At 36.4% G+C, this 144,179-nt stretch overlaps 1 protein-coding gene across 1 annotated transcript; it reads right to left on the bottom strand.

Moving 5' to 3' along the window:
• Positions 1-64,096: 64,096 nt before the first annotated feature.
• Positions 64,097-126,190, bottom strand: LOC145679176 (uncharacterized). The gene is made up of 6 exons (XM_081749767.1): positions 126,166-126,190; positions 122,879-123,130; positions 110,864-111,046; positions 101,263-101,514; positions 73,625-73,807; positions 64,097-64,149 (listed from the first exon to the last, which is right to left on the bottom strand). Exons 1-6 carry the CDS (start codon positions 126,188-126,190, stop codon positions 64,097-64,099), a joined length of 948 nt encoding a protein of 315 aa, XP_081605893.1.
• Between the last annotated feature and the right edge of the window lie 17,989 nt (positions 126,191-144,179).

Genomic DNA, 144,179 nt, shown 5'->3' with positions numbered 1-144,179 from the left:
CATCGTCGTCAACGAGCGGGAATTCATATTCGGAGTAAAACTCTATCCATGGATTCCGATGAGTGTGTGTCTGTATATCAAGTATTGCGCGAGCGTCAGCGCTCTAGATCTCAACTTATTGAAACTATCACTGATGAACATGAAGAATCCGTCACTAAGTTTTCTGATATACAAACTATCATCCTTCGACACTACCAACTATTATTCAATATGCAGGATGTCGTCACAGCACCCCCCGTTGACTACTTTGGCCATCTGCCGCATAGATTAACAGTGGAACAACGACACGCGCTCACTCAACCATTTTCTCAGGAGGAAGTGAAGCAAGCCGTCCTTACAGCCCAGAATTCTAAAACGCCTGGCATAGATGGACTAGGTATAGAGTTATACAAGGCATTTTTTCATTTAATGGGACCCATGCTTACTGAATGGGTGAATTATGTACTGCAAGTAGGCATTTTGGGAGAATCCTCTCGGACTGCTGTCATTGTGTTAATTCCGAAGAAGACTCATCCTCGTACAGTGGCGGACTATAGACCTATATCTTTACTCACCTGCGATTATAAAATAATTAGTCGATGTATTAGTGCCCGATTACAAACTGTTCTTGCCCAACTTGTTGGGCCTCTTCAACATGGTGGTCTCCCACATAAACGTGCTCAAGATATTCTTGCTGCTACGTGACGTCATCACCTGCCATCAAGATATTGACCAATGTGCTGCGGCCTTAGTTGCCTTGGACTATTCCAATGCTTTTGATCGAGTGAACCATACATACTTATTTTCTTGTCTTCAAGCCTATGGATTTGGCGATGATTTCTGTAATTGGATTAAGCTGTTATATTGTAATTGGACAATCAAACTCAAAATTAATGGATATCTCAGTTCTGCCTTCCGCATTAGTAACGGCATCCAACAGGGCGGTCCCTTGAGCAGTCAACTTTTTATTCTTAGTTTAGGGCCATTTCTATATAATGTCCAACATGCTCTTCATGGTGTCACTATATGTAATACTTCTGTGCGAGTTTACTCATTTATGGACGATGTAACATGTTTCACGACTGGTCACTCTGACTTCGCCGTTTTACTACAGCACATACGGCTCTACGAATCAGTATCCGGAGCCAAGCTTAATCCTAATAAAACGTACGTTATGCCTCTGGGCAAGTCAACCACTATTACTACTACTTCCATTGGTCAGTTACAACAGTCAGTTAAAATCTTGGGAGCGACTTTCAGTTCCAGTGTGGTGGACATTATTACTAATAATGTTGGCCTTACAGTGAATCGGCTAACTTATGTTCTTGACCAACATCGCTTTCGGAACCTTAGCCTTTTATCTCGCTTAGAATTTGTGCGTTTATATGGATTATCTCAATTATATTACATTGCCCAAGTCCTGCCTTTTTCTAACTGTCATTTTGCAAAAATTAAGAAAATTGTGGGTAATTTTTTGTGGAAACCTATGATTTTTCGTGTTTCCTACCAAATCTTGTACAATGATTTCCAACAAGGTGGCTTAAATTTGAAAGATGTTGAACTGCAGACCCAAGCCCTATTTCTCCAACGATGTTTACGTTTACTCCACGAGCATCCTGATCATCCTACCACTAAGCTTCTCATGAACTTATTACACCGTGTTCCATTAGAAGCACCTTTCTATCTTGGACACCTCCCGCCTCAATATACATATCTGAAACCGGTTTTGTATGAAATTTGTTATCGATTGTTAAATCATGATTTAACACTGTTAAAAGACTGTATTCGGTACTTCGACAACCTTGTACTCTTGTTCCTACCATTGTTACTCAGCATCCCCATCATAATTGGCAACGTATCTGGCGTGTTCTACATGCTCCTTATTTAACTTATCGTGCAAGATCCGTATGGTTTATTGTGGTGCATCAAATTGTTGATACTGTATCCCGACGACATTCACTTGGATTTAGTGACTCTGACCTTTGTGCTTCTTGCAATGTCAAAGACACTATTGCACATCGTCTTACCGAATGTGGTGAAGCAACAGCGGTGTGGCCTAGTTCTGTCGCTATATGGCCCACATGTGCCGCACTACCCCCACGGCTATTTCAACAGACTTTATACTTTTTCCCGACTTTAATTTTTTTCCGAGAACAAAATATCAAGCTGTTAATTGGTTGATTGGCAACACTGTTTTATACTTGTTCGTCGAATCTCAGAAACTTGTTCATACTACCTATATTATGTTTTTATATGCTCAACTAAACCAAATTCCTTTTGCTATGCGCAATAGGTTGTTTGCAATTTTTTTTAGTGTTCTATCTGCATAATGTACCTTTTCTTGTATCTGCCCATTTGTATTACCTTCCTTAGTTTGTTTATTGACTTGTACTGACATTAAGTTGCAATAAAAAAAAGTGGTAGAGTGATCACCTCCGGTGTTTCTGGTTCCTGGTTCGATCCCAGTTCGCGCCGTGTGGAATTTGTGGTGGACAAATACGGTGTCTATGGGTTTTCTTGGTGTTTCCCCGTTTACTCCCACCTTCTTCATTCCACCATTTCATTCATTTTCACAATCACTGTCTCCTTAGCTTTGCTGTCATTACCGTGGGACGTAAATTAGAAGATTTCATTTCATTTTTTCCGGTGGTCGTAGGTTCACCAGTCGTTAACATATGGCGTTGAGGCCGGCTCAGGACTCACGGTCTGTTATGTCAGTGGTTTTAGTTTTTAGTTTTTGTAAGTTAAATTATCATTTTTAGAACTACAGTACTTTATATGTGGTTTACGTTTATAGCAGATGAATTAGTCACAGCACAGCGCGTATCCGTACTCTAGATTATTCCTGTACAGTACAGTATATGTATACCGGATTTGCAGTTTAGGATAATTAGGGTTTCAGTTATCCTGGATTATACTATAACTTAATCATAGAGGATATAAAGAAAATATAGCATAATAGACTAACATAATAATATACAAATGTTACACAGTAAAATAAAATCTTTTGATAATTGCAAAGAGCAACCAGACATTTATGTTCACAGTCATCCCTAATTATTTAATTTTAATTAATGATTACTTCATTATTTAATTCTGGGAAACTGTTAGAATTAGTTATACGCTGTTTAAAAACGCTTTCAAAATGCATTAAAATTATAAATGACAAATAAAAGATGCCTTACTTAGCGTACTTTGTAGGAGCCCCCATCAGGTCCGACCCCCCGCACCGCGGGGTCTTTTGGTCCCTTATTGCCTAATATTTAATTAAACAGGTGTCAGGCAATGTTAAAACAACTAAATGAAAGGAGAGCTGTGTTTTCCAAGTGATCAGACGATGACCTATTTATAGCACGAGCCACTATACGTAGAAGGCCGCATAGTTGAAATAACTATACCCTCTCAATAGCCTAAATTGCTCTAAAATTTCCAAAGCAGGTTCATTCAATTGAGTACCGCATCTTGCCCACTTTGTCCAAGAGCGGGATGGTTTGTTTCTAACTTTTCTACCGAAAAGCATTTGTCTGGAATGGAGTCTCAGAGACAATAAAATAAAGAAAATATACTATACAAGGAGCGAGCGATAGAGAGGGAGAGAGCAGGAAGGAGGGAGGGAGTGTACCAATTATTCCTTACTCTAAACTTTTCTTCGGCTTCTACAAGAGAATGACATCGGACAAAGTTATTTTTTTTTAATTTCATTTTGTGCCTAGTCTTTCATAAAGCGAGGTAGGACTGGAGGATGTGAGAAAAAAAAACTAGTAGGATTTCGGAACAAGTTTATATCTCTTGTTATATCTAGGGTTGCCATATTTGAAAATTAGAAAAGCGGGATGTGAACTGTGAGTTACAAATAATGACTTGGAATCCTTCGGACCATTATTTTTTAGTGATGTATTTGTTAAGTTACACTTCGAAATTACTTCTAACGAAACTAAAGTAACGTAAATTTAGTTTTTGTCTTTAATGTTTTATTAAATTTAACAAATATGAATTGAGTGAAAGTCAGATGGTGCGAGGGTGTCCCCAGGAGTACCAGGCGAATGCCGGGAGGGTACGTGCAAACAATGCCCTGGCAAACAACCGCCGACGCCTTTGCAGGATTAACTTGGGGCTTAAGCCAAGGGTAGCCCAGACCCACAATGACGTGGACGCGTGATGTATCTTGTGTGCATACGTACTATATGAAATATCTCCCAAATCCGGGAGCATGTGTTATGGGCTTGTTTGTCGTTGTTTCGAGCAGCACACTCATTTATCGTTGCCAGTGATTGTGTGGTGGTACTCTTGTAGATCCAGTAGCTAACACGTACATGACCTTGCTCAAGACATAGTGTATGCGGCCTCGAACAAGCGATTATTCCTATGTCCGACAGAGGGCAGAAGGAGCGATGCTGTAGCCAAAACAGGTAACGCAAGCGAGTAGAGTCCGAGAGTGATTAACGTCTGTAGTGTGTTAAAGTGGTCCGTGTACTGGACAAGGTGTCGTGCATTGAGTTCTACTACCCATGTGCATTACAAGCTCGTGACGGGACGAATACGAAACGTCCAAAAGAAGTGAAAGGTCTTTGATTGTGTTGATGTTTGAGTGATTGTAGTAGGTAGTGTCGGTAGTAAATAACATGCGGTATACGAATTTGGAGGCATTCCAAATGCTCATGATTTTAGGGGAATGACTGGAAAATTAAGGTGCCACAGCTCGATTATACGCTGAACACTATCCACAGCGACAAGCTATTTTCCACAATCTTCTGCGGAGATTAGCAGCACGATTGCGGCAGACAGGCAACATGCGTGGACGCTATGGTGTCCGGAGAAGAGTCGTACAAAATGAAGGCGTTGCCATTGATTTTGCCACTATTGCAGTAAATCCTCATGTATCTTCGCGGCGGATCGCACGAGATTGTGGTATCAGTCAAGGTAGTGTCCTTCGTATTCTGTGGAAATCACATTTTCACCCGTACCACCTCTCTCTGCATCAAGAACTAAGTGATGCAAACTGTAATTTACGGCTTCTGTTCTGCAACTGGGTGGTCAATGGCGTGAGAGAACATCCGAATTTCATTTCAACTCATTTTATGGACTGATGAAGCGACATTCTGCAGTGATGGCAACGTAAATCTCTACAACGCACATTACTGGGCAGCGAAGAACCCTCACTGGATGAGAGAAGTCAATCGGCAACACCGATGGCGCATTAATGTGTGGGGTGGCATTGTAGGGACTCAGGTCATTCGGCCATGGTTTTCTCCTGGTCATTTAACAGATACAATGTTTCGGGGTCTGTTGCAAAACCATCTACAGCCGCTATTGAAAAACGCAGTGCTCCATATACGTCAGACGTCGTGGTTTCAATTAGATGGCTGTCCAGCACATAATGCTGCCATATGTAGGGAAGAGCTAAATGTTCTATTTCCGCAGTGCTGGATCGGAAGAGGTTCCAATCCACAGCTTCCTCCGCGGTCGCCCGGCCTTACTTCTATGGATTATTTTTTCTGGGGTAGAATTAAAGGATTTTGTGTATGTCAACCGACCAACTACAGTTCGCAACATGCATTACAACACGCATGCACGCAACAAAAATGCATTACAATCGCATTCCGGACCATCAACATGGCCAAGTTGGAAGGTGCTGCTCACAATTACGTACAGCGAATAAATCGCTGTATTGCTGTTCGGGGACATCACTTTGAACATTTGTGAAAGCCAGGGGCATCGACTTCACTCCCCAGAAGGTAAGCCCATTCTTTAGCTCTTTATTCATCTTTCTCCAATGGCTTGATTGCAACGCCTCAGTTTTCTGCGCCATGTTTTGTTCCATGCTTTGGCAACAGCACATTCTGTTCGTCTTTCTTCGATGCAACCAATAGATTCTTCTTCCGTTTTGTTATAGCATCGTACATTGTCCCTCATCATAGTTCTCCCCATCCACTGCGCTTCTGTCGCAGCCATACGGAAACCACTCTCTTCAAATATTGCGTATGTCATTGGTTCCCTATTTCGAGCTTCATTCAAAAGCAGCAAATGTACTTCTGCTTACTGTTACAGTATGTACCCTCCCCCCGTCGTGGTCTCTTGCTGACGCCATTGTTGTCGCCACTTACACGGTATGATTCCGCGTATGTACAATTGTACGGTCCCGTTCGTTTCAGAGCAGTATTTACTCATCCCTTTGGTTCCGCATGCAGAACCCTCGCAACATCTGACCTTGACCTCATAATGTGACCGTGTTGCTGCCACAGAGGAAGAAATATGACAACGTCTTTCCTCTCGACGTCTTTCCAATTTTGCGCTTGTTTCAATAGAGGCACAACCAACCCCTCTATCCATGTCAAATTTTGCAGATGACCCCGTTGAAGATATTCACGATACGCCATTGGTGTCACTACTATTTTTATTGCATTTTACACATATGATTTGGTAGTTCAATTGTTTGTTTGACGACTCTATGTGCATTATTAGCTTAGATAAAGGCCTGCTACGCGTAGTCAGATACAAGTATGCAACTACGCCTTTACCGGCTAAATGGGGAAGGATATGACAAAGTTTGTCCTCTAAAAGTTGCATGACATTTAATGTCCTTTTCGAACGATTCCAACAATTATACCACTTTTCATTTCAAATTTTGAAGTTGCCTCGCGTTGCATGTATTCAAGAGACGCCACTGGTCTCGCTACTATTTTTATTGCATTCTACACATACGATTTGGTAAAGCAATTTTTTCTTTGAAGGATCTACTTGCAATATTAGCTGGTATATAGGCCTGGTACGTTCTTATTGAATCATCCTGTAGGTGTACGTACATAGATAAAAAAAATATCACAACTAGATACCACGTATGCACAAAAAAATCTAGTAATACAAGTATTTGATGGAGAAATGATCCCAAAAAATTCCTTCAGATTAGAAGCCTTTCGTATGTCAACAGAATAAAAAAAAATCAGTGGTAGTGATCAGTTTTTGAAAAAGATGAAATTCGTTGGGTTAAGTTCTGACCTGTTAAGCCCCTATTCTACAACTGCTTCAAATTCAAAAATGTTATTATTCCCCTTGTTTACCTTCACTTTTAATATTCCCGCTCTAATAGCAGCTTGCATTTGTGTCTTCATTTCTCTCATTTTTCATACTTTCATTCTCACCGTCGTGATTAATATTATAAGAAAAGCGTGATTAACTAACCAGACTCATCATCATCAAAACGCCGAACACATATTTCAGACTTTGACGGTTTCTGATTTTGAAAACGCTCCTACGTACAATATAAGTCAATACTCGGCACCTTGTATATCAAATCGTGATTAATAAATCATATATAATAACTTTCTGTAAGTAATAAGTAAAAACTTGTTGTGAGTTTCACTGAAACGTTTGGATTGGGAGCGTAGCGAGCAAGAAAATTTTTAACAAATCTATTTCTTTGCAAACCGACAACATTATTGATTTAATAGGAATGCCAATACTTTTACGAGGCACCACATCGTTTACTCATTTTCAACCCTTCCTTTTCTTATTACTTGTTTGGCGCCCTCTTGCTACCAGCTTCTTCCCCTCCGGTAGCTACGGCTCTGGGTGTGATATCTTCTCCGTCACGATGTAGGTTTTGTACATTTACTAATCGTACGCATAAATATCATTCTCTGACAGAACAGTTGCACGAAGTTGCAATCTCGCTATCTTCGATCCTGAACAGTGAACAGTATGGCGAGGAAACATCTACCATTTCTCACTTTAATTTCACTTTATTTCATCGCCACACAGCCAACGACTGTGATTACAGAGAAAATAGAGGAGTACACACGTGACGAATTGGCAGACATTGATCTGGCATACGGGAAAGCGGACGATAATAGCATTGTGGCACAACGGTTGTACAGCGAGGGACACTTCTGGATGGTACACTCCGCATCAAAAAAATTGCGACACCTAACGCCGTGCAGCTAGGCCACCCAATATACACGTTCTTATCCCATAATCGTGTCTGGTAAACAGACCCCTCTCTCTCCTCCTTTCTTCTCTCCATAACTAAAATTAGCTAACACATGAAAGCAATTCTAATTTCAAACTACACATTTATTAGTATCGATAAAATGAAATTACAAAACCGAGACGAAACAAGATTCATAAGTTAATTAAGGGAGAAACTGAAACACACACAATGAAAAATTGAAACCAATGGATGTCTATTACACAGAGAGAGAGAGAGAGAGAGAGAAAGAGAGAGAGAGAAGAAAAAGAAAAGGGAAAACAGAGAAAAATATAGAATTCTAAACTTAGTAAGAAAAGAACCTAACATTATAAAGTTCCGTTACCAGAAATCCAACAGTAATATACAAATAATGTTTGTTTTATAAATTTTTCAGGACTATTCGAATATATAGAGGATGCTTGAAACATTCATTAAGTCACTTTCAAAAAGGATAACGTACTCAATTTCCAGTAGAACTGTAGATCTCACAGACACATCTAATATCATGTCAAAAGTTTAACACACGTTTTGTTCTCGCGTGGTCCGATTGTAAATTCGGTAGTGTTCATTGGACGTGCTGATGCAAACTACATTCTAATAAACCCAGTAGGTAGCGTAGGTCATATCTTCCATTCCAGACTACCAATGCAAAATGAACAAAAAAAGAAGAAAGAAACGAAAAAAAAGAAAGAAAGGAAGAAATGAATGAGTGCTGTTTTACCACCAATATCCTATATTAAAAGTCCAAACCGTATCATAATGGAAAATTACAAATGTTTAAATGGAAAATTGGATGTTCCTTATAGATGTAGCAGACATTGCATGTTTCAAATTTCAACGTGAAGAAATCACTGAATTTTAAGAAGGAAACAAATTTGTGTCGAACTAGTATAAATAAAATTTTATTTTCAAATAACCAAAGAGGTTGCCATTTTCTAGTCTTTTCCGAAGATTTATCTGTACCGAACATCTAGCATCACTTTCATCTCTTGCGAATAAAACGTTGTAATTTGCACAGAGAGAATAAAAACGCTAGAGCTCAAACGGATCATAGTGTCAGTCGGATGATGTTAGTTAGCTTATGGGCCACCAATGGGTCGAAGATTCAAACCCGTAGTGACCCGGTAATTTGACTGAGACTCGATAACCCAGATGATAAAAAAGATATTTTGCTTATTCCCTTGCGTTTAAACAGTATTTCTTTCAGAGATGACCAGGACTGGAGATGTTATCCCCAGAGCACGAAAAACTCGACGCTGAAGTTGCCTGTTAATTACATTCTCCAAACCAGGTCTATCGGTCCCTTGCTCCGTTTTAACTTTGGAACACGCTCACGCATATGAAGTGCGTGTGTACGTGAGAGAGGAGGGGAGAAGTGAAAGATGCAACGATAGGATAGGGAAACGTCAAGAAACAGAGAGAGAGAGAGAGAGAGAGAGAGAGAGAGAGAGACGAATATGAATATGAAATATACTTATCATTACAGTGTATGATGAAGAACTCACACACTGTTTATTCGAATTCTCGCCAGTGATGCTTTGTAAGTTCTCCAACAGAAGATAAATCTCTGTTTGCAGAAATTATTTTATGCGACAAAGTTATATTACCTGGTAGGTAATCGACCCCTGGTTTTCCGCTTGGAAGTATGTTACTTTACCACTACACCACCGATTGTTTTACCCAAATTTTCTTCAACAAATGCTGTAATATTTCTTTCCGAGAACGATTACACGAAAGTGTTTACTGCAAATCAATGGAGTGTTTCGAATATCCTGGTAAATCCTTTGCCCTTTCCCAACCAATATTCGTAAATTGTCTGTAACGTGATAAAGGTGTTTGCCTCCACATTCATAGGCATTGCAAGTATAATATGAAAAATCGATTCTTTATCATTTTGTAAAAAATGCTAGCTTGGCGTGAGCAGGATTCGAACCTATGCTGGACAGCTGTATTAATCGTAACTCCATTACGTTATCAGTACACTACCATGCAACCTGAAGCTAGACGCCAAATATTACTTACTTTAGCCTTGATTATTAAAACGATGAAGCTTCTTCTTGTAAGGTTGTTTGCACCTAAGTGCACAACGAAATTCATTTATTCGACGACCTAGAGAGAAATTAGTGCCCACTAATAAAGGAAACAACATAGAATCCAGGAAAAATTACAGAAATAAAAACATATTATGCAGTAATTTCGCTCTGCAAGTTCAAAAGTAATAATAATAATAATAATAATAGTAATAATAATAATAATATTACTAGCATCAATTTGCCGCTTTGCTGGGCTAAATTGAGGAAAAATAATAATATGCTCCGTTATTCAGTCACTTTTTACTATTACTAAAGGATTCTTTGATATCGGTCATTTTCGATGAGTTTTATATGTCCCCTTCGCATGTTGCGGAGCACGGCATCTTTAGTGCCATTGTTCATCTCAGCCACGTGGAAAACTATGAATTCCATAATGATCTTGGTTACTTGATCATTTTTATATGTCTCCCCCTCTCCATGTTAGGGCTGAATTTGGTTTTAAACGGCATCAGATGTGTCACTGTTCATCTCAGCGACTCCAAAAATGATAGATTCGATACTAATATCGGTCATTTTTCGTTCTCTTTTAAATGTTGCTATCCTTCCCCTTCAATTAATTACACCATCAAAATGATATGAGGAAAGCCATCTCGGGTTCGTACTTCATCTAGGCTAAAATTTTTATCGAGAATGGTAGGGTGGTTCAAGACTTATTACATTTTATATATATATATATATATATATATATATATATATATATATATATATATATATATATATCCCTTTCGCATTCCCCTTCTCTAATTTCTAGCGTCAAAATGAAATAATAAAAACCATATCAGGCCCGAACCTCATCTATGTTAAAATGTTGATCGAGATAGGTCGCGTGGTTCAAGACTTATTAAGTTTTATTTATTTTTATATATCTTTCCGCTTCTCTCCACTCACCTAAGTTTTACTGTCAAAGAGATATGATGAGAACCACTCCAGGCTCGAACTACATCCATGTTTATAATTTGATGCAGATCTGTCTGGTGGCTCAAGACTTATTAACTCATTAACATAGTCACTTTTATTTTAATTTACATCGATTTTTGTATATATCCCCGTCCTCCCCTGCCCTACATTCCACCATCAAAGTGAAATGATTAAAAACATTCCACTGCACAAACGTATTCTATGTTGAAACTTTCATCCAGTTCGGTCGTTTGATTCAAGACTTATTAAGTCTTCTTTATTTTTATTACATTTTTCCATCCTCCCCCTGCCTTAAGTAACACCATGAAAACAAATAAATAAAAATACTCCCAGGTACATTATGAATGTTGAATATTTGATCGAGATCGATCGGGTGGTTCAATAGACTATAAGTCGCAGTCCCTTTCAATTTTACAATATAGGTTATTATTATTATTATTATTATTATTATTATTATTATTATTATTATTATTATTATTATTATTATTATTATTGGCATACTTTTGAATTTGCACGGCGAAATTACTGCATAATATGTTTTCATTTCTGTATTTTTTCTGGATTGAATGCGGTTTTCTTTATTAGTGGGCACTAATTTCTCTCTAGGTCGTCGAATTAATTAATTTCGTTGTGCATTTAGGTGCAAATAACCTTACAAGAAGAAGCATCATCGTTTTAATAATCAAGGCTAAAGTAAGTAATATTTGGCGTATAGCTTCAGGTCACATGATAGTGTAGCGGTAACGTAATGAAGTTACGATTAATACAGCTGTCTAGCATAGGATCGAATCCTGTTCACGCCAAGCTTGCATTCTTACAAAGTGACAATAAAAAATCGATTTCTCATATTATACTTGCAGTGCTTATGAATGTGGAAGCAAGCACCTTTATCATGATACAGACAATTTACGAATATTGGTTGGGAAGGGCAAAGGATTTACCAGGATATTCGAAACACCTCATTGATCTGCAGTGAACACTTTTCATGTAATCGTTCTCGGAAAGAAATATTACAGCATTTGTTGAAGAAAATTTGGGTAAAACAATCGGTGGTGTAGTGGTAAAGTAACAGACTTCCAAGCGGAAAACCAGGGGTCGATTACCTACCAGGTAATATAACTTTGTCGCATAAAATAATGGCTGCAAACAGAGATTTATCTTCTGTTGGAGAACTTACAAAGCATCACTGGCGAGAATTCGAATAAACAGTGTGTGCGTTCTTCATCGTACACTGTAATGATAAGTATGTTTCATATTCATATTCGTCTCTCTGTCTCTCTCTCTCTCTCTCTCTCTCTGTTTCTTGACGTTTCCCTATCCTATCGTTGCATCTTTCACTTCTCCCCCTCTCTCTCTCTCACGTTCCAAAGTTAAAACGGAGCAAGAGACCGATAAACCTAGTCTGGACAATGTAATTAACAGGCAACTTCAGCGTCGAGTTTTTCGTGCTCTGGGGATAACATCTCCAGTCCTGGTCATCTCTGAAAGAAATACTGTTTAAACGCAAGGGAATAAGATAAGTATCTTTTTTATCATCTGGGTTATCGAGTCTCAGTCGAATTACCGGGTCACTACGGGTTTGAGTCTTCGACCCAGTGGTGGCCAATAAGCTAACCATCATCCGACTGACACTATGATCCGTTTGAGCTCTAGCGTTTTCATTCTCTCTGTGCAAATTACAACGTTATATTTGCTAGAGATGAAAGTGATGCTGGATGTTCAGTACAGATAAATCTTCGGAAAAGACTAGAAAATGGCAACCTCTTTGGCTATTTGAAAATAATTTTTTTTTAATACTAGTTTGACACAAATTTGTTTTCCATCTTCTAATTCAATCTGATTTATTCACGTTGAAATTTCAAACATGCAAGGTCTGCTACATCTATAAGGAACATCCAATTTTCCATTTGAACATTTGTAACTTTTCATTACGATACGGTTTAGGCTTTCAATATAGCATATATCTGATAAAAATTTACCAGTAAAATAACACTTATTCAATTTTATCTTTCTTTCTTTCTTCCTTTTTCTTTTCTTTTCTTTTTTTCACTTTGCATTAGTAGTCTGGAATGGAACATATGACCTACGCTACCTACTGGGTTTATTAGAATGTAGTTTTCATCAGTACCTCCAATGAACACTACCGAATTTACAACCGAACCACGCGAGAACAAAGCATGTGTTAAACTTTTGACATGATCTTAGATGTGTCTGTGAGATCTACAGTTCCACTGGAAATTGAGTATGTTATCCTTTTTGAAAGTGACTTAATGAATGTTTCAAGCATCCTCTATATATTCAAATAGTCCTGAAAAAAATTTATAAAAACTATCGTTATTTCTATATTACTGTTGGATTTCTGGTAACGGAACTTTATAATGTTAGGTTCTTTTCTTACTAAGATTAGAATTCCACATTTTTATCTGTTCTCGCTTCCCGTTTTCTTCTTCTCTCGCCGTCTCTCTCTGTCTCTCTCTCTCTCTCTCTCTCTCTTTCTCTGCCTCATTTCTGAACCTCTGTGTAATAGACATCCATTGGTTTCAATTTTTCATTATGTGTGTTTCAATTTCTCTCTAAATCAACTTATGAATCTTGTTTCGTCTCGGTTTTGTTCTTTCACTTTATCGATACTAATACATGTGTAGTTTGAAATTAGAATTGAGATCATGTTGTTAACTAATTTTACTATGAGAGAGAAGAAAGGAGGAGAAGGAGGGAGTCTCTCTACCAGGCACGATTATGGGATAAGAAGGCGTATATTGGGTGGCCTATTTGCACGGCGTTAGCTGTCGCAATTTTTTTGATGCGGAGCGTACAGCCATATGGAGGTTTAGTCCTCCACCAGTTGAGTCCTAAGCATTTGCCGGGAAGTATTGCAACCAAATTAACTTTAAAACAAAGCGGGTGGCATAAACGCCAGACACTGAAAATTGCCTTATACTTGGGCGAAATTCCCACTATCGTCTACAGCATCATTTCTCCAAATGAAATGAATCTACTTCTTATAGCAAACATATTACTTGATATTTGTTCTATTTGTGGAGATAAATTGAAACAAAAAATTGAAGTCCAATCCTGTTGCTGTTGGAATGAACACTCTTTCTGTCGTTTGCTCTGAAAAGACTTTGCAGAGTCTGAATAAATATTCTGTCAATTCAGGAGGGTAGGAAGAGCGGACACTCCCCTCCTTCATTGAAAACACATACATTTAATCAAATGCTTAGTGAGAGTGAGCCCATTGGTATAGCACTCTTATGATTTCAAGTTTTGCTCCCAAGTCATCTTATGTCATAGCTGATGACAATGGAGAACGAGAGATGCAAACATGATGAAAGAGAGATATAGTCACATGCGCAAATTTAGAATTTGAGACAAAATGATCAGCTAGCTATCTATATTTTGTCGAAAATTTTGATTTTGTATCTAGACATGTAAAAGCTGACCCGAACCTGAGAGCATCCCACTACCAATTGTTAAATTCAAGTTGAAAACTCAGTTGAGAGTATCAGATGATTACAGAGGGGGAGAAACATCATCAGATATGGGAAACAAACAATGAAAAATTGAATTGCCCTGAACAGGACTTGAACCATCAAACTCACTATTACGAAGCAACGACTCTACTCACTCATCCACGGAGCCACACAGAAAGGTAGGCAGTCACAAGTCAGACACAGAACGTTTGCTACGTACGAAACGTTTATTTCTAAGGGGGAAAGCTAAGCAAATTCCCCGTGTCTAGATTTTCTTTCCCAGACACTAACTTAATTACTGTTGTTCCAGCCTGGGAAGAATATTTTCCATCCCTCCATAAACTTTCCTAACAATTTTCATACATTTATATATAGCAGCACAAAATATTATCCATGTCTGTTCTGCACAATTATACTTACACAAAACAATTACTTCTAATTCTATTAATTCCAGTATCAAGTAAACAGAAATACTGGATATGAAATTCTATATCTCGCCAATAGTCTTGTAGAAAATATCCAAATCCAATTTTTCTATTTGGAACAGGGGGACCATACCCGCAAGTTGCACCCATGAGATTTGTTTTGCAGAGGAGGGGACAGAAATTTACATTGAAAATGGCAAAATCGCCCGTTTAATTATAACATAATTGTATTTTTAACAGCACCAGAGGCGAAGGAGAACGAATGTATTCTCTTTGGCTTGAAAGAATAAAATTACGGCTGAAGGTGGAAGTGAACGGAGACTGATGATGTTTACGAAGAATGCATGCTACCAACCAGTGGCGTAGTTAGGAGGTCTGGAACCTCCAATATTTGCACAAGTTCTTAAAATAAGACCCAAGGGTAGAAACATACCGAAGAGACCTCGCGATCGAGGTCGAGGTTTAAGTCGCGGTCTCACCCTCGATACTGGCACAAAACATGGATTCTAATGGATATGCTCATGCGGAATATGTACGATACGTCGCGACATAAAGGTCAACCGCGAGGACGAATCAGTGGTCGCGATGATAAACAACGGAGTAGGTTTTTACATCGATGTTCAGCGGAAGCATCGCTGTGCGTCATGTTCTCTTTGGTTCTCCCTGAAACGCTGCAAGGAATAAAGTCTTAATTTATATAAATTTTGTCTGGAGAGGATTCTTTATGTCTATACTCGAGAGGTTTTGCTGCAGTGTTAAATTTGATTATGAAAGTCATATTAATAGAACTAGTGATGAATATTCCAGCAATATGGGATAAGAAACACAAAAACATACCAGACACCTTATAAATACTGAATGGAAAAAATAGCAACTGAAATGTGAATGTCAGGTAAGTTATAGATATTTATTTGAGAATTATACTGTAGGTTATCATTATATAAAGCAGTGGCGGTTACAGGAAAGGGGCTTTTGGGCTGAAGTCTGTAAATTATGGAATTTCTAAAGAAAAAAAGAAGCTACTGCTAATTATATCTATGTTAAAAAACTCCACTCCTCTCCCGCAATTCCAAGATTAATAGAAAAGGTTTAATCTAAATTCACTAATGATATAAAGTAAAGAAATAACTGTAAAGACATGTACATATCCATAGGGAGAAAATGTGTGAAGTGGAATTGCAGTAACGAAACATCATTTGCTACATTTCATACCGCCTCCAAACCGAAAACTGAAGACATAACTGTTTTCTTCAAGCACCTGGAGGGATGGCCACCCCTGGCCCAGGAGGAAAGCCGCAATTTTTAATGTGTCAAGAGCTAGGCAAGAGTATAGGTTTTGCCCTCCAGGAAATCAGTAAAGAAAACATTGGTTACTACTGTGTTAGTTAAGTTTTATTTGGAAGAACCGTCTGCTAACAACTATTACTAAATAATCAGAGTTATAGCTTAGCTAATATTCAGAAATGTTCGAGACATGTGATAGTTGTGAAAGATAAGAGAGAGAGAAGGAGAAAGGGAGAGAATTAGACCTGCAAATAATAGTGTCCCTCGGTTATAATTTTAAACAAAGGAACACTTTCCGTTAGGTTTCTTAAATGAGTGGCTAGCGTACTGGACTTCTAGATATAGGGTCACGGATTCTGGTCCACGCAAAGAGCATTGTTTTTTTAGCAACATTTATTCTGAGCATTCTACAAGTTCTGTTAAGACTTATATATAGCCTCAGGGAGTTTGAGCCGAATTTATTTTCAAATACGAGACTTCATATTATGTTTTTCTTTTACTTGCCACATTGCAAATTTGATTTCAAAACTTAAAACGTTAATTTTACTTATTGTCCTACGTCAGATTTTGATGAAATTTTGCACAGCGACGGCAGTCGGGTGGTACTATAATATTTCATTTTTTCTGTGATACGTTTAAATATAGTACGGAAACGTAACTAAAGAAAAATTGTTAGCTCGTACGATCTACCATAGACCCCTGGAGGAATTTCATACAAATTTAGCATAAGTATGTATTACCAAGGGAATATTTACTGAAGTCTTAAAGCACTAGAAGCATCTCTGGGAACAGGGAATAACCAGGGGAATGGTTCGCGGTGTGTGGACCTCAAACTTTGTAAAAACATGTATAAGAATTGATGTAGTGTTTTGTTGCACTTTCTGTCTTGAGAATAGTTCCGAGACAAATGTATTAAAATCCACAAATTACGAGGGAGCACGTTTATAACAAATACCTCATAGTGCCAAAATTATATTGAATTAATATTATAATCAAAAATAAGAATCGGTGAAGCAACAACACTTGAATAGCTTAGGCCTGCCTACGGAATTAGCATAAACAAAGGGGAAAAAGTGGGACATTGGTTTCCCACAGCGGGGGTCGAAGTTGCCCCCACTCTGGATTTGCAAAACAATTTTGGTTCTTTCTAAATACGTGTCATAACACATTAGATTTACTTAAATACTATAGCATTGAACCTATTCACTGTAGTTATGCAATGTGCTTAAATAATAGCTTTTTCACATTAAGTATTGCGGGCCGCTATGGCACAATGATAGAGTGATCATCTCTTGTAAGTGGGTTTTTTAGTTCGATCCCATCTCGCGCCAAGTGTTCTCTGTAGTAGACAAACACGGTGTGGTGGGTTTTCTTGGGTTCTTCCGTTTTCTCTCCCTCCTTTGATTCCATCATTTCATTATTTTCATCAACACTGTCTCCCTTAGCCTACACGGCATAATCGTGAGACATGAACCTGCAAGATTTCATTTTACATTTAGTATTATGTGATTCAAGGTCTGTGTATTCGCTACTTATGTTACGTCACGTTTCTCAAAAATGGACTTTCAGTGACCGTACTTCTAATTCATGCCTCCATTGAATTTCGTGACAGAGATATGTGCATCACAGTAAAACCAAGTGAAATTTCACCACTCAATTGCAAAAAGGATAAAATAATAGAAACTCGAACATGGGACTGCTGCATGGAAAGCAAGGAGTTTTCCAATACGCCATTACGACACTCAGCGACACATTTAATTTATATTTGTTATAATTTGCTAAAAATAGCGTACTACTTTCCCACAAACATAATCACATGACTTGTTGCCTCCAAATTGAAATTCACGTGGAAACGTATAATATTTTCCCCACAAACATGAACAATGTCAGAAACGATTAGAAAAAAACGGAAAGACCCACACCCAGAATAGAACCTAGCACCTTCGTAATTTAAAACAGCCCCTCTAACCACACAACTACGAAACAACTACTTCAGAGTGCCTTATTCAATTATTTCTAGCAATTATTTCCAACCACAAAATTATCTATTGCACGTAACAAACAGCGAGAGATCATTTTACAATCACCTTTTAGCTATTTTATCATACTCTACACGCGTTCTCTTAGAACACTCTGAATTCTGCTGCGAGAGAAAAATACGAAACAGTAGTAAGGAAGCAGAATTGTCATCAATCACACTATACAAAACACGGCGAAAAAGCTTCATAAGTTCATAATATAGCAACGAAGCTTCTCGCAACATAACGCAACATGTATGTAGTGTAGTGGGTAAACCACGTGACTCCTGTTCGGCGCACTCGGCTTCGAATCCACAGCAGTATAGCTTGAATTTTTTTCCTCAACAAAAATACGAGATTCTTGAAAATAGCTGCAACGTAATGTAGAAATCCGTCAGTTCCATGCAGAAAAATAACAATGCTGGATTCAGAAGTGTTCTATTCAACAACGATAGTGTGCAAGCCGAGTCCAATAACCAGGCATTTCAAACATCTTACCAACGTATCTGACAAGGAGAAGGCACACTTTGGTAAGTAAACTTCAGGGCCATTTTTTGCGAAAAGGTAATGCACATTTAAAGAGTTAATATTACAAACTGGGAGAGCGCAATGGGCAAAGGTAAGGGAGAAAAACCGTCTTCAAAAGTTTTCTCCTCGCCATATATACTGTTCGACGCGCAAGTATATCAATGGACGGCATGGCAGAGTGAGTAAAGTGCGCAAGTTGTATGCAAAGCGGCTCGGGTACGATTCCCGTTGGAGTCAATCCTTTGTTTTTTACTTCAACTAATAAAGTAACCGTTTGTAACTATAAATAAAATATTAAGTCACCATGTGTTTATAATGAATAAAACAATACAAATTTTAAAATCACTTGTAAAATCTTTCGATGTTCCATGTAAACTAGCAAGAAAATTGAATCTATTCCGTAAATATAACGTTATCACGATGGTATTATGGTTACGACAGTCAACGGGGCGGATTTCTCTGTAAATTTGAGGGGCATTTATAAAAAAAATACATACAATAATACATGTAACAATAAGAAATACACTTGAAAATACATATTCATAAAAATACATGGAGCCCACATTTGCTTGGTGGGTGCCCCATGAACGGCGCCCGTGACGACAGTCGTTGTGTAATAAATGTTCTTGACGCTTCGTGTCTACATCTGTTGACAGTGTGGGATTTACAAAGAAGTTGAGGGGGAAATTCCCTTTGCTAATACTGGATGTTGCTATAACCAACGCAGAACCCCCCTCATTCCCCTTGTAAATTCACACTGTCAACAGATGTAGACACGAAGCTTCTAGAACATTTTTTACACAACGACTGCAGTAACAATAGTATTCACGGAAGAGATTAAATTTTGTTCCTAGTTAAAACGGAACATCAAAAAAATTTACAAGTGATTGAAAATTTCTATTGTTTTATTCATTATAAACATATGGTGAATTAATTTTTTTAGTTATAGTTACAAATGCCTACTTTATTGGTTGAAGCAAAAAAGTTAGACCCGAACGAGAATCGAACCCGTAACCCTTTGCACCTGAGTCGCTGATTCTTCTCTGCCATGACGTCGTTTGATAAGTTTGCGCGTCGTACGACGACTCGCTCGGGAGAGTAATACTCCCGGAAGTACGTTTTTTCGCGCGCTACTCTAGCCAGCTGTTTTACGCGCTATACTAGCCAGTTGTTTTAAGTTGGTCACAAAATTTATATCATGGAGTACAAGGGAAACAAAACGAGCCCTATATCATGGAGTGCAAGGGAAACAAAACGAGCCCTGCGGGGCTTCTAACCCGTTCCTATTACTACTATTACGTATCTGCACAAAAGTAAGTAAATCACTTTTCTGACTATTATTTTCATATTATTTTAATTTAAAAAGTGTTATAAAATGTAAGAAAAATGTAGAAAAAACTTTACTCCGGCCAGGTTTGAACTCACGCCGAAAGATATTTTCATTACTAGCCTATAGCGCTAGCACACTTTTTTAATTTTAATTTCTTTATTCAAGAAAATTGCAATTACATACTTAAGCACAGACTGTAATATGCCATTACAGTCTAATGATATTATGTTCTTAATAGGAGGGTGCCCGAAATTTTTTGCACCGACTGTACTTGATGTTTAACAAAAAATTTCTGGCTGTTCATATAATTCGTAATATTGTTCATTATTCTATTTCAAATTAACATGGAAAAACTGTAAAAATTCATTGGGAATTATAGTTTTGGGAATCAATATCTTTATTTATATTTTAAATTAGTTATAAGTCTTGTATATGGATGTGTAAATGGATTATTACAATTCTTACGGTGTCAGTGCTATCCGAAAATATAGATCCACTATTGGACGGAACTTTTCAGATCAAATAACCAATCTAAAATTCGACAGAATTTTCAGGACCACCCTTCACCTCTCTTTTAGATACCTAGGTCCTTTTAAAATCTAGTTTGATCCAGATTTTACCAAATTTTATTCTTTTCAAAGCCCCACCGCCAAAATGCTTAGTTTTGATTGGATGATAAACCCACGCTATGATATTAGGGCGCAATTATTCCATTCCACGCCGGGAAATTTTACTGACAACAGCCAGATTCGGATCTTCTCGATCATGAAGTTGAAAAAGGAGTAGAAAAGCTGCAAACAAGGTAATATTTGGGAGTTTTTTAACAGCTGAAAATCTCTGGAAGTCTCGAGGAGCCATGAACTGTTAAATTTCGTAGTAAAAACTGAACTAAAAAGCTGAAATAGGAAGCATAACTCGGTGATGCCATGTTGCGCAGATATAGTTCGTGATGGACAGAATTCAGGATAGTGTGTGCATTTAATCTCCTTTCCCAAACCCAGTTTGCAGTTCAGTGAATCGAATAGTTAAATTTCCCTCTTGCCCCTCCTGAATCAGTGTAGGTTCGGTCAGACCTGTCCGTTCAGTAATCTGTCTGTGTAGTTAGTACGTGATTTTTTTTTCATATCTATATATGGCGGTATTTTTAGGTCTGTTTGTAGTGTTAGTAACCATCAGCATGTACGTGTAAATTAAGCAGAGGGCTCCTATCTGACTCCCAAATTGGGAGTACGGCTTCCAGCGGTATGAGTTGAACATGTAGTTTGTTCCGGGTTCCTGCCCCTTCAGGGCAGGGGTCCTATTATTAGCTAATACTTCGATATGTCCCCTCAGGGCATTGATTAAACAGGTTGAGTAAAGAATGTGATTTAGTAAATATAAGGGCCAGTTGGCCCTGTTCATTTCTTTCCTTTCGTTACCTTTCATAGAGCCGATTTAAAATGGTAAAATCTGAATGTTGTCTGTGTATATTTATTAGTATAACATGTATTAATGTAGTGTGTAGTATGAATGTGGCATGTATGTGTTTGTAATGTAGTAAACATTTTCTAGTAGTAGTAATTGTGGTAGTTAAGTGATGAAAGAGTGTGTGAGATAATTAAATATGGACAGTGTAGTATTTACTATGCGATAAATTTTTATTTTTCCGTCATTAAGTGAACGTAATATAGTATAATAATTCCGTGTACAAGGTCATATTCAGTTGTTCAAGGGTTGATTATATCGTCGCTAGCCCTAGTGTCAAAAGTCAGTACTAACCGCCATTCTTCTGTCGAGATGCTTAGTGATTTAGTTTTCATGAAATTGACCTTTCTTTCCGAAATAAAACCTAGAAGGTATAATTCACAGCCCATATGAATGTACAGTTAGGTCAAGTGCCCCAAAATTAATATATTCTGAAAATTTCAACATTCTGCCTAGTCTAGAAATCGAGATATTTAAGTAAATAAACAATGCGTAAATTTTTAACAGAAGTCGGGCGATATGATGCTAGTTCTTTGCTTTGAAATTATAATAAATGTCCAATTTTTCCTTCGTGGCTGCAGAAGTTCATTGTTGCTGCAGAATTTCATAAACATTAAACATTATCGCAGATAATTCTAATTTCAGTGAACATACGTAGGATTTTTTTTTCTTTCGTTCTTAATAAAGCTACCAGGTATTACATAGTATTGTGTGTGTGTGAAAGAGTCTTGAGTTCGAGTGAGGTTGTCGTGCGGTGATCGGAATGGGAAATGTTTGTAGTGACTATAGATTTTAAAGTGTTATGATGAAATGTGTAAATAGGCTGGGTGTAGATAGAGGAAACAGGGTGTTTGTAGAATATAGCGTCGTGGCAAATGAATATTAATGTGAATATGAATATAAAGTGTATGAATATTGTAGTAAATGAATATAGAAGATAGAACGCCCATATAGTTAAATATATATAGTAGCCCAGTGAATACTTCGCCGCGTGTTGATATATAGATATTGAATAGATACGTGTAACTACAAACATCTCAGGTTCTGACCCCTGCACCATGATATCACGCGGACCGGAGGGCGATATATAGTCGGACTATGGTAATACTTTGTAGTTTAATGTGTTATAATAATAATCAACCATACTAATACCTTCTGATAGAAGGGGTAGCATCATATAATCGTTGACTAGACATATTGAATAATAAATTATGAAAAGACAATAGTAGTTATACAACAGGGCTGTAGTGAATTATATTTTCTGGTCGGTTTTAAAATAGAATATCCTGCTCCGTGAGATTTTTTTCCTTCACGTTACCTACTCAGGCTAGCTTACAATGTTCATGGAGGCGACAGCTCTGATAGGGTTACAGAATCAAAACAATTAGTTATTGAAATTTATTGTCCCGTACCCGGGCATCGACCCCATTCCCCTTGAATATTTTCGTTTTCTTTCTTAGTTTTAAACTAGATAGTGATGGAAATTAATCGATGCCTCAGAATTTAGCGCATTCTGCGAAGGGGAGCTATCGGTGAGGTTTGGCAATAGAAATCACCGATCCAAAATTCAGTTTATTTAATTTTTTTTATTTCGGCAAATCATTAGTTAGGGATATCTTAGATAATACTTCTATTCTAGTTTCATTACTGTCCTCGAACCTTCTTAGTTTTTCTAAGGGGTCGAATATTTTTTTTTACTTAGAGATTTCAAAATTGGGGACGCAGTTACCTGGTCCCTTTCCCCCCTCTCCTTTTATCCTGCTGGTCTGGGCCGGATACGGGGATCGGATTTCAATCTTACAAGCAAACTCTTGTGGGATTGGGATCTGATGGACACAGAACTTGCATCCTTGGCAGCAGGGCGCCCCTTGAGTCTACGTATTTGAGTAGACCACCCTTTTTGGCATGTTAAGAATATTTTGGCTATGGATTTTGTTGAGAGCGAAATTCGACTTCTATCTTTGTAGCGTTAGTTATTTCTCACTTAAGTCTTTGGCGCCCCTATTCTTCGTCTTCCTTCTTCTCTATCCCTCTCTCTGTCTTCATTACTTCAAGATTTTTTTTTCAAATTTTCAACCTTCCCCCCCCCCCCGATTTTGAACTTGTCACTTACGATTTATTTAACGTACAACTCTGATCTGAAATTACCAGCTGAGACGTTGCAAGACACGATTCATGGATAAAGTAGATAGTGATTGGGTCCTCCATCACATTTTGACCTATCGCCGAAATGAACAAAGACTTCGTAGTTGACGACACTTCGATTACGTTCTCTCACCGTCGTCCCTCTTAAGTTTTTTTTAATCCGTTGGTCACTTTCCTTTCTGTTTTGGTTTTCAATTACCTTGTAGTTAACCTGGGCCCAGAAATTGTACTTTGGTTTATCTAGTTATATCTTTAGAAATGCTCTGTGTTACGTGCCTGCCGCACAAAGTTTTTTTTTCATGATTTAAGCACGAACTGATTATATAAAAGTGAAAATTTATAGATGCGCGGTATCAGGTAGAAAAGCGATTTTCTTTTTCATATGTAATGTCGGAAGTCATTTGTTTTGGGACAATGTTTGCAACCTTGTAAAAAATTTTATTATTGGGGTGATTAATTTAAATGTGTGCGCATTTATTGAATATAAATATATATATATATAGAGAGAGAAATGAATACGTCGAAATGTATATGTACTTAATATGTGAATATGATTTTAAAGTAAAAGTATGATATTAAATGTATTATGAATATATGTAAGAGCGCTCGTGTCTGTCCCCCCTAAACGTGTATTGGTTGCTATAGTTTGCCAGTGAGTTTTCCGACGAATTTGAGAATGTAGATTTTGTCATGAATACCGCCGTGCACTTAAGTAATTTTCCTTTTCTTTTGAATAAATGTAAATGATACCTTATGTAATTATGTAATGGCATGTATTGGAAAGTAACGGCAGGTCTAAACGTAACCCACATCATAACGAATATTATCCCTGAACTACCAACCAAAAACCATTGTGGAAAGTGTACCTTGAATCCTTCTCACCTGCATATGTATCCTGTGACTTGACCAGTTTTTTTTTTATCCTCAATTTGAACCTTTATACTCCGTACACCTGCGGGAGATCGTTTTAAAAATCCGAATTATATACACATATATACGAAAGTGATCCTAAGGAAAGGCCTCATGACATGTCCCAGTGTTGCATAAATAACTTAAAACTATTCAATTAATAAGTTTGGAAATGGACCGTCTAAGAGGAGAAACATCTTCTAGCGATAGTGATTTGTCGAAATCCCTGGATGGGTATAAAGCGTCGCAGTGTGCGATTGCAGATATAAACTGTTAAAAGTTATAAACCAAGTATAGACCACGAATGGTTTTGTAAACCAATATATATATATATATATATATATATATATATATATATATATATATATATATATATATATATATATATATATATATACATACATATAGAGATATATATAAACACGAACGAAGTTAAATGGAGCGAAATGTTCTGGACACTACGAGTAGTGCGTGATTTGTGATTTGAACGCTCAAAATCATTAATATCTTATTACCCAATGTGAGGTAGAGACTCATATAAGATCTAATACACCTAAAAGTTTTTTTTCTTTTCTTTCCTCTTTGTTCATATCTTTTTTTAAAGTGAAATAAGTGTCTTCTTTGCGTATGTCGCAAATCATAATTTTGCTTTAGCATGTCTAAGATACAATATATGTAATTATTTTTATTTGTCAAGATGATTGAATATATAAAAATTTACTAGAATATAACACTATGTACTCTATTAATATATAACCAAGAACTTGTGCTTTTAATATTTTCTTATAATTATTTGTTTGTTCTTTTTTTTCTTCTTTCCACTATGAATGTAATAAACTACTTGTACCTTTGTAGTTAGTTGGTTTCCTTTAAACATATATACACTGTCCTGAGTGAGTGAGCGAGTGAATGCATGATAGATTTAATATAAGCAATTTTAGTGATATCATCTGTTGTATTAACATCTATAATATATGTGTCATGTTTTAACATATGTGTTAAGGTAAATAACTTAGGTCATGAAGGACCGTCACTAACGGTTTAAATCGGCTCGAGGAGTGAAGCAAAAATAGCAGGATGAGCCTAAATACGACATCTTTCTTCCAGGAAGTTGAGACTCTTATTGATACGATACATAAATTTATATTGAGTTGATAAGTTTGATTTTTTTTTCTCTTGGCTAATTCATATGTGTGGTCGATCCTAGAGAACAGAGTTCGGATGCTGGATGGTTATCAATCACCGGTTGGAATAACAGTACAAAGAATGATTTCACTTTTTTCATCTCCAGGTCTAGGTCTGGGCGACCCCACGATCGTGGTGCCTGGAGCTAGGTCTGGGTGGTATGAGGGAACATGTGTCTATTTCGAAGCATTCCAAAATTGATTAGTCGTTAATAACATTTAGAATGATTCATCTTTCAACGACTTTCCCGACCTTTTACTATATTTCCGGAATTATCCAGTAATCTGTTTCTCATTAAAATACCCTATTTCTTTTCTTTCTTCTTTTCCTACCTCCTTCTTTTACCCTTCTACTTTCTTCTCTTTCTTTCCTATTTCTGAATGAAAGAAAACGGAGTCATGACAGAGTAGTCGCTATTTGCACGGTCAATAAGTTGTTTCGATGAGTTTTCTTCGGGAGTCCGATATGGAGTAATTAACGATAACAAGAAAGTTTATTGAAATTTACTGTATTGGAGAATAATCATGACTTCAATTAGTAGATGATGTTTCGTAAATCGTCCTCGTTAAAGAGAGTTAATTTTCAGCGACTCCTCTACATTGCGCTTTTCTTCGTTTACTACTATTAGTTTTTTTAACGTTTTCTTTCAATATTGGCTAACCGTGACAGGATCTGTTGCCCTGGAAACGGCGGTTTCTATGGCAACGGACAACGTTTTCTTTCAAGACTTAAGCTAAAAGGAAACAAAAAACAAATTTTGAACGTTAATAAATGGCGTTTACATAATTAGCAAAATATTTCCGTTGTTGTTGAGATGTAAAAAATGACAGACGAGAAATTAAAAGTTTTAGATACAGATCAGTATTTCCTTTGATATCGTCCTCAAGTATTAAGCTGCAGTAATTATCGTTAACCAGATAATAAAATTGTGCTTTGGTTGCGGAAAATGTTTATATTCAGGAAGCAGCAACATGTTCGTAACAGTGACATATTTTGGGTGCAAACGGAGAATGCGGCTTACTATACAACAATATTTGAACCAGATGACTTTGCTTTCATGACACCCTGAAAGACGATGTTCAATTGTATCCTCAGTAGGGCAACGAGCACAATACATAGTATTACTGAGTCCAATGTTATATCTACGTACATTTGTAACAATTAAATTGTGTACAAGAAGAAACCAAAGCGATTTAAGACTAAAAGGAAAAAATTTCGCCGTAATATTGGTCTAAATTTGCGACCATTGAACAGTCGGAAATTTTTGCTGTATTTTACGAACATATCGAATATTACTATGATAATACGTATAACAATATAATTGTTTAACAGTATACGTTTCAATATTCTCATGACTGATTAGAGCATAAGTTATATCAAGAATAGCATTAGTAAGGTGTGGGTACATATGAGACCAAGGTGGAACACCGACTGGCGAATCTAAAGATACATAAAAAAGATATTGTTTTAGTAACACAGCTGTGATTGAAGAATCATACACACAAAGTAAAACACATGTACGGTGTAATAATAAGCTGCGGCATTGTTGGCGAATATTTAAAATATGTAAACCTCCATGAGCAAGAGGCTCGTAGATAGTTGGACGAGCAACTCTGAAGATTTGTTTATTTGTATAATGCGTGGCTGGTGATTTTACTTTCATATTTGACCGGTAATGGGAAAATCTGAGCAAGAAACCAGAGTTCAGAAAATGCAAATACATTAAGAAAATAAGCACGACCATATAATGTAAGGTCTCGCAACTTATTAGCATATAAAGTAGAAATTTATTAGCCCTGTCTTGCAAATAATTATAATCTATGGTTTCTTTTATTGTGCGTCGCCAGTGAACTCCTAAAAGTTTAAAACCAACAAGAGTAAAAGGTGTGTGATAAAATTGCTCAGCCTTAGAGTGAAAACAAAAAAGTTTACTTTTGTGGTAATTAACAACAGCACCCGAAATACTAGCAAATTTATTAAGCTCCGTCTGAACCACCTGTAAACTGCAGGGGAATTAAGTATGACATGGACATCATCAATATATGCTTGAATGCAAATGGCCCTTCTTTCAATACGGACACCAGGCAAAAGATTATTAAGTTTGTATACTAAGGGTGCAATAGCTAAACTGTATAAAATGGAACTTAAGGGGGATCCCTGGGTGAGACCTCTGTTCACAACCAAATGCTTAGATAAAATACCATTACAATGTATTTGAAGTAAGCGATCGGAAGAAATCGTTTTTATCATAGAAATAAAATGAGATCCGATACCATAAGACGGCAGTAATTGATATAAATAATCGAGATGGAGATGATCAAGAGCTTATGTCATATCGACTGAGAGTAATGCAGTGGTAGAACCATGAACATTAGTAAAATAAGCAATAGTGTCCCTGATATTACTTAAGGCGACATACAAGGGGGCAAGAGCCATGACTAAACTGAAATGGAGGCAATAAACGGTGTAAGACGTGCCTCAGTCTATTTGCAAGGAAACGGGTAAGAATCCTGTAGTCAGAATTAAGTAATGTAATAGGATGGTAATCTTGAATGCGAGTAGAGTGGGCATGTTTAGGAACTAATACCAAAAAGCCTTTTTTCATGTGGCGAGTCAAGTGAGGCCGACTCCAAAATTCATTAAACATTTGAGTGAGGAATGGTAACATCAAATCAGTAAACATTAAGTACATTTCATTGGGTATCATATCAGGGCCTGCTGACTTTTGTCGTTTAGCCATAAGAATGACATTTTTAACTTCCTGTTCTGTAAATGGTGCATCCAGAGTTTCTCGATCGGCAGCCTCCAAGCTAGGAAGCATAGCAAAAAAGGGGGAAGAGGAAGTATTTATGGGAGATACATTTGTATATAAACTGGTATAATACTTATGAAAGCATGGCACCACCTGATTACCCTGATGCACAGTGTTAGTCTGATCTACTAATTTACTTATAAGTTTACGTTGACCGCTTTTGCGCTCTTTTCAAATTTGCTGAAGTGCCGCATCCTCCGTTGCATTACAACTTTCTGTTTTACTTCTGACAACAACAAAAAAAAACCTTTTGTGCGCTTCCGATACAATGATATCAGTAACGCTTTAATTTCTTTGACCTTGACAAACACAGAAGGAGGCATAGGTCCAGGATATGCAGAGTAATAGTCATGAAGTAAACGATTATAATAATTAAACTGGGTATGATAAGCATGGCAACGCTCCTTACTATAATGTCTACATACAGATCTTAAAGCTGGTTTAATATAAAGTTCCCAACGAGTAAGCAAGGATGAACGTCCACTATAATTGGAAAATTGGCGCCATTTAGTGAGAAGGCGTTGTTGCAACTCAGGATCCGTTAATAGAGATGTATTCATATGCCATACTGGAGAACACTGATAAAATTTTTGAACAGGTAACTTCAATGTTAACAATACAGCACAGTGATCGGTGAACGAAGCAGGATAAAGTTGTATATCTAGCACACAAAGAATTAATGATTTAGATATGTAAAATCTGTCTAACCGATTAGAACTGTGGCTAGTAAAGAATATATGGCCTAGTTCCGTAGGCTTATAATAATTCCAAACATCCATAAGGTTAAACGAAGTAACTACCTGTTATAGGGTAGACGAAAAGTTGCGTCCTGGATGATGATCTTGCGCAAGAAGAGAACAATTGAAGTCCCCTGCGCACATAATAGGAGTGGTACTATCATATAAAGCGACTGCAAGATCCGTAGCAAAAAAATGCTCTCTGTCAGCTTTTTGATTACTTCCAGAATGGGCATAAACGTCAGCAAGGTGACAGTGTTCTAATTTTGCTGTTAACAGTCTACCTTCCGGCTGTAAAAATAAATTATCAATTGCCAAATCTGCCCTATAAATGAGACCAGTTCCGGTACCAGAAGGAGTATCATTAGCAACATAGGTATATTGATGCGGTAAATGAAGAGTAGAAAAGTTTACTTCTTGTAAAAACACTACGTCAAGAGAATGGACCAAAATAAAATCCACTAAAGCAGCTTTTCTAACCGCGGAAGACAAAAAATTAAAATTAATTGTAGCAAACTTCACTGAAAACATGGAGAAATAATCATACGGATACGGTAACAAACACAATGAAAACCCTATAAAAAGGGACCATAAAAGTAAAAAACGGATCGGGAGGAGATTCATTATAAAAACAAGACAATATCCAATATACACTAGGCACTGTAGTTTTCAATTTACACAAGATCGGCGAGTTCACTGAGAAGCACTGACATCCTCGGGAGCACTGATATCATCTTGTAATTGAACGGTTTGAGAAAAAAGTAACTTACCAAGTTTATGTCGCTTCTTACGTTTTCGACGTCCTCGTTCTGGAGATGCAGAAGACGCACGGTTGACTTCGTGGTAGTAGGTGCGGTTGAAACGCTGTCCAGCACCGTAGGGTCAGAACAAGTCGCAGTGGTAGAAACAGGATGAACGTCAGGAGTAGTCGTGTTCTTGGTAGATGAGGCATTCAAACATGTCACAGGAGTATCCACAGGAGTCTCAACAGGCAGTGGGAGGCAGTGAAACTGATACCGGAGAGCCGGGCAATTCTTCTACTACGGTAGTGGGACTGTTGCTGCGACTGCAAAATACAGGATGGGAACATTTGGCACTAGAAGGTTCCGCTTCAAAAAAAGACTCAGCACTAGGTAGAAGTTTATAACTGTTAGGAACAACTGTTGAAAAAAGCACTTCCCCAGTTACAGCGGGATTAGCGGGAGGGTCTGAAGGAGGTTTCGGTTGCAATACAGGAAAAATAATGTAATTTGTAAGGTCGGGCGCACTGTCAAGTTGTAATGGGGGAGGGGGTCCCCTCAGTATGGTACGGACACCTGGAGCCACTGACGTTGACGTATGCCCATGAGGCTGAACTGGCTTGGCCTGGCGATGAGGGCAGGAGGAAACGAGGTGATTTTCGCTATCACACCTAGCACACGTTTTAGATTGTCCAAAATAGGTAACCCAAAGCCGTAAATTACAGATGGTCACATAGGATGGAATGTTCCGTTTCAAAATCAGTTTTAAGAGCTTCCGACCAGTACGTACAGGATAATAATGAAATTTGGTGTATTTTTTTTTTCCATAGAAATAATTTCGCCATACTGTCCCAGCACTTCCTTTATTTGAGCATTCGAAATTTCAATAGGAACTGTATGAATTTTCACTAATTTGAACATGTGAGAAGCCGATTCTAAAGGCAGTTCATAAGTACCTTCAGCGTCAGTATATGACACAACACCATTACGATCCATGAGGATCCGATCACACAAGTCCACATTAGAAAGTTTAATAAAAAGAAACTTACGAGCAAAATCAAGTTATATGCTCAAAACATCACTTAATGCAAACTTAAATTCATTGTGTGTCCATTCATGTAAGTAAATAGAATTAGGAACATTTACTACACTCTGGAAGTTAATACGAATCGTATTAAGACTTAAGGAAGCCATTAGTCACTGAATAATCACAGTTAATAAACTTAGCGTTACAAGAACATAAATAAAAAAAACAAACAAACAATGCAATTCAATTCAATTGCACAGTCAGCAAACACAACACCAAACGAGGGCAAAAACAGCTAAGCAAACAGACACCACCCTCCACCAAACTCCAAGCACTCAACTCGTACAGATACAACACAGTACACGATGTGAACTGCACGAAGGTCACGGACGAACTATCCACTCGGCCACGAAGACCAACAACAACAATCGTTTGATTTCTGCTATTTGAATGCAACATGGCAAGAAATGGATAACGCCAACCAATCAGAACTGTGGTTTTAGTTTCTATTTCCAGGAGCATTACTCTCCTGAGTTAGTCCTGTCGTACGAAATATGCGTCGAGTAGAAAACTTTAAGACGGTTTTTCTACGTCATTTTTGCTCATTGCGCTCTCCCAGTCTGTATAATTAACTCTTTAAATGTGCACTACCACCTCGTAAAAATAGTTCTGAAGTTCACTTACCAAAATGTGCCTTCTCCTTGTGAGTGAGCTATTACTGGCCTCCTGTCCAGTTACCCCACCAATAAAGTGAAAATGACATAAAATGAGCGGAGGCAAACAGTACTTTCACATCATTTATTTGTCCATGTTTTCTTTGTAGAAAAGTTATTGGATAGTTGGCTGTAAACAATATTACCCACATAGTTTGAAATAATTTGATCAGTCCGCCATATTAGTGAAGGGCCTAGCGGAATAAGCATGTGAAATCTTCCCCCAGAATATCTGCACCAAATTTACAGTATCGATTAACATTTATGAGAAACTCAGTTTCCAAAATTTTCAGCCCCCCAAGAGCGCTTGGGGGGGTGTTAGGAGGGGGAAGGAAAATTGAAATATTTTTTCTCCTGAACGGCTTAACCGATTTTCATGAAAGAAACGTGTTAGGTGTTCTCAACAAGAGAAAAATCGGATTTTTTTTTTTAATTTTTGGGTTGAAAATTGAAGTCAAAAAATGTTTGGAAATTTTCAAAAAAAAGTTAGTGGAAGACTAACTGGGACATCCAAAATTTTTTGCCAGTTTTGTCTTGAGAGAGTCAATAACAACATATATTGTTTTCATTTTGTTTGCAAGTGTACCTCATAGTAAAAAATGCAAATGTATCGTGGCCGACATAAATCTTTGACCACGTAATGGTGACTGCTTTTGCAACAAATGCAGAGTATAAGAATTAAATCTGCCATATCTGTAGTTTCGTGTGGAGAAGAAACAAACGTGTGAACCAAAAGTTTAAGAACAACTCATGTTATTAATATAAGCTTTGCCGAAGATTATTATCTTATATCATCATAAAAGAAATACGAGAGATTTTTTGAAAGGAAGAAAAATAACACAACTTTACAAGCGGAGGTAAAGAAGGCAAGGTTCTAGATTACTGGTCCCCTTCCCATTGAGCAGTAATAAATGCAGAAAACAACGTGCCCTGCGGGGCTCTAACCCGTCTTCACTCGCTAACGCTCGCTCGGCAATACTGTGTAAATTAAATGTATAAACTTTAGTACAGAAAGAAACCAACCCGGCTACTAACCTACATGGGGGACCAGTAATCTAGAACCTTCCCGGCAAAGAAACCTAAAATAACCAGACTAAAGACAATCATTTCCACTGTAATAATCGTGGTTCAGTGGGCAAGGCGCTTGACCAGTAATCTGGAGTTTCTTGGATTGAATCCAGGTCGGGCATTTTTTTAAATTTACATAAGCAATTTTGATGGTGATTGATTAGCGATGACACACGTTTTATTATATTTAGATATTTGAATACGCGAATGTTTCAGTACTTGAACCATCAAATCTTCAGGAATAATAATAGTAGTAGTAATAATAATAATCTCGTAGAAGATTAAAAATTAGAAACTAATATCGCTCAGTTCATAACATTACAAGCAGAAACGTGTTATTAGGCAAAATATTGCGGTTTCGTTTAATGTTGCCCATGAGAAGAGCAATTTCTCATTTAGATTCTAAAACAAACCAACAAATCTGGATAAGATTTAACACTTTACATTCGAGACGGGACAAGGGTAACTCAAATTAACGTCTCGCTTTGGAGATGAGAATCGAGACGAGGCGAAAAGTATCGTAAATACTTCTCGTCTTATTTCAATTCTCGAAATAGTGTATGCCACTCTTTCAGTAACAATTGCTCTGTAGACTTCATCTTATACGTTATTTTGTTATTTCGTATTTCAGAGCTCACCGAATTACGGTCTGTGTATATATTGTTATAGCAAAGTTTTTATAATTACATCTGCATATTCTACAAATTAGTTTATTATTAGTTTAAAACTTTTAATACCGTTATTAATATGCATAATAATAATAATAATAATTATTATTATTATTATTATTATTATTATTATTATTATTATTATTATTATTATTATTATTATTATTATTATTATTATTATTATTTTCGTCACGTGGAGCAAAGATTGAAATCATAAGAGTGTTATACCAATCTGCTCACTCTCACTAAGCATTTGATTAAATGTATGTGTTTTCACACTGAAGGAAGGAGGTGTCGCTCTTCCTACCCTCCTGAAGTGACAGAATATTTATTCAGAGTCTGCAAATTCATTTCAGATCAAACGACAGAAAGAGTGTTCATTCCAACAGCAACAGGATTGGACTTCAATTTTTTGTTTCAATTTACCTCCACAAATAGAACAAATATCAAGTAATATGTTTGTCATAAGAAGTAGATTCATTTCATTTGGAGAAACGATGCTGTAGACGATAGTGAGAATTTCGCCCGAGTGTGCGGGAATTTTCAGTGCCTGGCGTTTATGCCACCCGCCTTCTATTAAAGTTAATTTGGTTGCAATACTTCCCGGCAAATGCTTCGGACTCAACTGGTGGAGGAATTTAGCCGTAAACCTTCATATGGCTGTACCATCCAGAAGTGTCCCTCGCTGTACAAACAACAGTTTCCTAATCTTAGAATTCCACACCACGCAAAGTTTTTCTGTGTAAATCGAAGATTACAAGAAACAGCATTGCTGGAAGCACATAGGTTCTATACTGGGTGAAACAGAACTGTATGGACTGTGGCTTTTGGGGAGGAAATTCTTGCTTGAGATCAGAGAAAACCGTCCACCAGCACACGAGTACCTGCTGAAATTAACTCTCCATCATCGGCAAGTTTGGAACATGCTTCACGAAAATCAAATCTATTCTTTCCATGTCCAAAGGGTGCATACATTAAACGCCATCCACGTAGGCGGGAGTTTGTCCAATGGCTACGCGAGCCATGCTAATATATCCCGCTTCATGTCATATATTGTCTTCAAAGGTAAACCTAGATTTTCCCATGATGGAGTGATGAACACTCACACTCAACGTTTGTGGTCTGAGGCAAACCCATATGGAATGTCATCCATATGGCCAACCTATATGGAATGTTACACGATTTGGAACCAGAAATATCGGCCCCTGTTACAGTACGTACAAATATCGTGAATGGAAGGATAATTTGGTACACATCCGTCAGTTTAGAACATTGACTGAGAAAAAAAGGTACTGTAGTCGCATTTTGTGTGATGTACTGATCGAAATGAATGTGCTAAAACAGTTATTATTATTATTATTATTATTATTATTATTATTATTATTATTATTATTATTATTATTATTATTATTATTATTATTACGCGTTCTTTATTTGTCTGTAGTTCTTGTTCGGCGTTCTCAAAAGCGTTGCAATATCATTAATATTAGCAAATCAGCAATCGGAATTTCTTTATTTGCTCTTACTTATCGGCTTGTGCCGCACGTATTTTTACATTCTAGCGACGTAAAGTTAACAGTGAATTCTTATACAAAGAGTTTACTAGTACTTTTTGAGGAGGTATGCAACCACACACAGTAAGTTTTACTTCATCTGCCATCTTGTATCTTCGTGTATGAATAATTACCTGCAACGTAGTATTATTTCCAGGCAGTGAAATCTCCTTTACTTGTTGTTGTCCACTCAATTTACGTTATAAAATGTCAGAGAATCCCTAACGTACTTTGGGAAATCCCCTGCGCCGCCATTGCAAAAATCTGAGAACTGCAAATTTGGATAGTAGAGCAGGTTAGGTTCCTTTGTCGATATCATGCCGCATCACGTCTACAATCAGTAGTTTGCACAATATTTAATTATAAAGTTTATTTTCCCACGCTTTCGGCAACCTATAACACGTAAATGACACGCTTTTCGTCCTATGCGTACTGGAACTTTTTTATTTGTTTTGCTCTCAGGAATCACCCCTCTGTTTTTGTACAACGAATTTAGCGCCATACTGTGTAACATCAGAATCAATTTGACCACACTAACGCGACAAAAGTAACTGTTCTCAAAAACAGCACAATTTTTTTTGTTACCTCGTAATATTGCACCACGATATATTCCACATACAGGGCGTAAGTCATTCCCCCCTAGTCATTTCAAGGTGAGTTTAATGTTTCATTCTAAATGAAGCCTCCCTTGTGTGCCGTGTCGTCTTCGGAATGAGGCCGACGAGTATGGACACGACACAAGAAGAATTTAATCCAATGAAGGATAAAACGATGTTAATTAGTTTGAGTTAATCTATTTATTGTAAGAGTCACTATGGGTTGTGTTAAAGCCATTGGTATTGTCATATTATGTTTTCTTTTTAAAAAAAGAAAAAGTAAAAAATGTTGGAAGGAAGAAAGAAAAAATATTGAAACTGTTAAAAGTGTAAGTAGAGTTGGTAAGACTGTTAGAGGAAAGATTGCAGTCGCGAATAGTGCGCGTGGTCTTAAAAATCCGAATCTACAAGCTAAAGTGGGTCCCGTGCCTACTTTACTTGTGTTCGTAATTACTTAGCCGGAAGGTTACTCTGTCGTATTTATTTAACCGGAAGGTTACTCTTCTGTTTCGTAGTGGTATTGCCGGATGATTACTCTGTTCGTTTTGTATAGCTGGAATAGTGTCAAAACGGAGTATTGGTATAACGAGAGGATTGTGCAGTCAATGGAGTTTTGTTTCGTTTCGGCAGGATTTCTCTTTTGAGAATTTGTTCACCGTTTTTATTCCTGTTTTGTGTGATGAGATTATTATCGTCGACTGTCGATGAAATCACATTGGTGTTAAGTCAGTTAAATAACGAAGTGTTCAGTAAACAAGGAATGTTTTATTCCTCGTCTATTCTATTCTCGCAAGCAAACTTAGTGGCAAGTCAAACGGGCTCTTTTTGTTTCCTCGTTTTGTGGTCGCTAAGTAATGAAAGTGAATAGTAGAGTGAAAGTTTTCTTTCATAGTGAATTATATGCTTGTGAAATAGTAGCACAGAGTGTTATTTGCTTTATAAGCTTATTCTTGCTTTTTTTGTTACTTCTGTGCAGAGAAATAGTGAGTTTTAAAGGGCAGTGCTTGTGGGGCCTACTGTGCCGAGTGAAAGCCCGCTTAGATCACCTTATTAGTAATTCCTATCGGGCACTAGCTGGTGTGGTTAGCTTAAACACCAGAAATATTTCTTTCTTGCTTTTCCTTTTCGTTCGGAAACTAAGGCATAGAAAGTTTATTGCAAGGAATTACTTTACTTTCGAAAAAAGACTTCTTTACCACCAATCTGATTTCAATCGAACATCAGAAATCTCAGACGAAAGCCTGACTACCGAAAGAGAGCGAGCGTTACACGTAGAAGGTAATCCATACTATAAACAAGTCAAGGTGAGTGTAATTTTTGACTTATTACAAGTAGTGACTGTGACTTGTCTTATTCTGTGTTTCGTGAGATTGTACGCTTTGAAATCCACTTCAGGTTGTATTGCTAAGGCAATTCCATCATTTTTTCATCCTTACGAAAATTTCTAGAATTTTATGGAATTTTCCATCTTTTCGGAGTTAAGTAGTACGGGCGACAAAAGTGACCAATTATTAAAAATCCTTAAGAATTCCAATATTTCCAGTTTAATTTGGTTTCTTTTACAGTATTTGGTTAAGATTCATCTTATATGAGAAGTTCCGAGTATTTTGCCGTTAGAAAACTAGAATTCAAATATCTTTTCCTCTAACATTCTCATTCCACTTTATAGAAAAGAGTAATGAAAGATATTAAAAGGATATTCATTAAGAATTGTGTGAAAGGTTGAATAATATATGTTTAAGTCAAGAATTGAGATTCAACATTTTCATTCCACTTTTTATAAAAATCGAGACTGAGAGTTCTTATAATAAATTCATTGTTTATTACAACATAAAGAGACATTATATAGACTTTTTTGCTTGAAATTGAATATTTCAGTAATAAAATATTATTAGAATTCTTAAAGAAAGAGAAATTTAGATGCGCGTTTGTAAATTGTTAGTTTGATTATCTTTATGAATTCAGGTAAAAAGTAACGTTTATAGAATAATTAAGAATCATTGATATTTAGAGGAACTTAATTTAACGTATTGCATTTTTTTCTTGCATAATAGAAGATACATTTAATTATTTTTTGGATATTTACTATTTATTTTTCAAGTTTATTAAAGAAATTTTTGCTTATAGATTCACTCAGGTTTGACTATTGAATTATATTTGGAAAATAAATTTATAGTAGTTCAAAATACTTTGAAATTGAGAAAAATTTTGTTTCTCCTGCAACATTATAATTCCACAAAAAATTTTTTTGAATTCTGAATTCAGAATTAATTGTAGAATTAACTTTTGAATAATAGTGACTCAACTAATTTAATTCAATTGAATGAAAATAATACTTTTATTGAATTTTCAATTTTGATAGAAATATTTCAGCCAGCCTTTACAAATTTTTGTATATATTTATGCTATTGGAATCTTTGAAAATTTTCGATTTTCCTTCCAGCGTTGTTGCTTTGGTCGTGTAGATTTCCATCTTAGTATTATTGTAGAGTAGATAATAGTAGTATATATTTAGTTACAGTATATTATTTTTATATTGTATTGTTGTTCTTAATAAAATTGTTCATTTAAATTCTGATTATATAATGGAGTCTCGACAAGACTATGTTAGCATCGATATGTCGAATGCCGATTTCTTAACAGTAGACGCTACTGGTTATCCTAGTTTAGATCAAAACTCAACTTTTGGTCATTTGAGCATGGAACTTACTCCTCCATTAGCTAATAGGTTTAATGTAAGATCGTTTAGTGTTCCTATTGATAATAATCAATCGATTGTGAACTCAGTTGATCTAGATAGAGCTAGTCGTATGGCTAATCCATCTAATAGTCAAATTCCTAGAAATGATCCTAGAGTAACTTTTTCGGAACCGCCTTTAGGTAGAAATATTCCAAACATTTCTGATAATGGTAACTCAGGAGAACGAGTTGGAATGCAGAATAGATATCTAAATCTTGGAAACTATTATAAGAGAGTTTCTAATGTTTTGAGTTCAATTCCTAAAGTGGGTTTAAATAATCCTAATCTCAGAATGCATGATTATAACTCGAATTATAGAAATCAGAATAGTTCTGAAGGTAATAGAGATATTAACGTTCCTACGAATAGACAAGATCATGTATATTCAGACCTTAATCTAGAACATAAGCTGATGACTAAATTTACCTTTCAGAAATCTTTAACATATTTAGAGAATAAACTGTCAGAAATAAAGAACATTAGTGGAAATAATAGCATTCAGACTTTTGAGATGTTATTTAAGATCCAAGAAATATTAATGGATACTAGTTATTCATTTAATATGATTCTTTCAGTACTTCTCTCTAGATGTGATGGTAGTTTATTGAAGGAAGTTACTTCAGCTTTGAATAATAATATAGATTGGGTTTATTTTAGGAATAATATTATGCATCGATATGTTACACCCACAGTTTTTCATTCACTAGTAGGTGAAAAGGTTTATAGAAAACGGGTTGACAGAATTAATTAACGATTATGTCAAATCAGTAATGATATCTATGGATATTTTACAACTCGGGTTGAATGAAGGTCAACTAGTTGGGATAATCTTAAATGGTATGAATCCAAATCAAAGATTTCGGATGCTAAATTATTACTGTCCAGCAAATAGACAAGAATTGTTAGAAATATCCGAACAATATGTTTCGCAAAATAGGGAACAAATGGAGTATGTTAAATTATTGAGGAGTAACAAAGGCAAAGAGAAAATGTCTTGTTCGAATTTAGGTTCTTCAGTAAATAAGAAAGAATATGTTTATAATAATCCGAATTCTACATTACCTAATGTAAAATCGAACCTCATGAAGAATAGTTTTAGGGTTTCGGATTCTTCAAGATTTTCTGGGAACCTTAATAGGAATCGATTTGTTCCTCCAGTTAATAAGAATAATAGTGTCCCATCAGAGATGAACGGATTAGTGGCAACGTTCGTCATTGGAAAAATTAATAATATTTTAACAAATATTTGTGTTGATGGGGGCTCTAGTTTTAACTTAGTGAATCGAGATCTAGTGAAAAGATGCAATGTGGAAGAACATGTTCGTAAGGTGGAAGAACGAACAATCAATGCACGTTCTGGTCTTAACTTTGTTACGGATGAAGAGGTGACTTTGGTGATTAACTTATCAGGATTTTTTCAATCTGTGGTATTCAGAATAACTGATAATCTTCCTTGTGACTGTTTATTGGGAATACCATATCTGCGTTCAACGTCGGCGTTAGTGAATTACGAGAAACATTTGTTGGTTCTTTGCAATGGAAAGAAACGTGTGCGACTTAATTATCGCAGGGATTTTGTGGAATCTTTTCGAAAGGGAGTTGGATCTGGAGAACAGCCTAGTCAACGAGAAGGGACTGGTGTAAAGTTTCGAAAGAAGAACTTATCTAACAAATCTTCTGGAATATCTTCTATGTTTATTAGGGCAGATTCGTATTCAATCCGTCCTAACGAAAAGGGTGTGCAGTGTGACCTCGATCTTCAACATCTGGAAAAACATTTATTAACTATAAATGCTCCTGATGCTTGGGCTACGAAACCTAATTGAGGGAGAGTTATCGAGAGCCAACATTAGTGTAGACCAGCAAATTCGGAGGTTGGATACTGATCAGGGATGTCCAGAAACCTCTTCCATCACGCATAAGTCATTGGATAGCGATCAAGATGGTTTACATCGTAGATCTTCAGTGGACTTAGCGATGGTATCGACAAATGTTGGTGACATAGAAGATAAGAACAATTCGAAAGAAGATATGAATTGTGACACCGGTTACCAGACTGTTCCGGATTTAAACCTTTCAGTGAAGGATCCCAAGATTAAGAAACAGAAACCATCGAAGAAGAAGAAGAAGCCAAAGAAGAAGACGACAAACTTTATTGATTGTGCAAATGATCAACAGATTAAGCACGATCGTAGTGTTGTGTGTGAAGAAGAAAAGAAGAACGTTGGTTTAGTTCCTGCAGCGACTTCGAAAGTTAAAAACAATGAACCATCTCGTTCTTCGGAAACTTCTGACGTGGACATCGAGCAGTCAGAGAAATTCCACGACTTGTTAAAGAAGAATAAGAAATATATTGGGGAGGAAATTAATCGTGATCCAGTTAATAGTTCTGATCGATTCCCGCAGGTGAAAAACCCAGAAAACATACAGGTGAAAAACTCTAATCGAGAATCGTGGAGTTTTCGGAATCCTGATATAGATTCTTTCATGGGTTCGATAAGAGCTGAGTACTCTGACGTTATTACGAATAGAATCGGATGTATAAAAGGTTGTATAGGCAAATTATATCTGTCCGACAACAAACCCTTTAAGCAAAATCCATTCCCTGTACCTAAGAATAAAGAAAAGGAATTTGATGCTAAAATTTCAGAATTAGTTAGGCAGGGTATATTAATTGAAGTAGACCATTCGAACTACGCCAGTAGTTGTTTCTTGGTGAAGAATAAGGACAACAGTTATCGTATTGTAGGGAACTTCGTTAAAGCAAATGAGCTTATTGTGAATGATCCTTTCCCGTCTCCGAATATAGAAGAATGTTTAGCTGGCCTATCAGGCAAGCAATTCTATTCAAAGATTGATCTTAAGAAAGCATATTTTCAAGTGGTACTTGATCCTAGCTCACGTGACATCACTACAATAGTTACGCCAAAGGGTCTTTATCAATTTACGAGAGTCCCAGTAGGTATTAAAACCGGTAGTAACATTCTAAATAGAGTGATGCATAAAATACTTGGAGATTTGGAAGGGGAAGGAGTACGTTCTTATTTTGATGATGTTCTCATATTTTCAGATACGATTGAACAACATAAAAATACTATAATTAAGGTATTAGAAAGATTTCGAGAATATAACGTTACTATATCTCCGGATAAATGTTTGTTCTTTCAGACTACGATAAATTATCTAGGTTATATTATTACCGGAGATCAGATGGAAATCGACACGGCTAGGGTTTCAGCAATTAGAAATATACCACCTCCACGGAATAGGAGAGGTCTTATGAAGATCTTGGGGCTTTTCAGTTATTACGCGAAATTCGCTCCTGAGTTCCAGGAACTGATGGGACCTCTCAGTGAACTTAAATCTCCTAAGAATAAATTTGTCTGGAGTCCTGAACACCAAAAGATTCTAGACAAATTAAAAGATATATTGGTGGATAATATTGTGTTAAAGACCCCAGATCTAAATAAAAGATTTGTATTAAATGTAGACGGATCAGGAAAGAGCATAGCTGCTTGTTTGTCTCAGGAGAACAGTAAAGGGGAACTTAAACCTGTTTGTTTCTTCAGCAAAAAATTATCAGAAGCAGACAAACATAGAAGCATATACGAGATAGAGTTTATAAGCCTAGTAAAAGCTATGTCCCAATTTAAACATTATTTGGTTAAAGAATTTGACGTCCTGACAGATAACAAGGCCTTGACTTGGATATTAAGCAACTCAAAGCGTCTATTAAAGTATGGCCCTCTTGTTGAGACATTATGTCAGTTTTCATTTAAGATCAAACACGTTAGGTCTGCAGATAACGTGATAGCTGACACTCTCACAAGAGTTTACGATCCATTTGAGTTTAGTTTAGTAGACGGACCTTTGGGGTTAGCGGCCTTTGATAGCAACTTAAGATTAGCTCATAGATGGAAGTTGCCTCTGATTCAGGAACCAATAGAAGATCTTCAAAGAGAAGACCCAGAATTGAAAGCGACAATTGAGAGATTAGAAAATGGCGACATCATTCCTGGTTTTGTTTTAAACAAAAAGATACTTATGAAGAAAACCAATTCAGTCCACAACCCATTTAAGATTTTTATCCCTAAGGCTCTTCTTAGAGTTCTGATAGAGTACTATCATGATGACAAGCTTGTAGGAGGTCATTCTGGTACCTATCGGACTCTGGAAAAGCTAATGAAAAGATTTACGTGGGGAAATATGAAAGAGGAAGTGGCTGAATATGTTAGATGTTGTCATAGGTGTCAGCTTTCAAAGGAAGAGAATAAAAGAAAGATGGGGTTACTGATATCAGAATATAGTAAGAGGATTGGATCCCATTGGTACTTTGATATTATTGGTGTATTGCCTAACTCTAAAGGGTATAGGTATATATTAGTTGGGGTTGATAACGCTAGCAGATTTGTAGTGCTAGAGAAATTGAGATCGTTATCGTCAGCTTCAATAATGGACAAGATGTCTAATATCTTCAGTCGTTTAGGTTATCCAGAAGCTATTTCCACAGATAACGCTTCTGTGTTTATTTCTGAGTTCTTCAAGAAATTCTTGTTCGGACTGGGGATAAAGCACATTACCTTGAGTCTATACCACCCTGAAGCGAACGCAGCGGAGCGTTTTATAAAAACGCTCAAGTCTTCTATCCGTTCTTATTTTGCAGATAAGCAACATCTTTGGTCGACTCTAATACCAGATTTACAATATACGCTAAATATTAGCGAGCATTCCGGTCTTAAGATGTGCCCTATCGAAATATTTTTAGGACGTCCTACTTACACCCCACTAGAAAATCGATGGGACATCTCAGAATCAGATATAGCCGGAAAGTCAGCTATAGCTTTATGGATGGATGCCATAAAGAATATGGAAAAAAGCTGGATTAGAAGGAAAAGACTTATGCTGCAAGGAAGAAGAGTAGTAGCGTTCCAGGTAGGGGATAAAGTACTAATTCGAGCGCATGTAAAATCTTCCTTAAAAGATAAAGTTGGTAAATCACTCAGTGATAAATGGAATGGACCATTTATAGTCAGGAGGTTCTTGACACCAAATACTGTTCTAATTTCGGACGAGAACGATAATCCTGAATCGTATAAGCGGAGTCACGTCTCCGAGATTAAGATTTATCGGGTCCAGAGGAATTGAAAGGTAAAATAAAAAGCTGGAAGTGAAAATTGGAAATGAAAAATTGCAGAATGGTATAGAAAGTAAATGTATATATAATAAAATGTCAAATAAAAACTACTACTAATCAATTGTAAATAATTATTTATATATTTTAATCACGGCCGTGATTATCGAAATTTTGTATATAGAGTTTTGTATATAATAATTAAATTTTATCCTGTGTATAGTATATAATGTAGTAGTTAGACATATATTTTTGTGTGAATTTATGAAATATATTTATGAAATTATATTTTGCATATTAATGTTAACTTTCTATATTTATAGATATCATTATCAAAAATTCTGGAGCAGAATTTTTTTGTAAAGGCCTGGTGAATGTGCCGTGTCGTCTTCGGAATGAGGCCGACGAGTATGGACACGACACAAGAAGAATTTAATCCAATGAAGGATAAAACGATGTTAATTAGTTTGAGTTAATCTATTTATTGTAAGAGTCACTATGGGTTGTGTTAAAGCCATTGGTATTGTCATATTATGTTTTCTTTTTAAAAAAAGAAAAAGTAAAAAATGTTGGAAGGAAGAAAGAAAAAATATTGAAACTGTTAAAAGTGTAAGTAGAGTTGGTAAGACTGTTAGAGGAAAGATTGCAGTCGCGAATAGTGCGCGTGGTCTTAAAAATCCGAATCTACAAGCTAAAGTGGGTCCCGTGCCTACTTTACTTGTGTTCGTAATTACTTAGCCGGAAGGTTACTCTGTCGTATTTATTTAACCGGAAGGTTACTCTTCTGTTTCGTAGTGGTATTGCCGGATGATTACTCTGTTCGTTTTGTATAGCTGGAATAGTGTCAAAACGGAGTATTGGTATAACGAGAGGATTGTGCAGTCAATGGAGTTTTGTTTCGTTTCGGCAGGATTTCTCTTTTGAGAATTTGTTCACCGTTTTTATTCCTGTTTTGTGTGATGAGATTATTATCGTCGACTGTCGATGAAATCACATTGGTGTTAAGTCAGTTAAATAACGAAGTGTTCAGTAAACAAGGAATGTTTTATTCCTCGTCTATTCTATTCTCGCAAGCAAACTTAGTGGCAAGTCAAACGGGCTCTTTTTGTTTCCTCGTTTTGTGGTCGCTAAGTAATGAAAGTGAATAGTAGAGTGAAAGTTTTCTTTCATAGTGAATTATATGCTTGTGAAATAGTAGCACAGAGTGTTATTTGCTTTATAAGCTTATTCTTGCTTTTTTTGTTACTTCTGTGCAGAGAAATAGTGAGTTTTAAAGGGCAGTGCTTGTGGGGCCTACTGTGCCGAGTGAAAGCCCGCTTAGATCACCTTATTAGTAATTCCTATCGGGCACTAGCTGGTGTGGTTAGCTTAAACACCAGAAATATTTCTTTCTTGCTTTTCCTTTTCGTTCGGAAACTAAGGCATAGAAAGTTTATTGCAAGGAATTACTTTACTTTCGAAAAAAGACTTCTTTACCACCAATCTGATTTCAATCGAACATCAGAAATCTCAGACGAAAGCCTGACTACCGAAAGAGAGCGAGCGTTACACGTAGAAGGTAATCCATACTATAAACAAGTCAAGGTGAGTGTAATTTTTGACTTATTACAAGTAGTGACTGTGACTTGTCTTATTCTGTGTTTCGTGAGATTGTACGCTTTGAAATCCACTTCAGGTTGTATTGCTAAGGCAATTCCATCATTTTTTCATCCTTACGAAAATTTCTAGAATTTTATGGAATTTTCCATCTTTTCGGAGTTAAGTAGTACGGGCGACAAAAGTGACCAATTATTAAAAATCCTTAAGAATTCCAATATTTCCAGTTTAATTTGGTTTCTTTTACAGTATTTGGTTAAGATTCATCTTATATGAGAAGTTCCGAGTATTTTGCCGTTAGAAAACTAGAATTCAAATATCTTTTCCTCTAACATTCTCCTTCCACTTTATAGAAAAGACTAATGAAAGATATTAAAAGGATATTCATTAAGAATTGTGTGAAAGGTTGAATAATATATGTTTAAGTCAAGAATTGAGATTCAACATTTTCATTCCACTTTTTATAAAAATCGAGACTGAGAGTTCTTATAATAAATTCATTGTTTATTACAACATAAAGAGACATTATATAGACTTTTTTGCTTGAAATTGAATATTTCAGTAATAAAATATTATTAGAATTCTTAAAGAAAGAGAAATTTAGATGCGCGTTTGTAAATTGTTAGTTTGATTATCTTTATGAATTCAGGTAAAAAGTAACGTTTATAGAATAATTAAGAATCATTGATATTTAGAGGAACTTAATTTAACGTATTGCATTTTTTTTCTTGCATAATAGAAGATACATTTAATTATTTTTTGGATATTTACTATTTAGTTTTCAAGTTTATTAAAGAAATTTTTGCTTATAGATTCACTCAGGTTTTTTGATAGTATTTTTTATATAATGTTTTTTGATTGTATTTTTTTCAATAGTATATTTACACTATTCTAACGCAATAGTGCAAATATACAACCCAATATTGTTAATAAAATTGTTATTTAAAATTGAATTGTTGTTGTCGTCATTTATTTAATATATAATAATTTGTTTCCTAATTATTTTGAATTTAATTTTGTGTGGAAATATTGGAATGATAATTCTCTTTTACACTGACTAGATGTACGATGGAGAACTAAATCTTCCGGTTCAAAGTCCCATCGGCTAGGCGTTAATCGGTTTGCATTCGGTCTGACGATTATTATTATTATTATTATTATTATTATTATTATTATTATTATCTTTGAATAATAATAGTTGTTGGACTGGGAGCTTTCTGTGTATGCTAGGTGGACGGGGCGTTACAAGTTACGAACACAAGTCAAGTATTTTTTTGTTTTTGTTATATTTAGTTTAGTATATTATTGTTATTGTTAATATTTAAAATAGATTCTCAGTCTCCAATAAGTTCTTTGACTATTGAATTATATTTGGAAAATAAATTTATAGTAGTTCAAAATACTTTGAAATTGAGAAAAATTTTGTTTCTCCTGCAACATTATAATTCCACAAAAAAAATTTTTTTGAATTGTGAATTCAGAATTAATTGTAGAATTAACTTTTGAATAATAGTGACTCAACTAATTTAATTCAATTGAATGAAAATAATATTTTTATTGAATTTTCAATTTTGATAGAAATATTTCAGCCAGCCTTTACAAATTTTTGTATATATTAATGCTATTGGAATCTTTGAAAATTTTCGATTTTCCTTCCAGCGTTGTTGCTTTGGTCGTGTAGATTTCCATCTTAGTATTATTGTAGAGTAGATAATAGTAGTATATGTTTAGTTACAGTATATTATTTTTATATTGTATTGTTGTTCTTAATAAAATTGTTCATTTAAATTCTGATTATATAATGGAGTCTCGACAAGACTATGTTAGCATCGATATGTCGAATGCCGATTTCTTAACAGTAGACGCTACTGGTTATCCTAGTTTAGATCAAAACTCAACTTTTGGTCATTTGAGCATGGAACTTACTCCTCCATTAGCTAATAGGTTTAATGTAAGATCGTTTAGTGTTCCTATTGATAATAATCAATCGATTGTGAACTCAGTTGATCTAGATAGAGCTAGTCGTATGGCTAATCCATCTAATAGTCAAATTCCTAGAAATGATCCTAGAGTAACTTTTTCGGAACCGCCTTTAGGTAGAAATATTCCAAACATTTCTGATAATGGTAACTCAGGACAACGAGTTGGAATGCAGAATAGATATCTAAATCTTGGAAACTATTATAAGAGAGTTTCTAATGTTTTGAGTTCAATTCCTAAAGTGGGTTTAAATAATCCTAATCTCAGAATGCATGATTATAACTCGAATTATAGAAATCAGAATAGTTCTGAAGGTAATAGAGATATTAACGTTCCTACGAATAGACAAGATCATGTATATTCAGACCTTAATCTAGAACATAAGCTGATGACTAAATTTACCTTTCAGAAATCTTTAACATATTTAGAGAATAAACTGTCAGAAATAAAGAACATTAGTGGAAATAATAGCATTCAGACTTTTGAGATGTTATTTAAGATCCAAGAAATATTAATGGATACTAGTTATTCATTTAATATGATTCTTTCAGTACTTCTCTCTAGATGTGATGGTAGTTTATTGAAGGAAGTTACTTCAGCTTTGAATAATAATATAGATTGGGTTTATTTTAGGAATAATATTATGCATCGATATGTTACACCCACAGTTTTTCATTCACTAGTAGGTGAAAAGGTTTATAGAAAACGGGTTGACAGAATTAATTAACGATTATGTCAAATCAGTAATGATATCTATGGATATTTTACAACTCGGGTTGAATGAAGGTCAACTAGTTGGGATAATCTTAAATGGTATGAATCCAAATCAAAGATTTCGGATGCTAAATTATTACTGTCCAGCAAATAGACAAGAATTGTTAGAAATATCCGAACAATATGTTTCGCAAAATAGGGAACAAATGGAGTATGTTAAATTATTGAGGAGTAACAAAGGCAAAGAGAAAATGTCTTGTTCGAATTTAGGTTCTTCAGTAAATAAGAAAGAATATGTTAATAATAATCCGAATTCTACATTACCTAATGTAAAATCGAACCTCATGAAGAATAGTTTTAGGGTTTCGGATTCTTCAAGATTTTCTGGGAACCTTAATAGGAATCGATTTGTTCCTCCAGTTAATAAGAATAATAGTGTCCCATCAGAGATGAACGGATTAGTGGCAACGTTCGTCATTGGAAAAATTAATAATATTTTAACAAATATTTGTGTTGATGGGGGCTCTAGTTTTAACTTAGTGAATCGAGATCTAGTGAAAAGATGCAATGTGGAAGAACATGTTCGTAAGGTGGAAGAACGAACCATCAATGCACCTTCTGGTCTTAACTTTGTTACGGATGAAGAGGTGACTTTGGTGATTAACTTATCAGGATTTTTTCAATCTGTGGTATTCAGAATAACTGATAATCTTCCTTGTGACTGTTTATTGGGAATACCATATCTGCGTTCAACGTCGGCGTTAGTGAATTACGAGAAACATTTGTTGGTTCTTTGCAATGGAAAGAAACGTGTGCGACTTAATTATCGCAGGGATTTTGTGGAATCTTTTCGAAAGGGAGTTGGATCTGGAGAACAGCCTAGTCAACGAGAAGGGACTGGTGTAAAGTTTCGAAAGAAGAACTTATCTAACAAATCTTCTGGAATATCTTCTATGTTTATTAGGGCAGATTCGTATTCAATCCGTCCTAACGAAAAGGGTGTGCAGTGTGACCTCGATCTTCAACATCTGGAAAAACATTTATTAACTATAAATGCTCCTGATGCTTGGGCTACGAAACCTAATTGAGGGAGAGTTATCGAGAGCCAACATTAGTGTAGACCAGCAAATTCGGAGGTTGGATACTGATCAGGGATGTCCAGAAACCTCTTCCATCACGCATAAGTCATTGGATAGCGATCAAGATGGTTTACATCGTAGATCTTCAGTGGACTTAGCGATGGTATCGACAAATGTTGGTGACATAGAAGATAAGAACAATTCGAAAGAAGATATGAATTGTGACACCGGTTACCAGACTGTTCCGGATTTAAACCTTTCAGTGAAGGATCCCAAGATTAAGAAACAGAAACCATCGAAGAAGAAGAAGAAGCCAAAGAAGAAGACGACAAACTTTATTGATTGTGCAAATGATCAACAGATTAAGCACGATCGTAGTGTTGTGTGTGAAGAAGAAAAGAAGAACGTTGGTTTAGTTCCTGCAGCGACTTCGAAAGTTAAAAACAATGAACCATCTAGTTCTTCGGAAACTTCTGACGTGGACATCGAGCAGTCAGAGAAATTCCACGACTTGTTAAAGAAGAATAAGAAATATATTGGGGAGGAAATTAATCGTGATCCAGTTAATAGTTCTGATCGATTCCCGCAGGTGAAAAACCCAGAAAACATACAGGTGGAAAACTCTAATCGAGAATCGTGGAGTTTTCGGAATCCTGATATAGATTCTTTCATGGGTTCGATAAGAGCTGAGTACTCTGACGTTATTACGAATAGAATCGGATGTATAAAAGGTTGTATAGGCAAATTATATCTGTCCGACAACAAACCCTTTAAGCAAAATCCATTCCCTGTACCTAAGAATAAAGAAAAGGAATTTGATGCTAAAATTTCAGAATTAGTTAGGCAGGGTATATTAATTGAAGTAGACCATTCGAACTACGCCAGTAGTTGTTTCTTGGTGAAGAATAAGGACAACAGTTATCGTATTGTAGGGAACTTCGTTAAAGCAAATGAGCTTATTGTGAATGATCCTTTCCCGTCTCCGAATATAGAAGAATGTTTAGCTGGCCTATCAGGCAAGCAATTCTATTCAAAGATTGATCTTAAGAAAGCATATTTTCAAGTGGTACTTGATCCTAGCTCACGTGACATCACTACAATAGTTACGCCAAAGGGTCTTTATCAATTTACGAGAGTCCCAGTAGGTATTAAAACCGGTAGTAACATTCTAAATAGAGTGATGCATAAAATACTTGGAGATTTGGAAGGGGAAGGAGTACGTTCTTATTTTGATGATGTTCTCATATTTTCAGATACGATTGAACAACATAAAAATACTATAATTAAGGTATTAGAAAGATTTCGAGAATATAACGTTACTATATCTCCGGATAAATGTTTGTTCTTTCAGACTACGATAAATTATCTAGGTTATATTATTACCGGAGATCAGATGGAAATCGACACGGCTAGGGTTTCAGCAATTAGAAATATACCACCTCCACGGAATAGGAGAGGTCTTATGAAGATCTTGGGGCTTTTCAGTTATTACGCGAAATTCGCTCCTGAGTTCCAGGAACTGATGGGACCTCTCAGTGAACTTAAATCTCCTAAGAATAAATTTGTCTGGAGTCCTGAACACCAAAAGATTCTAGACAAATTAAAAGATATATTGGTGGATAATATTGTGTTAAAGACCCCAGATCTAAATAAAAGATTTGTATTAAATGTAGACGGATCAGGAAAGAGCATAGCTGCTTGTTTGTCTCAGGAGAACAGTAAAGGGGAACTTAAACCTGTTTGTTTCTTCAGCAAAAAATTATCAGAAGCAGACAAACATAGAAGCATATACGAGATAGAGTTTATAAGCCTAGTAAAAGCTATGTCCCGATTTAAACATTATTTGGTTAAAGAATTTGACGTCCTGACAGATAACAAGGCCTTGACTTGGATATTAAGCAACTCAAAGCGTCTATTAAAGTATGGCCCTCTTGTTGAGACATTATGTCAGTTTTCATTTAAGATCAAACACGTTAGGTCTGCAGATAACGTGATAGCTGACACTCTCACAAGAGTTTACGATCCATTTGAGTTTAGTTTAGTAGACGGACCTTTGGGGTTAGCGGCCTTTGATAGCAACTTAAGGTTAGCTCATAGATGGAAGTTGCCTCTGATTCAGGAACCAATAGAAGATCTTCAAAGAGAAGACCCAGAATTGAAAGCGACAATTGAGAGATTAGAAAATGGCGACATCATTCCTGGTTTTGTTTTAAACAAAAAGATACTTATGAAGAAAACCAATTCAGTCCACAACCCATTTAAGATTTTTATCCCTAAGGCTCTTCTTAGAGTTCTGATAGAGTACTATCATGATGACAAGCTTGTAGGAGGTCATTCTGGTACCTATCGGACTCTGAAAAAGCTAATGAAAAGATTTACGTGGGGAAATATGAAAGAGGAAGTGGCTGAATATGTTAGATGTTGTCATAGGTGTCAGCTTTCAAAGGAAGAGAATAAAAGAAAGATGGGGTTACTGATATCAGAATATAGTAAGAGGATTGGATCCCATTGGTACTTTGATATTATTGGTGTATTGCCTAACTCTAAAGGGTATAGGTATATATTAGTTGGGGTTGATAACGCTAGCAGATTTGTAGTGCTAGAGAAATTGAGATCGTTATCGTCAGCTTCAATAATGGACAAGATGTCTAATATCTTCAGTCGTTTAGGTTATCCAGAAGCTATTTCCACAGATAACGCTTCTGTGTTTATTTCTGAGTTCTTCAAGAAGTTCTTGTTCGGACTGGGGATAAAGCACATTACCTTGAGTCTATACCACCCTGAAGCGAACGCAGCGGAGCGTTTTATAAAAACGCTCAAGTCTTCTATCCGTTCTTATTTTGCAGATAAGCAACATCTTTGGTCGACTCTAATACCAGATTTACAATATACGCTAAATATTAGCGAGCATTCCGGTCTTAAGATGTGCCCTATCGAAATATTGTTAGGACGTCCTACTTACACCCCACTAGAAAATCGATGGGACATCTCAGAATCAGATATAGCCGGAAAGTCAGCTATAGCTTTATGGATGGATGCCATAAAGAATATGGAAAAAAGCTGGATTAGAAGGAAAAGACTTATGCTGCAAAGAAGAAGAGTAGTAGCGTTCCAGGTAGGGGATAAAGTACTAATTCGAGCGCATGTAAAATCTTCCTTAAAAGATAAAGTTGGTAAATCACTCAGTGATAAATGGAATGGACCATTTATAGTCAGGAGGTTCTTGACACCAAATACTGTTCTAATTTCGGACGAGAACGATAATCCTGAATCGTATAAGCGGAGTCACGTCTCCGAGATTAAGATTTATCGGGTCCAGAGGAATTGAAAGGTAAAATAAAAAGCTGGAAGTGAAAATTGGAAATGAAAAATTGCAGAATGGTATAGAAAGTAAATGTATATATAATAAAATGTCAAATAAAAACTACTACTAATCAATTGTAAATAATTATTTATATATTTTAATCACGGCCGTGATTATCGAAATTTTGTATATAGAGTTTTGTATATAATAATTAAATTTTATCCTGTGTATAGTATATAATGTAGTAGTTAGACATATATTTTTGTGTGAATTTATGAAATATATTTATGAAATTATATTTTGCATATTAATGTTAACTTTCTATATTTATAGATATCATTATCAAAAATTCTGGAGCAGAATTTTTTTGTAAAGGCCTGGTGAATGTGCCGTGTCGTCTTCGGAATGAGGCCGACGAGTATGGACACGACACAAGAAGAATTTAATCCAATGAAGGATAAAACGATGTTAATTAGTTTGAGTTAGTCTATTTATTGTAAGAGTCACTATGGGTTGTGTTAAAGTCATTGGTATTGTCATATTATGTTTTCTTTTTAAAAAAAGAAAAAGTAAAAAATGTTGGAAGGAAGAAAGAAAAAATATTGAAACTGTTAAAAGTGTAAGTAGAGTTGGTAAGACTGTTAGAGGAAAGATTGCAGTCGCGAATAGTGGGCGTGGTCTTAAAAATCCGAATCTACAAGCTAAAGTGGGTCCCGTGCCTACTTTACTTGTGTTCGTAATTACTTAGCCGGAAGGTTACTCTGTCGTATTTATTTAACCGGAAGGTTACTCTTCTGTTTCGTAGTGGTATTGCCGGATGATTACTCTGTTCGTTTTGTATAGCTGGAATAGTGTCAAAACGGAGTATTGGTATAACGAGAGGATTGTGCAGTCAATGGAGTTTTGTTTCGTTTCGGCAGGATTTCTCTTTTGAGAATTTGTTCACCGTTTTTATTCCTGTTTTGTGTGATGAGATTATTATCGTCGACTGTCGATGAAATCACATTGGTGTTAAGTCAGTTAAATAACGAAGTGTTCAGTAAACAAGGAATGTTTTATTCCTCGTCTATTCTATTCTCGCAAGCAAACTTAGTGGCAAGTCAAACGGGCTCTTTTTGTTTCCTCGTTTTGTGGTCGCTAAGTAATGAAAGTGAATAGTAGAGTGAAAGTTTTCTTTCATAGTGAATTATATGCTTGTAAAATAGTAGCACAGAGTGTTATTTGCTTTATAAGCTTATTCTTGCTTTTTTTGTTACTTCTGTGCAGAGAAATAGTGAGTTTTAAAGGGCAGTGCTTGTGGGGCCTACTGTGCCGAGTGAAAGCCCGCTTAGATCACCTTATTAGTAATTCCTATCGGGCACTAGCTGGTGTGGTTAGCTTAAACACCAGAAATATTTCTTTCTTGCTTTTCCTTTTCGTTCGGAAACTAAGGCATAGAAAGTTTATTGCAAGGAATTACTTTGCTTTCGAAAAAAGACTTCTTTACCACCAATCTGATTTCAATCGAACATCAGAAAGCTCAGACGAAAGCCTGACTACCGAAAGAGAGCGAGCGTTACACATAGAAGGTAATCCATACTATAAACAAGTCAAGGTGAGTGTAATTTTTGACTTATTACAAGTAGTGACTGTGACTTGTCTTATTCTGTGTTTCGTGAGGTTGTACGCTTTGAAATCCACTTCAGGTTGTATTGCTAAGGCAATTCCATCATTTTTTCATCCTTACGAAAATTTCTAGAATTTTATGGAATTTTCCATCTTTTCGGAGTTAAGTAGTACGGGCGACAAAAGTGACCAATTATTAAAAATCCTTAAGAATTCCAATATTTCCAGTTTAATTTGGTTTCTTTTACAGTATTTGGTTAAGATTCATCTTATATGAGAAGTTCCGAGTATTTTGCCGTTAGAAAACTAGAATTCAAATATCTTTTCCTCTAACATTCTCATTCCACTTTATAGAAAAGAGTAATGAAAGATATTAAAAGGGTATTCATTAAGAATTGTGTGAAAGGTTGAATAATATATGTTTAAGTCAAGAATTGAGATTCAACATTTTCATTCCACTTTTTATAAAAATCGAGACTGAGAGTTCTTATAATAAATTCATTGTTTATTACAACATAAAGAGACATTATATAGACTTTTTTGCTTGAAATTGAATATTTCAGTAATAAAATATTATTAGAATTCTTAAAGAAAGAGAAATTTAGATGCGCGTTTGTAAATTGTTAGTTTGATTATCTTTATGAATTCAGGTAAAAAGTAACGTTTATAGAATAATTAAGAATCATTGATATTTAGAGGAACTTAATTTAACGTATTGCATTTTTTCTTGCATAATAGAAGATACATTTAATTATTTTTTGGATATTTACTATTTAGTTTTCAAGTTTATTAAAGAAATTTTTGCTTATAGATTCACTCAGGTTTTTTGATAGTATTTTTTATATAATTTTTTTTTGATTGTATTTTTTTTCAATAGTATATTTACACTATTGTAACGCAATAGTGCAAATATACAACCCAATATTGTTAATAAAATTGTTATTTAAAATTGAATTGTTGTTGTCGTCATTTATTTAATATATAATAATTTGTTTCCTAATTATTTTGAATTTAATTTTGTGTGGAAATATTGGAATGATAATTCTCTTTTACACTGACTAGATGTACGATGGAGAACTAAATCTTCCGGTTCAAAGTCCCATCGACTAGGCGTTAATCGGTTTGCATTCGGTCTGACGATTATTATTATTATTATTATTATTATTATTATTATTATTATTATTATTATTATTATTATTATTATTATTATTATTATATCTTTGAATAATAATAGTTGTTGGACTGGGAGCTTTCTGTGTATGCTAGGTGGAAGGGGCGTTACACTTGGAATAGCATCCACCCTTCAAGTAACTGCCCCCCTAGTACGGTATCTCCTAAATTCGCCCATGACGAAAAGTTGTCTTCCAACTGATATGTGAAATATTCCAAAATCCAAAGAATAAGTAAAAGCACCCACTCAAGGACAACCCCTCAAATTGTTTCAGCAATACCAAAATAATTATAATCTGAATAAAGTTATACTAAAAAAACGTAACATTCGGCCTCATTATAATGTCTGGGTGGACGGTTCCTAATAATGCAAACTGCATTTCTGTCGATTTAGAATATTGAACTGAAACCGAACAAGACAGTTCTCAAAAAGGGCCCAACAGTTCTTAAACCGAACCGAACCGTTCCCAAAACGTGCCAAACCGAACCGTTCCCAAACCGGACCGGACCAGTTTGAAGTCCAAACCGATTGATTCGGTTTACTACAAACTACAAACCGAACCGAAACCGGTAAACGGGTCTTGAAACACCCCTAAGAGGATGCATCACTGTCTGTGGTAATCACGGAACCTTGTAAGGACAGGTTCTACAATGCAGTATTCAATTAACCACGCAGCATATCTGAACATTGAAATAATAAGTAATATGCATAATTTTTACGTACGTTGAGAGTTATTTGTATTATATTTCAATTTATATTTATTAATTGTACCTAACAATCTTTCTTGTAACTTCAGTAAAGTTCATATTTGCACTTTCAGCTCGCATGTCACCAGCATCCAACCTAGATAAACCAAAAGTTGCAGATTAACAATAAAAAGGAATTTAGTATCATTTTTCGAAATAATTAAGCTTATTTCAAATACTACTTCCAGACTGAAACAATACATGGATCCAACATGTTCTGCCAACACCTTAATCTGCATTTCTTCTTTTCTTCTCGGTTGAAATTCCTTTAGTGGCAGTATATCAGGGGTTTCCGGGGGGGAGGTGTAACCCATTGCATTTTACTTTCATGTACTACTTAAATAGTGGATTTGAGATATAAATTTTGGAAAAGTGACAATCTTAATGTGTGGAGGACGGTTAATTTATACCCATTACATTACATCGTTTCCAAATGTTTAGAATTTTTTAACAGGTTACAGTATATACTTAATCGGCGAAACGAGATAAAGGGATACTTTAACCGAATCGTGAAAGAAATGTAGAGACGATTAGTTCAAGCACCACACTATAACCGCATTGGACAGGAGCCCTGGATGAGATCCCCGATTGTATTTTATACATTTCCAAAGTTTCCCAAAGTGGTGTATTGTATTGCATAGTATACTTTAAGAACCCTTGAAAGGGGGGGGGGGTAAAATAAAATTCAAATTCCAAATATTTTATTATTTTTAAATAAAAAGGGAAAATCAAGATTGCTTACTTTAATTAAATAAACAAATAATGTGGAGACGGAATATCGGGATTTATTATTTGGAATGTGAATATCAAGAATTAGACGAAACATATGAAAAGTACGCGGCAAGAACGATGAAAGTAAATTTTCCCATGTAAAACAGTTAAAAGAAACTGGTGTCTCAGAAATGTAAAATTATGACTTTCATCGTTCGTCCCACGTACGATTCATTTTTATATGGAGAGAGGGAGAGTCAGGAAGAGAGGTGAACATGCACTCTACGAAACACAATAGGAAGATATTATTATTATCATAGTTATTACATATCCCTTCCCATCCAATATTCCTGCCGAAGCGTATATATATATATATTCAAATAACTTCTCTCAATTACGCTCAAAAGCTATGGGAGACATTGATGAATGAAAGAAGTTAATGATAAAGCAAGAATCGATGACATTAACAATATTCCCTAGAGAGACCATCCTTTCGAGGTTTGTTTACCACAAAATATAACTTGAACCTACCGGGATTAAACAGCCCTCGTCAGAAGGAGCTACTGTATGTACAGCCACTCACAAAAGTATCTTCCCCCTAAGCGAACTATTTCCATTACTTGGGGTCCAGGTCATTTCCAGTTGTGACAACACCTAGACAGATGCAACCGAACTTACACGTAACTTTTCTCGGTACTGACAGCAGTTGGTAGACCTAATCCAGATGTTTATGTAGGTGAAATTGTAACGTAAGTGACAGTTCTCCATTCTAAGATGAATCTGTACTGTTCGGATCGTGTTTTCCAAAGAACACCATATATTAATCTCAATATTGCTGTGTATGTAACGAATTATTTCTTTATATACTGTATATTTACAGAAATATAAATACTGACCATGCATTTATCAGGAAATACTTGAAAGTAGCTGAAAAGAACTAATTTAAAACAACTGCTGGAAATAAGTATATAACTGATTGCCTCCATTGAGAGACCTTCTCCAATTCTCCTCATTCCAAGATCATTTTCTTTTGGAAAAGAGATCTTTCAGGCCACACTGAGTATGTATTAAAGTGAAATTGTAATATTTGAAAAAGTTTCAAATTGGCCGGGATTCGAATCCGGGTCCGTCGTATAGAAATTCAGTACTCTAAACACTCACCTACCGCGTCACTTCCTGTTTTACCTAAACTTTTCGCTAGTAAAGTCGTTGCATGTAAGACAATAAAAATACTGATGCTCCTATAAGAAGATGTTCCTTATGAGTGTCACAATGACTTACTCGAGATTCTTTTCTTTATTCGAAAACAAGTTATATAGACCTTCGTCAATCACGAAAGTATCACGAATTATCTCATCGTTCTTAAATGTTCCCGATTTATATTATTAATATTCTTCCTCATCGTAAATTCTAATTTCCAAAGAGGAAAAGCAGGCAGCATTTCCCCGATGCCAAGAGTTTCAGTATTTGTTCGCTACCCTAGCCAACTGTTTAAAGTTGGTCATATGAAATGTAAAGAAAAAATTGAGCAAAAGGAGAGAACCTAACCATTCCTGCGGAGATTCTAACCCGTTCCTACTGCTACTATTATTATTATTATTATTATTATTATTATTATTATTATTATTATTATTATTATTATTCCGTATAGTAAAACTGCAAGCTTATTTTGCTGAAAAAACTGTTATGTCAATTTAAAAAATCCTTAGGCAAGGTTCGAACCCACGCCAAACATTACTTTCATTACTACAGTGTAACCCTAATACGCTTGGCCACGGAGGCTGACAGCATTTGGCCTTAATTTCCGTTATATAAATTTCGTGACTCTTGATGTCCTATCTGTATTGACCAATAAGATCACAGGATATATGAAATTTTGGAATCCGCGTAAATGCAAGCTGGCAGACAGGCACGTAGCCAGGATTTCGTTAAAGCGTGGGTCCGTGACGAAATATTGAGGTTATCACACCAGAGGCTGGGTCATTGTAAGCTATTTTATTGGTAAATTATTTTGGTTCGTTTAGCCAGCATTTTGTAAATAGGGGTCGTGACATGAAATATTGTGGTTACACACAAAAGGCTCGATCAATCCAAATTATTTTACTGACAACTTATTCATAGTGGTTTGTTAGGACAATAAAATGAGGATAAGTTAGTAAGTATTTTAGTAACAAACTTCGAAGAAATCTCGAGTGAAATTTCGGATGGAGCTAGATTGAATTCAGAATGGTCCGTTACAATAAAATCTATTTTTAACTTGACTTCCCCTGTTTCTGCCACACAAATCTCCTCATAAGAAAGAGTATATTTTTAACGCTGGTTTTTCTTTTTCTGGTTTCTTTTTGTTTCATCTTTCAATTTTTTTTTCTTTTCTGCTCTCGAAGGAGAGGGATTCCGATCCCCGGACTCACCCCTTGGCTACGTGACTTTTATTTTGTTTTATTTACCTTTTGTGTGCGACAAACATTATTTTCGCATTCTGTGAATTGCATCAACACGTGTAGACAAAGAAATTTCTATTTTTATCTTCCGTAACTACTAGTTTATTGTTTTATCTTTGTATGAGGAATGTGTGGTAGATTGGCAAATAATGAAACTCGTATGGCAGAGACACGGGTTCGAATCCTGACGTGGAGCGCCGTAACTTAGATTTTTTCTGGGAAGGGAGCAAGCATTAACACGCCTATTTGTGCCTCCTAGAAAAAGTCTAATTCTTGGGCTTCCTCTTTCCACCCTTACCTTACTCTTTATGGGCCCTAGGTGACTGTGGGCTCTCCCGCACAGCAAGGTCTGAGCAGTCGTTCGTTATGCCTCTGGACCTGTTACATACACGACAAATTTATTATGCAGACAATATTGACAAATCACAACAATAATACACGGAGATATATATATTATTTCTAGGGCCCCTAATAGCAGCCTTTTTTTCTGAAATTGACCACGACTCAATTTTATTTTATTTACCTTTTGTGTGCTGTTCTGTTTATGTAATGTAGTGAACCTGTTTGATGCTTCATCTATAATTTCATGATTGTATCGTATATGGATTAAGACAATTTTGCTTTAAAATGGCCCCCCTCGAACGGCGGGAAGTTTTCCAGAGGGCAATAGCCCCCTGCCCTCCATAAGTTACGGCCCTGCTTCATGGCAATATTTTTTTCTTATTTGGAAGGTATCGTTTATGTAATTGATTTGTACTTCTGTTATTTCTTTAATAATAATAATAATAATAATAATAATAATAATAATAATAATAATAATAATAATAAGTCGCAAAGTCGAGACTTGCCTACATATTTTATATTTTATGAATATTCTGATTGGGTTTCGAGTCTTTTTGTTGAATAATCAACACACTCCACATTAGGGAGCTTGTCGGAGGGAAATATTATCCTGTTGCTTTTCATTTGTTTACTTATACGCTACACCAAGCCTGGATACTACATTTCATCTTTCTATATCTATGGGAAATACCTTAAAGGTTTAGATGATCATAAGAGAGTAAGTAAATGAGTGATTAGATCAATGAACTTTGCGTATTTACAACATTTAAAATATCAGGTTTTCGGAAGAGTCATGACGTATTGCGGTAAAATATGAGAAATGATGATTTGTGGATACACTAGAGTTATTCGGATCATGCAGTAGTTATGTTATGAATAGCTGAGAACTTGAGCGTTTTGTGTATTATTGCTCATTGTTTGGTTTGGTTATAGATATTTGATCAGAGATGGTGTGGGTCAATGAAAACTTGACTTACGACTAACTGACCGACCACCCACCGTGGATCACTCTGACCCACTACCCAGACCCTGACCCATCACCCACTATGAACCAATGACAAACTAAAACATATCGTTTTCAACTCTGACTCATGATCCACGGCCTCTTCTTTACCGACTAAAAATTTTATACTTGTATTAAAACCATGTTGAGAAATTCTAACTAATCGGAGTTTGAATTTCTACGGTCAATCATTTAAGCATCGCTCTGTTACAATAACGATGAATCTGACCTTTACGATATACAATGGTAAAGTGTTTGTCATGGCCAAAATTACGATGAATTTCAATTAAATTATCATTGTCTAATTATTTCCTTTTTAAATTATCGACACTTTTCAGAGGAGAAACGTATGAAATTTGAAAGTCCCAAATGAAGGTAAGTTGACCAACATACAGAAACTTAAATTACAAATTTTGTGTATATTTTTCTCACAACTTTATGGGTTGTTTGCCATGTATATCATATTGCCATGTATATTGCCATATGCTCTAAGCGCTCCATATAATATTCAAGCTTCAGCAATTATTATAAAGCACCTGCTAAGCATATATGGTGCGAAGCACTGTATTTTGTGTTGAGTTGAGTTGATTTTGAATTTAACGTCCGTTTCATCATCTAGGCTATATGAGACGTGGACCTACCCCATGCCCTAAACGTCGCCAACACTTAGTGGCCCACTTGTTGAAAAACGTCGATCGTCAATACAGCGACGAGTCGAAGGATTGCCGCTAATGTCCGACTGGCGTCAGAGTGTCGTCTAGTCGAAACAGATATCTTCAGTCGGGGTGTTGAAGGTACCACCGCGTAGCAGCGAGGACTTCGTTTTGTCCGCGCTCGTTCGCTTCGTCGCTGAGAATCGCGAACTGACCAATACGAACTATCGCCTGTCACGTGCAGTGCGGATATTTTTATATTATGACTTGTTAATTTAAAGTTGACTTCTCCGGACTATTCTTTCTGTATAATACTTTACTATTATTTCATGGCTGAAATCAGACAGTTTTAGCATTATAACACTGGAGCCGTAAAAGTGTTTAATAACGGAATTAACTGCAGCTCCATTTTTTCCTTATCCCAAAACACTGATGTCTTATAGTAGTGGCTTAAGCGTTAGTTTCATAACGTTGGGGACGCGAGTTCGATTCCGGTTGTAGCAATTCAGGAAGTTTTTATAATCTACAATACTGATACTTCTGATGTATACTATCATAAAAAAATGTTCAATTTCTCTGGCTCTCATAGTTGAAACAATTTTCTTTACAGGTGAAATGCTAACAACACAAAATTACGTTATTCTTATCAACCTTCATTCGTAACTGTCTGGCAAGTAACGTGTTTGGCCAGGAATTGAGGAAAACATAAGGGCTAAACACGTCCTTACTGCTGCAGTATGAGCCAAAAATGAGTTCCAAGGAATTGTTCAAAGGTGTACAGAAATTGCAAATAGTGATCGAACTTACAAGGTTAGTCACGGGAATGATTCTATTTAAGAAGCCACCTCAACTTTCTACCTGGAAGAAGGGCGAAACAAAATGCTTTACTGTTATCAGCTAACAAATACTTATATTCCATTTCTTGTTGTCATAAAATGATAATTCTATCTGTAAAACCATAAACGTAGAAATATTATTGCGTTAAGTGTAAACCTAAGAAACATCTGGCATACTGTATATCTTTATCGTTCCTATGAATACCTACGACTATGTTACTTTTTCTACCAATTACAAAAACCTTATCTTCCCATTCAGAAAATTAAAAATTGTCAGGACGGGATTAGAACCCATGCAGCTGCAATGGGAGTTTCCTGCTTTCAGAATTCTTTTAAAACAAATCACCCTGACCGGAGTATTGTCCGCCACTGGCACTTCATGTCCTTTCGACGTATTCCAAACACTACAGGGGCACGAACACAAAAATACTGAGAACAGTTCAAATTCCGACCTTGCTCTTCAGAGGAATTCGAATCAGTAATGGATTGGGCCTCATGATCAGAAGCCGAACGCCCGAGATCACTCGGCTAGTGCCACCCGCTCAATTTGCCACAAATTTCTAATATGAATATAAGAAAATAAACTAGTAGTTATGGAACATAAACATAGAACTGTCTAATTCTACACGAGTTGATGCAATTCAAAGAATGTGAAAATAATTTCTGTCGTCTTTTCTTCTTTGGAATTTAGAAGTCATGGTAAAGAAAAAGTGTAATGTAAATCGGGACCATCCCTGTAACTTAAATTCTTTTTAGGGGGGAGGCAAGTATTAATAAGCTAATTTAGGAAAGCTAGGAAAAGTTGTTTTTCTACTTCTTGGGCCCCCTCTTTACAACTTTCTCTTAATATTTATGGGCTCCCCGGAGTCAGTGGGCTCTCTCGCACGGCAAGGTCTGCGATTCCGTTAGCTACTCCTTGGGTCCATTCGATACATGACAAAATTTTGAAGGGGATAATGTTGATAAATCTCAAAGACGTACGAATAAACATTATTTCTAGAGGCCCTTATAGTAGACATATCTACGTGAATGGGTCCACGATTAATTTTTGTTCTTTTGCGTGCGGTTTTGTTTATGTAATGTAGCGACCCTATTTTATGGTTCATTTCTAATTTAATGTTCTTATCATATATGGATTTAGAAAATATTGTTTTAACATGGGCCACCTCAAACGGCGGAGAGCTTCTCTGTAAGGCAGTTGGCCCCTGCCCCCAGAAGTTGCGGCTCTGCCGATGACGTAACCACAACTTGAAGAACCTTTCGTGATAGTTTACTCATTGTGGAATCTCCACATGACTTGCTTTTTAGTTAAACAAGGAAATCTAGAGTAAGTCATTAAGACACGCAAGTTACTTATATTTTCTTATTTACATTTTTCTGTATATTTTTTTTATCATTTTTTCTTTTGTTAAATTTCAGAATCTTCTTTATATTTTTACATGGAACAATTTTAACTATGTATTAGTTTCTTTAGTAGGTTAATTGGCGCGGTAGGTGAGTGCTTAGCGCATTGAACTTCTATACGATAGATCCGGGTTTGAATCCCCGCCAGGCTGTAACTTTTCAAGTATTCCTGTTTAAATTTCAATTTCAATGCATCCTAAGTGTGACAAGTAAGATCTTCTCTTCCCTAGAAAGAAAAAGATGTTGAAATAATGAGAATTGGAGGTCTTTCAATGGAGACAGAAATTTACAAACTTATTTCCAGCAGTTGTTCTACATTTGATATTTTCGTCTATTTTCAAGCATTTTGCGATTCATGTCTGATCAGTATTTATTTGTCTTTGGATTACAGTATATAATGAAATAATACATTATAAACTCAGCAATATTGAGATTAACATATGCTGTTCATTGGATAACACGTTCTGAACCCGAGATATTGATCTCAAACCGGAGACCTTTTTCGTGCGTCATCTACTCACAATTTTACTTGCATGAAGCCTTGACTCAGTGAAACCAACTGCTGTTAGTGCCCAGAAAAGTTACGTGTAAGTTCGATTGCATCTGTCGAGGCGTTCTCACAACAGCAAATATCCAGGACCAAAAGTAATGGAATTAGAAAGATTAGGGGAGAGATGCTTTTGTGAGTGGCTGTACCACAAGTCTTGGTTCAAAACAAGATTTGGGGGTATCTGTATTGCCCAGAAACCTACAGGTAGGTTTTAGGGCCCAACCTTTATTGTACCGTAATGATACTGTTAAGAATGAGGAAAAAATCCCGAAATTGAATAAAAGTTAGTGTACATAGCAAGTTACTATGGTTTAATCAAAAACAACTCCTGCCTGGTCTATTACTTTTGGAAGGCGAGAATTGTAATTTTTCGAAGGCGTTGCATCTATGGTAAACTGAGAATCTGAGTGAAGCGAAGGTATGAAACTCTTATAACTGAACACTTAAAAGTTTTAAATTTCACAGGTAGCAAAGGAAATTATTCCTCATAATATAGAACATCTCGTCACAATCTGGAAGAATTTATAAGACACATTAATACTATAGCAACTTTCACTCACACTTTATCTAGATTTGGAACTACTTATTTTGTATGTGAGATGCAGAAAATAGGCTGCTTATAAGTTGCAGGAAATTGCTTTTGTCGAAAACTACAAGAACAAGATTTGCAAGCTATTTCCCTTGTCAAATAAATAATGTTCATGTTAAGCAGTTCTTAAAAATTTCACTGGTTTGCTCTAGTTTCTGATAAATTATGTACACGTGAAGCAGTCCTAAAAACTTTTTTTACTGGTTTTACTCTAGTTTTTGAATGTAAGCCATCTTCTTCAGACACTTCCTAACATCTCTGTCAACTTCATATTCTGCGGACGTCTTTCTAATATTCTCATCTGAATTGACATATTTTGTCTTCCTCTTCTTTCCTTTTCTCCTCTTCTCAATTTTAGTTTAGAGACTTGAAATTTGATGTTTGTGTTTCTCAGTTAATCTAACGTCAGATGTTTTAAACAGTTTCTGATATTTTAGTAAAAAGAGAAAGAAAAGTGGTGGGAAAAAGGTAGGGACTGGAATTATTATAATAAGCTTTCACCCTATACGTGCTTCATATACCTGGCTTGGAAGGAAAGAAAAAAGGTGAGTATCACAATTACAATAAGATGTTCATATTTTGGATCCCTGAAGATTAGAGGCATGAAACTTTGTATTTGAACTGTAATTCGGTACTCTATAGGTTCATGGGATGAGTCCGTAGGCCGATCGAACGCGGGTTTGGGGGCAAAGTTCCCAGGTACTTGAAATACTCAGTGTATCTCGGCATTCAGTACGGTTAGTACTTGAACTGAAATTCGGTATGCTTGTAGGTTTATAAGGTGTGAGGCAATAGCTGAACAAATACAAGAGCCTGAGGGCGAAGCACACAGCTAGTCGCAGTATTACACTTATTAGGATCACATAGTTGTACTTATAAAATTATAATGTTAGTACATACGTCCGTACGTCCGTTACTCCGTACGATAACTTTTGAATGGATGCGAATTTTTAATTCCATTTTGCCATAGTTAGATAGAGTGACTATCTCGAGGGAGTTCGCTGATGGAGGTGATTCTCCCACCGCAAGTAGTAAAATGAGCCATTTCCAGTTAACATATTTATAACTGTAGATGAAAAACGAAAATAGACAGAGATAAACGGCTTTCGGAAATCGATCACACGTTTTAACGACAATCTTCGTTTTCATCTTTAAAACTCTAGTATAACCGGAAGTAGAAATTACTCACTTCCGGTTATAATGTTGATCACTATAAATTAAAAACGTTAATAGATAGCGAGAAGTGTTTTTTTTTTAGATAATTAAGTGTTCCAAGAACATATTCCATGTCAACACTAATCTATCTACTCAAACCGGAACTGAAAGAACCATACAACTTCCATATTCCATACTAGATGATAAAAATATTGCGTAATCCTCTTTACGGTCTTTGAGTTTATTATAATAATAGATTCATATCTGGGAATCCCGAAAGTTAGAAACATGAAGCTTGATATGTGTGCTCAAATTTGGCATGTTTGCAAGTGTTTGAGATGTGAGGCCGTAGGCCGAGAAATCTTGGAGCTTTCTGGGCGAGGTTCCCAGATAACCGAAGGCTAGTTATTAAATGCATATTTTATCGTATTCTGATTATACATACAATAGCAGAAGTTTCCATTCTCCTGACGGGAAGATAAGATGTAATACCTAGGTAGATATAAAACCTGAAATTCAAATAGTCACACTTGGGACTTTATGTGCATAAAAAAGTAAATTTCAGTATAGTAAACATGACCTTTTTGCTCTTGAAACACATGTCCCTTTATTTTTAATTAAGAATCTATGTACCGAATTCCACAACTCCAACTTAAGCGAATCTCAACACTCGATAGTCTCTGAAGAAAAGAAGTTTGAATATTATAGAAATGTCTTCGTTAGAACCGGGATTTTTGAAAGCGCTGAAATACGAATTCCCTTATTTTAAATAAGGTCTTATATGCTGTTTCAACTCTCTAATTTCATTAATGTGTGAGATACTAAATTGTTTTTTTTTTAAAAACTTAAAAACCTCTTTATTTACCTTGGAATACATGCTCCAAAAAATCCTTTCTTATTTTTTCCTTCGTGATAAAAGGATCAGGTCTAGGCTGAGAACTCACGAACGAGGGCATATGTGCGATCATGACATAAATAACAGACCTCCAGTGCACAAAATATCATGCGATTATACTCCATTTTGTCAAACAGTTTTTGGGAATAGTATTTTTTTTTTCAAAATCACCATCCTCCACCCTCGAAACAAATATTGCATTATCACTAGGCAGAAGATAAGTTAATTTATTTACTGTTGGAGAAGAAAACCGAATTTGGAGATAGGTCAACATATTACGCGTCTTGGCTTTATGCTTTCATATTGTCAAAATATGCTTTAAAAAGCTAAACTACTGTTCTTATTAACACAAGGTAATCATTTACAAAGTAAAGAGCAAGGATAATTGTGAATAAATTAAATTCAAAAATCCTATTTTAAATTGTCTAAAGCTGGTACACAAACAAACTTAAATCTTCCCTTTGACGAAAGCTACATATTTAGCGTCACTTATACTGTGGTAGTAGCCCGTGATGCCCACTTTTTTCTTTTTCCTAGATGCGAACTAAAAACGGACAAATGTCAATTAAAGACTTGTCGTGGGAATAAATTTTACTATGTAATAATATTAGGTACGAATATGTTATACGTCTTGCTATTTACGCTTTCATAGAAAACCTTCCTCCCATATTTTTCGAAAATCAAATGTGGCCATTAATCTTGTTATAATAAACGTCTATTATATTTCTCAATATTTTCATCTCTATATAACAGAAAGAATCTTCTATAAAATTTATAAAACAAATACAAACATGACAACGCAGCATTGAATATTTTATGCTCGCGATACCATATGCACCTTCTTTCTATTCTTTGTGAGCTACTGGAGTACACCCAAGGAATATTCTGTCCAAATTTCAGGTTTATTTTTAACTAAAAATGTATGAACTAACGATGATGAGCGAATCTCTTCCACTCTTTTATAAAGATCATAGTATTAGTGTAACCCAACATAATGTGGAGGGATAATTTTCGAGATGACACCGAACTCTTCAATAAACACGTTTTTAAATACAACACTTTGACGTCTTGTATTGAAGGCGAAACAGCCTTAAATCTCGTCTCTTGTCTAAAACTATTATTAATCTTTGTTATACTCTAAACATAAAACATTGTGTTTCAATCAATGGAAATTTAGTATAATATCCTTCAATACAGCTCAGTTGAATTATACTAATATAACCTAAGAAATTAATGTGATTGAATGAAGAATTCGTACATACGGTGTAAAAGAACTGTTTGTTTTAAATAAATATTGTCTGTAATTAGTTATTCTCTTTTTCTTAAGTCTTTTAAGCAATGAAAGAAATCCTGTTTTTCCCTTGAATTGCTCAGATACAGTGTTTTACCTTCGTAATATGGAAAATATGACACTGAGAATGTGATAACTGCTAGATTGAGTAATAATTTGCAAACGCATGCGCATAGTGTAATATATTCAGATCCTTTTTGACATAAATGATTCATGAAAAACATTCGATCTTATTAATAAAAAATCATAGTAAATTTTTTATTTAACTTGTGGCAACCTTGCGTATATTTTATCATACATGAAAAAAAAGTTTGGCCATTAGTCAAGATTTTCGTGCCTGTCATGGATTTCCAGTTCATGACCAATGGCAAGATAAGGTAGTTGAGCAAATGTCCAACATTTTAACAGTTTATCAAATATACTTGTGCAACTGACCCGATCCCGTCTGAAGAGATATCATGAATCGCAGTGGGTTCAGTGTTCACTTTGAATAAAAATGCCATTTTTTTAAAATCACGTGTTTCTTTGTATTGCTTCTTGTATCATACTTTCTATGTATGGTTCAAGTTCAACCCATCTATGCCACTTCGAGCATACGAAACTTACTTTCGCAAGTGACATTGCACGCGGAATTTACTTTTGTCCTAAGAGTTGCACAATATATACCTAGGTACATATACTAGCAGAAGTGTCCGAGATACGTGAGGAAGAATAAAGTTTAATGAACAAAATCCCAGAAATTTCAGTGTTATAGGGCATAAAAATTTTCCTACTTTAAAAACGGGAAAGCTGGAATACGTGTTTGCTCATTCTTATGGAGAAGCTTATAATCAATAATTCACGTCTCTGACTAAAGTGAATGTTCACATTGAACATTATGTGCTTATAAGATCTGAAGTTGGAGCAGTATAAGAATTACTGTTTCTTACTTTATGAGCAACTTCTTTACATACTGGATATCACACCTTCAACTCAGGCTTAAAACCATAATTTTTAAACAAGAAAGGACAAGATAATTTTGGGTGGCTGACTCGAAATTAAATCTCTAAGTATTGCTTTACGTCCGACGATTTTGCCCTGTAAGCTAAAGAAAACAGTGACGTTGAGAATGAATGAAATAGTGGAATGAAGTAAGTGGGAGGAAATTAAAGAACCATGAGAAAGTCCACACACACTGCGTTTGTGCCACAAAGCCCACTTTCCACCAACTGGGATCGAATCAGAGTCCTCACACGCTACGGTTAAAAGCTGTGCCACTCACGAGGAAGGTTCATAAACCGTGAGAGTTGAATTTTGATGAAAATTAGTGACAATTTTCAGTTCGAGATGCTAAGTAACGTAGTAATAGTCACTCGATTTGCAAATGCTTCGTTGAGCTGCTACACCGACGCCATCTTGAAATCAAATAGGCAATATCCAAGAATACCCTTTTGGCATAAAAATGAAAATTTTTTGGTAGATCTGACTTCAACATTGTAAACAGGGATAGGGCATCTATGTGTGGGAGTACTTCCAGTGCATGATCGCCATCTTGAAAGGTGCCATATTGAATCGCATTCAAATATGATAAATGGCAAGGGGGTCATTGAGGTATCAAATAGCATTGAAATTTACTCCTGAATCCATTTTCGTAACCAAAGTTTACATGCATGTTTTCAGTTCAGAGTTAAGAGCTCTCTCACGCACAGGAACACTGTACGAGTTAGATTTGTGTTATGAAACATGGTCGTGCGAGCAAATGCAGGGTTTTAAATAATGCAGTAGTAGTCACTTGATCTGCAAGAGCTACTATACCAGTAAGATCTTGAGCCTAGTGAGAAAAATTGCTAATTAAATTGAAATGCCTGTAGTGAAAAATGGAATAGCAGCACTGTTACAAATTATACCTATTTCAAAGTGCGATGGAGTAGACTGGTGGTCGATGAAACATCTTTAATAGTGCTGACGAGCAGAGAATACCAAAGGGATTGTTCGGATATATATATTAGAAAATCAACTATAATCAGTAGGTCCAGGTCTCGTTTAGCGTAGCAGGCATAAGTGTGGGACGTTGAACTGAATCAAACCAAAAATCTATTTTAAGAAATTTTACATGGTCCATTATATTGTGTTTTACTTGACTCGTGGAGTGGACAGACGAGTGAAGACTGCGAGAATTGTTACATGAGAAAAACATTCGTGCTGAAGTTATACCCCCAAAAGACCACCAAATTTATTTAGCCTCTTGATGTATACTTTTTTCGGCAATATAAGCTGGTAATTCGGATACTTGAGGATTATTTTCGACATACATTCATTGTTTCTGGTACACCGAACAAGTTATACGACAGAATTTTTATAATGAAAATGCATTTTGTTGTGTATCATCAATTTTGTGCGCCAGTCCTAAAGGACATGCTTGCATATGCATGGCATAAATGTGGGTACGTCACAAGACTAATTGTTGGTTCATTTCCAAATGCTCTGGAGACTATGTTGCAAGTAGAAAATACTGTTTGTGGTCATGAAGATTGTGACGAAAGTGCATTTCTTAAGTGTTTGTACTTCTCCATCATGCTGTGTGCTAATCACTTCGTTATGGATCTTCATCATCATAACTGAAGAGCAAAAGGTTAGTAGGTTAATATCTGCTTTGTGCACCTGTTTATATTATTTTTCAGATAATTTTTCTATTAATTTTCTATTAACATCAAGACATATCCTTGTAAAGTCTTATGTGCCGTTGCACCTAACTTATATTACATCATTTAAATGCTATGCATAATGGCAACACACAGACTCATATATATAGGGCACTTTGAAATTGGTTGAATTTGTTACAGTGCTGCTATTCCATTTTTCACTACAGGCATTTCAATTTAATTAGCAATTTTTCTCACTAGGCTCAAGATCTTACTGGTATAGTAGCTCTTGCAGATCAAGTGACTACTACTGCATTATTTAAAACCCTGCATTTGCTCGCACGACCATGTCTCCACAGATTAGTGTCCGTTTTGTGCTAGTTTTAACCTAGTACCAGACTATACTACATTTCTGTTAATGAACACTTTTAGGCTTTTCACGCTAGTGTGGTATCTGCTGTCTCTAATGCCTCGATTCCTTAACGTACTATTCCTTGGTGGTCGGAAGAAATATGTCAAGCTAAGCTATTCTTGCCGAGCACTTCGTCCGTTTAATCGTGCTCCTACTGCTGACAATCTTGCAAAGTTTCTTTGCCTCGTTACAGAGCCGTAGCTAGAAATTTAGGCGTCCTGGGCCCCTAAAGAGGAATTCGGCGCCCCTTACACTCACCATATTGAGATTATTTTCCTTCGCTTTCTGCTTGGTTGTTTGCATATAAGAGAAGGAGTTCGCTACGCTGAAATTTTATCAAGCTGCTTGGACAGACCATTGCAACACCCACAAGCAATCGTTTTGTATTATTTTACCAATAATAGCTGTTTTCAACAGGCTTGTTGTGGACATTTGTTAACTTGACAAAATTACGTTTGGTTGGTATACAGATGCACTTGTAGAGAAGTTATGGAAATTTGTAGTTATTTATAACGTTTCAAACTACCGATAAGAAACGGAATTTCAATATCACAAACTATGTGCTTTTGAATGTTCAAAATGGGTGACAGTATTAATTTCCAGCAATTGTAAACTTTTGTAGTTTTATTCTGTATGTGACCACACAAATAACTTTTTAATTTCGATTCTTTTAAAGAACAGTAATTAAACAGGTTGAATTTGCTAATGATAGATTTTCTTTTATTACTCTTAGGGGTCGGTGGTGTGATATTGTTTTAAATCTTCATTCTCCAACAGAAGATACGGATGATGATATGAAAGTCAGTTTTCACGAAGAAGTAGTAGAACTGATATTAGCCCAACTCCCACGATACCATATAAAAATTCTATTAGGAAATTTCAATGCGAAGGTAGGACGAGAGAATATTTTCAAACCTATTATAGGGAATGAAAGTCTGCATAACGAAAGTAATGAAACGGGGTTAGACTCGTGATCTTTGCCATATCCAAAAACTTTATCGTGAAGACTACAAAATTCCCAAATCGCGAAGTTCATAAATACACGTGGATCTCGGCAGACGGAAGGACAAACAAATTTATCGCGTTTTAGTAGATAGAAGACAGACTAGCATAGTGGATGTTCGGTCTTCACAGGGGCTGATTGTGACGCTCTTTACTATCTAGTAGCAACGCAATTAAACAGTCGTGAGGGGAAAACCAGATTGAAGTGTCGAATAGATACTCGGTTTCAGAGGGTTTCGAGAGCACTACAATTGAGGATACTTGAGTTCAAACTACAGAGAATATTAAAATGTCAACAAGAGAGAAGTTGTGAAGCTCAGAAATAGGTGGGAACAAACCATGGTTTGATCAGGAATGCACCAAACTAGCGGCAAAAGATAAATAAGCGAACTGCGTGGTCTACAAAATTCGAACGATAACTACATAAAATTTCGTTCCTATCAGACGAAAAAATTCCAAAATGTTTAAAACAAAGAATCGCTACTTTTCAGAAAGCTAAAATTATGGAACGTGAAGATAAAAAAAATATTCAAGACATTTATGAGGGCATCAATAAATTTAAGAAAAGATATCAATCTCGCGGGTATATATTAAAGGAAGGAGACACAACAATTCTCACTGATACAGATAGCATTTTGAATAGATGGAACGATTCCTTTGACGATTTTCTTAACACACAACTATAAAATAATGTTCGTGCGGAAAGCGAAATACACACAGCAGAAGTATATATTCCAGAGCTTAGCCGAACAGAAGTAGAAATCGCTATAAATGAAAGAAACACGAATCTCAAGATATATACGAAATTCCGGCTGAATTAATTCAAAATTTTGGAAAGAGATATACAATGTTATTCTCCTTATCTGGAACAAGGATGAATTATCACAAGAGTGGAAATAATAAATCAGTTGTTCAAATTCCCATTGAGTTTGCGTACTGAAATCAAAGTGGAACCGAAAGAGATAAGCCGCTATTGTACAATTTCGTAAATGCAAATATTTCCCTTCTTTACTTTCATCTTTAATATTCCCGCGCAAACACAAGCTTGCGTGTCTCTTTATTCGTTTTATTTTCGTACTTTCATTCTTACCATCGTGATTAATCCGATTGGGTAGAAAAGCCGGATTAGCTAACCAAAGTGAAGATCATCATACCGCCGGACACTTATTTGAGATTTTGACCATTTCCGAATTTGAAAGAATGCTGTGTACACTGTAAGTCATTACTCGGCATCTTGTATATCACATCGTCATTAAGAAATCATAGATGATAATTTTTTTAAGTATTAAGTAAAAAAATGTGAGTCATATTGAAATATTTGGGTTTCGAGCGGAGCAAGAAAATTCTTACCAAGTTATTTCAATCCAAACCGACAACAAATTGATTTAATAGCGCATAAATATCTTTACGGGGCGCCTCATTGTATACTGTATTCTAACTCTTTTTCTTTGTCCTTGCTCGTTCCGCACCCCATTGATATCAGCGCCTGGGATCAGCGCCCCACCCACCCTCCCAGTTACAGTTCTGCCACCATGCCAGATCGCGCTACTTGATTAAACAAGGAGGACAACGTAGCTGGCGCGATCATATCTTCAGTTTCACTCAGACAGTTCAATGAATACTATTTGGTATAAGGTTCGCCGTCTTCAGGGCTATTCCACTTCCGTTGACGTTTCTGCGCTTTTCGTCCAAAATGAACGATCGCGGACCAGAAGGGGATTGGCAATGAATTGCCAATTTATTGTTCGCCTTATTATTTGACTGACTTGAAACGAGCAGAAAACCTGCTTCTGGACCCTCACAGTTTACACCAGTAAATAATGATGATTAGAACTTACCTTTTACTGCTGCTGAGCTTACCACTTCTCTCACTAACACTAATTGCACTACCCCTTGGCCATACTCCATCTATTTCATTATGCTATATCTTCTTGCTATTCACAAACAAAATCTTTTAGATTTCTATAACTTTAACAAGTTCCACTTGGCAAATTAGAAATAATGCACAAAGCTTTAATTTACCTTTATCTTGTTTCTGATTATCTGTGAATTCATGTTCACATATAAAATATGCTTTTTGCGTTGTGCAAGATATATCATTCAATTTTCCACGGTTATTCACTGAGCCACAAAACTCCTCTCCTCCCAGGTTATTTGGTTCATTTTTTTTCCACACAGCATAGCCAGCTGCTTTTAAACTCTGACCTATTACAGGAGGAGGAGATTAGTATTAAATGAACTCAATTCAATTCTACTAAATGTTTCAAGCATGGAACAAGTATTCTAAAATAAGATAGCAATTTTGTTTACTATTTAGTATTTACCGTTAAGGAAAAAACTATTGAAAAAGTAAACAAAAGATATAAGATATAATATCTGTACGAACACACATTACTAAATGCGTTTACACGTACAAAACAAGAGCTCATTTAATTTTGAGTACTGTGTCTGACAATCTGGATGTGTTAAATAGACTATGTGAAGAATTACGACGACAAAAGTTCTTGTTGATATATTATCAGCATATCAATTTATATGCAAAATATTTGTGTCTCTATATTTCAAATGTAAGAAAGGTTTTGGGCTTGAGCCCTCTCTTGTGCAAGACAATATAGCAAAGGTTTTACTATATTAAGATATACCTACGTATATATATATATATATGTGTGTGTGTATGTGTGTGTGTATGTGTGTGTGTGTGTGTGTGTGTGTGTGTGTGTGTACATAAAGGTCACGCTCGTTCTGAAAATATATAGCTTGAGTGCGTAAACCCCTCCCGTCTTGATGAAAATCTACGTGCACCACTGTTTGAAATTAAACTACGAAACTAAAACTGTATTGTTAAAGCATCAAATATTAATACCGAAGAAGCTGTACCATAATTTGTATTATACTTTTAGGTGAGTTGCATTGTCAGAAGACTTACACAGACGGGCACGCTGAAATAGAACCCTAAAAGAAAACAAAGCGTTTGTGTGACAAGAAAATATATGTCAATCACTGTTGTTTCCCGATATATAGATGGTGATCAGAAAAATGGAAACACCTGTAGTTGGCAACACGTCAGATGTATGGGTTGGCAGTGGTGTCGTGGCGCCCGCAGCGCAAAACCGCTGGTGGTGGTGTGTTAGGTCGGTCTCCATACTACGTCACGCGCAGTGGAACAGCAGTGTCCAGTGGCTGCAGCAGACGGAGGTAGTGTAAAATGGGAGACCTCTCAGATTTTCAAAGAGGGCCAACTGTTGGTGCGCGGTTATGTGGAGTGAGTGGGACGGCAGTGGCTACTGTGTTAGGTGTGTCGCGTGGGACAGTGTCGAAGGTGATGACGGCCTGCACAACACACTGGAAAACCACATCGGGGAAGCGGAACAGTGGGCGGAATAAAATCATGAGTGACAGGTCACGCTGGGTATTAAAGCGCATTGTCACGCAGAACCGTCGTGACACTGTGAAGCAAGTGACGGAGGAACTCAATCAGCACCTCCTCCACCCTGTTTCGACAATCACAGCCCGCCGCGAATTACATGACATGAACTTACGGGGTCGTGTTGCACGGGCCAAACCGCTCATCAGGGACCATAAAGCTTTCGAACGCCGGAAATGGTGCCGCGACCACGCAACTTAGACCGTTGAGGACTGGAAACGTGTGATATGGTCGGATGAGTCATTCTTCACCCTATTCCCAACCACGGGCCGTGTTTATGTGTGTAGAATGCCCAAAGAAGCTTATGATCTGCAGTGGCTCCGCCCAACTGTGAAACATGGCGGCGGCTCGGTGATGCTGTGGGCCACCATATCATGGTTTTCATTGGGTCCTGTGGTCACACTTATCGGACGAATCACTGCCAAAGATTATGTCGCAATTTTAGGAGACCACTTGCATCCTATGGTCCGGATGTTGTTCCCGGACAATGACGCAATCTTCCAGGATGATAATGCACCCATTCACACACCTGGCGTTGTTGCAGCGTGGTTTGAGGAACATCGGGATGAAGTTCAACGCCTCCCCTGGCCCACGCAATCACCAGATCTCAACATAATTGAATATCTGTGGTCCGTCTTGGAAACACGACTCCGGCGACGATTTCCACCTCCATCCTCTCTCACAGAACTGGCCGATGCCCTGCACGAGGAATGGTGTAAAATTCCGCTTGCTACCATTCACAACCTCTATGCCTCCATCCCACGTCGCATCAAGGCTGTTCTGAAGGCGAAAGGTGGCCCGACACCATATTAATCTGGTAAGTTGCAATTTTGTTCAGGTGTTTCCATTTTTCTGATCACCATCTGTACGTTATCCTGACATATTGTTATATTTTAACACAACAATATAACTTATGTTGTTATACTATTAGAGGCCTAAAATTTGCAAATACGTCTTATTTACTTCTTTATATGGGACAAAGAACTTTATGCTTTATACAGCTGTATATTGTGGTTTATTTTTCCTTACATTATACTTTATGTTTTTTCCTAAATTATGCCTTAGTATGCTGGTCTTGAATTATACTTAATTTTACCCACTTCTATTAAATATCTTTAATTGTACTTGTTTTATTATATAAGCATTAAAGGTGTGTATGAAACTTAATTTCTCCTATTAAAATTTACATCAGTACACCATATTTCAGAATTCAAACAGATTGCACTTAAAGTGTCAACGTTAATAGAGTATACAAACATTTGAACAAATGTTTTGTTTTCTAGTGTTCAACCTTGTTCGTCCTCGCTATTGCTGTTGGTGTTAGTTTTTCTCCGCCCTATGAATAGCAAGTTGCAAGTGAGTTTCAGGATTTTCTTCCCTAAACATTGATCTGCGTGGGAATCCCTTCCAACTGAAGCACTGAAAGGAGGCGCGGTTAATGCTCTTATAGCCAAGGTACTCAAGTTTGATATCTTATTCAGATGTTTCCTCCAAAAGTAAAGGGAGAAACGGAAGTAATTACGCCTTGAAGAATTACACGATACATGCACAATTCCTCCTAAAGTATATTCTCCTGAGAGAAACGCTTCAATTCAGTCGGTAGACCTTCTGTAAACATATTTAGATTTGCGCGAGTGTAATCCAGACACTGAACGTGTTTGCAAAATTGGGTAGTTAGTGATGTCCACTCATTTATAACAGCAAGCTTTTTGCACTGCATGAAGTTCCATGAATTTTTTGATCTGATGAAAGAATAAGCCCCACTTGACTTGCATCCCTAGTATGGATTTTCAAACTTTTATCTGCTTAAAGACGGAATCTGGAATTTTACCTGTGGTATTAAGCTGAAACTTAAGACATTGTTCTTCCAATTAGTACCTTGAGATTTGTTACAGTAGAACTTCCTTCACTTTTCTATCCACTTCTGCATTTTGCTGTAATAAGCATTGTAAAATTTTTCTGGCTGGAACCAAGTCCCCTAACTTGTAATCACTGGCTGTGGACGAACACTGGTGATCTTTTCTGTTTCCCACAAGAGGTTCAATAGTCTTTCCCGTCTGGCTGGTGTTTTACTTAAAGTTGATTTAACGGATGAGGTAAAAGTATCAGCTACTTTCAGACAACTTCTAATATCTTGTGCGAGTAAATGGAGGACATGTGCCCAGCAAGTAGAATGCATTAATCTAGGAGCAACTGCAGCTAAGCGCATAGCAGCACTTTTCATCTACGAGACATTATCAGATATCAGAAGTACAAACTTCCTTTTATTAACACCAATATCACTGAATGCGTCAAGGACAGTGTCTACTATCACATCTGGGTTGCAACGTTGCACTATTTTTGTTCTGAAAATACGAAAACATTCAGTAGACTCACCAAGTGGACGGACAGGAACATTTACAACTTTACGATTTTTTAGTGTCAGTTGTTCCGTCAACGACCAGAGAAATATCTTTTCCTTCACATTTTAATTTTGTTACATTCAGATCATCATCTGCACAACGATGAACGTATTTTCTTAAAGTACTTTCTCTTGGGGCTGTTATAGTGTTAATAGATGATTGAATCCAATTTTGAACCCTTCATTCCTAAAAACATGAAGAGGGATACCAGCTGCTATAAATGCTGTAACTACATTCTTGATGTTGTCTCGATTGTGCCCATACGCTGCAACAGTTGAGGAAATGCGGTGACAAACTATTACCGCTACTTCTTGTTCATTCATTTTGTGCAGTTTTCTTTAAGCGGTGTTTCGAACAAGAAACATGTAGCTGCACAGTAGACTTGTTCTTATAACTATTTAATAAATTCAGAACAAAGAGTACAAAATAGATTACTGCCTACTAACTTGAAATTGCCAGTTGGAAATTCTGTTACTTTCTGAGAGGCATATATGTTTGATTTTGGCATCTTGAGATAAGCAAAAGCAGTCTTCCATGCCTTTTAACACAAAGTGGGGAAACGAAAAAACACATTCTGAAGGGAAGGTGCGAAGAGAGGAGGAATTGAAACCTTCCATTGTTACGCATAAAGGTAATTAGCCGATTACCTTATTTCCATTGTTTGCGGCATTGATAACAGCCTTTCTTGATCATTTTTTCTTTGGTACAAAAATATATGAACATATTTTCATTTGGTGTACACACACAGGGCTCTGGAATAAAGAGTATTAAGCATTATGCTATATGCTTTATTTCAGTAAATTATGCTTTATTATGCTTATAAGATTTGCAAAATTAGATATGTAAAATTGCCAAAATGCCAGATATGGTATCAACCATAGTCGGAAAATTCCATCATGCTTTTACTTCTTTTAATGCTTTATGGCTGTCCTAAATATTATTATATACTACTAGCTGAACCTTCAGTCTCTACGCAGCCCATCATTCACATATGAGCATGAAATGTTTGTCATTCCTCACAACATCTCTATATGTACCATTACAGACACAAGTGAAAGACGTCCTTATAAAAAATCATTATTCTTCGTTTTTCATTATCATTTGGCCATGAAACAAACGCTTGGGAGGTTTGCAACCACGTAAAAAATGATTTGGTGTTGGAATTCGATAATCCGTAGGATATGATACTGTAGTTTTATTTCTAATTTCAGCACTTCCAGTCGACCAGTAAAAATGTAATAAAGAAATAATGGTGATGTTTCTTTTTAAAATATTCAATTAGAACTGGACAATCTAAATAAAGTTTGCAATCGATTAGTGAAAACGTAATCTTTCTATAGCCTGTAGTTTCGGATTCATTGTCGAAAGGATTGGCCACAAACATATAAGTGTCCACAAAGTTATAGTTTAAAATAGTGTTGTAAATAGAAAAAAAAACGTTCGTATTTTTCCAGAAATGTACGTTTTTTTAGATAAAAACATTGTCTTTCATTTTTTTCTAAATTTCGTTTTTTTTTTTCAAATAGTCATTTGTAATGCATCTTACGTCTATTTAAGTATGAAATATTTTTATGTAGGTGTAATCACCGTAAAATGCAACATAAATTAAACGCTAGATACTGATACGCTACAAGTATTTTACAATTTACATGAATACCATACTTATTAACAATTCGGGTTTCAGCAGTTTTCATTAATATCAACTAAGAAATAAAAGTAGATGGAAATTTTGTTTTTTCGTGAAAGCAGACCTTTAATAAGTACGAAAATAATGTCACGAACAGTATAAAATTCAAATAACTTTTCTAAAGGTAAAAACTAATACTAATTTGCCTAATTGTATTTTTCTAAATATCATTAAATAATTTTTCGGCTATATATATATATATATATATATATATATATATATATATATATATATATATATATATATATATATATATGATATGCAGAGCCGGCTCTACCATATATGCAACACGTGCATTTGCATGGAGTGGCAAGTTTGGAGGGTGCGGCAAAATCTGTCATAAGTATATTATTTAAATTAAATATTTCTTGTTGGAAATATACTTCATGATGATGGTAGTTACATTTACTAAACTGGCCTATTTGAATACTACATTCATAAATTGTTTAGGTTGCATTAGTTTAAGGACACATGGACAATGCTAAAGCAAATGGTCGAATGAATCCGAGTACAAATTACTTGGTTGTTGGCAAATGCAAGAATTCAATTCTCAAACAATAGCAAATATCTGTTCCATTTAGTAAGTTATCACAGATTTGAGATGACAACTAGTCTTGTTTTTGTCAGAAACAAGTTCCTTATCATTGAAGATAGAAACAAGTTTTTTTTTAATGTTAACAGATGTAGAAGAAAAATCAAGAAATAAAGATAAAAGAGCTAGTTGCACTGGAATTGCAGACTGATACATTGAGATTGAAGCTCAATAATGAATTCTATAAAAAGAATTACTATCTTTCCTCTGCAGGTGTGTTTGGTTTATGTTTCACTAGCATCATAAATTAATATTTAAATAAAAAAAAACAGACACAACGGGATTGTATTTTTAGTAAGTATTAAGTCTTTCTGAGTGCGACTGCATTTACCCTCCTCTTCGTTGCTCATGCTGGAGTAGCATACTTAAAATCATGACTTTAAGATTTGTTCTTTCTGGAGAAAGGGGGAGGCGGCAAATTATGCCATTGCACGGGGCGTCAAATTGCCTAGGGCCGGCCCTAATGATATGTATATCAAGACATGAATATAGGATGACACAATTTTAAGTAATGCAGGGTGTTTCAAAATTAATATTAGGGTTTTGAAACTTTGTAGTATCTATTACAATTAACTTACAATTATAATTATTATACCAAATGAAAGAGCAACTCAAACTGTTTTCTACGCACTCATGTACATGCATTGTTTCTTCTGTCTGCCGTTAGAAAGAGCAAGTAGCAAAGATGGGGACTAGAGAGCAGAAAGCTTTTTGTGTTTTAATAAAGACTGAATCTGTACAGTGCAACCGTCTGTGTGAAGAATATTAAGGAGACGCTTGCAACTACATCCTTATCGTTTGCAGTTGCTACAGGTCTAAAGCAACGGTTTCTATAGGACTACGGTTTAAGTGCTATTTTCGCAAGTAAAATATTGCTGCATAACAATGAAGATTTTCTGGATCGTGCCGTCTTCAGTGATAAATCGACATTTCACCTAAGAGCTAATGTGAACACTCATAATGTTTGCATCTGGCCGTCAGCAAATCCTCAGGAGATTGTACAGTTGAAACGAGACTCCCCTAAATTGAATGTGTTTTATGCCATATGGCGGAAAGTTTATGGGCATTTCTCGCCTATCGACTAGATGTGTGCCGTGTAACGAATGAATGTCACATGTAACAAATGTAGCAAAAACTGTTTGCGGTGCTCTTTTACTTGATGCATTGCTTATAATTGTACGTAAAATGTAATAAGAACTACAAAGACTTAAAACCCCGATATTCATTTTGAAACACCCTGCATTTCTCACCAACAGTGTTGGGACTAAGATGTAAAAAGGAGAGAACATTTTCCTTATAAAGTTATTGTTTACAACAACGATATTATTATTAGTCGAGAATATAAATACAACAACACGGGTTAGTAGTCAAAAAAATTGTAATCAAATGTACGCTCGGTGGCTCAGGTAACCAAAGTGGCAGGTGGCCAAAGTGGCACACACGGGGGTGTCATGTTTTAATCCTGTGTGGACACTAATTAGATATCGGGATATTATTCTTGCTAAATATGGTTGGACCATAGTTTATCACATTAATTTCTTTTTCTTCTGGTGTCGAATTACCTTCTCAAGTTTCATCTCAGTCAAAAATTCGAGAATTTTCTAATTTCGAATTTCCTTTACTTCTTTTCTCCCTGTAGCTTCCTTCCTTGTAGAAAGACCTCCTTAAGACTTGCCAGGTAGATACCTGACTGTTGACATCAATTGGACGAGACTACGCGCAGTGTTGCCAATTATGGAAATTAAAATTTCACTAAATTTGGGCAAAAAATTCGAAATTTTTGTTTATAAATCCGTACCTATACGTCCGAGTGCAAGTCAACCTACGCCAATCGAACAAACACAGTACAGATCATTACAATGGGGTAATTAGGGGGCGCACGAAAAATTCGTATTTAGGTTCTAACCCTTGATTTTTCTAGTTTTTCCCTATTTTTCTGTTTGCCGTAATATATTTTTGGTAATTAGAAGCTTTGTTCCTTAAATATCGCAATAATACGTGTAGGATATTTTAGTGGTGTACCAGTGTTTAATTTAAGATAGTTTGCGTCTGTCCGGTAGCAGTGTTGCCAGCTACAGAAAATTTTAAATCCAGATTTTAGGAGGAAAGTTTGTGAAAATTATCTGTTTTGTCTTTCTTATGTCCCTCTTGTTGGCTACATCGGAACAAACGTACCAGTATCTGGAAGCCTCGTCTTTGCCCTACACAACGCACTATAGAAAGTTTAAATAGGATAATTAGGGGAAGTACAGTTGAGATTTACAGTAGACTTTGTTCTCTAATTGGAAAGATAACTATGATTTTTTTAAGGTAGAATGAGATATTTTATATTGACATGCTTACTTTATTAGATATCGTCACAATACTTGTAGGATATATTAGAGGGATACCAAAGCTCATTTTAAGATAGTTTGTGTGTGTCTGATAGCAGTGTTGCCAGCTACAGGAAATTTGAATTCCAGATTTTAGGGGCAAATTTCGAAAAAAAAAATCTCTTTTTGTTTCTATTGTTTCCCCCTTGTTGGCTACACTCGAACAAACGTACCAGTGTCTAAAATCCTCAACCGTAGCCTACACAGCGTACTATAAAAAGTTTCACTAGACTAATTAGGGGAAGTACAGTTGAGGTTTATAATAAACCATGTTCTGGGAACGGTAAGAAAATGGTGAATTTCTGAGGTAGAATGAGATTTTTTTTTAAATTTCATGCTTACTTTGTTAAATATTGCCATGATACTTGTAGGATATATTCTTGGGATAATAAGGTTTATTTACAGATAGTTTTCGTCTGTCTGGTGCAGTGTTTCCAGCCAAAACAATTAATTCCCGATTTTAGGTGAAAAATTCGGAAAATTTTCTTTTCCCCTCTATTATTACCCTCTTGTTGGCTACATTGAAACAAACGTACCACTACCTGAAAGCTTCCTCTTTTTCCCTACAGAACGCACCATAAAGAGTTTCAATAGGATAATTAGAGAAGCTGTAGCCCCGGAATGTCTGCTGATTTTTGCATCTGATGCGTAAAAAGTGTCAAAATTTCATGTGTATGATGACAGAGATTTTTCGCCCTCTTTGAATGGAAGCCAGCGACTTCAGGATTTCACTGTACCTTGTCAACACACCAAAGAATTTTTTCTAGATAGCTTGAACCCATATAGCAGCAGTGGTGCTACATTAAAAAACTGAAATTCGGTTAGGGAATTTTTTGTAAATTTTTACCCCTACATTTCCTTCCATAATTTTCCACCCGTTGGAAACACTGCAATGGAACTTACACCAAAAAATAGCCACATCCATTTTCTAAAAAACAAGGCCTTAACCATATCAATCGAATAAACAGTTTTTGAGCAATAAGTCACTAACTGAAAATGTAAGAAAACGCCAGAAATGACTTGGGTCCGAAAGGAATAATTGCACAATTTTGCTCATATAGGTACAAAGAAACAAACTATTAGTAAGTTACGAGGGCTTCGACTCAAGTTCTGTTGATTATTTCAATAATTTGCAACATAAATCAATAAATAATAGTTGCCAGAAAAAAACAGACATTTGAAAAAAAACATGAAAAAGAACGATGTTTTTTATTGAAAAAAAAAACTTCACAGAAAAAAAAACGTTTTTTTACAACACTAGTTTAAAAGAAATCCAAAGACGGCAGCAAAATTCATTTAAATTGATTTTGGGAAAAGCTTATTAAACTACATAGGCTTTGAACAATACACTTTATGAAAAATGTCTATTTAAATAATTTATTTATAGTACACACAAAATAACACATTTCTCTTCGTTAAACGTAAAATCACAAATAACCGTAAATCAAAGGTATGAAATCTAATGCTATAGATTGGAGTTCAGGCGATTTTTTCGTGTGATATTACGCCGGTCTCCAGCTTTCTCACTAGAGGAATTCCTGTGGTGTCAAGGTTGGACTGAGGATATTTATTTTATTTATTTATTTATTGAACAAATTCCCAGATACAGCATAACTTTGCCATTTTACACAGGGACATGCTAACAAAAGAAAGAAAAAAAAAACAAGACAACAATAACAACAACATAGAAAAAAAAGAGTGTAAAAGTAAAACTATTCCGTCAAAGCTCGTTTAATTGCTCTTTCAAACACTGGGTAGCTCGAAAAAATGTCCACATCAGTTGTTACTTGATTATAACAGTTTGGTATTCTATAAAAAAGAGACCTCTGTATAACAGCCAACCTAGGACGGGAAAGATGGAATAGGTGGGTATTCCGGGTGATGCGGGAAGGGACACGTAAGGATAGTTCCTGAAGTAATATTTCCGATCTTAAGCTTCCATTAACTATTTTCTGTAGATATTTCAGGTCAGAGATAATTCTGCGTACTTCAGGAGTCTGAATATTAAGATGTCGCAAGAGCTCCTTCTTAGATAATATTCGAAGTGCAGGAACACGAAAACGGACTATAGCGATGAAGAAATTGAGAACAGAATCAAGTCTGGAGAGATGTGTAGGTGCTGCCATGGCCCATATGGGAGAGCAGTATTCGATCTTGGGCGCTATTAAAGTCTTATAAAAAGTTGCTAATGAAGAAACAGTGCGTAGTTCGGTGAATCGATAAAGAAGTCCCAACATGCGCATTGAATTCTTTAGTATTGAGGAGATGTGGTCAGAGAAGGTGAGTTTTGAATCAAAGATGACACCAAGATCGTTATGACTAGCAGAATGTGTGATAGGGGAATCGTTGATGTGGTATGTGGAGGGAACAGGAGACTTTTTCAAAGTAATAGTAATACTGTCACATTTCTTACTGTTGAGTTTCAAGTGCCACATTTCACACCAGCCTGTAAGGTAATTTATGTCTTCCTGTAGAGCAATTGTGTCATGGAGACACGATATTTCTCTGTATAACTTACAATCGTCAGCAAAAAGGAGAAGGCCACTAGGTTGAGCTGATAAGTGCGTGTAGAGATCATCCATATACAGGACAAACAGCAGAGGCCCAAGTACACTCCCCTGAGGCACCCCTGAGATCACGGGTTGGGGGTTAGAAGTCGCCCCTGAAATAACAACTCTCTGTTTACGGTCCTTCAAGTAGCTTGTGATTAGAGAGAGAAATTTGCCATGTACATTAAATCTATTGGAGAGTTTATGAAGAAGATGAATGTGACTGACAGAATCAAAGGCCTTCGAGAGATCAAAGTAGATAACATCTAATTGAGTATTGTTATTCATACATTTGACTGCACAGGAAAGAAGAGTACTTAAGTTTGAGAGACTTGAGCTTTTCGGTAGAAAGCCGTGCTGAGAACTATGGATGTAAGGTGAGGTGAATTTAAGTAGCCTGTCTTTGATTATTTTTTCACAGATAATTGATATTACAGAAAGAAGAGATATTGGCCTATAGGAGGATACATGATCTTTAAGTCCTGATTTATATATTGGGGTCACGTGAGCTAGTTTCCAACTGGTGGGATAATACCCTTCCTTGAAGCATCTATTGAATAAGATAGATAGAGGAACCGCAATAACTGAAGCAGTTTTGTTGAGAAAGAGAGGACTAATTTTATCAGGTCCAAGTGATCTATGTGGAGATAACGATAGTAAGAGAGCCAGAACTTCGCCCGGGGTGGTAGAGAGAATGGATAAGGTGTCCGAACAGATGGGGTGGAGAGGGGGGAGATGGGTCGTAGAGGGAAGGGAAGTAAATGTTTTGCAGAAGTAGTTATTGAAGAGGTCTGGTCTTTGATCATCACTCGCTTCAGTATTTTCATCTTGAACTGTTGCCGGTATGCCCGGAGATTTTGTTCTAGATTTAATTACAGACCAAAAGACTTTAGGGTTACTAACAGTAAAATCACCAATTGAGTCCATGTATTCAAAATATTTACGCCGCTGTACCTTCTTGGCAAGACTTCTAATTCTAGCAAAGTTTTTGTATGTGTAGTCACTCGGATGTGATTTCCATAGAGTCCAGGCAAGCTTTTTGTTTTTAAGAAGTTCACGAAGTTCATTGTCGTACCAGACCGGAAACCTGTTCGATTTTGATGCTTTCACCGGCACAAAGTCCTTTATGGCTGAGTGGACAACAGATGTAAATAAGTCCACAGCGTCGTCAACACTTCCTACCTCTAACAAACACCAAGGAAACAGTTCAATAGCCCGGCAGATGTCACCCCAGGGGGCTTTCTTCCAAACAAGTTGTGACCTACTTTTGAGGGGCTGGTTTGTAGTAGGGGAGGGGAGGAAATCGAAAGAAACATCCAAGGAATCGTGATCCGAGGGAAAAAGATTTCTGCATGGGACAACACAACGAGGTTCTAAGTTAGATAGAATATAGTCAAGATTGCTATTATTGCGGGTATTATGCATATTATGTTGACCTAGACCAAGTCCATGAATAAAATTGTCCATGAAATAACTGTCGTTTCCATCTTTAGCGACGCCATGCTTGCTGTCCTGCCACGTGATGGAAAGGTTGAAATCACCCAATAGGATGACGTCACCGTGTGACAACGCATGCAACAGTGAGTCATGGCAAGCTTCTAAGATGTGCTTGGGGGTGTTCTTGTGCGGTCTATAGAAGCATCCAATAAACACAGAACGACGCTTTGGAATAAATACTTCCACCCAAATAAGTTCACAATCCCGTTCGAGATCCAGTCTTCTCTTGCTCTTCCACTTATTATTTACACAAATCATCACTCCACCTCCACGAGTTATGCGGTCTTTACGATAAATGGTGAAATTATTAGAAAAGCTAATTTCACTGTCGTTCACTGATTCATTCAGCCACGATTCGGTCACTGCGAAACAATCCAGTTCCCTTATCTCACCTAGGTTCAATGAGCACTCAAGTAATTTGTTTTTAATGCTACGAACATTTTGATAATATATATTGAAAGCACTGGTGTAATATGGACAGGGTGGGCCAGGGTTTACGTGAATATCACCACAAAGGAGGAGAAAGCAAACAAGAATGAGGCACTGTTTTTTTGCTTTCGACTCATACCTTGGCACAAAATCACTTGTAGTTCCTCCGTCACTGTTAGCAGTACCAGAGAGAGCGCATGGCGGTCCTCTTGGTATGAAGGCAGCAGCAATAAAATGAAATGATCTTACACTACACTTCAGTCCATGTTTCATTGGCAATGCTTCACTTGGGAAAGTCACAGCACCTATACTACATGAAGACAGTAGAGCACGCACATAAACACTACACACAACCACGAAAAACAGGTAAACAATAAGAGCACCACTTTGCATCGACTTCGAGCCTGACGCCATCACACGTTTGTGGACGCTAGCCTGGTAGTTCTCAGTTTTTAGCCGAGCGAGTGAGAGAGAAGAAGGGTTTCACCCGAGTGCAGACTGCCTACCGTAGACATTAGTGTACAAAATTTTTGGAAGCTTTGCTTCATCATTCATCACATCATCTCTGCTGCAACGGACATATGCTAAACACACATACACAGCGTTCTACCTATCCGAATACAATGGCCAGTGGACAACATAATGGTCTTCCAGCTGAAGTTCCTACACCTTTTATTGTCTCTACAAAAGTAGAGAACCGCAAGAGTTACAAAGACGCTTTTCTAACATCAGATAAAGATCAAGGATTAGGGGGTAATCCTATTTACGGTTACCCAGTATCTAATCCAAAATCTCCACATCGTTAAAAGCATCATGATTACAATATCACCATCGCCAGTTCAGACGACAGCTCTCGCCTTATGATTGTTGATTGCATTCAACAATTTCCTTAGAAATCGCAGATTGAAACTCAAAACTTTCTACTCGAGGATTATGATTCGAAATTCCGAAACACAAACTTCTACTCCAACAACTTCTTAAATAGAGACCAGCGATTGAAGTAACACAGATCATACAAACTCAAAACGGATATATCATTAAATCGCCATTACCTAACGTTGCAACAACACTTCGAGACAAACATAGTTTCGAGATTTTCCGAAAAACTGCAAAACTAACAAAACTGAACGACAGCCGTAAGAAACAAATGCCACTGCCCAGACGAACTCCTACTCAATCCGTAGTCATCCGCGGTCTATCTTACAGTGATGAAGAAATCCAAGAACTACACCAAGAGGGATACGCCTTCAGAAAATGCATTCGCATTAGAAATTATCTAGGTGCTACTTATATGGTGAGGGTAGTGACCGATTCACAGGAAACTATTCACGGCCTCCTTGAACATGGAGCATTCATATACAAGAAGAGACATAGAGTGGAACCATCCAAAACATCGCCTACTCTTCCTATACGCTGCGATCGATACCAGGAATACACTCATCCTACACCTAAATGCGTAAATCCGTTGAAATGTGGCTACCACGGAGACCCTCATTCTACCCGCTCTTGTCCAAATATGCAACGGCCACTTGAGTGCTCAACCTGTCATGAACGTCATCTAGCCTATATCTATAAATGCAAAGCCAAGCCTTCTCCAGAAGAAGCAAAACCTGAACTAGTAGTTCCACTTACAATGCATGACTCAGAAAATCAAACCTCCGATCCCAGCACCTCTGATCAACAAATAACCATCAAACAGCTTCTTGCTTTCATCATTCTTACTCTACAAAACATTCATCCGTTTGCATTTCCTTTAGTTTCACGACACGTCCAGTATTCTGCTCAATCAGTCTTCCATCTTCAATTCCAAGCTACTTACAATGACAATACATCACGTCCTCTTAAAAAGCCTATCACTCCAGAAAATATCAGCACAGCCATTGCACGAAAACGGAACATCGCACCAGGCACTGATAACATCTCATATTAACATATCAAGGAAAGTCCATAGGCAGACTTGTATATTCTTTCTCTCATCTTTACATTCATCCTCCGTACTGGCTATATACCATTACAGTGGAAACTTTAAAAAGTACTCATGTTTCTCAAACCCAAAATTTCCGCTGACTGTTTCCTCCTATCTACCCATACAATTAACTCCAGTATTCAGCAAAATCAATAACAGATATAACTTATTACCACCACATCTAGCATGTTTTCGTCCCAATTTCAGCATAAATGATCAGTTATTCCGCCTTCTTTACTCTATCACAAATCACTATAATACTTCACGGCCAACTTGTTTAACTCTCTTTAATTTTGAAAAAGCTTTTGACAAGGTTTACCATCATGGCGTTATACATAAACTTCTTAACTTTCGTCTTCCTCTAACTTATAACAGATTCATATATAATTTCGTGTTCTGTCGCCTAGCATATGCTACCATTAATCATACCTTCTCTCATCCAATATTTCTTCATTCTCAAGGCTTGTCTCTTTCTCAATTATTTTATCTTATAAAGATCAATACTCTCAAGACACAAACCTAGCTTTCCTACCGCCTAAAAGTCGCAAAAATGTAAGGAAAAATTCCAAATTACTTCATCTCACAGTCAGCGACGCACGTCTTCCACTCAGCAAAACAGTAACATATTTAGGACTTATCTTAGACGCACATCTCACCTGGAGGGCTGATTTGCAGCACATCACCACCGAAGATCACAATCGTCTTAGTTTACTTAAACGTCTTACAGACACTACTTGGGGTCTCAGTCCAACAGCAGTACTTAACCTGTAAATATTTCTACGTCTTGTCATCACATATGCTCATCTAGCCTGGATTTCCGCGCCCTCTCATTCTGCAATAAACTGAAGATACAGAAAAGACATGCACTCCGCATTGCCCACAGAATCAAACTAGTCATTCTGACATCTGAACTTTATCAACGTATGACCTTTCCACATATTCCTTTTAATCTTGAGTCTCTCCGTCTGAAGTCCATCACCACTCGTCTTGAGAATCGCCAACCACTCTTCATCGGTACAATGACAGCATACATCGACTTTCCACTTCGTACCCATACTCTGCATACACCATTAGCGATCCTTTTTACACTCTATCATTACACTCTTTCTCCCAATTACCACCATCTCCTCTTAGCCGCAGAATTGAAGTCCGACGACATCCCACCCTTCATATGTTCATCGTTCGCGCAGTAATCTGGGCTTCCACTGTCTTTTCACCTGTCCACTAACGTAACCCTGTAGTTTGTTTGCTGTATATCGCACTTCATCACATCATGTTAATCATCTCCATCATAACTTTATGATTGTCATTGAAAAATCACAAAACTCCCAGAGGTGTAAATAACAATAAATAAATAAGTAAGTAAATAAATATGCAAGTTAAAATGTTCCTTCGCTGTTTCAACGTTTCCTCCGTCTTTATCCTTAAGCATCCACATTTCAGTATTCAAATATCTCATAGACCAACTCCCACTTTTCTTCCAAATCAATTCAGGTTTACAAAAAAAAACATGTTTTGTTTTTATTATTTTTAATTTTATTTTTCATAACACACAATGAACAATCCAGCTTAGAAACTTTCTAATCAGATAGACAATTATAGTAGTACATTAGATGAATTTAGGTCATCGTTCATGTGTCAACAATCATAAGGAGAACCACATTCTATTTTTACATGGTCTTTAGCTGTTATCTGAATTGAAGAATGACACTAATGCAGAATGGGAATCAATCATCCCGAATTAATTAAAATTGGGAAAACAAAGTAGCATTGACTACTGATCCAGAGAGTTCTTCAAAGAGTGGAGCTACATTTGAGTTCAGTGTCGCCTTTTAACACGTCTTGAAATAAGTATCAAATATAAGGTTTTTGTTTTTGTTGTTGTTCGGGTGTGTAGAAAATGCGTTTATCATTTACAATGAAATTCATTATTTTTCTCCGTGCCAACTTCAGTATTAATACGCACTGACGACTAAATTTCTTGCGGAAGTTTGCTCTAAATTATTATTGAAATTGATGAGTGTATTGTTATCTCGTTTCTATTTTAAAGCAACCTAACTCTTAAGGACAATAATTTCCAATTGGCCAATTTAATACGTGAGAGCACACGTTTACAATTTGAGGAAGGTGACAGGGAGAGAACACACAGAATAAATGAGTGATCGGTACGTAGTATCCGAAAAATTTAAACGGACGTTAGCAGTGTAAGTCTATTTATGGATCCACGAGCAGATCATCTACATCCATAAACTACTTAATTTTGCCTGTCGCTAGTGTTCTCTCTCCTCTCTGTATGGTTTACAGGTAAGAGAAGCAGCAAAACGTGATGTCACAAGCATTCAATTAAAAGTTACTAATTAAGAATCGTTTCGTTGCCACACATCAATATTATTAATATAAAATGGCAGTATGCCTGCAACCTGCACACAAAAACCGGTATGAACGAGAATATATCAGAGCAAATGTATAAGATTGAAAGAAACATATAACTTTAGTTTCTCGTATACTAATCACTGGGAGAATTTGCTTAGGTGAAATATTAGGAAGTCGCGTCAATATATTTCCTTTCTAACATGGAACTGATAGTAACCACATTTGAAATTATTATACCTTATATAAAACACACACACACACACACATATATATATATATATATATATATATATATGTGTGTGTGTGTGTGTGTGTGTGTAGATAGATAGATATAGATATGGGATTACTCAGAAAGTTTTTTTTCCTTTTCATATTACCCCTTGATATTTATTGCAATTAATTTTTCTTCTTCTTGTATTGTGTCTAGACCTTAGTACATGTAACTTTTTCGTGCAGTCATAACAAAATTTTACTACGACTGAAACCTTTCAGGAGCCAGAATGTAATGTTTCCAAGTAAACCAGCTTTTGGGGCTACTTGGAAAATATGTCTTTTCATAGCAGTAAGATGGGACTATTCCGAAACAACGACTTGCAAGATCACATTGGTTTGAGAAGATTGACATGTAACATGACTATATTTCTTTCATAGTAATGTGTTCCTAGGTTGTTTCAAATAAAGGAAAGAGTTTTTTCACAACCTTTTAGTTAAATGCAATAAATTGTTGAACCAATCTAAACTAACTACAGTGGCAAACTTGTTTTCCTTAAGGCCCACAGAACCAGTGAAAAAATTTTTGCAATATGATTTTATAAGCGATAGTTTTTCATACAATGCAAAGGAAATTTTGGCAAATACCAATATACGCATAAGGCTTTGAAACTTCTTTAAAGTACTAGAAAATGGCCGATATATTTTTTTAAAATATATGTATGTATCAAAATTGCCTTACATTGGTTTAGAAAATTACCTGGTATCATTTTTACAAGTGTAGATCTACGTTAACTCTTTACAAAAATATAATATGGTACTGTTATAAAAATAATAATAATAATGTAACAGTACGATAAGGACAAGAATTCAAATATTGATATTCTTTCCTTCAAACTTATATGAAAAAAAAACTTGTTCTCCGGTTGTACGTAGATTCAAGCAAAACTTCAATAATGTCATTTTTTGTCTATCGCCTGATCAATATCATCATTTTTAATACAAAAAAGGAAGACAATATAAAAATGGCCACACAGAGTCCCAGAAGAGAGGTGTAAATGAAAAACTAATTAGACTCATTAGGACGCTTCTGAAAGGAATGATAATTAGCACAACTAGGTAAAATTCACTTTTCATTACGGAAAGACAGGGAAAATTTACACAAAATTTAAAAAATACAAAAAGTATATATATTAGAGTGGTAATAATTTTACATTTCTCTTCCTTTCTACACAATTTGGTGTGAAATTTCAATCAAAATCGATTAATATTGCGATGTCTCAAGCAATTTGAAGTCTGCCGCAGAGTTCGATGCAACTTGCACTTAACCTGATATCGTGTTATTATAATTGTTCATCATGTATATATTAATGATAAATAATAATATTAAATATTAACAAAAATAATAAACAATAAATTAATAAACCTTTGAAATGTAAATTAATAAATATAGTGATAAACATTCTTATCTAAAGGGCGCTTCTATCTGTCTGCGTGTGTTCGCAGAAACCCATCACAGAAAATTAAATACCTATAACCAGAAAAATTTACGACCTATATCACATTGTTTTGAGGGTAACAGAAAAGTAGCTACATTATTATGGCCCTGTCCACAGTCTACTGTCTTAATCTCGCAAGTTTAAATATTCAGCCATTTTAAGAAATGTGTCATACGTGTTTCAGTTAATGAAGAACTCATTTTTGTAGTTTAGTTTTTTTATTGACAACGCTTCTTATACGTAATAATCAGGTTTCAATAGTGACATACCAGGAAACTTACTCACATGGCCTTACATTGTAAAATATACGGCTGTAAAAGTAAGTTCCCTTTTAAGACAACTGAAACTATAGTAGAGGCTCATTCTCAATATATATACAGATGGTGATCAGAAAAATGGAAACACCTGAACGAAATTGCAACTTACCAGATTAATATGGTGTCGGGCCACCTTTCGCCTTCAGAACAGCCTTGATGCGACGTGGTATGGAGGCATAGAGGTCGTGAAAGGTAGGAAGTGGAATTTTACACCATTCCTCGTGCAGGGCATCGGCCAGTTCTGTGAGAGAGGATGGAGGTGGAAATCGTCGCCGGAGTCGTATTTCCAAGACGGACCACAGATGTTCAATTATGTTGAGATCTGGTGATTGGGCGGGCAAGGGGTGGTGTTGAACTTCATCCCGATGTTCCTTAAACCACGCTGCAATAACGCCAGCTGTGTGAATGGGTGCATTATCATCCTGGAAGATGGCGTCATTGTCCGGGAACAACATCCGCGCCATCTTTCACAGTTGGGCGGAGACACTGCAGATCATAAGCTTCTTTGGGCATTCTCCACACATAAACACGGCCCGTGGTTGGGAATAGAGTGAAGGATGACTCATCCGACCATATCACACGTTTTCAGTTCTCAACGGTCCAAGTTGCATGGTCGCGGTACCATTTGCGGCGTGCGAAAGCTTTATGGTCCCTGATGAGCGGTTTGACCCGTGCAACACGACCCCGTAAGTTCATGTCATGTAATTCGTGGCGGACTATGATTGTCGAAACAGGGTGGGGGAGGTGCTGATTGAGTTCCTCCGCCACTTGCTCCGCAGTGGCACGACGGTTCTGCGTGACAATGCGCTTTAGTACCCGGCGTGATCTGTCACTCATGTTTTACTTCCGCCCACTGTTCCGCTTCCGCGATGTGGTTTTCCCGTGTGTTGTGTAGGGACGTAGGGACCACCTTCGACACTGTCTCACGCGACACACCTAACACAGTAGCTACTGTCGTCACACTCACTCAACATAACCGCGCACCAACAATTTGCCCTCTTTGAAACTCTGAGAGGTCTCCCATTTTACACTACATCCGTCTGCTGCAGTCATTGGACACTGTTGTTCCACTGCGCCTGACGTAGTATAGAGACCGACCTAACACACCACCACCAGCGGTTTTGCGCTGCGGGCGCCACGACACCACTGCCAACCCATACATCTGACGTGTTGTCAACTACAGGTGTTTCCATTTTTCTGATCACCATCTGTATTTATGTTAGAATTGCAGCTATGAGGCAGGTCTTTGCCCACTTCCTCTATCGTTATAATTTTCTCAAAGAAACAATCCGAACAGCAGCAACCAAGACAGTGGAGCGAGATGAAGACTACTGGTTCCATTTTAGGATCCCTGTCAAACATCGCTAAGATTCGATAAATAAACTTGAGTATCTTTTCCTCCAGTGGAGAGGACTTAATAAAACTAAGAATCGTCGGGCCCAGACTCAAGAAGCCAATGAAGCCACATTTTCATCATTGATTCAGGAAGTTTTTGACATCGCACATTCAAATGTCATAGATCTGATGGATAATGAGGAAGACAAGATATTCCTACAACTTCAGCGACAAAAGGGACGACCTGGTTGTATTAGGTTAGTCGATAATCCCTACTTCAAAAAGAGAAAGAGAAGAAAGAAGAAACATTAAATTGGGCAAAACAACGATCCAAACTTGAAGAAGATACATTATTCAAGAAAGCAATCTTAGCGAGCAGAAGGAGCGAAGAAGAGGAAGATCCAACGGAAGCTTCATGCCCCAGTAAGCTAGTTGATGTTCAAATTCGAAAGCTACGTCAGAAAAGTGTTATATCATCTCAGCTAGACACAATGCTCGTTAGGAACAGACTCAGTGACAGATGTGACAAGATGATTCTCTTCGAGGCTTCCAAGGCTTGTGGACACGATCCCCGGGACCTAGCCATTAATAGATTAACCAGCCGTCGTCAGCGTCAAAAATACAGGCAATAGGCCGTTACTCAGTTTTAAGCGTCATTCAAACCAAACACAATTTCGACAGTTCACTGGGATGGGAAGTTAACTAGTGATGTTAGTAGAGGCAATAAAGTAGAGATGCTACCCATTTTGGTATTGACTTTGGCAAAGAAGAAATTTTTAGAAATTTGAAAGTTATCCTTTGGGAGTGGAAGGGCTACCACTCACGCTGTATACGTACTATACTGTGAAAGCATGGGGACTGTAAAACTTTATCCGTGCCACGTGTTTTGCTACTACAAGTTCCAACACTGGTCGTTCTTCAGGAGCGTGTATCATTCTTGAACAGTTCGTAAGCAATAATCTTCTACACTTCGAATGTCGATATCACATTCTAGGACTTACAATCTCCTCTACCTGTGGAGAATGCATACGACCTATCTACTCACCAGCCTTTCTCTAGTTCAAATGCTTCAAGTAACAGCGGCATTCCATTGACTAGAGAAAGTACGAGGATCTCATGTCAGACAATTTTACAGCAGCAGCAAGTCGTTATGTCCAGGTTAAAGTAATTTCTTTCTGTAAACACCAACTGCAGGATAGTCAACCGCGAAATTATTATATTGAACTGCTCTTTCTGATATTAATAATTCTTGGGAAATTCACTACCTGGTCCATAAACCCAGGTCACCCGAGTTGCTGGGCCAATGCATCTAGCTCGTTGGAGGACGAAGGCAATCTACAGTCTTAAGGTTTGGTTTTTCCGTTTCCAATTTAAGCAGACAGACAGAATTGCAGGGACTGCGAGATCACAACGTATTTTTCGTGAAGATTTCTTTTAAATTCTCGTTTCTGTCACCCGACGCATCTACGAGAGCTAAGAATGAGCTCCAACTCCTCAAGGAAATTCATCCTTATCCTCAAAGTGAGATTGGTGAAGAAACATCACACAAAATGACATTATATCTGTTTTATCTGTCAGAAGATTTGATTTTTGTTATTCTCTTTGATCCAGAGTTAGACTCTAACAAATGATGAGCTATGGTGCAATCTTTAGAAGAGATAGGAGAAGAAGAGGGTCTATTAATCCGAGCAGAGGTAGATTTTGCTATGGTAGAAAGTAAGACACATCTTGATTTTCTGACAAAAAGAAGCAAAAATATATTTGCTCTTCTTGGCATCCCAGATTGTTTCCTCAGTGAAGACCCTGATATACAGAGTTACATTGATGACTTTATGGCTATTCTTTGCTCATTAGCAAACACAAATGATCATGCAGAGCGTGTGTCGCCCTAATACAATATGCGATAATAGAAGCTGAAGAACAATTCCAATATGTGATCGAACACACACTGGAAGACTTCCCTGTTGCAAGGAAATCAACTGTTCTTCAGGATCACTTGCAAACCTATATGGGGTTACTTACAATCGGAATATATTATTCTGTAATAATTCAGTAGAGACTATTCGGAATTTTTGCAGTTTCATTGATTCATTGTGAATAACTGACTGTGTGAAACATATGGAATACTGAAACAATTAAATATAGGCTTTTACATGGCAAAACCTTAACATTGTTGATCCACCTCTAAATATAAAAATTTTTACATGATATTTTGCACGTATTATTTCTATATGAAAAGGAATCTTTTCAGATGGCCAGAGAGTAAATTGCTTTTTTTTTAAATTTCACCATATGTATATAAGGACCATCCAAGATAATAAAAATGAAAATCAACGCAAAATAAGAAGAGAATTTGGGAACATTCAACCTGTAGAAGTTTTACACGATATTCAGGAGATAACAAATACCGAAGTAGAAGTAAGTATAAGAAAACAAAAAACAGGAAAAGCCCCAGGCTTGGATGGAATAAAAAATGAAATTTATAAAAATAAGAAAAGTATTTGGACTCCCTATTTTACAAGTCTGTTTAATTTTTTACTCAGAAAACAGGAATTCCCACCATTTGGAAAGAAGCTAAATTAATAATATTGTTAAAAGGTCAAGATAAAGACCCAACCGATGTAAGTTCGTACCGTCCTATCTGTCTACTCAGAAACATCGCGAATATTTTTGAAAAAGTAATAGCTAGTAGAATTAATAATGTTAGGAACATTGAAAATGATAAAGTACAATTTGGCTTTAGGCCCGGCAAATCATCAGAAGATGCTCTCAACACCTTTGTAGAACAGATTAGAAGAAGCTGTTCAGTAAACAAATACGCGTTGGCATTATTTGTGGATATCGAAGGCGCGTTCGACAATCTTTGGATTCCTTCATTAATTCAAAATCTCATCAAAATAAATGTACCGGAGTACTTATTATATTAAGAATTACTTTACAGATAGAAAAATATTAATTAAAAGTGAAAAAGGGAATATTGTAGTTAAGGCAGAGAAAGGATGCCCCCAAGGATCGATCTTGGGACCGTTGTTGTGGGACATAGAATTGCAGCCCTGTCTGGAAATTCTAAATAGTAAAGAAGAAATACACCGAGTAGTGGCTTTTGCTGACGACATTGCAATTATCATCTCAGCTAATTCACGAAGAGAATTAGAAATTAAAGCAGAATTAGTCATTAATATCTTACAAAATTGGAGTAACAAAAGTAAGCTAAGGCTATCTGCGAAGAAAACAAAGTATATGTTGTTCGGTACACAACTGCGTAGGAATCCAACAATCAAATTAGGAACTAATACGATAAAAAGGGAAGCAGAATTCAAATACTTAGGTATACACATTGACGAAAAACTAAATTTTGGGCCACATATAAGATATATAGTAGACAGGGGTCATAAAGTTGCAAACAAGTTAATATCAATAGCAAATACCACGTACAAACTACCAAGGACATTAATTAATTATATCAAGAAACTTTATTAAGTGCAACAATGGCATATGCTTCAAGCGTGTGGGCCCACAGATTGTTGGAAAATAATACCTTAAAACAAAATGTCGATAGACCTCAAAAAAATTTATTAATAAGATTAAGTGGAGCATTCAGTACAACACCGCTTATTACGTTAAATGTCTTGTTAGGAGTCAAACCAATAAGTTAAATTATCAGGAAAAGAGCTGCAATTTATTGGTTAAAAAAATCAAACATGGGGAAAGTACAAGAATTACTAAGCACTCAAAGTAAAACGGTCGAAGCTATAGAAAACGAACTAATAAAAATTTGGAACAAAAATTGGCAAGAAACCAATGTCTCACGTAGATTGTATAATATAATACCAAAAATTGATATTCGTCTCAAATGGCAGCACTTTGACCCCAATCCAGGACTGATACATTATCTCTCAGGACATGGGCCATATGAACAATACTTGTACAGAATGGGATTGAAAGAACATCCCAGATGCCAATGCCAAGAACTAGGCACGCCGGAACACCATATTCTATGGTGTCCTCTCTTGGAAGATCAATTACAGGGAAGAGATGACATTAGAACAAAAGAAACAGCGGAAGTCTTAGCTAAGGAAGAGGACTACAAAATATTAAGTAGAATAGCAAAGGAATATTCTGATCTAAGAAAACAATTATATAAAAGGCAACAAGAATAAGAGAAAGACTTTTTGGAAATGTGATACAGGAATAAACAAAATGTAAAAGAAAACACTAAGGAATGAAAATGAATGTGTCAGAGTGCAAATGATTATCTTCCAGGACCGGAGTTTTTGCTCCAGGAACGCTGGATTTCCGCGTGCCCCGGAAGAATAGTGTGAATGTGCGCTCGACGCATCCCCGGCATCTAGCCGGATTGAAACTCCGGATGTGTTGAGCGGGTGTGCACGGAAATAGTGGTGGGGAATAGCGTAAACTTCAAAACAAAGCAAAAATAGCATATACATAACATACACTAAAGATCCTATGCACAACAAAAGCCAATTACTCGGTAAATGTCATACAGTGTCCACCTCGAACCTTGTTCGTGTAGGTGTCAACACCGGTCCCAGCGCTCACGGCGGCAGGACACAACTGACTAGGGCCTGCACTAAGAGCTCCGAGTGGGTCCTGGACCTCAAACCGTTGCACTGAGGATCAGAACCATAGAAATCAAGTGTGGAAAACTGAAATGACTAACTCCGCTTAGGATCAATAAGGAAATCGAAGTTTGCGCGATCGTAGAAAAGTGAATGGGTGTTGTAGTGTGCAGTGTGGTGATAGTGGTATGTTCTTTTTATTAAGGAAAAGTTGTGTTTTCACACACAGGAGTGTGTAGTGCTTATTTAAGCGTGCAATATTTAAACGTAAGTGTGCAATAATGATGCTGAGTTCAGTGGTGCAAATATTATCATCCTCTATTAGAAGAATGTAGTAAAAATTTATTTTAAAAAAAATCACACAGGAGGAAACCTAAATTTAAAAAAATGTCAAAAATAAAAAGAACAAAATAAAATAGGTGGAAAGCCTATCATACAGGTGAAACCTTAATCCAATGATTATTATACAAAAAAAAGGTGGAAAGGTTATTATATAGGTGGAAAGCCTATCATACAGGTAAAAGGCCATCACAGGTGAAATCTAAACCTAATGAAGATGATAATACAAAAATAGGTGGAAAGGATATTATATAGGTGGAAAGCTAATCATACAGGAGAAACCTGACTCAATGAGGAAGATGATCATAAAAACTAGGTGGAAAGCCTATCATACAGGTGAAACCTAGACCTATTGAGATGATGATAAACATACGACAAAGGCTAAGTATGATAAAAGGAACGAGGATGAAACAATTGAAGACTAGAGCAAGCTAAACTTGAGTCGGGAATAGAATAGAATAGGAAAATTAGAAGATGAACAAATATTAGACAGTTAGGAGTTTATATAAAAATATCTTTTTTTATCTTCTTTTACTCTTTTCTCTTTTTTTTCTTTGTTGATTTTGTCTAAATTTATCTTTTGTTGTTTCTTAGTGTTGTGGTTTCGTCCATTTTTCCTATCCCTCGTCCCTGTCCACCCTTGTCCAAATAGAAAAACAAATGAATGATGAAAAAATAATAAAGCAAAGAAGATTGCAATGATGATAGCCCTGTTTCGGTTAAACTTTCAGGTGCCGAAACTGAAAGGCGCGATCTGAGCAAAATCTAGAGGGCAGTAACATCGAAAATGGCGTTCACCTCACAGCAACGAAGCTGGTGCGTTTTAAAATTTGCAAAAACAAGCGGTTTGTGAGAGTGCAGCGCGATTTCAAACGACAATTGAATGCTGATCCACCCACACACAAATCCATTGTGAAGTGGCATAGAACGTTTATAGAGACGGGGTGCATTTGTGATAAAAGCAAAGGACATTCAGGGCGACGTCCAGTTTCCGAGGAAACTGTGGAGCGCGTAAGAGCAGCCTTCGTACACAATCCACAGAAACCTACACGTAAAGCTAGCAGAGAGTTGCAGATGACACAAACAACAGTATTCAAGATCTTACGTAAGAGTTTGCGGTTTTACCCGTACCGACTGCAGTTGGTTCAGAAGTTATACCCACAAGACAAGGTAAAGCGCCGTGAATTCTGTGACACTCCAAATTTCATGGAGGACGACGAAGACTTTCTGACGAAGATCATTTTCAGCGATGAGGCGACATTTCACTTAAGTGTAAAGGTGAATAGACACAATGTAGGAATATGGGGAACCCATAATCCTCATACAACTGTAAATGAAGAACGTGACTCACCATAAATCAATGTTTTTTGTGCAGTATCAGAGCGACGGATGCACGGTCCGTTCTTCCTTCAGGAACAAACAATTACGGGTGAAAGTTACTTAGCATTGCTACGTAACTGGTTGATTCCGCAACTTAGTAATGCAGAGATAAACGACTTCGTTCTACAACAAGATGGAGCGCCGCCACATTGGAAACGTGCTGCACGCAGGTTTCTAAACGAGAACATCCCAAACCGATGGATAGGGCGTTTTGGAGTCAATAATCAGGTTCTTTGCAAGTGGCCTCCAAGATCACCTCACCTCACTGTTTGTGACTTCTTTCTGTGGGGATTTGTGAAAGACAAAGTGTATGCACCTCCACTACCCGCAATTCTCAACGATCTCCAAGAACGCATCAGTGATGCTGTCAACTCCAACACACCGGGTATGCTTCACAACGTGTAGTTGGAGGTAGATTACCGCCTCGATACTTTCCGCGTTACAGGTGGCGCGCACATCGAGTGTTTGTGTTTTCAATTATTGCTACAAAAACTTTTTGAGTTTATGTATCACTGTCCAAATTTCAGCAAAATATTCCTTCGCATATTAAATTTACACTAATTTGAAACCTGGGACTGTTTCTGTGCTCACCCTATATATATATATATATATATATATATATATATATATATATATATATATATATACTTCTACAAAATACTTCTAAACAAATATATACTGTATCCATATATTTAGAACTCTTACATACCAAAGATAGTTACAAAATTTCTCTTCTTGTCAAGGTCTATAAATCCAATATGACCATATATGTTATCTTTGCTGCTTTTAGGTAACATATCCGCTAAAACTTTAGCTTCCTTTTCAGAGTTGATAATAGCTAGATGAGTTCCTTCATCTTTGCAAACTTGAAACGCATCCTGCCATGATAATGGTTTCCCGTGAAATCTATAATAACTGCCCACAGCAGGTATAAATTTGTAATTTTCTAAAGCTGACACATCTAAATGAAAAATAAAAACGAAATTAATATTCAAAATATGAACATAAAATGATACATGATTTAGGTCTAATCCTAGTCATAATTACGAAATAGTATCATTTGATGAATAATATAATTATAATGTTAATACTTTGCCAACTTATATTGATTAGATTCGGTTGTTAAATATTAATAATAGATTAGATTTCATTATTAAGTGACTTGAATGACATGACTCTATACAATTCTTTCTTCTGCCTATGTATACCCCTCAGCAAATGTCGAAATTTTATCTTCCAGACAAGAGACAAGGACCTTGTAGGACATTGCGCAGAGGATTAAGTGAAGCAATAAAGGAAATATGAGAGGTTACTGGGTTTTAGGCAGTGACGTATTTAGAAAGGAGCGCTATTGGACTCAAACTCGTCCCGAAATAATATTTTTACTTTTTCGCATTCCACGTACAACAATAATTCTTCTTCGATTTGTAAGAATTTCATAAACATTCATTCCATTTTCTTATGCTCTTTGTTCAGAAATAATACTGAATTTGTCAAATTTCATTCCGTCTAAGAACTTCGTTCTTTTTTCTCTTTCTTTCGTCCATTCTACTCTTCTGTTTTTTTTTTTCATAATTGTTATTTTTTCCTTTCTCTTACCATACTTTCGACCATAGTTAGTTTTGGACTACAGGACAAATCTTTTCCTGTCTTACACGTGAACAGCGATTTCTAAATGTTCTAGCTGTTCGAGTTTTCTTTACCGAAGACTGAGTACTCTCCGTAACATCCACATCACATAGCCTGAATCTTTTATATCGGCTGATTTAGATAACTCCACATTAAGATAATCTAGTGTGGAACATAGACTCTTATCACTTACTGAGATACCCCTCGCCCCAACACTCGAGGTAGATAATTCGCAACTTTTCTAGACACTTCGTACTTTATCTTATTAAAGATAGCCTCCCAGCACATTTTAACACAGTCACCGGTAGAGATGCGCACGAGTCGATTCGACTCGAGATTTAAGCCTGTCTCGACTCGTATCCTTAAATATTGTCTGGATTTGTGTCTCGACTCGTGTCTGGACTCAACTCGAATTCGAGACGAGATGTCTCGATATTCGAGTTGAGTTGAGTTGATTTTAGTTTAGCGTCCCTTTCAGCAGCGAGGCTATATGAGACGTGGACCTACTGATTTACGTGGAATCCGAACCACATGAGCTCCCGCCGGGAATCGAACCCGGGTCTCCCACGCCAAAGGCGCGTACGCTAACCGCTTAGCAACGGAGGAGCTCGTCTCGATATTCGATTTGGGACAAAATATACGAGTTAAAATATACGCACACATCAGCCAAAACATTATGACTACCTACTTAACTGTCAGTATGTCCACCTTTATCACGGATAACAATGCGACGAGTCTTAGCATGGACGCAATAATCCTTTGTAGGTCACTGGAATGAGTAGGCACCACACGCACACACAGGTCACCTAGTTCCCGTAAAATCCGGGGAGGGGACAATGCGCTCTGATGTCACGTTCAATCACATCCCAGATGTGTTCGATTGGGTTTCAAATCCGGTGACTTGGGGGCCAGCACATCAGTTGGAACTCGCCCCTCTGTTCGTCGAACCACTCCATCACACTTCTGGACTTGTGATATGGTGCATTATCTTGTTAAGAAATGCCACTGCCGTTGGGAAACACAGTCGTCATGAAGGGGTATACATAGTTTGCAAGCAGTATATGATACGCCTCGGCCGTTATGGTGCCTAGCTCGAGCTCCACTAGATACATGGATGCTCACGTGAATGTTTCCCAGAGCATAACTAGGCCATCGCCAGCCTGTCTTCGTCCCCCAGTACAGGTGCCATGGAGCAAACCCTTGGAAGAGGACGGATCCGCACCCTAATATCGTCATGATGGAGAAGGTATCGGGATTCATCAGCCAATGCAGCGCTCTGCCACTGTTCATAGGTTCAGTGACGATGGTCATGTGTTCATGTGTTCATTTGTCGTAGTTGCTGATTTCGGGGTGTTAACATTCGCACCTGGATGGGTCGTGGGCTTCGGAGGCCCATCGTAAGAAGTGTTTCGGTGCATTGTGTGTTCAAGGATAGTTGTACTTTGACCAGCATTAAAGTTAGATGTTAGTTCTGGCACTGATCCTTGCATGTCCTTTTTTAACAGTCTATCTAGCCTACGAAGTCCGACATTTGTTATGAGGTGAAGGCGCTCAACCCCTCTACGTTAGAACTTCGTATCCCCTTGGTTTCGCCACTTGTTGAAGACAATCACCAAATCAATCCTCGAACACCCGACATGCCCTGCAGTTTCCGAAATTCTCGTACCGAGTCCCTGGGCCATCACAACCTTCCCTCGGTCAAACTCAGATATATCGCGCGCCTTCTCCATTCTACACACGGCCAGCACTCTCACTGATACTACATGCACCTTACGTGTGTCTGATTGGCAGGCCTACTCGGCAGGTGAAACTGCTATCGCCTGGAATGGTGGAATGGAACTCCATATCTTAATAATTCATTACTAGGCATCGGATTTTTATTCACTTAAAATTTATGAAATATGCAAGCAACTATGCGGTTAAATGTGTTAAAATATGCACTAGTATTTCAATTAAATACAGTATTTTCAAACATACAGCAAAGTTATGACTGATGTTTTGTATATGAAATATAGCATTGAAATGATGTTTAATTTTCCAGAGTATTTTAAAACACACACAGATTACGAGATATAAATATACAGAGTGAGTGACTTGGAAACGCAAATCTCTAGTATTTTCATCATGAATATATTTTAAAGTGCATTTACTTTACACAAAATGACACGAGCCTGAAATCTCTACGTTTCCACTCTACAAGGAAGTATTGTGTTTGAAAATTTACTCCTTCCCGTAATTAGCCTTGTAATAAATTACGAGATGCTTCTCTACATTTTCTGGTGTGAGTTTGTGACGTTTTCCGTTGGAATAAGTTCGTAGCCAGAAAGTGACCTCTCAACGTCGACAGATATTTACCGGACAATATTTATAAACAAGGTCAAGTTTGGAACGTACAATTTCTGGCAATTTGGAATCTAGCCCTTGAAGATACTTTCCCATGGTTCCAATAGTTTTGTAGTCGGAGTTTCTAGCAAGAATATCCCTCAATTTGTTTTTAAGATAACGCCTGAGCTCACCAGGAACTGACTGGAGATCATGCTGAACTTTATCAACTAGAGCTAACTTTTTATTGAGTAGCTTCCCTCACGTTTTTAGTTTCTGAATCGATGTCGACACGATCTTAGAATAGATCTTTATCATTACTAGATCCCTCCTAACTTCTTGGTAGTTGAAAGCGTATTTGCTCTGCTGAATGACTTTCGCTTCAGAGGAGTCAAATTCTTGTACAATGCTTTTCACTTCGTCTGGGTATTCACAATAAAACATTGCAGCCACAAACCAAGTTACCCAGCGGGTAAGAATTGGTTCAGGGGAAAGGAGAGTATGAGGAAATGCTTCTCAATACGCTTGTACACGAAGGGGTGCTTTCACAAACAGTTTCTTTGTATTAGATATTAAAGAACTGACGTCCGGAAACAGAGATCGCATTTCGCCTGCTACTCTATGAAGTCCATGAACCAAGCAGGTAATATGTATCATCTGGGGATAAGAAAAACTTTGGATGCTGGTCCCGCCTTCAGCATGTAACTTGCAGCATCTGATACCAAGACAAGAAACTATTCGTCCCTATCGCCAGTTGGCCATAATATTTGCAAAGATTGATTGATAAAACGAGCTATTGCTGAGTGGTTCACCCTATCTACAGCTTTCTACGCAATAAGATATGGCGTACCGGGCTAATCTTTGCAGATCTTCCCAACGACCATGTTTCAACATATTGACCGCAAGCGTCTGTGGTTTTAGCCACTATCCCGCATAGAGCAGTGGCATAATTCGTTCCCAAACTCTTCGATTTCTATATTATAGCATTCGTCGAAATAACATTTACGGAGAGTCGACTGTAGCGGAATACCCTGTTTACAATATTTCTGAAGAAAACCATGAAAATTTGCATTACTTAATTTATTCCATGGTATATTCGCAGCTACCGTTACATGACTTAAATTATGTACGAATTGATTCCGATCTTTTGAACGTGTTTGCAACGTTAACAACGTTTGTTTAGTAGACGCTTTTCTACCAGCTGCATCGATGTGTGCCTTTGTGTTGGAATGCTAGACCAGTCTGTACCTTTTTCACACGCAATTTACTTGTTACGATGTTAGGAAATATTATTTCACCATCCGTGACGTGGTTTGTATCGTTTTGTACCCACTGTTTAAGCAGTGACCTTTCTGGCGATTTGTTTTTGGGCATTGTTGACACCCACCTATTCTCGCAGTAACACTATAGAAAGAGTCATCGCTCACAGGCACACAGTAAACTCGAGTAAACGCTAGCAAGATGTGAACACTACTTCAAATCAACGAAGTAAACTCACAATAGTACGTACAGTCAACACGGGAGCAATTCAAAATTTTTTTCAAGTTCCATGGTGATTTTTACAACAGTATCCCTTCCTTCCTCCATCCCTCTTTCCGCACATTTGCGGAGTCACGACATCTTAACGTCCACTGTGTCTTGACTTTCTTCCCAATACTATGGCTAATATCAGTGGCGGTGAAACCGGCTTCGCTGACCTCCCACGCAAAAACTGATAAAAGGCCGTGTCATTGGACAACACGCTCTGAACAAGAAATATTGATCTCAGACCAGAGAAATGTTACATGCGTCGTCAACTCACAATTTTACTTACATGAAGATTTGACTCAAGGCTACCAAATGCTGTCAGTGCCGAGAAAGATTATGTGTATTTTGGGTTGCATCTATCTAGGTGTTCTCACAACAGCAAATGACCTGGCCCTAAGTAATGGAATTAGAACGATAAGGGGGGAGATAATTTTGTGAGTGGCTGTACCACTAGTGTTGGTTGAGAACAAAATTTGGTGATATCTGTGCTGCCTAGAAATCTACAGGTAGGTTTCAGGGTGCAACCTTTAACTGTACCTTAATGATACTGATAAGAATAGGTAAAAATCCTCCCAAGTGGCCTAACTCCAAAATTGTAATTTTCCAGGAGTGAAAGCTGAAATTCAATATATCATGAACAATCAATATTTCTTTCATGTTTGGAACTGAAACAATAACTACTGTATGTAGTTTATTTTTTGTAATTTAGTGTTTACAAAAATTCTTTTAAAAAATGCATATTTTTAGAATGAAAGTTACCTATCTATACTACTTCTTGGCATCCAAGTAGTCCATTTATTACAATATACTATGTAAAATAGTCTCGTATCCTAATATATGATGCACTGCATATGCTACATTGTATATTATCCGTAACTCGTGATATGCTGCAACACATTAAACAGCAAAATAATTGGAGAAGCGAGTAATCCAGAAATTACGTATTAGTCTTATTGCGTTCATGAAAACGAAAACACAATAGTTATAACTAGGCTAAATTACTATACACTGCCAATTGCTCATTCAGAGATTTTATGAAGTTCAGTTTATCGCAATAGTTTTATGCAAGCTAGGTATAAGTTACGTATAATAGTTTTATACAAACTAGATAATCTAGACAGACTATATAAACTAGATAGTTATTATTATTATTATTATTATTATTATTATTATTATTATTATTATTATTATTATTATTATTATTATTATTATTATTATTATATTTGAGGTACAATCAAATATTGTATGACTTTAATTATCAGTTTTAATTAACTGAATTGAGATGAAGATTAAATGTTGATCTCGAAAGACTAACAATAAAGTTTATGCGTTCTGTATCTTTCCAGCAAGTAATAAATGCTGGAACTGGTTTCAAGGCTGTTTCTGAGTGAATACTTTCATAAAAATAATAGTAAAAATTATTGAAAGATTTCCGAGACATTCAAGTCGAGTAGAGGTATTTACGAGCAATCTCTACTCGACTCGTGTCTCGACTGGCAAATTCTAGTCGAGAATTAAGTTTGATTCGACTCGTCCCGAATTTTACAAAGTGTGTCTCGACTCGTGTGCATCCCTTGTCACCGGAACATATTAACGTCTGCGTCTTTCTCTTTGCAACCCACATTTACTGTTAGTTTTTATTGGCATGCCTACCATCATTTATGTGACTGATCACTTTCTGATCATACTCACTGGGCTACCTCTTTTACGATTTAGTGATTTTGCTCGTTAGAATTTCCGCAGTATACAGACTGGGGTCAGTTTTGTGGCAGTTTTGACCTTATATCAAACTATATTACATTCCTATTAATGAACACTTTGAGGCTTTTCCCGCTAGTGTGGTATCTGCTGCCCCCAATGCCTCGATTCCTTAAGGTACTATCCCTTGGTGGTCGGAAGAAATATGTCAATCTACGCTTTTCTTGCCGAGCACTTCGTCGGTTCAATCGTGCTCCTACTGCTGAAAATTTTGCACAGTTTTGGTGCCTCCGTACAGAGCAGTAGTTAGAGATTTAGGCGCTCTGGGTCTCCAAAGAACAAATCGGTGCCTTTTACACTCACCATACTAAGCTTTTCTTTCTTTCTTTTTTTGCTTGGTTGTTTGCATATAAGAGGAGCACCTTTTGTTGTTATGCTACGCTGAATTTTTATCAAGCTGCTTGGACAGACCCTTGCAACAGCCACAAACGATCGTTTTGTGTTCTTTTACCAATAAGAGCTGGTTTCAAGAGGCTTGTTATGGATATTTTGTTAACTTGACAAAATTACGTTTGATTGGTATACAGATCCACGTGGAGACAAGTTATTGAAATTTACAGTTATTTACAACGTTTCGTACTACCGATAACAAAAAGAATTCCAATATCAGAAACTATGTCATTTTAAAATGTTCGAAATGGGTGACAGAGTTAATTTCCAGCAATTATAAACTTTTGTAATTTTATTCTGTACATGACCACAAAAATAACTTTTTCATTTCTATTCTTTTAGTAACGGTAAATAAACGAGTAAAATTTGCTAATAATAGATTTTCCTTTTATTACTCTTAAGGGTCGGTGGTGTGATATTATTGTCTTAAATGTTCATTCTCCAACAGAAGATACGGATAACTATATGAAGGACAGTTTTTGCGAAGAAGTAGTAGAACGGATATTTGACAAATCCCACGATACCATATGAAAATTTTATTAGGAGACTTCAATGCAACGGTAGGACGAGAGAATATTTTCAAACCGATTATTGAGAATAAAAGTCTGCGCAACGAAAGTATTGAAACGGCGTAGACTCGTGAACTTTGTCATATTAGAAAACTTTAACGTGAAGACTACGTAATTCCCACATAGCGACGTTCATAAATACACGTGGATCTCGGTTGATGGAAAAACACGCAACCAAATTGATCGATCAATTGATAGAAATTAAGCAGTCGAAAGGTGAAAACCAGATTGAAGTGTCGAATAGATTCTCGGTTTTAGATGGTTTTGAGAGCACTACTGTTGAGGTTACTTGGGTTCAAACTAGAGATAATATTAAAATTTCGACAAGACAATAGTGGTGAAGTTTGGAAATAGGTAGGAACAAACCATGGTTTGATCAGGAATGCACCAAAGAAGCAGCGAAAGGTAAATAAGCAAACTGCGTCGTCTACAAAATTCGAACGACAGAACTACATAAAATTTCGATGCTATCAGTCGAGAAAATTCCAAAATATTTAAAAGAAAGAATCGCTATTTTTAGAAAGCTAAAATTAAGGGACTTGAAGATAATAGAACAAAATTTCAAGACATGCATAAAGGCATCAACGAATTTAAGAAAAGATATCAACCTCGAGGGTATATATTAAAGGGAGGCACACAACAATTCTCACTGATACGGATAGTATCTTCAATAGATGGATAGATTTCTTTGACGATTTACTTAACACACAACCATACAATAATGTTCGTGGGGAACGGGAAATGCACACAGAAGAAACTATATATGCCAGATCTTAGCCAAATAGAAGTAGAAATCGCTATAAATTAAAGAAACATGAACCTCCGGATATAGACAAAATTCCGGATGAATTAATTTAAAATTCTGGAACAAGATACACAAACTTATTCTCCTTATCTGAAACAAGGAGGAATTACCACGAGAGTGGAAATAATAAATCAATTTTTCCAATTCACATTAGGTTGGGGTACTGAAGTCAAAGTGGCACCCAACGAGCTAAGCAGCTATTCTACAATTTCGGAAATGTATAAATTTCCTTATTTATCTTCATTTTTAATATTCCCGCGCAAACAGCAGCTTGCATGTCTGTTCATTCCTTTCGTTTTCATAGTTTCATTCTCACCATCGTGATTAATCCGATCAGGTAGAAAAGCCGCATTTTTTAACCAAACTGATCATCATCATAACGCCGAACACGTATTTGAGACTTTGAGCATTTCCGACTTTGAAAAACTGATGTGTACACTATAATTCATTACTCTTCGTCTTGTATATCACATCGTCATTAAGAAATCATATATGAAAAATTTCTTTAAATAATAAGTAAAAACTTTGTGAGTCTTACTGAAATATTTGGGTTTCGAGCGGAGCGAGCAAGATAATTCATACCAACTTTTTTTCCATGATAATCGACGACAAATTGATTTAATAGGGCACCCATATCTTTACGGGGCGCCGCACTTTTTACTCCACTGTTTACTCATGGGGGCGCGGCGGCTCAGTGGTAGAGCGTTAACCTCCCGCGATTGGGGTCCCTGGTTCGATTCCAGCTCGCGGGGTGTGGACCTTGTGGTGGACAAACATCATGCTTGTGGGTTTTCTCGGGGTTCTCCAGTTTCCTTCCACTTTCTTCATTCCACCATCTCACTCATCTCTCATAATCACCGTCTCCTTTAGCCTAATCGGCATAAGCGTGGAACGTAAAACTTAAAGATTTCATCTCATTTTTTCCACTGTTTACTTCAGGTCTATTCCACTTCCGTTGACGTTTCTGCGCTTTTCGTCCAAACTGAACGATCGCGGATCAGAAGGGGATTGGCAATGAAGTGGCAATTTATTGTTCGCCTTGTTATTCGACTGACTTAGAAGGAGCAGAAAACCTCGTTCTAGACCCTCACAGTTTACACCAACAAATAATGATGATTAGAACTTACGTTTTACTGCTGCTAAACTTACTACTTCTCTCACTAACACTAATTGCGCTGTCCCTTGGCCATACTCCATTCATTCATTATGCTGTATCTTCTTGCTATTGGCAAACAAAATCTTTTATATTTCTATAACTTTAACAAGTTCCACTTGGAAAATTAGAAATAATACACGAAGCTTTAATTTACCTTTATCTTGTTTCTGATTATCTGCGAATTCATGTTCACATATAAAATAAGTTTTTTGGCTTGTGCAAGATATATCATTCAGTTTTCCACGGTTATTCACTGAGCCACAAAACTCCTCTCCTCCCAGGTTATTTGGTTCATTTTTTTTCCACACAGCATAGCCAGCTGCTTCTAAACTCTGACCTATTACAGGAGGAAGAGATTAGTATTAAATGAACTCAATTCAATTCTACCAAACGTTTCAAGCATGAAACAATATTCTAAAATAAGATTTCAATTCTGTATATAATTTAATATTTACTGTTAATGAAAAACCATTGAAAAAGTAAACAAAATATATAAGATAGAATGTCTATACGAACACACATCACAAGATGCGTTTACATTATAAAACAATAGCTCATATAATTTTGAGTACTGTGACTCAAACTGGATGTGTTAAAAAGACCATATGAAGGGTAAGGGGAAAAAAGAAGGAATGTCACAAAACTGGATTTTCGAGAAAACTGCGATTTAATATTGAAAACCGCGTAAGAAGAATAGGGTTAGTTACATCTTTTGCCCCTTTTTACATGGACATTTTTACATCTACGTATGCATGACATATACAGTCAAATAGTACCAAAAGTCACCAACAGATAGGACAAGCACCCGAAAAATCACATACATGGACATTCCTTGTTTTCTCCCCTTACCCTTCATATGAAGAATTATGACGACAAGTGTTCTTCCTAATATATTATCAGCATATCAATTGCTATCGCTGTTACTTTAGACTTTCTAGACTGACATTCTAGACTTTCTAGACATATATATATAAACGTCACGCTTATTCTGAAAATATATAGCTTGAATGCGTGAACCCCTTCCCTCTTGATGAAATTCTGCGTGCTCTATTGTTCGAAAATAAACTTCGAAAGTAACAAATTACTGTTAAACCATCAAATATTAATACTGAAGAAGCTGTACCATGATGTGTATTATACTTTTAGGTGAATTAAATTATCAGAGGACTTACAGAGACAAGCACGCTGAAATAGTACTCTGACAATAACCTTAAGGGAAAATAAGTCTCTCACAAAGCGTTGGTATCACAAGAAAATATATGTCAATCACGGTTGTTTCACGTTATAATTTATCTTGCCATATTGTTGTATTTTAATATAACAATATGAGTTATTATACTATTATAGGCCTAAAATATGGGAATACGTCCTATTTACTTCTTTATATAGGACAACCAATTTTATGATTTATACAGCTGTATATTGTGCTTTATTTCTCCTTACATTATGCTTTATTATGCTTTGTCCTAAATTATGCCTTAGTATGCTGCTCTTGAATTTCTATTTTACCCATTTCTATTAAATATGTTTTATTTTACTTGTTTTATTACATAAGTATAAAAAATGTATATGAAACTTAATTTTTCCCACTAAAATTTACATCAATACACCATATTTCAAAATTGTTTTGTTCCCTAGTGTTCAACCTTCTTCGACCTCGCTATTGCTGTTTATGTCAGTGTTTCTGATGTCAGTTTCAAGATTGTCTTCCTTAAACAGGGATCTGCGCAGGAAGCATCTTTCAACCGCAGCACTAAAAGGAAGCACGGTTAATGCTTTCATAGCCAAGGTACTCAAATTTGACATCTAATTCAGATATTTGATCCAAAAGGTAAAGGGAGAAACTAAAGTAATTACGCTTTGAAGAATAACAGGATATATGCATGATTCTTTCATGCATGATACGAATAACTTGATTCTTCCTAAGTTATATTCGCCTACGAGAAACGCTTCAGTTCAGTCGGTAGACCTTCTGTAAACATATTTATATTTGCGCAAGTGTGATCCAGACACTGAACGTGTCTCCAAAATCTGGTAGCTAGTGATGTCCACTCATATAACTGCAAGCTTTTTGCACTGCACGCCAGAAGTTTCATGAATTTCTTGAACTGATGAAAGAATAAACCCCACTTCACTTGCATCCACACTATGGGTTCCCAAAACTTTTAACTGCTTACAGACGGAATCTGGAATTTTACCTATAGTAGTAATCTGAAACTTAAGACATTGTTTTTCCAATTACTACCTTGAGATTTGTTACAGCAGAACTTCTTTCATCTTCGTTTTCTATCCACTTCTGCATTTTGCTGTAATAAGCATTGTACTTTTTTTCTGGCTGGAGCCAAGTCTCCTAACGATTAATCACTGGCAGTGGAGGAACACTGGTGATCTTTTCTGCTTCCCACAAAAGGTTCAATAGTCTTTCCCGTCTGGCTGGTGTTCATAAAAGTATCAGTTACTCTCAGACTATTTCTAATATCTTGCGCGCAAGAGTGGAGGACATGTGCCCAGCATGTAGAATGCATTAATCTAGGAGCAACTGCAGCTAAGCGCATAGCAGCACTTTTCATCTGTGAGACATTATCAGATATCAGAAGTACAAACTTCCTTCTATTAACACCAATATCACTGAATGCGTCAAGGACAGTGGTCTACTATCACTTCTGCGTTGCAACGTTGCACTATTTTTGTTCTGAAAATACGAAAACATTCAGTGGACACACCAAGTGGATGGACAATAACGTTTACAACTTTACGATTTTTAGTGTCAATAGTTCCGTCAACGACCAGAGAAATATCTTTTCCTTCACATTTTAATTTTGTTACATTCAGATCATCATCTGCACAACGATGAACGTATTTTCTTAAAGTACTTTCTCTTGGGGCTGTGATAGTGTTAGTAGATGATTGAATCCAATTTTGAACCCTTCATTCCTAAAAATATGAAGAGGGATACCAGCTGCTATAAATGCTGTAACTACATTCTTGATGTTGTCTTGATTGTGCGCATGCCCTGCAAAAGTTCAGGAAATGCGGTGACAAACTATTACCCCTACTTCTTGCCCATTCATTTTGTGCAGTTTTCTGTAAGCGGCGTTTCGAACAAGGAACATGTAGCTGGACAATAGACTTCTTCTCATAACTATTTAATGAATTCAGAACAAAGAGTATAAAATAGGTTACTGCTTACTAATTTGAAATGGTCAGATGTAAATTCTCTTACGCTCTGAGATGAATAGATTTTTGATTTTGGCATCTTGAGATAAGCGAAAGCAGTCTTGCCTGCCTTTAAACGCAAAGTGAGAAACGAAAAGAAATATTTAGAGCGGAAGGTGCGCAGAGAGGAAAAATTCGAACCTCCCATTGTTACGTGTAAAGGTAATTGACCGATTACCGCATTTCCATTGTTTTCGGCATTGATAACAGCCATTGTTGATCTTTTTTTCTCTCTGGCAAACAATATATGAACATATTTTCCTTTGGTGTACACATTCACAGAGCTCTGGAATAAAAAGTATAAGCATTATGCTTTATGATTTATTTCTGTAAATTATGATCAACCAATAACCATCAAACAGCTTTTTCTTTTCATCACTCTTACTCTACAAAATATCCATCCGGTTGCACGTCCTTTAGTTTTACGACACGTCCAGTATTCTGCTCTACCAGTCTCCGATCATCAATTCCAAGCTACTTACCATGGTCCGACTGCTAATTTTCATACTGTACCATCCTCACAAACCTTCTAAATCCCATCACCTTATGGACATTATGAGTATTGCTTTTCAGTTTGTTAAAATACGCTCTCTCAGCACTTATAAAATACTATTTGAAAAACTGTTCCTCGAAGACAAAGTCAACGCCTTTCTGCTCAACGAAAAATATCTTACTCCAAAAATGAAATGCAAAATACTAGGGTATACGATCATCTGCAAAGACAATAGTTTACCAATACGTCGTGCCAATCGCGGTAGCTATTGGGTTTTCAACTCACATTCCATATCGTATCGAGACTCCAGCACTTCAGAACCTCCCAGAAAATCTAGTAATCACTCTTTACTATAAATCTTATTACATTAATATGGCCACTATCTATGTCCACCCAGATCACCCAATTCCTGTGTCATTTTTTCAATACATATCAAATACTTTTCAGTGCTACATCATACTAGCAGATACAAATTTCCATAGTCGTTCGAGAAGAGGTCAAACACGTTTTCTGAATTTCATTCTTACCAATACCACCGGCACATTTAATCACCTTCCTAAACCGATCAGACCGTAATCTAATACCACGCCCGATATCGCTATTACGTCAGCCTCAGTAACACACGCTTCATTATAGATGTCCTCGATCCTTTCGGGAGTGACCATGTGCCGATAAACCTCAGTATCCAAAGTCGTATCCCTCGTCATTTCGACGCTCCCCCAACTCGTATGATTCCTCAATATGACAAAGCAGACTGGGAGAAATATCGAACATACTTCACTGAACATCTCGAAGGTATCAACCCTCCTACAACAGAGTCAGACGTATATCATTCATTAGAGACTATCACCTCACATGTTAACCATGCATCTGCCCAATATATACCACAATCTCAATATGCACCACACAAGCCTAAACTTCCACCGCAATATCTTGCTCTGGTAAAACGATCACGTCAGTTCTTCCGTGAAATACTTACACTGGAAATCGAGATGCACTCAGACATTTCCGAGCACTAAAGTACACTTTCCATAATTATGTAAAAGCCTTTAAATTAAGACAATGGATCAAAACTTGCAATTACACTCGAAACCTCTCACCCTACACGATATTGGAAATGGCTGAACGCTCTCTCTCGCAAATATACCAAAACTTCATACTCGCTCATCATTAATGACTCACCTCTACACTCCGATCTGGACAAAGCAAACACTTACGCCAGCTATCGTCCAGACATTTTTACACCGCTCACTCCCGAACATCCTCTACGCAACCAGCCAGTGAATCCGTTCGACTTTACTTCACCCCATCTTCAGCGAAATGGTATTCATGCGCACAATACACCACGTCCTCTTACAGAGCCCATAACTCCAGAAAATATCAGCACAGCCATTGCACGAAAACGAAACACCGCACCAGGCACTGATAATATCTCATATTAAAATATCAAGGAAAGTCCATACGCAGTTGTATATTCTTTCTATCATTTTTACATTCATCTTCAGCACTGCCTATTTACAATTACGGTGGAAGACTTCAAAGGTACTCATGTTTCTCAAACCCAACACTTCGGTTGACTTTGTTTTCTCCTATCGACCCATACAATTAACTCCAGTATTCAGCAAAATCAATAACAGATATAACTTATTATCACCACATAAACAGGTTTTCGTCCCAATTTCAGCATAAATGATCAGTTATTCCGCCTTCTTAACTAGATCACAAATCATTATAATACTTCACGGCCAACTTGTTTAACTCTCTTTGACCTTGAAAAAGTTTTTGACAAGGTTTGGCATCATGGCCCTCTACATAAACTTCTTAACTTTCGTCTTCCTCTAACTTATAACAGATTCATATATAATTTCGTGTTCTGTCGCGTAGCATAAATTACCATTGATAATACCTTCTCTCATCCAATACTTCTTCATTCTCAAGGATCGTCTCTTTCTCCATTATTGTATCTTCTAGAGATCAACACTCTCAAGACACAAACCATAGTTTTCCTGCCACCTAAAAGTCACACAAAAGTACAGAGTAATCCCAAACTACTTTATTTGACAGTCAGCGACACACGTCCTCCACTCAGCAAAACAGTAGGATGAATTTAGGTAATCGTTCATGTGTCAAAAATTATAAGGAGAACCACATTCTAATTTCTCCATGGTCTTTAGCTGTTAGCTGAATTGAAAAATTACACTAGTGCAGAATGGGAATCAATCATCTCGAATTAATTAAAATTGGGAAAACTAAGTAGCATTGACTACCGATCTAGAGAGTTGTTAAAGGAGTGAAAATACATTTGAGTTTAGTCTCGCCTTTTAGCAGGTCTTTAAATAAGTACCAAATATAAGGGTGTTTTGTTTCTGTTGTTCAGGGCTGTAGAAAGTCCGTTTAATATTCACAATGAAACTCACTATTTTACTTCCTGCCAATTTCAGGATAAATACGCACTGACGGCTAAATTTTTAAAGTACTGCAAGTTTCCTGTGGAAGTTTGCTCCATGTTATTCTTGAAATTGATGAGTTTACTGTTATCATGTTTCTATTTTAAACCAACCTAACTCTTAAGGCAATAATTTCCAATTGGTCAATTTAATAAGTGAGAGCACACGTTTACAATTTGAGGAAGGTGACAGGGAGAGAACACATAAACGAGTGATCGATACGTAGTAGGCGAAAAATTTAAACAGAAATGAAATGAAATCTTTGGGTTTTACGTCCCACGGTTATGCCGGTTAGGCTAAAGGAGACGGTGATTATGAAAAATGAATGAAATGGCGGAATGAAGAAAGTGGGAGGAAACGGGAGAACCCCGAGAAAACCCACGCACGCGGTGTTTCCCCACCATAAAGTTCACTTGGCGGGAGCAGGGTTTGAACCCAGAACCCCAAGCACCAGAGGTGAACGCTCTACCACTTTTTTTTTTTTTTTTTAAAAGTCAACTGACTCACCGAACGTGTTCCAGTAACTTACTTAAACTACTTATATCTAATTTTACTTGCTTTACTCAATTTTAACTTGCTTTCTCCAATTACCAAGAGCGACAGGGACACGAACACACAAATATCGAGGACAGTTAAAATCACAAAGGCTCTCCCACCGGGAATCGAACCCGGGACCCCGTACACCAAAGGCGCACGTGCTAGCCACTAGACCAGCGGGGAGGGCAACCACTGAGCCACCGCGGCCCCATAAATTTAAATTGACGTTAGCAGTGTAAGTGTATTTATGGATCCACGAGCAGATTGTCTACATCCATAAACTACTTAATTTTGTTTCTCACTAGTGTTCTCTCTCCTCTCTGTATGGTTTACAGGTAAGAGAAGCAGCAAACCGTGATATCAGAAGTATTCAATTGAAAGTAACTAATTAATAATCGTTTCGTTGGCACACCACATCAATATTATTAATATAACATGGCAGTACGCCTGCAGCCTGCACACAAAAACCGGTATGTACGAGATTATATATGAGCGAATGTATAAGATTGAATGAAACATAAAACTTTCGTTTTTCGTAAACTAACCACTGGAAGGATTTGTTTAGCTGAAATATTAGGAAGCCGCGTGAATTTATCTCCTTTATATAGGTACTGTGTGGGGTTACACGGAATGATTTTTTTCTTTTCCATATTACCCCTTTTTATTTATTGCAATTAATTTTTCTTCTTCTTGTATTGTGTGTAGAGCTTAGCACATGTTAGTTTTTCGTGCAGTCATAACAAAAATTTACTGAGGGTGAAGCCTCTCAGGAGCCAGAATGTGCTGTTTCCAAGTAACCAAGCTTTTGGGGCTAGTTGGAAAATATGTCTTTTCATACTAGTAAGAGCAGTGTGAAAGATAGGACTATTTCGAAAGAACCACTTACAAGATCACGCTGTTTTGAGAAGATTGATATGCAACATGACTACATTTCTTTCATAGTAATGCGTTCCTAGGTTGTTTTAAATAAAGTAAAGAGTTCTTTTTTTCCACAATCCTTTACTTAAGCACAATAAATTGTTGAACCGATCTAAACTAAATATAGTGGAAAACTTGTTTTCTTAAGGCCTACAGAACCAGTATTTTTTTTTTTTTTTTTGGGCAATATGCTTTTATAAGTGATAGTTCTTCAAACAATGCAAGGGAAATTTTGGCAAATACCAATATACGCATAAGGCCTTGAAACTTCTTTAAAGTACTAGGACATGTCCTACATAATTTTTTGGAATATATGTATGTATCAAAATTGATTTACGTTCGTTTAGAAAATTACCTGGTATCACTTTTACAAGTGTACATTTGCGTAACTCTTTGCAAAAATATAATGTGGTATAATAATAATAATAATAATAATAATAATAATAATAATCATAATAATAATAATAATAATAATAATAATAATAATAATAATAATAATAATAATAATAATAATAATAATAATGTAACACAGTAAGATAAGGAAAATCTTTGCTACAAAGTCATACGGAAAAATAATTGTTCTCTATGGTTGTATGTACGTTCAGGCAATAATGTCATTTTTATCTATCCCCTGATCAATATCATCATTTTTAGTACAAAAAACGAAGAAATCTAAAAATGGCCACAGATATTCCCAGAAGAGAGGTGTAAATGTAAAACTAATTCGCTTCATTAGGAAACTTCTGAAAGCAATGATATTTAGCACAACCAGGTAAAAAACACTTTTCATGACGGAAAGACAGGGACAATTTACAGAAAATTAAAAAAAAATATATTAGTTGCTGTGAGAATTTTTAGACGATTTTATAAATAAGACACAGCACTTCTGACCATCAATATTGTTTCTTTTAAGTGCTTACTTTTCTTTGTCTGAAAGTAAACAACATATCTGTCATAGTTATCTCATTATTGTAAAATGTAACATTAAAAATATCAGTTTTCCAAATAGCCCCAGAGTAATCCCAGTTTTCCAAAATTTGCAAGGAATAGCAGTTTAAGTTATCTATCTATCTATCTATCTATCTATCTATCTACCTATATCTATATCTATATCTATCTATATATCTATATCTATATCTATATCTATATATATATATATATATATATATATATATATATATATATATATATATATATATATATATATATATATATATATATTAGAGTGGTTCTTACTTGCACATCTCTGAAATTTCAACCTCTGGCCCTTTCATATTGTTCCTATCTACGAAAAACAATTTGCTGTGAAATTTCAATCAAATTTATTAATATTTGGAGATAGCTCAAGCAATTTGAACTTTATTGCAGAGTTTGCTGCTGAGCGCGATGCAAGTTGTACTTAATATGATATCGCGTTAGTATTATTGTTCATTCCGTCATGTGTAAACTAATGATAAATGGAAATATTATATATTAACAAAAATAATAAACAATAAATTAATAAATTTTTGATATGTAAATTTATAAATAGAGTGATAAACTTTCTTATCTAAAGAACGCTTCTATCTGTCTGCGTATGTTCGCAGAAACATCACAACAGAAAATTAATACCTACAACCAGAATGGTTTACGACCTATTTCACATTGTTTGGAGGGTAACCGGAAAGCAGCGACATCATCATGGCCCTGCCTATAGTCTACACTCTCAATCTCGCAAGTTTAAATATTCAGCCATTTTAAGAGATGCATCATACGTGGTTGTCGTTTTTAATTAATGACGAACTCATTTTTGTAGTTTAGATTTTTTATTGATAACATTTGTTATAAGTATTAAACAGGTTTCAATAGTGACGTATCAGCAAACTTACTCTTATGACCATATATTGTAAAACATAGGGCTGTACGAGTAAGTTTCCTTTAAAGACAACTGAAACTGTAGTAGAGGCTCATTCTCATTATACATATTTATGTTAGGATTGCAGCTGTGAAGCAGGTCTTTGCTCACTTTCTCTATCGTCATAATTTTCTCAAAGAAACAATCCAAACAGCAGCAACCAAGACAGTGGAGCGAGTTGAAGACTTCTGGTTCCATTCTAGGATCCCTGTCAAATATCGCTAAGATTCGATAAATAAACTTGAGTACCTGTACCTCCAATGGAGAGGACTTATGCAAACTAAGAATCATCTGACGCAGACTCAAGAAGTCAATGAAGTCACATTTTCACCATTGATTGAGGAACTTTTTGATCTCGCACATTCAAATGTCATAGATCTGATGGATAATGAGGAAGACAAGATATTTCTACAACTTCAGCGATAAAAGGGACGCCCTAGCTGTATTGGGGGGGTCGATAATGCCCTACTTCTAAAAGAGAAAGAGAAAGAAAACAAAGAAGAAACACTAAATTGGAGAAAACAACGATCTAAACTTGAAGAACATACATTATTCAAGAAAGCAATCTTAGCGAGCAGAAGGAGCGAAGAAGAGGAAGATCCAACGGAAGCTTCATGCCCCAGTAAGCTGGTTGATGTTCAAATTCGATAGCCTGGGCACAAAATGTTATATCATCTCAGCTAGGTGTAATGCCCGATAGGAACAGACTCAGTGACAGATGGGACAAGATGATTCTCTTCGAGCCTTCCAAGGACTGTGGACACGATCCCCGGGACCTAGCCATTAATAGATCAACCATCCTTCGTCAGCGTCAAAAATATAGTTAATCGGCCGTTACTCACTTTGAAGTGTCATTCAAACTAAACACAATTTTGACAGTTCACTGGGATGGGAAGTTAACTAGTGATGTTAGTAGAGGAATAAGGTAGAGATGCTACCCATTTTGGTATTGACCATGGGAGAGAAGAAATTGCTAGAAATTTCAAAGTTATCCTTTGGGAGTGGAAGGGCTACCACTTACGCCGTATATGTACAGTAATGTGAAATAATGGGGTCTGGAAAAGTTGATCCGTGCCATGTGTTTTGATAATAATAGTTCCAACACTGGTCGTTCTTCAGGAGTGTGTAGCATTCTTGAACAGTTACCAGGCAATAATCTTCTACACTTCGAATGTCGAAATCACATTCTGAGACTTATATTGTCCTCTACCTGGGAGAATGCTTACGACCCACCTGCTCACCAGACCGCCTCTAGTTCAAACGTTTTGAGCAACAGCGGCATTCCATTGACTAGAGAAAGTATGAGGATATCATGTCAGACAGTTTTGCAGCAGCCTAAATTCGTTATGTCCAGGATAAAGTAATTTCTTTCTGTAAACACCAACTGCATGATCGTCTACCGCGAAATAATTATGGCGAACTGCTCTTTCTGATGTTAATCTTCTTGGGAAGTTCACTACCTTGTCCATAAACCCAAATCATCAGAGCTGCTGGGCCAATGCATCAAGCTCGTAGGATGACGAATGCAATCTTGTGTCTTAACGTTAGGTTCTTCCGTTTCCGATTTAAGGAGACACAGACCGAATTGCAGGGATTGCGAGATCACAACGTATTTCTCGTGAAGATTTCTATTAAATTCTCGTTTCTGTCACCCGACGCATCTACGACAGCTAAGAATGAGCTCCAACTCCTCAAGGAACTTCATGCTTATCCTCAAAGTGAAATTGGTGAAGAAACATCACACAAAATGACATTATATCTGTTTTATCTGTCAGAAGATTTGATTTTTCTTATTCTCTTTGATCCAGGATTAGACTTTAACAAAAAATAAGCTATGGTGTAATCTTTAGAAGAGATAGGAGAAAAAGAGGGTATATTAATCCGAGCAGAGGTAGAGTTTGAGATGGTAGAAAGTAAGACACACGCCGATTTTCTGACAAAAAGAAGCAAAAATATATATTTACTCTTCTGTGCATCCCAGATTGTTTCCTCAGTGAAGACCCTGATGTACGAAGTTACATTGATGATTTTAAGGCAATTCTTTGCTCATTAGCAACCACAAATCATCATGCAGAGCATAGTGTCACCCTAATACAAGAAGCGATATTACAAACTGAAGAACAATTCCAATATGTGATCGAATACACACTGGAAAACTTCCCTGTTGCAAGGAAATCAACTGTTCTTCAGGATCAGTTGGAAACCTATATGGGCTTACTTACAATCGGAATATTTTGTTCTGTAATAATTCAGTAGAGACTATTCGAAATTTTTGCAGTTTCATTGATTCATTGTGACTAACTGACTGTGTGAACATATAGAATACTGGAAGAATTAAATTTATGTTTTTACATGGCAAAATTTTAACATTGTTGACCCACCTCTAAATATAAAAATTCTTACATATTTTGCACATATTATTTCTATATGAAAAGGCAACTTTTGAGATGGCCGGAGAGTAAATTGCTTTGTTTTAAAATTTCACCATATGTACATAAAGACTACCCTAATAGATATATATATATATATATATATATATATATATATATATATATATATATATATATATATATATATATATATATATATATATCTGTATGTATGTATGAAAATTACTTCTAAATAATTTTGTGCAGTATCCATATATTTAGAATTGTTACATACCAAACACTGTAAAAAAATTTCTCTTCTTGTCAAGGTCTATAAATCCAATATGAGCATATATGTTGTCTTTGCTGCTTTTAGCGAACATATCCGCTAAAACATTAGCTTCCTTTTCAGAATTGATAATAGCTAGATGAGTTCCTTCATCTTTGCAAACGCGAAACGCATCCAGCCATGTTAATTGTTCCTCGTGAAATCTATAATAACTGCCCACAGCAGGTATGTATTTGTAATTTTCTAAATTTGGCACAACTAAATGAAAAGAAAAGAAAAACGAAATTAATATTTAAAATGTGAACATAAAGATGCTACATGATTAGGTCTAATCCTAGTCATCATTACGAAATAGTATCATTTGATGAATAATATAATTATAATGTTAATACTTTGCCAACTTATTATATTGATTAGATTCGGTTGTTAAATATTAATAATAGATTATATTTTTAAGTGACTTGAATGACATGACTCTATACAATTCTTTCTTCTGCCTACCTATATCCGACATGAAATGTCCCAATTTTATATTCCAGACAAGAGACAAGGACCTTGTAGGATATTGCGCAGAGGATTGACTTAAGGAATAAGGGAAATATGAATGGTCACTGGGTTGGACGCAGTGACGTATTTAGGGATGGGCGCTATCGGATTCAAACTCATCCCAAAATGAATTTATTAGTTTTTCGCATTCCACGTACAACAATAATCCTTCTTACATCTTTAAGAATTTCATTGACTTTCCATTTTCTTATGCTCTTTGTTCAGAAATAATACTGAATTTGTCAAATTTCATCCGCATAAGAACTTCGTTCTTTTTTCTCTTTCTTTCGTCCATTCTACTCTTTTGTCTTTTTTCTTAGTTATTACTTTCTTTCGTTTCTCTTACCATACTTTCGACGGTTGTTAGTTTTGGACTACAGGGCAAATGTTTTACTGTCTTACATGTGAACAGCAATTTCTAAATCTTCTAGCTGTTCGAGTTTTCTTTACCGAAGACTGAGTACTCTCTGTAACATCTACATCAAATAACCTGTATCTTTTACATCGACCGATTTAGATAACTCCACATCAAGGTAATCTGTTGTTGCACATAGACTCATATCACTAACTGAGATACCCCTCGCCCCGACCCTCGAGGTAGATAATTCGCAAATTTTCTCGACACTTCGCACTTTATCTCATTAAAGATGGCCTCCCAGCACATTTTATCAGTGTCACCGGTACGGATGCGCACGAGTCTAGTCGACTCGAGATTTAAGGCTGTCTCGACCTGTATCCTGAACATATTGTCTCGACTCGTGTCTCGACTCGTGTCTGGACTCAACTCGAATTCGAGACGGGATGTCTCAAAATTCGAGTTGAGACATAACATACTACTTAAAATGTACGCACACATGAGCCAAATATTATTTCTACCTACCTAATTGTCAGTATGTCCACTTTTGGCACTGATAACAATGGCGACGAGTCTTGGCATGGTCGCAATGATCCTTGGTAGATCATTGGGAAGAGTTGACACCACACGCGCACACACAGGTCACCTAATTCCCGTAAAATCCGGGGAGGGGACAATGGGCTCTGATGTCACGTTCAATCACATCCCAGATGTGTTCCATTGGGTTCAGATCCTGTGAGTTGGGGGGCCAGCACAGCACTTGGAACTCGCCCCTGTGTTCCTCGAACCTCTCCATCACACTCCTGAACTTTTGATATGGTACATTAACTTGTTAAAAAATGCCACTAGTTTTGGGAAACACGGTTTTCATTAAGGAGTATACATAGTCTGCAAGCAGTATATGATACGCCTCGGCCGTTATGGTGCCTAGCTCGAGTTCCACTAGACACATGGATGCTCACATGAATGTCTGCCAGAGCATAATTAACCCATCACCAGCCTGTGTCCGTCCCGCTCTACACGTGCCAAAAAGTAAATCCTTGAAACAAAACGGATTCTCACCCTAACATCGCCATGATGAAGAAGGTATCGTGATTCCTCAGACAATAAAACGCTCTGCCACTGTGCCAAGTTTCAGTGGTGATGGTAATGTGTTCATTTCAGTCGTAGTTGCCGATTTCGTGGTGTTAACATTCGCACATGGATGGCTTCGGAGGCCCATCGTAAGTAGTGTTTCGGCTCACTCTGTGTTCAGACATACTTGTACTTTTCCCAGCACTAAAGTTAGATGTTAGTTCTACCACAGTTCCCTGCCTGTCCTGTTTTACCAGTCCAACCAGTCCGACATCTTCATGAGTATTTGCTTCATGAATATATTTTAAAGTGCATTTACTTTACATAAAATCACACGAGGCTGAATTTTCTACGTTTCCACTGTACAAAAAAAAGTTGTAATTGAAAATTTACTCCTTCCCGTAATTAGCCTTGTAATAAATTACGAGATGCTTCGCTACAATTTCTAATGTCAGTTTTTGACGTTTCTCCGTTAGAATAAGTTTGCAGCCAGACAGAGACCTCTCAATGTCAACAGATGTTGCGGACAATATTTATAAAGAGGATCTAGTTTGGAACGTACAATTTCTAGCAGTTTGGAATCTAACTCTTGAAGATACTTTCCTATGGTTCCAATGGCTTTTTAGTCGTAGTTTCTAGCAACAACATCCCTCTATTTATTTTCAACACATCGCCCGAGATCACCAGAAACTGACTGGAGTTTGTGCTGAACTTTATCAATTAGAGCTAAGCATTCATTGAGTAGCATCCCTGGCGTCTATAGTTTCTGAATTGATGTCGACACGATCTCAGAATGGGTCTTTATCATTACTAGATTTCTCCTAACTTCTTGTCAGTTAAAAGCGTCTTTGCTCTGCTGAATGACTTTCGCATCAGAGGAGTCCAATCCATTTACAATGCCTTTCACTTCGTCAAAGTAATCACAATGAAACATTGCAGCCACAAGCGAACTTCCGCAGCGGGTAAGGGGAGTATGATGATGTGCTTCTCAATATGCTTGTATACGAAGGGGTGCTTTCACAGTTTCTTTGTATTAGATATTAGAGAACTGACGTCCTGAAACAGAGATCGAATTTCCTCTGCAACCTATAAATTCCATGAACCAAGCAGGTAATGTGGGGATAAGAAAAAACTTTCAATGCTGTCCCCGCCTTCAGCATGTAACTTGCAGCATGTGATAACAAGACAAGAAACTTTTCGTCCCTATCGCCAGTTGGCCATAATATTTACAAAGATTGATTGATAAAACGAGCTATTGTTGAGTAGTTGACCCTATCTACAACTTTCTACGCAATACGATAAGGCGTACCGGGCTCACCTTCGCATAGCTTCCCAACGACCATGTTTGCAACATATCGACGCAAGCGTCTGTGGTTTTATCCGCTAGCCCGCATATAGCAATCGCCCAATTCCTTCCAAAACTCTTAAATTTCCATATTATAGCATTCGTCGAAATAACATTTATGGAGAGTCGACTGTAACGGAATACATTCTTTAAAATATTTTTGAATAAAACCACAAAATATGTATATTACTTAATTTATTCCATGGTATGTTCGCAGCTATCATTACATGACTTAAATCATGTACAAATTGATTCCGATGTTTTGAACGTGTTTGCAATGTTAACAACGTTTGTTTAGTAGACGCTTTTCTACCAGCTGCATCGATATATGCCTTTGTGTTTGAATGCTGGACCAGTCGGTACTTGTCTCAAAACGCAATTTGCTTGTTACAAGGTTGGCAAATATTATTTTACCATCTGTGACGTAATTTGTATCGTTTTATACCCACTGCTTAAGCAGTGAGCTTCCTGGCTATTTGTCTTTAGGCATTGTTGACATCCACTTATTCACGCAGTAACACTACAACAAGAATCATCACTCACAGGCACACAGTAAACTCGAGTAAACGTAAGTACGGTGTGAACACTAATTCAAGTCAACGAAGTAAACTCACAACAATGCGTGCAGTTAACACGGGAGCAGTTCGGCAATTTTTTTCTGCTGATTTTTACAACAGTATCCCTTCCTTCCTCCATCCCTCTTTTGCGCACATTTGCGGGGTCGCAACATCTTAACGTTAACTGTATCTCTACTTTCTTCCCAATACTATGGCTAATATCAGTGGCGGCAAACCGGCTACGCTCCCGTCCCCCGCAAAATCTGAATAATAGGCCGTGTGTTACTCGAACTTCATTTACAATTTCTATATAAGTACTAATGTGGAATTTTACAATATTAACAGTATTACCACTATGATTACAGCTACTACGAATAATAATAATAATAATAATACAGTATTAACCGAACTAAATTAAGTAGTCTTTTGCATATATTTTTTGTTATCATGAACATTATTACTGAGTCTGTAATAAAACGTGGAACGTAAAGCTCAAAGATATCATTTCATTTTTTCAGGTGGTCGTAGGTCCATCAGCAGTTAACATATGGGGTTGCGGCTAGCTCAGGACTTAAGGTCTGTTACGCCAGTGGTTTCAGTTTTTAGTTTTTGTAAGTTAAATTATCATTTTTAGAAGTACAGTACTTTATACATAGTTAGTACTGGAACAGTTTATATTTATAGCATATAGATTAGGCACATCCCAGCGCGTTTCTGTCATCTAGTTTATTCCCGTGCAGTAGAGTACATGTTTATCGGATGTGGGGTTTCGGATAATTCGGGTATCAGTTATACTGTAACTAAATTCCACACACAGGATATAACGAAAATATGGCATAATAGACTAACATAATAATATACAAACGTTACACAGGAAAATAAAATCTAAGGAAAATTGCAAAGAGGAACCTGACATTCACGTTCACAGTTATACCTCATTATTTTAATGTTAATGATTACTTCTATATTTTATTCTGGGAAACTGTTAGAATTAGTTATAAGTTGTGTAAAAACGCTTTCAAAATACATTAAAATTATAAATAACAAGTAAAAGATTCCTTGCTGAGCGTACCTTGTAGGGGCCCCATTCAGGTCAGCATCCCCGCACCGCGCGCCGCCACTGAATGTAAAAAAACTAACTGAAAGGATAGCGGCGTTTTCCATGTGATCAGACGATGACTTATTTATGGCACGAGCCACTATACATAGAAGGCCGCATAGTTGAAGTAACTATACCCTCTCAGTAGCCTAAATTGCACGGAAATTTCCAAAGCAGGTTCAATGACCTGAGTACCGCATCTTGCCCACGTTGTCCAAGAGCGGGATGGTTTGTTTCTAAATTTTCTACATAAAAGCATTTGTCTGGAATGGAGTCTTAGAGACAATAAAATAAAGAAAATGTACTATACAAGGAACGAGCGATAGGAAGGTGAGAGGAGGAAGGAGGGAGGGAATGTATCAATTATTCCTTCCTCTAAACTTTTCTTCGGCTTCTACAAGAGAATGACCGCACAAAGTTTTTTTTAATTTTTTTTTATTTTCATTTTCTGCCTAGTGTTCCCATAAAGCGAGGGAGAGCTGGAGGATGTGAGAAAAAAAACTTGTAGGATTTCGGAACAAGTTTACATCTCTTGTTATATCTAGGGTTGCCATATTTCAAAATTAGAAACGCGAGGTGTTAACTGCGAGTTACAAATACTAACTTGGAATCCTTCGCACCATTATTTTTTAGTAATGTCTTCGTTAAGTGACACTTCCAATGTACTTCTAACGAAAGTAAAGTAACGTAAATTTAGTTTTTGCCTTTAATGTTTTATTAAATTCAACAAATATGAATTCAGTTGAGTTCCTTTCATCAGCGAGGTAATATGAGACGGAACCTCATGATTAACGTGGAATCCGAACCACATGAACTCCTGTCTTCAACAAATGTGAGTCTCGAATTGTAAAGTAAGTATTACAGTAAGATATATGTAATTGTAAGGATATCTATAAGAATTTCCGCCCCCCCCCCCAAATAAAAGATATACGGCAGATATTGTTAATACGGTTTTCCCTCTAAGAAACACAAAATAATCTGCGCACGCATGCTGGGCAAATAGCTCACAGCCTGAGTCAGAGCGTGAGTCCAAATTTAATTTAATCGCAATTTAGATTGACACAGAAATATAGCAGTTTACGTTGAATATTACAACACTTTATCAAAAAAGTCGACTTAGATTTTTCTCTGATCCAGCGGGTGGTTTTTCGTGATTAAGAGAGATTAAGCGAACGAAGAATATAGGACCTAAAAATTTAGTGGTAGTTATCTTTTTTCTTAATTTGATGATCATCAACCGAAACAGAAGGGACACCTGCTGCATTCTTAGCAAATATCAGAAAGGGAATGAATGGGTGATATTTCGCTGAAGGCTATTATGAAATATCTCCGATAGGCAGGGTTGCAGACTGTAAGATAAAATTGTGTTGGTTTTAAAAATATGGTAAACTAAACACAGTTGTTTTAGTAACGTGTTTATGATTGAAATAACAACATAGTTTTCCCACTGACATATTTGCACTTCGTGCTCGCATATCACTGGAGTCCAACCTAGATAAACCAAAAGTTGCAGATTAACAATAACAAAGGAATTTAGTGTCATTTTTCGAAATTATTATGCTTATTTGAAATACTACTTCCAGCTTGAAACAACACAAGTATCCAACATGTTCTGCAAACCCTTCATCTGCATTTCTCGCTTTCTTCTCGGTTGAAATGCCTTTAGTATTAGTATATCCAGGGTTTGGTGAGGATGTAACCCATTGCATAGAACTTTTATGTACTACTTAAGTAGAGTGGATTTGAGACTTAAATTTTGGAAAAGTGACAATCTTAATGTGTGGCAGACGGTTAATTTATAGGCATTACATTACATCGCTTCCAAATGTTTAGAATTTTTTAACAGGCTACAGTATATACTTTTTGATGGAAATGAGATAAAGGGATATTTTAATTCAACGGTGAAAGAAGTGTAGAGACGATTACTTCAAGCACCACACTATAACTGCATTACAGGATACCTGGATGAGAACCGCCATTGTTTTTATACATTTCCAAAGATTTCCAGAGTGGGGTATTGTATTGCGTAGTGTACTTTAAGAACTTTTGAAAGGGGAAGGTAAGACAAAATTTCAATTCCAAATATTTTTTAATATTTTTTAATAAAGAGGGAAATTCAAGCTTACTTATTTTAGTTAAATAAATGAAGAATGTGGAGAAGGAATATTGGGATTTATTATTTGGAATGTGAATATCAAGGAGTGGACGAAACATATGAAGAGTACGCGGGAAATGAAAGTCAATTTTCCCATGTAAAAAAGTTAAAAAAAAACTGGTATCTCAGAAATGTAAAATTAGGACTTTCATCGTTCGTCCCACGTAGGATTCATATTTATGTGTGGAGGGGGAATGTCGGGAAGAGAGGTGAACATTCACTCTACGAAACACAATAGGAAGATATTATTATTATTATTATTATTATAGTTATTACATATCCCTTCCCGTAGAATGTTCCTGCCTAAGCGTATATATATATATATTCAAATTTAACTTCGCTCAATTACGCACAAAGGCTATGGGAGACATTGATGAATGGAAGAAGTTAATGCAAGAATCGATGACATTGACAATATTCCCTAGAGAGACCATCCTTTCGAGGTTTGTTTACCACAAAATATAACTTGTACGTACCGGGATTAAACAGCCATGGTCAGAAGGGAACTACGGTATGTACAGCCACTCACAAAAGTATCTTCCCCCTAAGCGCTGTAGTTTCATTACTTGGGGTCCAGATCATTGACAGTTGTGAGAAGGCCTAGACAGATGCAACCCAACTTTCACGTAACTTTTCTCGGCACGGACAGTAGTTGGTAGACCTGATCCAGGTGTTTATGCAGGTAGATTGTAACGTAGGTGACTAACGAAACAGTTCTCCATTCCAAGATGAATCTGTATCGTTCGGATCCTGTTTTCCAAAGAACACCATATATTAATCTCAATATTGCTCTGTATGTAACGAATTAGTTCTTTATATTTGTATATTTACAGAAATATAAATACTGACCACGCATTTATCAGTAAATACTTGAAAGAAGCTAAAAAGAACAAATTGAAAATAACTGCTGGAAATAAGTTTATAAATGATTTACACACTTTCTCCAATTGTCCTCATTCCAACATCATTTTCTTTTGGAGAAGAGAAGATCTTTCAGGCCACACTGAGTATGTATTAAAATGAAATTGAAATATTTGAAAAAGATTCGAACCCGGGTCCGTCGTTTAGAAATTCGATACTCTAACCACTCACTTACAGCGCCACTTCCTCTGTTACCTAAACTTTTCGCTAGTAAAATCGTTGCATGTAAGACTATACAAATATTAATGCTAGTATAAGAAGACGTTCCTTATGAGTGTCACAATGACTTACTCGAGATTTCAATCTCTAATTCAAAAACAAGTTATATAGACCTTGGTCAATGAGGAAAATGTCACGAAACGTTCTTCGAGTACAGACTACCTCATTGTTTTTAACTGCTCCCGATTTACATTACTACTACTCTTCCTCATAGTAACTTCTAATTTCAAAAGAGGAAAAGTCGGCAGCATATACGCCGATCCCAAGAGTTTCAGTATTCATTCGCTACCCTAGCCAGCTGTTTGAAGTTGGTCATATAAAATGTACAGAAAAATTTTAGCAAGAGAACTGAACCTAACCATCTCCTGGGGGGCTTCTAACCCGTTCCTACTACTACTACTATTACTATTATTATTATTATTATTATTATTATTATTATTACTGCTATTATTATTATTATAGTAAAACTGCAAGCTTATTTTTCTGAAAAAAGTGTTATGAAAATCCTTGGGCAAGTTTCGAACCCACGCCAAACACTACCTTCATTACTAGAGTGTTACCCTAATACGCTTGGCCACGAAGGCTTACAGCAGTTGGCCTTAATTTCCGTTATACGTAGGTCATGACTCTTGATCGGCGAATAAGATCAGAGGATATCTGAAATTCTTGGAATCCGCGTAAATGAAAGCCGTCAGAAAAGCACGTGGCCGTGACAAAATCTTGGGGTTATCACACCAGAGGCTGTGTCATTCTAAACTATTTTACTGGTAAAATATTTTGGTTCGTTTAGCCAGGATTTTGTAATTAGGGGGCGTGACATGATATATTGTTGTTACACACAAAAGGCTCGATCAATCCAAACTATTTTACTGACAACTTTTTCATATTGGTTTGTTAGGACAATAAAGTGAGGATAAGTTAGTAAGTATTTTAGTAACAAACTTTGGAGAAATCTCGAGTATAAGTATATAAGAAAATGAAAAACATATAGTCTTCCGAGGTCTTTCCAACCTGGTTTTTCTTGTCTTCGTTTAATGCCGTTAAAAAAAGCAACGAGATCTCTTTCGGCAGTGAAAACATCCTGACGCGAAATGGATTAGCGTTGCTGCGAAATTGAAAATTCCTTTAACAAGTGTCACTGGAATCTATGTTGCCAGGCTCATATTATTCGGGATTATGGGTATTTCTTAAGTTCTATCTAAGAGTCTATCTGATCGTCATTTGTAGCCCAAGGATTAGGATGGAGCTAGATGGAATTCAGAATTCTCCGTTAAAAAAAAAATGATTTTTGAATTGACTCCCTCCTGTTTCCCCCACACAAATCTCCTCATAAAAAAGAGTAACCAAACGCTTGCTGTAGCTTTATATTTTTAACACTGGTTCTTCTTTTTTCTCGTTTCTTTTTGTTTCATCTTTCCTTAATTTTTTTCTTTTCTGGTCTCGAAGAGGTGGAGTCCCGATCCCCGGATCCACCCCTTGGAAACATTATTTTCGCATTCTTTGAATTGCATCAACACGTGTAGAGAAAGAAAGTTCTATTTTTATCTTCCGTAACTACAAGTTTATTGTTTTATCTTTGTATGAGGAATTTGTGGTAGATTGGCAAATTATAAAACTCGTACTGCAGACACACGGGTTCGAATCCCGTCTTGGCAGCGCCGTAATATAGATTTTTCTGTGGGTTGAGCAAGCTTTAATACGCGTATTTGTGTCCCCTAGAAAAAGTCGTTTTCCTAATTCTTGGGCTCCTCTTTCCACCCTTCTCTTAGTGTTTATATCCCCAGGAGACTGTGGGCTGTTCCGCACAGCAGGGTCTGAGGAATCGTTAGTTATGGCTCTGGACCCGTTACATACAAGAAAAATTAATTAAGGGGGCAATATTGAAAAATCACAACAATAATATACGAATATATATTATTTCTAGAGCACACTGAATTATTTCTTACTAAAATGGGTCCAAGACTAATTTTTATTTTATTTACCTTTTGTGTTCTGTTTTGTTTATGTAATGTAGTGAACCTGTTTGATGCTTCATCTATAATTTCATTTTCAAATCGTATATGGAGTAAGACACTTTTGTCTTAAAATAGGTCCCCCTGAACTGCTGGGAGCTTCGTTGGGGGGCAGTGGCCCCCTGCCCCCACAAGTTACGGCCCTGCGTCATGACAACCATTCTTTTCTTAATTGGAAGGTATCGTTTACGTAATTGATTATGTAATTGTTACTCTTTTATTATTATTATTATTATTATTATTATTATTATTATTATTATTATTATTATTATTATTATTATTACAAAGTCAAGACTTGGCTACACACTTTATATTTTATGAATTTTCTAATTGGATTTCAAGTCTTTTTGTTATATAATCAACACAATCCACTTTAGGGGGTTTGTCGAAGGGAAATATTGTCCTGTTGCTTTTCATTTGTTTACTTACACGCTACACCAAGTCTGGATACTACATTTCATCTTTTTATATCTACGGGAAGTACTTTAAAGGTTTTGATGATCATAAGAGAGTAAGTGAATAAGTGATGAGATCAATGAACTGTGCGTATTAACAACATTCAAAATATCAGATTGTCGGAAGTCATGACATATTGCGGTAAAATATGACAAATGATGATTTGTGGATATACTAGAGATATTCGGATCATGCAATACTTGTGTCATGAATAGCTAAGATCTGGAGCGTTTTCTGTATTATTGCTCTTTGTTTGGTTTGTGTTACATCACAGTTTGTATTAAGGCGTAACTATATGCCTAAAGTTATTTTATTTGAATCCAATTTGGCCATGATGATTAGGCACACTTAGTTACATTCAATATTTATATATTACAGTGATTCAAAAATGTATAGTTTCCAGTAGTTAGGTCGTCAAAACTCACATGCTGTGTGTATCGAAAGGCAACTAGTAATGTACGTCCTATTGCTTATATTATAATTACAAATATCAATATCCGAGAAGGGCTCAAGTTATTTATTCACCTAGAGATACCCCAGGTAAGTAAAAAGAAACAAATGAAAAAGGGAAATGGAGGCCTTGAAAGTAAACTGTAGACAAATTGACCAGTATTCAGAAGCATATATTTAAGTCACGCTCGACCCTACTCATAAAAGCTAAATACGCAGTTCATGTAAATGGGAGTTATCCGTTTCTCACTACGTACGGCAAATATAGCAAAAATGAAGCGTCTGTTACTGAAGTCTTCGTGGATTAAATTACTAGCGCAATTGGCTAGTAATTATGATTGCTTTTGGTGTAAGTTGAAATCCGGGACAAGGATTTTTTTATTTTTATATTTTATTTTTCAAATTTTCAAAACACCTTTTTCATTAAAATAAGATGAAAATAATACTCAAAAATGATTAAGTTACGTGTGCTGTTTGCTATACGAATCCACAGTATAATTAGTAGTAGTATTAGGAGAAGGAGGAGGAGCGGGTTAGAAGCTTCGCAGGACTCGTTTTGTTCCACCTTGACTGCCATCATATAAATTTAACCTCAACTGCTTCTTCTATTTTCTTCCTGATCAATTCCAACAGTGACAATTTTTTTGATTACTAATATAATACATAATACATACTCCAGAAGGTTTGGACAATCGTAAGCTACACCCAATGAGAAACGTGTGTTTAGTTCGTATGGCTATGGTCGAGGGTGAAAGACTATGCTGTTCAGAAGATGCAGTTTACTATGCAGTGAGTATAGTGCATCGGTGGATCAGAGTGTGTCATAGTTAGTGTTGAGTCAAGGTGAGTGGTGGGTCGCTTTAAGTCACATGGTGTTGACCCACGACCCACTCATAAAGCTCGATCCATTTGACCCACTGGCTCAATCCAACTCTGGATTTGACACCACATAGTAAACGGAAGACCAAAAATTGCATGTTCACCATATTTTATTGTTTTACTTCACGCAAGGGGAGAACGCGTTAATAGTTTAATAGTTTTACTGTCCGGCATTATCTGTGTTCTGTTCCTGTTCTTAAAGAGTTAGTTGAAAAACTGTAAAAGTGAGTAAAACGTTTCAAAATAGGAAATTAGATACTCAGCCAGGTTCGTTAAATTAGTTAATTTTTTAAAAAAGTAATGCAGTGCACTGAAACACAAGATTCCAATCAATATAAGTATCTGTCCAATGCTGAGCCGTAAAAAATCAGGACCCGAGGCGAGGGCATAAGGCAGCTCCTCCGTACAATTTAAAGTTTACTTCTCCGGACTATTCTTTCTGCGTAATACTTTACTATTTTATCATGGCTGAAATCAGACACTTTCAGCATTATTACATTGGAACCGTAAAAGTTTGTAATTACTAAATTCACTGCAGCTCTATTTTTCCTTCTCCCAAAACAGTGATGTCTTAGAGTAGTGGCATAAGCGTTATTTTCATAATGTTGGGGGACGCGAGTTCGATTCTGATTGTGGCGATTCAGAAGGTTTTCATAATCTACAATACTGATAATTCTGACGTATACTAACATAAAAATATTCAATTTCTCTAGGTTTCAGAGTTGAGACGATTTCCTTTACAGGTGAAATGAAACAGCACAAAATTACGTTATCCGTATCAACCTTCATTCTTAACTGTCTGGCAAGTAACCTGTTTGGACAAGAATTGATGAATACATAAGGGCTGAGCATGTCCTTACTGACGTAGTATGGGCCAATAATAATTGTCCAACGAATTGTTCCTAGGTGTGCAGAAATTGCAAACAGTGATCGAACTTACAACGCTAGTCACGGAATGTTCCTATTTAAGATGTCACCTCACCTTTCTACCTAGAAGGGCGAAACAAGATGCTTTACTGTTATCAGCTAACAAATATTTATATTCCATTTCTTGTTGTCATAAAATGATAATTCTATCTGTAAATCCATAAACGTAATAATATTATTGCGTTCAAGTGTAAACCTAAGAAACATCTGGTATATTTCTTTTCTGTTCCTATGAATACCTTCGACTATATTACTTTTTCTTCCATTGCGATAATAATAATGATAATAATAATAATAATAATAATAATAATAATAATAATAATAATAATAATAATAATAAAGGAATAACATAATTACAATACCAAATACATAAACATTATCTTCTCAATAAGAAGAAATAATAATTGCCACGACGAGATTTGAACCCATGTAGCTGCGATGGGAGTTTCCTGCTTTCAGAATTCTTTTAAAACAAACGTCCCAACCGGAGAGTTGTTCGCCATTGGCACTTCATATCCTTTCGACGTATTCCAAACACTACAGGGGCACGAACACAGAAATACTGAGGACAGTTAAAATTCCGACCTTGCTCTTCAGAGGAATTCGATCCCCTAGTGGATTGTGCCTCATGATGAGAAACCGAACGCCCAAGATCACTCTGCTAGTGCCACCAGCTCAATTTGTTACAAATTCCTCATATGAATATAAGAAAATAAAGTAGTAGTTATGGAACATAAACATACAACTGTCTACTTCTTTGAAATTAGAAGTCATGGTAAAGACAAAGTGTAATGTAAATCGGGCCATTCCTGCAAACGATGACCAGAGTCGTAACTTACATTCTTTTCTGGGCAGGGAAGCATTAATAAGCTTATTGGGGTCCCCTAGAAAAAGTTATTTTTCTATTTCTTAGCCCCCTCTTTCCCATTTTCTCTTAATCTTTATGGGCCTCCCGGAGCCTGTGGGCTCTCTAGGACGGCAAGGTCTGCGGTTCCGTTGGTTACTTCTTGGGCCCATTCCATACATGACATTATTTTCAAGGGGGTCAATATTGATAAATCTCAAAGATATACGAATAAACATTATTTCCAGAGCCCCTAATAGTAGACATTTCTTCTGAAATGGGTCCACGATTTTTTTTGTTCTATTTATCTTTTGCGTGCTGTTTTGTTTATGTAAAGTAGCAATCCTATTTGACGGTTAATTTCCAATTTCATGTTCGTATCGTATATGCAGTAAGAAAATTTTGTTTTAACATGGGCCCACTCAAACGGCAGGGAGCTTCTCTGGGGACACTTGCCCCCTGCCCCCCCCCACAAGTTTCGGCTCTGCCGATGACCTAACCTGAACTTGAAGAACCTTTCGTGATAGTTTCCTCATTGAGGAACGTCTATATAACTTGTTTTTGAGTTAAACGAGGAAATCTCGAGTAAATCATTAAGAAACTCACCCAAGTTGCTTATATTTTCTTATTTATATTTTTATTTATATTTTGTCTATATTCGTTTTCTTTTGTTATATTTGAGTATCTTGTTTATATTTTTCCATGAAACAATTTTAACTAGGTATTAGTTTGGGTGGTAGGTTATGTGGCCCGGTAGGTTAGTAGTTAAAGCATTGAACTTCTATTCGGTAGACCCGGGTTCGATTTTCGGCCACACTAAAACTGTTTCAAGTGTTCCTGTTTCAAATTCAATGTCAATGCATACTCAATGTGACAAGTAAGATCCTCTCTTCCCTAGAAAGAAAAAGGTGTTGAAATCATGAGAATTGGAGAAGGTCTCTTAATGGAGACAATGATTTACAAAATTATTTCAAGCAGTTGCTGTACATTTGATATTTTCGTCTACTTTTAAGCATTTTCTGATTCATGTGTGATCAGTGTTTTTATTTCTTTGAATTACAGTATATAAATGAAATAGTATATTATATACAACGCAATATTGAGATAAACATATGACATTCATTGGTCAACACGCTCTGAACCAAAGATATTGATCTCAGACCGGAGAAATGTTTCATGCGTCATCTACTAACAATTTTACTTGCATAGAGACTTGACTCAGTGCTTCCAACTGCTTTCAGTGCCGAGAAAAGTTACGTGTAAGTTGGGTTGCATCTGTCTAGGCGTTCGTACAACTGCAAATGACCTGGATCCCAAGTAATGGAATTGGAACACTTAGGGGGGAGATTCTTTTGTGAGTGGCTGTACCACAAGTGTTGGTTGGAAACAAAATTTGGGGGTATCTGTATTGTCTAGAAATCTACAGCTAGGTTTTAGGACGCAACCTTTAATTGTATCTTAATGATACTGTTAAGAATGGAGAAAAAATCCGAACTTGAATAAAAGTTAGTGTACATAGCAAGTTACCATGGTTTAATCAAAAACAACTTCTGCATCATCTATTACTTTTGGAAGGCGAGAATTGTAATTTTTCGAAGGCATTCCATCTATGGTAAACTGGAAATCTCAGTGTAGCCAAAGTATGAAATTATTGGAACTGAACACTTATAGTATTAAATTTCACAGGTAGCAAACGAAACCGTTCCTAATAATATAGAACATCTCGTCACGTTCTGGCAGTATTTATTAGAGAAAACAATGCTATTGTAACTTTCCCTCACACTTTATCTAGATTTGGAACTAGTTATTTTCTATGTGGGATACAGAAAATAGACTGCTTAAAAGTTGCAGGAAATTGTTTTTGTCAACAACTACAATTACAAGATTTGCAAGCTATTTCGCTAGTCAAATAAATAATATACATGTGAAGCAGTCCTCAAGAAATTTTACTGGTTTTACTCTACTCTTTGAATGTAAGTCATGTAATATTTCTTTCAACTTCATATTCTGCGGACGTCTGTCTAATATTCTCACATGATTTGACATATTTTGTCCTCCTCTTTTTTTCCTTTTCCCCTCTTCTCAATTTCTGGGTAGAGACTTGAAATTTGGTGTTTGTGTTTCTCATTTAATGTAATTTAAGATGTGTTTAAGCGGTTTCTGATATTTTAATAAAAAGAGAAAGAAAAGTGGCGGGGGAAAAGGTAGGGACTGCAATTATTATAATAAGGTATCAGCCTATACGTACTTTTTATATCTGGCTTAGAAGGAAAGAAAAAAGGCGAGTATCACAATTACAATAAGATGTTCATATTTTTGGATCCCTGAAGATTAGAAGCAGAAAACTTGGTATTTGAACTGAAATTCGGTACTCTGTAGGTTCATGGGATTTGAGTCCGTAGGCCGATCGAATGCGGGTTTGGGGGCGAAGTCCCCTGGTACTTGAAATATTCAGTGTATCTCGGCATTCAGTACGGTTAGTATTTGAACTCAAATTCGGTATGCTTGTAGGTTTATAAGGTAGTCGTCCGTTACTCCGTACGTCCGTTACTCCGCACGATAACTTTTGAATGGATTCAAATTTTTTAATTCTTTTTTTTACCATAGATAGATATCGTGATTATCTCGAGGGAGTTCGTTGATGGAGGTGATTCGCCAACCGGAAGTAGTAAAATGAGTAGTTTCCAGTTAACATATTTATCACTGTAGATGAAAACCGGTAATAGATAGCCAGAAGCGATTTTTTTAAAAAATAAATTAACTGTACCAAGAAAGTATTCCATCTCAAAACTAATCTATCTACTCAAATCTGAATTGAAAGAACCATACAATTTCCGTATTCCATACTAAATGATAAAAATATTGCATAATCCTCTTTACGGTCTTTGAGTTTATTATAATAATAGATTCATATCTTGGGATTCCGAAAGTTAGAAACATGAAACTTCATATTTGAACTGAAATTCGGCAAGCTTGCGGGAGTATGAGATGTAAGGCCGTAGGCCGAGAAATCTCGCCGGTTTCTGGGCGAGGTCTCCAGAAAACCGAACGCTAGTTATAAAATGCATATTTTATCGTATTCTGATTATACATACAGTATCAGAAGTTTCCATTCTCCTCACGGGAAGATAAGGTGTAATACCTATGTAAATATAAAATCTAAAATTTAAATTGTCACACTCGGTACTTTATGTAAGTAAATTTCAATATAATAAATATGACCTTTTTGCTCTTGAAACACGTGTTCCCTTATTTTTTTTATTAAGAATCTATGTACCGAATTCCACAACTCCAAATTAAGCGAATTTTGACACTCGATAATCTCTGAAGAAAAGAAGAGAAGTTTGAATGTTATAGAAATGTCTCCGTTAGAAACGGAATTTTTGAAAGGGCTGAAATACGTATTTCCTTAATTAAAAAAAAAAAAGAGTTTATATGCTGAGTTTCATCTCTGTAAATTCACGAATGTGTGAGATACTAAATTCTTTAAAAAAAACAATAAAAAGCTTTTTATTTTCTTTGGAATACATGCTCCAAAAAATCCTTTCATATTTCTTGCCTAAGTGATAAAAGGAACAGGCCTAGGCCGGGAGCATACGAACAAGGGCCTATGTGCGATCATGACATAAATAACAAACCTCCTGGTCACAAAATATGATGCGATTATACTCCATTGTGTCAAACAGTTTTTGGCAATAGTGATTTTTTTCTTTTTCAAAATCACCATCCTCCACCCTCGAAACAAATATTGCATTATCACTAGGTACAAGATGAGTTAATTTATTTAGTGGTGGAGAAGAAAACCGAATTTTAGATAGGTCAACATATTAGAGTCATGTTTTATACTTTCATATTGTCAGCATATGCTTTAAAAAGTAAATTACTGTTTTCTATTAACATAAGGTAACCATTTTCAAAGTAAACAGCAAGGATAATTGTGCATAAATGAAATTCAAATCCTATTTTAAATTGTCTAAAACTGGTACACAAACAAACTTACATCTTCCCCTTGACGAAAGTTACACATTTAGTGGTACTTATACTGTGGTGGTAACTGGTGATGCCCACTTTTTTCTTTTTTCTAGGAGCGTATTAAAAATAGGTAAATGTTAATTAAAGACTTATCGTGGATATAAAAGTTATGTAATAATATTAGGAACGTATATGTTATACTTCTTACTATTTACTAAAAAAAACTCCTCCCATATTTTTCAAAAATCAAATGTGGCAATTAATCGTGTTATAATAAACCTCTAATATATCTTAATATTTACCTCTCTAGTTAACAGAAACCATCTTTTATATAATTTGTAAAACAAATCCAAACATAATAACGCAGCATCGAATATTGTATGCTCGCGATACCATAAGTACTTTCTTTCGATTCTTTGTCAGCTAGTGGAGTACACCCAAGAAATATTCTGTCCAAATTTCATGTTTATTTTTAACTAAAGAAGTATGATCTAGGCGATGATGAGCGAATCTCTTCCGCTCTTTTATATGGATTATAGTATTAATGTAACCCAACATAATGTCGAGGAATAATTTTCGAGATGATACCGAACTCTTCAATAAACACGTTTTTAAAGACAACACTTTCATGCTTCCTTTTGAAGACGAAACAGCCTTAAATCTCGTCTCTTGTCTAAGACAATTATTAATCTTTGTTATACTCTACGCATAAAACATTTTGTCTCAAACAATAGAAATTTAGTGTAATTTCCTTCAATACAGCTCATTTGAATTATACTGACATAAGCTAAGAAATTAATGTGATTTATTGAAGAATTCGTACATACGGTGTAAAAGAGCTGTTTGTTTTAAATAAATATTGTTTGTAATTAATTATTCTCTTTTTCTTAAGTCTTTTAAGCAATGAAAGAAATCGTTTGTATGTTGAATTGCTCAGATACAATGTTTTACCTTCGTAATATGGAAAATATGATACTGAGAATGTGACAGCTGCTAGGATTGAGTAATAAATTGCAAGCGCATACACATACTTTAAGAATATTCAAATCTTTTTTAACATAAATATTTCATGAAAAACGTTCAATCTTATTAATAAAAAATCATAGTAAAACTTTTGTCTAACTTCTGACAACCTTGCGTATATTTTTTCATATATGAGAAAAAAACGTTTTGTCCAATAGTCAAGATTTTCGTGCCTGTCATGGGTTTGAGGTTCATGATCAATAGCAAGATAAGTGAGGAACTGACCCGATCCCGCCTGAAGAGATATCATGAATCGCAGTGGTTGAAGCGTTGACTTAGAATAAAAGTGTCATTTTTTTAAATCATGTGTTTCTTTGTATTGCTTCCTGTATCATACTTTCTATGTATAATTCAAGTTCCACCAATCTATTCCACTTCGGGCATACGAAACTTACTTTCGCAAGTGAAATAGCACGCGGAATTTACTTTTGTCCTAAGAGTTGCACAATAGTATATACGTACCTAGGTATATATACTAGTATAAGTGTCCGAGATACGTGAGGAAGAATAAAGTTTAATGAACAAAATCCCAAAAATTTCAGTGTTAAAGGAAATAACTTCTTTCCTGCTTTAAAAACGGGGAAGCTGGAATACGTGTTTGCTCATTCTTATGGAGAAACTCATAATCAATAATTCACGTCTCTGACTTAAGTGAATCCTTACATTCAAAACTATGTGCTTATAAGATGTGAAGTTAAGGCAGTATAGGAATTACTGTTTCTTGTATATATGCTGCATTTCACACCTCCAACCACAACATTAAAGCAGGGGAGGACAAGATAATTTTGGGCGGCTAAATCGAAATGAAATCTTTCAATATTACTTCACGTCCCACGATTTTGTCCTGTAAGCTAATAAAAACAATGACGTTAAGAATGAGTGAAATAGTGGAATGAAGTAAGTGGGAGGAAATTACAGAGCCCTGAGAAAGTCCTCACACACTGTGTTTGTGCCACAAAGCCCACTTTCCACCAGCTGGGATCGAATCAAAGTCCTCACACACCAGGGGTGAAACCTGTGCCACTGAGTCACAGCGGCCCCGGGGCTAGGTCGAGTCCACTTTACGTTCAATGATTCTAAGTACATAAATGTTACGATTATGAAGCCTTCGAAAAGCATTAAACAATTAGCTCGAATTTGATTGTCAACTTAAATTAATAGTTTCTGTAAATTGAAAACTGATTACAAAACAAACTCGTAATTTTAATAAGTGAATATAAAATATACTCACAGCACAAAACAGAATTATTTTGAATTGTCATGAATAGAAAGAAAGAGAGAATAAAGGAAATAGCGTTGCAACCAGAAGAGTGAAGTGAGGAGTGTATTTATCTTACAGTGAAATGCTTTGATGCCAAGTGGCCTAACTAAAAAAAGTGAAGTTTTCCATGAGCGAAAGTTGAAATTCAATATCTCATGAACCATCAATATTTCTTTCATGTTGGGAACCAAAACAATAAATAGTGTAGTAGTTTATTGTTTTGTAATATAGTGTTTACAAAAAATCTTTTAACAATACATAATTATAGAAGTGAAAGGTACCTATCTATAATACTTCTTGGCATCCAAGCAGTCCATTTTTTGCAATGTACTATGTAAAATAATCTCGTATCATAATATGTGATGTACTGCATATGTTACATTGTATATTATCCGAACTCGTGATATACTGCAACACATTAAACCTCAAAATAGTTGGAAAAGCGAATAATCCCGAAATTACGTAGTAGTCCTATTGCGTTCATAGAAGCGAAAACACAATAGTTATAACTAGGCTAAATTACTATACACTGTCAATTGCTCATTCTGAGAATTTATGAAGTTCACTTTATCGCAATAGTTTTATGCAAGCTAGGTATAAGCTACGAATATTAGTTTTATACAAACTAGATAATCAATTATTATTATTATTATTATTATTATTATTATTATTACTACTATTATTATTATTATTATTATTATTATTTTATTTGAAGTACAATCAAATATTGTACGACTTTAATTACGACTTTTAGTTAACGAAGTTGAAGAGAAAATTAAATCTTGATCTCGAAAGGTTCATTAAGATTTGTTAAGAAACTATTAAGTTTAAGCGTTCTGTACCTTTCCAGCAACTAATAAATGATGGAACTGGTTCCAAAGCTGCTTCTGAGTGGATATTTTCATTAAACTAATATTAAAAATCATGCCAGGATTTTCGAGACATTCGAGTAGAGTCGAGATATTTACAAGCAGTCTCGACTCGACTCGTGTCTCCACTCGAAAATTCGCATCGAGAAATACGTTTCTCTCGACTCTTTTCGAATTTTACAAAGTGTGTCTCGACTCGTGCGCATCCCTTGTCACCGGAACATATTAACCTCTGCGTCTTTCTGTTTGCAACCCACACTTGCTGTAACTTTTCATTGACGTGTCTACCATCATTTATGTGACTGATGAGTTTCTGATCATTCTCGTTGGGCTACCTGCATTA

The sequence above is a fragment of the Thermobia domestica genome, chromosome 2 (assembly GCF_964235325.1).
Source record: "Thermobia domestica chromosome 2, izTheDome1.hap1.1, whole genome shotgun sequence".
Classification (NCBI taxonomy): domain Eukaryota; kingdom Metazoa; phylum Arthropoda; class Insecta; order Zygentoma; family Lepismatidae; genus Thermobia; species Thermobia domestica.
The sequence above is the reverse complement of the archived record's forward strand: the minus strand, read 5'-3'. Positions and strand labels throughout refer to the sequence as shown.

What these genes read in the sequence shown, in the direction of transcription:
- LOC145679176 (XM_081749767.1), bottom strand. Translation starts at nt 126,190, where the DNA reads ATGGTCGTTGGGAAGCTATGCGAAG. An exon ending in CGTTGGGAAGCTATGCGAAG is followed by an intron (nt 123,131 to 126,165) that starts GTGAGCCCGGTA and finishes CTTTTCATTTAG; the next exon opens with TTGTGCCAAATTTAGAAAAT. An exon ending in TAATCAGAAACAAGATAAAG is followed by an intron (nt 101,515 to 110,863) that starts GTAAATTAAAGC and finishes TTTTTCATTTAG; the next exon opens with ATGTGTCAGCTTTAGAAAAT.